Here is a 144,179-nt window from a genome sequence, read left to right on the forward strand (position 1 = left end):
GGCCGGGCTGGGCTGACGACGCACACCGTAGGCTTCCTACGTGGCACAGGAACAGGCCGGGCTGGGCTGGCGACGCACACCGTAGGCATCCTACGTGGCGCAGGGACAGGCCGGGCTGGGCTGACGACGCACACCGTAGGCATCCTACGTGGCGCAGGGACAGGCCGGGCTGGGCTGGCGACGCGCACCGTACACTTGGTGCGTATGGCAGGGACAGGCCGAACCGGGCTGGCGACGCGCACCGTACACTTAGTGCGAGGGGCCGGAACAGGCCGGGCTGGGCTGGCGACGCGCACCGTACACTTGGTGCGGGTGGCAGGATCAGGTCGAACCGGGCTGGCGACGCGCACCGTACACTTAGTGCGAGGGACCGGAACAGGCCGTACCGTACGGGGAACACACACTACTGGCTGCACCTCGGGACTAGGAACGGGCCGGACCGAACTGGTTACACACCCCAGTACCTCACGCCGTGCCTCAACACTTTCCTTCCCTGCTTTACCCAGTAGCCCCCTTGACCTGGTAGCCCACTGAATCCGTCCCTTCTCTGCCTCCGTCAGCCCCCTTAACCTGGCAGCCCTCTGACTCTGCCTTGTGGCAGCCTCCTGCTGCTCCGTCGCCCAAGCCATGTGCCCCCCCAAAAAAATTTCTTGGGGTTGCCTCTCGTCCTTCCGACGTTGGCTCTGCCGACGCCGTTGCTCCTCTCTCCGTCGCCTCTCCTCTGTCTCGCTCCATGGACGGCGATCCATGCCATCCAGGATTTCTTCCCACGTCCAGGACCCTTTACCGTCCAAAAGCTCTTCCCATGTCCAGACCCTCGGCTCCTGGACACGCTGCTTGGTCCTTTGATGGTGGGTTTTTCTGTCACGATCGTCAAAAGGAGCGGACCAATGCGCAGCGTTGCGAGTGAACATGATATTTATTAAATAACGTACTCACGAAAACAAAACAAAAGACGATACGTGAAGTCCTCAAGTTACAAAATACTGACACACGGAACATGTAACAAGGAAACAGGAAACAAAAACCCACAAACACAAGGTGAAAACTGACAGTTTAAATATGGCTCCCAATCAGAGATAACGAGCCGACAGCTGACACTCGTTACCTCCGATTGGGAGTCATCGACGACAACATACAACATAGAAATACAACCACCAGACCTGCAGACATAGAAATACACCCAACAGACTACCAACATAGAAAAACACCCAAATCCCCAACAAAACAACATACACTCTAGCTCACAATACCAAGTCCTAGAGCCAGAGTGTCACAATATTATTAGTGTCTCTCGCTCTCTTCCTGGTCTCCAGGAGCTCGCTGCTTCTCTGCTATTTAAGGCTCGACCTTGCTGCTTGCCAACTCTATGACAGAGTGTGTGTGTGTGTGGTCTGAGCCATGACCTTGCCTAGTTTTTATGATATGTAATATAAAGTTATTCCCTTTATAAAAGAGCTTATTGCTCAATAAACTTTATCGACATTGCTTAATAAACTTTATCGACACAGCATCTCGAGGCAATGTCATACCATACTATCACAGCCCCCAGTTGCCAGCTACAGCCACTCTCTCATAGCTGTCAATCTGCCTGATTAAAACATGACACTCAGGGGGACACTGGGACAGGGACACAACACACCCATACTCACACAGGGATCGTCTGGCTGTGTAAAGGAACTTCATCAGTAGACTACTCTCTTGACTATCACATCATTACTATGATCGATGGTGACATTATTTATCATAAAGTATTGCTGTGATGTCTCTGGGTGCTGGCTGAGAAACTGTCCTCGCAGCACAGCAGTCCTCCACCCAACAAAAACCAAAGGGCAAGTCGTACCTGTACTGCATCCACCAGGGTTGGGGAGTAACTGATCACATGTAATCACATGTAATCAGTTACATTTAATCTGATTACCAACAAAAATATTGTAATCCGATTACAGATCTGTTTGAAAAACTAGATTACTTTTTTGATTACTTTTACATTAAAAAAGGATGTTTGCAGAAAAATCTGTTTTCTGAATGACCTTCAATTCAGCATTGAAAATAGGTGCAAGTTTAAGTTTGTTCCACCTGAGCATGTCTGACTACAAGTCAGACCACTATGACACACCAAATGCGTTTGATGGATCCTTTTTGTCTTTTTCTAATGCCTCTTAAGGGGAAAGTAATCCAAAAGTTACATTGCTGATTACAATTTGACATGTAACAAGTAACTAATGGATTACATTTAGAAAGTAACCTACCCAACCCTGGCATTCACATAGGAGGAGATTAGCGACCAACGATCAGTGATTGGTCATTAATCATTTTCAGCCAATCACAGCTGAGCAGTCAATTGCTCTGTCAGTCAATTCTGGGCTGGGTAACAGAATGTGGGCAACAGAGTGTGAATGCATGTGTGCATGTGAGATGGAGTGTGTGTGTGTGTGATAGTTTTCTTGATCTCCTGTGTGTGTTTTAAAGCCAAATTGCTTTGTCAGATTTGAGGCATAAAGCTCCTCTACGCTCTAAATAATGCTGGGTTAAAAACAATTTGGGTAAATATTGGACAGAATTTGGCTGGGTTATTTTGACCCAGCCAGTTGGGTCACAAACAACCCATTGTTTTCTTTAAGTTGGGCTGTTATTGAGCTATGATCTAGTAATGGGGAAATGAAGCTTCCTGAAGCATTGAGGTTTTCCAGTCATTTGTATTACTCAAGGCTTTGATTAACACAGTGTACACGAGTGGCACCTGCTGGTGAAAATAATTTAGAGCAGCCAAATTATTATACATGACGTCCCACACCCCGTAGTGCCAGCGCAGTGTAGCCTTTTTGTCTTCTACCAAACCAATCAGGTGGTTGTTCGACGAAGGAAAGCTTCGGACATCATTGATCACGTGCTTCTGAAAAAGTGATACAGGAATCGGCACACTGCTTGGAAATACACTGCTTAGCGATTTCGGCGCATGCTCCGGCATCATACCTAACATCATACTATGATCCATCGGGTCAGAAGACTGGAAGCATGGCTTAGTAAGGGTGTGGCTTTCAGATAGTATTTTGGTCCACATGTGAGAGTAAATGTAATTTCGCTTCATAATGTTCTGTTGTATTGTCTACACATGTTAAGGTTGAGCACTGACAATTTAGTAGTTTTAATAAGGCTTACACAAGAGTATGAGTTCCTTAAGTGCCTAGGCATATCCCAAAATTGGAACGATCTGAAAGCCATGCCCCCAATAGGCCACACCTTTGTATTACCCAAACACAGGTTAATTTAACCATCAGTTGGGTTTTTACTCACTTTCACGCCAAGTTGACCCAGCAAATGGGTCTTTTTTAATGAAATCCATTGGTTATTTTCAGGAGGTGGGGCCTATTGGGGGCGTGGTTTCGGGTAGGTATTTTTGGCCACCCATGAGAGTAAATGTCATTCCTGTTCATGTTATTTTTTTACACTGCACACTTAACTTTCCCTTCAAATTTGTGGAGATTACATATTTTTATATACAACTAATAACATGATTATTGAAATATAAAGTGGGATACACATCGGCACTTGAAGAACTCAACTTGTGTCAGCCTCATTAAGCTACACAAAGTGTCAGTCAACCTTAACACGTGTTGACAATATCACAGAACAGATGAATTGGAATTACATTTACTCTTACGGGTGGCCTGAAATAACCATCTAAAAACCACGCCCCTACTAACCCACGCTTCCAGTCTTCTGATCTGACCCAGTGGATCATAGCTCAAGAACCCAACTAAGTGACCCAGCTGGCTGTGTAAAAAATAACCCAAAGTGTGTTCTGTCCACTATTTACCCAGCGCTGGGTAGTTTTTAACTCAGCATTTTTTATATAGTGTATGAGACATAGATGAACTATACATAGAAAGGGTGAAATAAAGAGAGAAAGAAAGGCTTTGACTCCTGAGCCCCCACCTAGAATCAAATAGAACGGTTAATGTCACACAGATGTGCACAGACAGACAGGCACCTTTAACTGGTTAGCCCTATCTGACACACACACACACAAACACACACGTATACACAAAAGTTTCATATCCAGTATTAATAACAGTTTATTAGGTACACCACCCCATTCACGAAAATGGTTCGCTCCTACAGACCGTGAGCCACCTGGCCGTGGCTTGCTATATAAAGCAGGCTGACAGGCATCAATGCATTCAGTTACTGTTCGATTGAATCTTATGAGTGTTCTAAGCGACTTTGCTCATGGTATGATTGTCGGTGCCAGGCGCGCCGGTTCCAGAAACGGCCGGGCTCCTGGGCTTTTCGTGCACGACAGTGTCTAGGGTTTACAGAGAATGGTGCGACAAAAAAAAAAAATCCAGTCAGCGGCAGTCCTGTGGGCGAAAACAGCACGTTGATGAGAGGTCGAAGGAGAATGGTAAGCTAACAGGCGGGCCACAAACAGGCAAATAACGGCGCATTACAACAGTGGTATACAGAACGGCATCTCAGAATGTACAACTCGTCGGTTCTTGTCACGGCTGGGCTATTGCAGCAGACAATGGGGAATGTTTTCCTGGTGCACGCTAGGTTGCTTGATAATAATTGCAAAACATGTCCATGGCCTGAAGAATTCAGGCTATTCTGGAGGCAAAGAGGGGTCTGACCTGGTACTAGATGGGTGTACCCAATAAACTGTTCCTTGAAGATAACCCAAATCACCCTTTCTCAATCAAACATCCTCCGTTTTTCAAAGAGGTTTCATAGAGGTTTCACATATTTCCCACCAGGCACCATTCTGTAAACAGTTCCTCATTATAGGCAGAATCCTAATTTTAGATCTATGCGTATATCTCAATTTTCCCCCTTTGACATCATTGCATGGTTTACCTTTTTAAATTATACAAAATTCTAAAGTTATGAGCGTGGAACTCAAATCAAACTTAAATTTGTCACATGCTCCGAATACAACCGTGAAATGCTTACTTATACATCCTTAACCAACAATGCAGTTCAAGAAAGAGTTAAGAAAATATTTACCAAATAAACTAAAGTAAACAATAATAAAAAGTAACACAATAAAATAACAATAACGAGGCTATATACAGGGGGTACCGGTACCGAGTCAATGTGCGGGGGTACAAGTTAGTCGAGGTAGCAGAAAGAACAGTCTATGACTTGGGTGCCTGGAGTCTGACAATTTTTTGGGCTTTCCTCTGACACCGCCTAGTATATAGGTCCTGAATGGCAGGAAGCTTGGCCCCAGTGATGTATTTGGCCGTACGCACTACCCTCTGTAGAGCCTTACGGTCAGATGCCGAGCAGTTGCCATACCAGGCGGTAATGCAACCGGTCAGGATGCTCTCGATTGTGCAGCTGTAGAACCTTTTGAAGATCAGGGGACCCATGCCAAATCTTTTCAGTCTCCTGAGGGGGGAAAAGGTTTTGTTGTGCCCTCTTCACGACTGTCTTGGTGTGTTTGGACCATGATAGTTTGTTGGTGATGTGGACACCTAGGAACTTGAAACTCTCGACCCGCTCCATTACAGCCCCGTCGATGTTAATGGAGGCCTGTTCGGCCCGCCTTTTCCTGTAGTCCACGATCAGCTGCTTTGTCTTGCTCACATTGAGGGAGAGGTTGTTGGCCTGGCACCACACTGCCAGGTCTCTCTCACCTCCTCCCTATAGGCTGTCTCATCGTTGTCGGTGATCAGGCCTACCACTGTTGTGTCGTCAGCAAACTTAATGATGGTGCTGGAGTCGTGTTTGGCCAATCAGTTGTGGGTGAACAAGGAGTACAGGAGGGGACTAAGCACGCACCCCTGAGCTGTAGTCAATGAACAGCATAGCTCGTCTGATAGGCTCCCGTCACTGGGGAGCTCGTGCCTGGGTTTCCCTTTGTAGTCCGCAATAGTTTGAGTGTCAAAGCCGGTGTAGTAGGATTCAACCTGTATTGACGCTTTTTCTGTTTGATGGTTCGTCTGATGGCGTAGCGGGATTTCTTACAAGCATCTGGATTATTGTCCTGCTCCTTGAAAGCGGCAGCTCTAGCTTTTAGCTCGATGCGGGTGTTGCCTGTAATCCATGGCTTCTGGTTGGAATATGTACGTACAGTCACTGTGGGGACGACGTCATCAATGCACTTTTTGATGAAGCCGGTGACTGAGGTAGTATACTCCTCACTGCCATTGGATGAATCCCGGAACATATTCCAGTCTGTGCTAGCAAAACAGTCCTGTAGCGTAGCATCCGCGTCATCTGACCACTTCTGTATTGAGTGAGTCACTGGTACTTCCTGCTTTAGTTTTTGCTTCTAAGCAGGAATCAAGAAGATATAATTATGGTCAGATTTGCCAAATGGAGGACGAAGGAGAGCTTTGTATGTGTCTCTGTGTGTGGAGTAAAGGTGGTCTTTTTTTCTCTGGTTGCACATGTGACATGCTGGTAGAAATGAGGTAAAACTGATTTAAGTTTGCCTGCATTAAAGTCCCCGGCCACTAGGACCGCCGCTTCTGGATGAGCATTTTCTTGTTTGCTTATGACCTTATACAGCTCGTTGAGTGCGGTCTTAGTGCCAGCATCGGTCTGTGGTGGTAAATAGACGGCTACGAATAATATACATAAGAACTCTCTCGGTAGATATTGTGGTCTACAGCTTATCATGAGGTACTCTACCTCAGGCGAGCAATACCTCGAGACTTCTTTAATATTAGACATCGCTCACCAGCCGTTATTGACAAATACACCCACACCCCTCGTCTTACCAGACGTAGCTTCTCTGTCCTGCCGATGCATGGAAAATCCGCCAGCTCTATATTATCCATGTTGTCGTTCAGCCACGACTCAGTGAAACATAAGATATTACAGTTTTTAATGTCCCGTTGGTAGGATATTCTTCATCGTAGATCATCAATTTATTTTTCCAATGCTTGCACGTTCGCCAATAGAACAGATGGTAGTGGAAGTTTACTCACCTAAGAATTCTCAGAAGGCAGCCCGACCTCCGCCCCCTTTTTCTCCATCTTTTCTTCACACAAATGATGGGGATTTGGGCCTGGCCCGAGAAAGCAGTATATCCTTTGCGTCAGACTCGTTAAATAAAACAATATTCGGCCAGTGCAAGGTGAGTAATCGCGGTTCTGATGTCCAGACGTTCTTTTCGGTCATAAGAGATTGTAGCAGCAACATTATGTACACAATAAGTAAAATAATAAGTTACAAACAATGTGAAAAAACGAACAAAATACCACAGTTGGTTAGGAGCCTGTAAAACGGCAGCCATCCCCTCCGGCGCCATTATGCATATAGATACGATTTCTGGAGTCTGGGGCTCAATTCAGACATTAGTTGAACATTTTGGCACACACACAAAAAACTGTAGAGAAACATAACAAAACCTGGACCCAACCCCCAAGAAAACAGCACTGGAAGAAGAATGATCCGGAAAAGTATGACCATTCATGTTAGTTTGAGGAATTGTAAGAGGTTAATTGACCATGAATATGTACTGTAAATAAAGATTCTAAACGTGCATATTCATTTGACACGTTTCATGACAATCTTTTGCATACAACAGGGACTTGTTTAAAGCAGAGTGTCTTTGGTAAGTCTGAGAGATCTGAGAGTTAAGATCAATGTTGAAAAAGACAGGTGTCAATCAGCTTCGCTCTGAACAATATTTTCTCTTTGAGTAAGGTTCATAATCATCAACACACCAATACTGTTAATATGTACTGTAAACAAAATATGATTAAGAAAATATGTAAACTACTTTAATTAATTGAAATCTGTCTTGATCACCTTAATTCTCTTCATACCCAAACATTTAGACTTAAACCTGTTCTGATTCCTCCAGTAAGGGACATGAGTATCCTGAGTGCAGTTACCACTAGTAAAGGGACTGCAGTTGATTGGTTGAGGTGCACCTCAACTCTGATCCGATTGGCTGAGGTCTACCTCTGCTCTCATCTGATTGGTTGAAGTTGTACTGGTTCAAGAAATAAGAACCTGTTGCAACAGGACATACCACTAACTAATGAATAAATATAATACATTAATATATAAATACACTCATATTAATAGATGTGCTCTTATTTTGAAAATGGCAAAGATTTACATTACAAACAAAAATCAAATCTCTGTCTTAAGACATTGATGTTAAGAAAATACATTCATAAAAGAGAGGGAGGGTGTGTGTGTGTATAAAAGCCTGTGTTTCTTAGGGTCCGACAGTCTTGGTGTGGGAGGACACAGTCTCCAATGTGATCTCTATACTGCCTATCTCCAAACTTTTCCTCCCGCATACAATGACGCGTACACTCTTCTTGGTGTTGGCGATGGGAAGCAGCGTTTTAATTGGGGGTCCGGAAGGGCCCGGTGTGGGAGGTACAGCGCGAGAGACACTATCCTGTAGTGAGAGTTGCACAGTGTTTTACGTTGACATGACAACATCTCGGATACTGTTTAAAATGCTCAAATGTATCCTGCCAGCGCTCGCAGGGGGAGTGTGAGGAGCCTAGTTTGGCGCAGGGCGTAGTGGCGGGGACCACGATGGGGGTGGTGTTTGATTCTGATCCCCACGGATGTAGCGAGCGGAATCTAACAGCCAGTACAGAGCGTTAGGAGAAGCTGCGGACGCAGAGACACTGATGAACACAGGCCCTGTGGCCGGAGTGAAGGTCTTTACACAGCAGGTGGCGGAAGTTGGGCTTCAGCAGCAGGTAGACTAGAGGGTTGAGGAATTAGCAAACATGGCCAGGATGGCGAACGCCATCGGAGGGATGGAGTCCATGTGACCAAACGCTGCCCACATAGAGACCAGGGCGTAGGGACTCCATGCCGTGAAGAAACCAATACACACACACAGACAGACATTTTACATAAATTATTTATTAGTCTTGGTACAGTTTGACAATTCATGGAAAAGTTCATTTCTGGTCTGAGTTGGAAGTCGAAGGAAATCTATTCTTTGCTGCAAATGTGAAATATGAGTTTCAAAGAGCGACAAAGCTACTGTATACCCAGCCCCGTCTGGCACCGTTAAAAAGTAAAAGGAAGCTAAGCTGTTCTGTCCTTTCTGAAGGGAAGCGTTTATTGCATAATGATTGAAGTGTCGTAATCAATTCACCAATACCAACAAACACACTTTGAATCCATCTGGCACTTGTTGCTTCAACTCACACACTCATCTGTAGACACACCAACTACACACACACACCGAATCTACTCGGAGTAAGCGGTAAGCATGCACAGAAAATATGCGTAAAAAGTGTATTGAGTTTTATATCTGAGTGTTAATTCTTGTGGGGTTAACACCAGTGGGAAAATAATAACAATAATTTGTCATAAATAATATATTTTTATTATAATATATTCACTAACTTCCACTTGGCACTCACTTGGTGAAGGCTACAGGACTGAAATCCATTGAATGCAACAATCATGTCACTAGCAAACACAGTCATGGGTGGTACTGGTACCTCTAAAATTCACTCCAAAGGCACCCTGGGAAATAAATATGCATATAACACCCTACAGTGTTAAAAAACAACAACCCAAAATGAGTTACTGTAACACCACAGCTGTTAATTCCCTAACACTGAGAAAGTGTAAAGTGTTAATTTTATTGTCAGAATTAGTTAGGGACCCAACACTCTTGGTGTGTTAGTTTATCATCACTTTGCAAAGTGTTAGTTTAACACTATTTGAGATGGTTCCATATAATTTCTAAGAAAGTGTTACATTTAACACTGTGGCTGTTAAAATTCTGATCGCTAATTTTCTGTGTGTGTGTTAACTTGATAACTCGATAATGGTCTGTATGATGCCCATGTGTGTCTGCTGTGAGACGTGTTGCTCCACTGGTCTCCGTGACTCTGGGACCGTGACCAGGATCTGTGTGTAGGAGGAAGTGACGGCACAGCAGGGCAGGATGTAGCAGCCGAAGAACAGTGCCACCGTGTAGGACCTCGCCCCACCGTCCTGGTTGGAGCGCTTTCCAATGAATGAATGAAAAATGAATCACCATGATGATGTGTGGTGCAGTCACAGACAGTCATATGTGGTCAGGGATGCTTGGTGATCAAATATGTGCATAATGCCAGCAGCAGTGCTGTGGTCTTACCGTAGCGTGGGTAGCAGACAGTACTGAGGATGGTCAGGGTGGTCAGACTGCAGATACCAAACAACACTCCACAGAACGCACAGATCAGACACAATGTCTTACCATACAACCACCTAGGAAAGGAGGAGGGGAGAGAGAGTGGGAGGGAGATATATTTATATAATTAGTTAGATATCAAAACAGCCAGTGTGTGTGTGTGACCTATGACCTGTGGTAGATATTAGTTGTCACAGCCAGGGGTTAGAGGCTAAGGGTCATGCCCAGGTCACTGACAACCAGGTTAATAATGAAGAACTCTGCTGGTTTCAGCAGCATCTTCTTCTTATAGGACACATAGAGCAGCATGGTGTTACCCACCAGAGAACACACACCTGGGGGGAGGCAGAGGAAGTTAGGAATAACCCTAACCCCATTTACAGAACTTCTGATCATTTTATTTCCTTAGTACCTGACTTGCATATCTTAGACCACCCTTTGCAAAACTGTAAATACAAATGTCACTTAAGTGTTTTGTTCACAGTATATTACACATTGTTTTCATCAGAAGAGAAAAGTGTGCAATTATTTTCACTGTTTCCAGTAATGAGTAAATACTACTGCACAAAATCCTAAATCAACCCCATCAGTGTCATACCACAACACTGCTGCTGGCATGTTCAAAGAACAAATTATCCTTCCCGGGGAAGGACTGCCCGCTCCATGATCTCGCCATCACGGTTGACAACTCCATTGTGTCCTCCTCCCAGAGTGCAAAGAACCTTGGTGTGACCCTGGACAACACCCTGTCGTTCTCCGCTAACATCAAAGCGGTGACCCGATCCTGTAGGTTCATGCTCTACAACATTCGCAGAGTACGACCCTACCTTACACAGAAAGCGGCACAGGTCCTAATCCAGGCACTTGTCATCTCCCGTCTGGATTACTGCAACTCGCTGTTGGCTGAGCTCCCTGCCTGTGCCATTAAACCCCTACAACTTATCCAGAACACCGCAGCCCGTCTGGTGTTCAACCTTCCCAAGTTCTCTCATGTCACCCTGCTCCTCCGCACACTCCACTGGCTTCCAGTTGAGGCTCGCATCTACTACAAGACCATGGTGCTTGCCTACGGGCTGTGAGGGAAACGGCACCTCCTTAACTTCAGGCTCTGATCAGACCCTACACCCAAACGAGGGCACTACGTTCATCCACCTCTGGCCTGCTAGCTCCCCTACCTCTACAGAAGCACAGTTCCCGCTCAGCCCAGACAAAGCTATTCGCTGCTCTGGCACCCCAATGGTGGCACAAGCTCCCCCACGACGCCAGGACAGCGGAGTCACTGACCACCTTCCGGAGACACTTGAAACCCTACCTCTTTAAGGAATACCTGGAATAGTATAAAGTAATCCTTCTTCACCCACCCCCCATTAAAAAATAAAATAAAAAATGTGGTTGTCCCACTGGCTATCATAAGTTGAATGCACCAATTTGTAAGTCGCTCTGGATAAGAGCGTCTGCTAAATGATGTAAATGTAAATAATGTTGAACGGGCTCTCTTCATTACTAACTGACTCAAATACCCTCTGGACTAAAGAACATTTACAGGCAAGCCATCAAAGCACTTACACACATCTGATGGCCAACAGAGTAGAAACGTGTGTGTGTGTCCTGAGTGGACTGAGGGGAAATTGAGCTCTGAGCCTCTGATTGGCAAACTCAGATCTCCCTTCAATGAATGAAGCCAATCTCCTCCTGTCACACATACACACCGTTGGGTACAGTAGGACTTACGCATATAGAGTAGACCACAGCCACCACAAGGTCAGCAGCCTCAAGGATATAGGCGTGTAACGTGCGGTTATCTGCTAGCCAGCCCATCGGAGACACAACAGTCAACACACACTTATACACACATCCTGCATATACACAGATTTCTAATAAACAGAAATATTCTTATGCAAACCAAGTAAAAAGCTTCCTGTCACAGTCGCCTCTGTGACATTTTTCCTCTGCTCTGTGCTTTGAGGGAGATTTCTGTGGGAATGTGAAAGGTGTAGAAACCTCACAGTGACTCACCTGATAAGACTAGATCTGAGCCTCGACTAACACTTCGGACTCTACCTCGATGAAAAGATGAAAAACTAGACGGCACATGAGAGATGGAGAGAGACGGAGGGGGAGTCCAGTGGTTTTTGAACTTCTCTGTTGAAAAGTGATATCCCAAGTATAGATACAGTAAAGTACACACACTTAAGGGTAAAAAAAAAGAAGTGTTATTTAGACAACTGCAAACTTCAAGGAGTAGGGCATTCAAGGAGTGATGTCCGTGATGTCATCGGCCTCCCCCCTTGCTTGAGGAACAATAGAGAACAATAGAGTAAAGGCCCAACATAAAATATTCTGTGAATATTGACACCCCTTTTGAAACGCTCACACAATCACATTACCCGCTTACTGAAACAACGGTTCAGAACAGGGCAATCAAGTGCTCAGCAACCTGGATCAAAAGGCACTCCCTGTCAGCAGTGCAGTTGGTTTGGTCTGTCTTTGAAGCAGGGTACAGCGGGCTTGCTTAGTTCTTCACCCAACTAGTTGTGGAAACGTCAGAAGATAACCTCAAATGCAGCGTTGTACTTAACATCTCACTCCCTCCAAACTGCTGATCAGTTCTGTTTTAATTGGACCAAACAAACCTTTGAAAAAAGAAATTCTCACAATGAAACGCCAAGTGTCTCATAGTTATTTACCAAGGTTTTTGTTATGTTTTTGAAATTCTTTACAGACGTCTTGAAGAAGTTATGCTTCCCTTCACACTTCATGCACCACATGTGCAGAAGGGGACCTATTCTATGAATACACGACGGATAGTGTATCATATGGTGGTGCATGGGAATAAAGTTTCTGTCCGGAAACAGACACTTGAACAACGTGTGGTGCTCACAAATCAGATGCTTCAAATAACATGCCATACCATTAGTTACAATAGGTGAAAACACAATATTTACATCTCCAAGTATCAGTGGAGTATTGCGCAAGAGACACCATGATTGAGTTGCATTCAAACCAAGAACATTGCTAATGTCATTCATTTTCAACCCACTTGGCCTGTTTCTTCTCTATGTGTAACCGTAATTGAAGCTTTCATGTCCTGAACTCTATAACTGGTATCCCCTGAGAGAGATTTCAGTCATTTGGAAATCTAGAGTAAAGACAAAGATGAGTATGCATTGTTACACATTACCTATGTTCATACTTACATGACTCTGAATCTGGATCATTCAAGTTCAGGAATAAAATTACAATCCCCAAGGCATAGTTGATGCATAATACCATCAGTGATGAATTTCTCAGCAAAACTACAGTTACTCTACATGTTTTGAATTCTAAATACAGTGCCTTGCAAAAGTATTCAACCCCCTTGGCGTTTTTCCTATTTTGTTGCATTACAACCTGTAATTGAAATTGATTTTTATTTGGATTTCATGTAATGAACATACACAAAATAGTCCAAATTGGTGAAGTGGAATGAAAAATAACTTGCTTCAAAAAATGCAAAAAAATAAATAACGGAAAAGTGGCGCGTGCATATGTATTCAACCCCTTTTCTATGAAGCCCCTAAATAAGATCTAGTGCAACCAATTACCTTCAGAAGTCACATAATTAGTTAGATTGCACACAGGTGGACTTTATTTAAGTGTCACATGATCTCAGTATATATACACACACCTGTTCTGAAAGGCCCCAGAGTCTGCAACACCACTAAGCAAGGGGCACCACCAAGCAAGCGGCACCATGAAGACCAAGGAGCTCTCCAAACAGGTCAGGGACAAAGTTGTGGAGAAGTACAGATCAGGGTTGGGTTATAAAACAATATCAGAAACTTTGAACATCCCACGGAGCACCATTAAATCCATTATTAAAAAAATGGAAAGAATATGGCACCACAACAAACCTGCCAAGAGAGGGCCGCCCACCAAAACTCACAGACCAGGCAAGGAGGGCATTAATCAGAGAGGCAACAAAGAGACCAAAGATAACCCTGAAGGAGCTGCAAAGCTCCACAGCAGAGATTGGAGTATCTGTCCATCGGACCACTTTAAGCCGTACAATCCACAGAGCTGGGCTTTACGGAAGAGTGGGCAGAAAAAAGCCATTGCTTAAAGAAAAAAATAAGAAAACGTGTTTGGTGTTCGCCAAAAGGCATGTGGGAGACTCCAAATATATGGAAGAAGGTACTCTCATCAGTTGAGACTATAATTGAGCTTTTCGGCCATCAAGGAAAACGCTATGTCTGGCGCAAACCCAACACCTCTCATCACCCCGAGAACACCATCCCCACAGTGAAGCACGGTGGTGGCAGCTTCATGCTGTGGGGATGTTTTTCATCGGCAGGGACTGTAAACTGGTCAGAATTGAAGGATGGCGCTAAATACAGGGAAATTCTTGAGGGAAACCTGTTTCAGTCTTCCAGATATTTGAGACTGGGACGGAGGTTCACCTTCCAGCAGGACAATGGGTGAAAAGTTATGCACGCTCAAGTTCTGTTTTTTTGTCTTATTTCTTGTTTGTTTCACAATAAAACATATTTTGCATCTTCAAAGTGGTAGGCATGTTGTGTAAATCAAATGATCCAACCCCCTAAAAATATCAAATTTAATTCCAGGTTGTAAGGCAACAAAGTAGGAAAAATGCCAAGGGGGTGAATACTTTCGCAAGCCACTGTAAATCACAGACAGTGTCACCAGCAAAGCACCCCACACCGTCACACCTCCTCCTCCATGCTTCACAGTGGAAACCACACATGCGGAGATCATTCATTGACCTACTCTGCGTCTCTCAAAGACACAGCAGTTGGAACCAAAAATCTCAAATTTGGACTCATCAGAATAAAGGACATATTTCCACTGATCTAATGTCCATTGCTCGTGTTTCTTGGCCCAAGCAAGTCTCTTCTTCTTATTGGTGTCCTTTAGTAGTGGTTTACATTTACATTTTAGTCATTTAGCAGACGCTCTTATCAAGAGCGACTTACAGTTAGTGAGTGCATACATTAATTTTTTATTTTTTCATACTAGCCCCCCGTGGGAAGCGAACCCACAACTCTACCAACTGAGCTACAGTGGGGAAAAAAAATATTTAGTCAGCCACCAACTGTGCAAGTTCTCCCACTTAAAAAGATGAGAGAGGCCTGTAATTTTCATCATAGGTACACGTCAACTATGACAGACAAAATGAGGAAAAAAAATCCAGAAAATCACATTGTAGGATTTTTTATGAATTTTTTGCAAATTATGGTGGAAAATAAGTATTTGGTCACCTACAAACAAGCAAGATTTCTGGCTCTCACAGACCTGTAACTTCTTATTTAAGAGGCTTCTCTGTCCTCCACTCGTTACCTGTATTAATGGCACCTGTTTGAACTTGTTATCAGTATAAAAGACACCTGTCCACAACCTCAAACAGTCACACTCCAAACTCCACTATGGCCAAGACCAAAGAGCTGTCAAAGGACACCAGAAACAAAATTATAGACCTGCACCAGGCTGGGAAGACTGAATCTGCAATAGGTAAGCAGCTTGGTTTGAAGAAATCAACTGTGGGAGCAATTATTAGGAAATGGAAGACATACAAGACCACTGATAATCTCCCTTGATCTGGGGCTCCACGCAAGATCTCACCCCGTGGGGTCAAAATGATCACAAGAACGGTGAGCAAAAATCCCAGAACCACACGGGGGGACCTAGTGAATGACCTGCAGAGAGCTGGGACCAAAGTAACAAAGCCTACCATCAGTAACACACTACGCCGCCAGGGACTCAAATCCTGCAGTGCCAGACGTGTCACCCTGCTTAAGCCAGTAAATGTCCAGGCCCGTCTGAAGTTTGCTAGAGTGCATTTGGATGATCCAGAAGAGGATTGGGAGAATGTCATATGGTCAGATGAAACCAAAATAGAACTTTTTGGTAAAAACTCAACTCGTCGTGTTTGGAGGACAAAGAATGTTGAGTTGCATCCAAAGAACACCATACCTACTGTGAAGCATGGGGGTGGAAACATCATGCTTTGGGGCTGTTTTTCTGCAAAGTTACCAGGACGACTGATCCGTGTAAAGGAAAGAATGAATGGGGCCATGTATCGTGAGATTTTGAGTGAAAACCTCCTTCCATCAGCAAGGGCATTGAAGATGAAACGTGGCTGGGTCTTTCAGCATGACAATGATCCCAAACACACCGCCCGGGCAACGAAGGAGTGGCTTCGTAAGAAGCATTTCAAGGTCCTGGAGTGGCCTAGCCAGTCTCCAGATCTCAACCCCATAGAAAATCTTTGGAGGGAGTTGAAAGTCCGTGTTGCCCAGCGACAGCCCCAAAACATCACTGCTCTAGAGGAGATCTGCATGGAGGAATGGGCCAAAATACCAGCAACAGTGTGTGAAAATACTTACAGAAAGACTTACAGAAAACGTTTGACCTGTGTCATTGCCAACAAAGGGTATATAACAAAGTATTGAGAAACTTTTGTTATTGACCAAATACTTATTTTCCACCATAATTTGCAAATAAATTCATAAAAAATCCTACAATGTGATTTCCTGGATTTTTTTTTCTCATTTTGTCTGTCATAGTTGACGTGTACCTATGATGAAAATTACAGGCCTCCCATCTTTTTAAGTGGGAGAACTTGCACAATTGGTGGCTGACTAAATACTTGTTTTCCCCACTGTACATCCCAGCCGGCCATTCCCTCCCCTACCATGGACGACGCTGGGCCAATTGTGCGCCGCCCCATGGGTCTCCCGGTTGCGGCCGGCTACGACAGAGCCTGGATTCGAACCAGGATCTCTAGTGGCACAGCTAGCACTGCGATGCAGTGCCTTAGACCACTGCGCCACTCGGGAGTACACTCGGGTTTCTTTGCAGCATTTCAACCATGAAGGCCTGATTCACACAGTCTCCTCCGAACAGTTGATGTTGAGATGTGTCTATTACTTGAACTCTGTGAAGCATTTATCTGGGCTGCAATTTCTGAGGCTGGTAACTCTAATGAACTTATCCTCTGCAGCAGAGGTAACTCTGGGTCTTCCTTTCCTGTGGCGGTCCTCATGAGAGCCAGTTTCATCATAGCGCTTGATGGTTTTTGCGACTGCACTTGAAGTAACTTTCCAAATTCTTGAAATCTTCCGGATTGACTGACCTTCATGTCTTAAAGTAATGATGGACTGTTGGGGGGTTGACAGTAATAATAATAATAATATGCCATTTAGCAGACGCTTTTATCCAAAGCGACTTACAGTCATGCGTGCATACATTTTTGTGTATGGGTGGTCCCGGGGATCGAACCCACTACCTTGGCGTTACAAGTGCCGTGCTCTACCAGCTGAGCTACAGAGGACCCACAGTGGAAGCGTTTTTACCTTTCTGTGTATGTATGACAGGGAGAGAAAAGGGGTTGAGTAAGGACATCTGACAGCATGCGTCTTGTCTTCATTGTAATTTTTGTCTGCTTTCAGAGGGTCATGACTGCTTTCTCTCTTTCCTGGCACATTTGCCTGTATATCCCTCATCTCCTGCTCCATCTACCCCTATATTAGTTAATGATAGAGAGCTCTGCTCTAAATCAAATAAAGCCAGTTGAGCTCTGAAAGTGTGAGGCTCTCGCCTCCCTGAATGAGAATCACCTGAGAGGGGGTGGGAGGCAGAGTGGGCAGGGAGAGAGAGATGAGTAGGAGCCAGGGGTGTTGCTACTCTATCTGGTCACGATAGAAAGGTATAAAGTGTGAGAGTGGGCCGGGAGAATGAAGGGGAAGGAACCATTACTTAGCCTGGTCCCAGATCGGTTTGTACGCTCTTGTCAACTCCTTCAGACAGCCAGCCATTAGCCATAACTGTATCATTTGTCTGTGAGTGGACTACACCCTGATCCTGTGACAAAGGCCACTGATGTTTAGTCCAGGACAGAGGGGGTTAAGATAGTAATGATAAGAGACCCAAATGACTATTTAATTTTCCTTGCAGGTGAAAGGGTTTGTTGGAGCCAAATTCCCATTTTCTTTATTTGTGCTATATTTATTATTTTGCTCCATTTAGAAAAATACTATTATTGAATACAAGTATAAATATTGCTTTATGAATTATGGCGTATGGTTGATGAACTCATGTCTTTGGTTTTCTACGATGTTTATCACAGGTATTTAAAAGCATTATGGAGCCTTTCCTGGGCACACCAATTTTTCCCATGTCTGACCGCTACGCTAAGCTACGCTAATACTTGGAACTAGAAAAGCTGCTATTAGTCTATACCTTTTGTTTACCGTTTGAATCTGATCGCTTTGACTTTGATCATCGATGGAATATAGCCTATGAAATTACCTTTATTTGGAAAATAAATGTGTTTATTTTTACACTGAGCTTTGGATTCCCTGTTTTGTGGTTGCTTTGGAAGCGTGTCTGACGGCGGCATCACATACCTGTGACCTCAAGGCAAGGTTGGAATTGGATTACAAATTCCTAGAACCATGAAGGGTTCTTCTACTACAAGGATAAGCCTGTATAACCCTTATTTCCCCCAATAGTGTAGAGAACCACAGGGGACTTTACAACTTTACTTATGTTAAATGTATTATTAGGTACCAACCAGATTATTAATGCTTTATTAAAGAATGGCAACTTCGCAACTAAAACTTCTGAATTAAATATATCATATTTTAAGCTTTGCCCAGATTTGCATGTGTCAGCAGAAATACTAGGTTGAGTTCCTCTGTGTATCCTTGAATGTGAAAGCACCTGGCCAGGCATACATTTTCAAATACTTTAAATTGCATCTCTCAGATGCAACCTTTTCAGAAATTATTAGTATTCGGAGATTGGAGAATCCATTTGAAACAAACTGAGATAGATGCACATCAGTGTAAGTGTGTGTGTCAGGGCGAAAGAGCGACACAGGACAGCTTGACATAAAGACGTCGCTCCTAATGCATTTAAATCAGAGTTGGCATTGAGAACAGGGTGCCATTTGGGAGGCAAAATAAAACTTGTCCTGAAGAGTATTATTACAAATCACCACATTGTCCACACATTTCACCACCCAGAGGAGAAAGTTACTGTATCTCACAGCCCATATCATTGGTTACGTTTTATTTCTATTTACAGTAAATTTGTTATAAATATAATACATCATTTTCATCTGAAAAGCAGTTGAGTAAATAGATACATTTAAATAACAGCTTGATCACAAGGTGGAGGAGGTCCAATGAGGGAGAAGTATAGGGATCATGTTGATTTGATTGGTTCATTAGTTTGTTTTGTAGAAAATTAAATGTGCTCGTGGTGACTGATAGCACAGTAAGTCCAGATGGACTACAGACCAACAACAGACAGGTGGACAGGCAGCATCAGGGCCTGTCAGTCAAAGGATTTGTTCATTAGTCACATAGTATAGTGGTCAACCTCTGGTTCATATTCTAAAGGGTTTGTGATGTGCCGAGGGACCGGTCCATGTGGGGCAGTTCTTCCTACTTCCTCATCCAGGTTAATCCAGGAAGTAAACAATGTCATCACCACAGTGACAACTCAACAACAACCTGTTATAATGTTTGTCAAAAAAACTAAAATAACAAAAATCTCTGGCGGCAGACAGATGCCACCGTTACCATAGGAGACACGTCATTGTCGTCTTTGTTTAGAACGTCTTTGTCTGTTCTGTGTCCTTCCCTTTCACCTGTCGATTTAATCAAATAAAAAAAGGTCAAAACCAAAGCGCCTCCGCTGAGATGATAGATTAATACGCAGAGAGAGAGAAAATAGTTCCTTCTTCCACATGTAAGTCCATGATCCTTTGCTTTGTTGCTGGAACATAAAATAGCTAACAGTCTGACCATCAAAGTGGTTACAAGCTCAACTGATGCACAATTCAATTTTTTTACATAATTGGACAAATCTGTCACATTTTTAGGGCGGTGAGTTGAGTTGGTGATTTGAGACTTGGTGGAAAGATGGGATGTGGAAAAAACTTCTTGCTGGGTGGGTCTCAGAGCTCTCAACCCTGTTGTTGCCAACCAATTGGCGACTCAACAGATTTTATCCAAATGGGGAACCTTGGTAGTGATGATTGACAGATGATTCATTGGCTATTGATGATGGGGCGGGACAATGTTCAGGTGCTGTTGATGATGATGATGAGTGCTGGCGTGGCCGTCTGCTGGCTGGTCTCACACATGGCTCCCTGGTCCGCCAGCTTGGCAAAGACCCGTGGCGTTCCCAGGTTATAGACGCCCGCATGCAGGAAGCAGGCTCGCAGCGGCACTCGCATCACTTCCTGTGCCCTCAACTGCAGCTTGTATTGCGTTTGGCCCAGCCATGTAAACGAACCGTGCACCTCGAGAGACTCAGGGCTGATGGGGTGAGGGAGGAGAGGGGGAGGGATGATGGCAGAGCGGGAAGAGAGGAAAATAGAAAGCTGATTAAAACCAGGAGGATAAATAGGATGCAGTTTATCAGGTAAACATTTGGTCAGGGACATGAGGAACAGATGGCAGATTTAACAGTATGGAGTGAGTGTGTGTTATATTTACCTGGTAGTTTTGTGTCGTAGGTCAATGATGACATCAACTTGAGCCAGGGAGCAGTTAGACAGAGTCAAAGTGACTGGAACCATACAGAGACTACAGAGGGGGGACGGAGAAAGATGGAGGTAGGGAAAGAGCCAAAAGAGAGAACATTAAATATATATATTTTTTTACATCTCCATTTCTTCACTGCATGGAACCTTAAGCGCATAACACGGAGCACAGCTGCAGTCAATGCTTGCACCATTACATAGCTGAAGACTGTGTGCACATGTCTTGGGCTGTTTTAAAATACTCTCGAGATGCTATTTTTTGGTTTGATAACCACATTGTTTAGCTAGCTAGTCATGTTACGTGTGTGTGATACCTCTTCTGAATGAAAGGGTGGCTGTAGCTCTCTGGGTAGTGCAGGTTGGTCTTGATGAGGTGGGAGAGCTGTTCCATAGAGGGTCGTGTCATTGGAGGAGGAAGCTCTGGTTTAAACTTCAGCAGCACCATCTCCTGAGCCTCCTACAACAGGACAGAGAAACACAAAATCAGGTCATGACATACATTTACATTTTAGTCATTTAGCAGACGCTCTTATCCAGAGCGACTTACAGGAGCAATTAGGGTTAAGTGCCTTGCTCAAGGGTACGTCGACAGATTTTCACCTAGTCGGCTCGGGGATTTGAACCAGCGACCTTTCGGTTACTGGCACAACGCTCTTAACCACTAAGCTACCTGCCGCCCTGGATGACACTGGAAGAGTACACACCGACACCTTTACGTCAAACACACCGCCTAAACATACATGTACATGTCCTAAGCCTCTTACTCCACAACAGAGAAACATACTTACACACCATTACAGTGGCAAGAGAAAGTTTGTGAACTCTGTATTTCTGCATAAATTTGACCTAAAATATGATCAGATCTTCATCTTAGTCCAAATAATAGATCAAGCGAACCTGATTAAACATAACACAATTGTAGGAACGGGCAGGAGTAATCGAGTACTCGAACTGACGTCAAAATAATTATAGAATGCAAACCACTTGGCACGTCTCTCTCCAAGCGCACTTTCCTACCAATTCATGCTCATTCATTGTTTTCATGGTGTGAATTGTTTGTCAATGTTTATGAATTCGCAATATAATCAAAAGTATCACCAGTTGTTAATGTAGGCTACCATTAATCATTGCCATTTCCACATTAATCTAGAATGTTTGGTTATGTTCATTTCTGTTTATTCAATGTATTAATACTGCATACCGTTCTCATTCTCGTAGTGTACACGTTGTTTGGAGAGCTCGCAAACTGCGCAGTGATAATGAAGTTGTGGTTTATTTAATTATATTTACCAGTTATGTAAATTGTGTGAACGCACACGCTTGAGTGCGCAAAGATATTGACTACCTGCCAGTATAGGCAGTCGCGTTAAAGTTCATAAATCTGCATTTTCTAAACGCAGACCATCAAAAAAGCTGTGTTTTAAACCATTTCACCTGCGTTTTGTATAGAAAGTCAGTGTTTGATTTTTTCTCTCCAACAGATCAGGGTCTTGCAACTAGATTTCCAGGTAATTATTACTCAGAGGAAAATGGGGGAGGGTCATGCTTTTTAGATTTCAGTCAGGGGGAGGGTCTGTATATAGCGCCATTCTTGTGTATTTTATTTTATTCCTCGTGTAACTATTTTATTTTTAGGAAAGGCTCGCAAGCAAGCATTTCACGGTAAAGTCTACACCAGTTGTATTCGGCGCATGTGATAAATAACATGTGATTTGACTTGCAGTTATTTCGGCATGAACATTTAAGCGGTTATTGTCTTGCTCTTTACTGTAATCAGAGGGTTATTATCAATATAATGCATGCCAGTCTCAATATAATGCATGCCAGTCTCGAAAAGTACAGACTGCATCACTTTTTGTTTTTAGAAGAAGCATTGTGTTAAATTCCAAATTGTTTGCATAGCCAACTTACACACAGCACTGACACACACACACTGACCCCACCAGCTGTGTGGGACATTTTAAATACATGTAGTTCTGTCCTTAAGCTGTTGTCTATTAATGTTCTGTATTGTCATGTTTTGTGTGGAACCCAGGAAGAGTAGCTGCTGCAATCGCCACAGCTAATGAGGATCCTAATACAACAGAACATTCTAATTTAAAATTAGCCTACATCACTGTGTGTACTCACATGATAATAATACATTCCTAATTGCACTGTGTTGTTGTAGCCTAGGTAGAATAATATTGTCTAAAAATGTAGGCCTAATCAATAGTGGAGCTTTGCATGCCCGACTGCTGCAGAGCGCACGCAGCCTGGAAGAACGCACAGATCTGCCATTTCATAATCTGTTCACTTTTTTTTCTTGCACTTTGACAGGTAAATATTTATAGCCCTAATATTTAGCTAATGAGTGGCCTAATATTTTGCTTAGTTGGCTACACAACTCTAGCCTCTCTCATCCAGCTATTGCCGTGCACAATGGTGGTCTCAGCTTTGCTCTGCGACCCCTACAAGTGTCACGGGACTCGTCTGAATGTAACCCATACAAATGAATGGCAGTATGGAGGTCGTTTTTTACTAAGCTTTCTTATTATTTTTGATTTATTTTTTTACTCTCTTTGCCATTTATGTGTTATTCAATTTGTTTATGGGCTATAGTAGTAAAGGCCAAATTCAATATTTTATCACATAATAAAAACATTTAAATGTATACCTAAAGGGGTCCTAAAATTCTAAATCAAATAGCTAAATGATCCATGGTATGACCATCTTAAAACAATTCTATATGTTAGCTTAAACTTAAGCTTGCATTTTACAGGAGAAAAGAAGAACACACAGAGAAAAGTACTGGAGAATTTTTTGTTGTAGCCTCTAACTTTCTCACTCATAATTATTCATTAATGTTTTTTCTTAATCATGGCATTATCAGGATTCATTTAGAAGTGTTCAAAAACATCTTATCTACTCACTTAAAAACATTTTACTCACCATTCAGTTACTATTGGGCAAAACATACCCCAAAACACGACCAAAACAAACTGTAAATGCATCCAACGAGTTTGTAGAGTCACAAGCTTGATGTAGTCATTGTGTGCTAGGAATTTGGGACCAAATACTAAACTTAACTACTTTAATACACTTTATTGAGCTGATTAATCTAGAGGGTCACATACTTTTTCGGACAAATAAATAGAATGTTGGATCAATTTGACAATAATGAAATGAAAAAGTACAATTGTTTGTGTTATTTGTTTAAAATCAGGTTCACTTGATCTATTATTAGTACCTAGATGAAGATCTGATCACCTTTTAGGTCAAATGTTTGCAGAAATACAGAAAATCCTAAAGGGTTCACAAACTTTCTCACCACTGTAAGTCAGAGACCATTATGTCAAACCTACACTGCTTGTATATACAGGTAACTGTCACCAGAACAGCTTCAGTGCGCCTTGACATAGATTCTACAAGTCTAGAACTCTATTGGAGGGACGCGACACCATTCAACAATAAATACTGTCACAGGCACCGCTCCAGAATCTCCCATAATTGTTCAATTGGGTTGAGATCTGGTGATACACACACACCCTTTAAAACCCCTACGCTCCTTTGAGACCCCTCTTTCAAAGTCACTGAGATCTCTTCTTCTAGCCATGGTAGCCAAAATAATGTGCAACTGGATATTTCTATACATGACCCTAAGCATGATGGTATGTTAATTGCGTAATTAACTCAGGAACCACACCTGTGTGGAAGCACCGGTTTTCAATATACTTTGTATCCCTCATTAACTCATGTGTTTCCTTTATTTTGGCAGTTGCCTGTACATGTAGCTATACAGACTATTTGTTGTGGTATAATTTATTAACCATTGTGCAGCCTGCTCTGTGCAGAACATTTGCTTTTACAAAATATTATTAACGGCCTCTTCGACAAAATGCCTTCCTAGAACATTCATAGAACTGTAATTCCATGTTTTGACAATAGGGACAGTTATCAGCTGGTGTGTGTGCGCGTGTCGGGTTAGAGGCAGAGATTAACAGAGGCTGGGAGGGTGTGCATCAATACATTAACACAGGACATCAACACACCCATATAGATAGTCATGCACTGGAAACATGAACAGGTTCTATATCTATACATTTATGAGCCCTATAAATGCAATTCACCTATATGACATTCTGATATTCAAGCCGAAGTAGGTAGAAACAATCACTAAGTCATTCTTAGCAAATCTTTGCTAGAAGCAATTCCAGTTAGGAAATGAGGGTCTTTCAATGTGAGATCTTCTGTGAGAAGAGAAAGCGAGGTTGCGAGAGAGAGGGAGGGAGGGAAAAAGGTAGTCTTGGCAGCTCATGTGCAGAGCTATAAAAAGCCACAGGGATAAGGGATGAGAGAAGTTCTTTATGAATGAGCACGCCGTGGACACTGTTGCTACGCAACGGCTTGTCTTGGAGGAAGTGTGTGTGAGGGAGGAGGTTAAGAACAATATCTGTTTTTTTAAAGTCTGACAATGTGGATGTGGTCTGGCCGGGTGAGTGGGTGGAAGAGAGAGGGAGCGAGGTGGAAAGTTATTTTTAAACAGGTGTGAGGATCTCATGCTTAAACCAAATCACACACCACTTCCACAGGAGGTAGGCAGAAGAGAGATGGAGACATGGAGACTGCTTGCAGCGGGTACAGTTTCAGTCTGTGCCTGAAAGGATGTACACACGTGCGCGCACACACACTGTTAAACCCACTCCGTCATTAAATCACACTACTGTCTGTGGGAGGGAGGTGTACCGCTGTGATGTGCATGTGATCGTGTATTGTAAAAGTGAAATGAAAAAAACTTCACTGACATATTTTGTAAAGTGTGATACGGTGTCACTTTCTCTCGCACACTCGAACACACACCCACACACTTAATGGCTTGGTTCATCACCCTGCGATTGTCTTCATAAAGACCAAGAAAAAAAAAAACACACCAGCTTTAATCTTTGCTGAATGTGACGTTGGGCCTGTGACGTGTGTTAGAGAGTGTGTGTGTGTGTGTTTCTGTGACTGTCAGAGTTGAAAAGGTTTAAAATCAGAGAAATCTGGGTCCGGAGCCAAGAATCACCTATATAACCATCCATCTGTATAGTAGGCCTATAACAGCTCTACATCAGTAGAGTATGGAATTTGTCTTTAAAATGGAGCCGAGGTACTTTACTTAGTCTGTATAGTCTAAGACTTCTAAGAGCCCTCTATGTCCCTCAATGCCCTCCACTGTCCACTCTGGAGACCGCTCTCACTCTCAGCAAACCATCAGCCATCCCTCTCTCCACCTACTAAACAAGTCATCTGACCTTCCTTACTCGTTTAAACAGACAGATTGAGGGAGCCACTGTCCGTCTCTGCACTAATCACTCTTGAAGGGCATTCCTCACTCCTTATACACTGTTAGACAGCATGACATCAACATTACGCACACACATAGGCGTGCACACACACACTCCTTAAACACCCTGGCAAAGTGCAAGATGTGTGAGAGAGTGAGCGAGTGTGTTCATGAACATGTGTGGCAGTGAGTTGGACATACTTGACATTGTTAAGCTGTAAAGCTCATCCTTGACTACTGCTGGAGAGAGAAAAAAAGTTTTGAAGACAGCAAGCATTGGTTGGTTCACTGTCAGCATGGACAATGTCACTAATAAAACATTCTAACAATAATCAAAACTATCATTCCAGCTGAGTACAATGGTGGTATGAAACATAACATACTACTTATTATAGGAGTGATTCATTCCATAGAAACATATTTTAATTGAAGTGAATCAACTTTATTGATCCACAGAGAGGAAATTCCGTCACAAACATAGGACACATACAGCACAAGGACCATATAGATATAAAAGGTATACATCAGAATGATGACATCAATAAAACCCATTTGAATTGAAGTGAATATGTTTATATAGACGTCATGTATTGTACTTTGACTAGCCAATCCATGCTCAGGTACAGTGCATTCTGGAAGTATTCAGACCCCTTTACTCTTCCCACATTTAATTACGTTACAGCCTTATTCTAAAATGGATTAAAATAATAGTTCTCCTCATCAATCTACACACAATACCCCATAATGACAAAGCCAAAACAAGTTTAGAAATATTTGCAAATGTAAAAAAAATATTTAAAAAAATACTTTATTTACATAAGTATTCCGACCCTTTGCTATGAGACTTGAAATTGAGCTCAGGTGCATCCTGTTTCCATTGATCATCCTTGAGATGTTTCTACTATTTGAATTCAATTGATTGTACATGATTTGGAAAGGCACACACCTGTCTATATAAGGTCCCACAGTTGACATTGAATGTCAGAGCAAGAATCAAGTGATGAGGTCGAAGGAATTGTCTGTAGAGCTCCGAGACAGGATTGTGTAGAGGCACAGATGTGGGGAAGGGTGCCAAAAAATGTCGGCAGCATTGAAGGTCCCCAAGAACACAGTGGCCTCCATCATTCTTAAAATGGAAGAAGTTTGGCCAAACCGCGTTGCCAAACTGAGCAATCGGGGGAAAAGGGCCTTGGTCAGGGATGTGACCAAGAACCCGATGATCACTCTGACAGAGCTCCAGAGTTAATCTGTGGTGATGGGAGAACCTTCCAGGAGGACAACCATCTTTGCAGCACTCCACCAAATCAGGCCTTTATGCTAGAGTGGCCAGACGGAAACCACTACTCAGTAAAAAGGCACATGACAGCCCGCTTGGAGTTTGCCAAAGGGCACCTAAAGGACTCTGACCATGAGAAACAAGATTCTCTGGTCTGATGGAACCAAGATTGAACTCTTTGGCCTGAATGCCAAGCGTCACATCTGGAGGAAACCTGCCACCATCCCTACGGTGAAGCATGGTGGTGGCAGCATCATGCTGTGGGGATGTTTTTAAGCAGCAGGGACTGGGAGACTAGTCAGGATTGAGGGAAAGATGAATGGAGCAAAGTACAGAGAGAACCTTCATGAAAACCTGCTCCAGAGCACTCAGCACCTCAGACTGGGGTAAAGGTTCACCTTCCAACAGGACAACCCTAAGCACACAGCCAAGACAACACAGGAGTGGTTTCAGGACAAGTATCTGAATGTCCTTGAGTGGCCCAGCCAGAGCCTGGACTTGAACCCGATCAAACATCTCTGGAGAGACCTGAAAATAGCTGTGCAGCGATGCTCCCCATCCAACCTGACAGAGCTCGAGAGGATCTGCATAGAAGAAACTCCCCAAATACAGGTGTGCCAAGCTTGTTGCGTCATACCCAAGAAGACTCAAGGCTGTAATCGCTGCCAAAGGTGCTTCAACAAAGTACTGTGTAAAGGGTCTGAATACTTATGTAAATGTGATATCAGTTTTTTATTTATTTTTATAAAATGTGCAAAAATGTTTTAACACCTGCGTTTGCTTTGTCATTATGGGGTATTTTGTGTAGATTGATGAAGGGGGAAAAAAAACAATTTAAACCATTTTAGAATAAGGCTGTAATACAGTATATTGCCCCCTTACTGTATGTGTCCTATGCTGTGAGTGGTGACAAATTGAATTTTCCCTCTGGGGATCAATAATGTCCTCTGTAGCTCAGCTGGTAGAGCACGGCGCTTGTAACGCCAAGGTAGTGGGTTCGATCCCCGGGACCACCCATACACAAAAATGTATGCACGCATGACTAAGTCGCTTTGGATAAAAGCGTCTGCTAAATGGCTTATTATTATTAATAAAGTTTATTCAATTCAAAGCAAAAAAATCCTCCACTTAGCCTTGAGAGAGCAAAGCATGGGCCTGCATCGGGCGGCCTATAGGCCCTCAAGTTCTACCTCAATGAACGTCCCCCTAATGCTCTTCCCAGCACCAACAGTATTGTGGACTTGGCTGAACTGTTACTAACCTCCAACTATTTTCTCTTCAGAGGATACTTTTTCCTCCAGACCAAAGGGACAGCGTTGGGGAGCACTATGGCTCCTAATTATGCTAACCTTTATCTAGGAACGTTTGAAAAACAGGTGGTGCTGAATCCAGACCTTAACCCTTTTCTCTCCAATATTCTCCTAATTCTGAGATATTTGGATGACATTTCGGTGATCTATACAGGGACCCAGGAAGAACTTTTGGAATTCCATGCTTATCTAAACTATGAATTAACACCTTCGTTTCACCATTAACTAAGACCCATCACAAATCAGTTTTCTTGATGTGATGGTTATTAAGGACAAAACCTCCCTCTCTACAGATCTCTATAGTAAACCTACGGACAGGAATACCCTCCTTAGAGGTGACAGCTTTCATCCACGTCCACTTATTAAAAGTCTCTCTATAAGTCAATTCAGTCACATCAGAAGAATATGCAGCTCTGATGCTTCTTATTAGAAACAGACCTCACACAAAGGTTTAAGGAAAGGGGGTACAAAGACAATTGGGTAAAACATGCCAATTATAATTTTGAAGGACTAACACAGTTGGAAAGCCTTCAACCAAAACTTAAAGAAAAAGCAGAACATGTCCCCTTATGCTTCACCCAATACTCACCATTGGGGAAGGCATTTAAGGACATTATCAGGAAGCAATGGTACATTATTGATATTGACCCACAATTGAAATGCATTTTTAAATATCCCCATGTATGGTCTTTAAAAGACCCCCAAAACGTGAGAGACATTGTGGTTAAATCTGATTATGCAACTTTCTCGGACAAGGTTCCGGAGGGTAATTACAAATGTGGCCAATGTGCTCAATGCAGCTTCACGTATAAATGCAACTCATTTACCCACCCGCGCACAGGACAAATATTTAAGATCAAAGGCCTGATTACCTGCAGGTCCACCAATGTTATTTACATGTAGAAATGTCCTTGTGTTCTGTCTTACATAGGGAAAACCCGTAGAAGCCTTAAGACACGGATCAGTGAGCACCGCAGCAATATATGGACAGGTGAGACAGAAAATCTGGTTGCTGTTCATTTTGTACAAGCTGGACATCCTATTAGTTCTCTGTGATACATTGGAATATAAATGGTCAAGATGTCATGCAGGGGAGGGGACATTGAGAGGAAACTTCTTCAAAGGGAATCTTTTTGGATCCACAGACTCAACACACTGTCTCCTCTTGGCCTTAACGAAGAGTTTGACTTGAAACCGTTTTTATAGTTTCAAAATGTCCAAATTGAATATTGCATGTGTATGTATATTACTGTAAATATTGATCACATTCCTTGTGTATGATCATATATTTTGATACATTCATGTTAATATTGTGAACCTATGTTATACATTTTTTACCTCCTGTTTCAGGAAGTGATGTCACTGAGTACTACCCCTATATATAGGACCTTCCACCCCCACCTGGGATATGGATGCCTGATGAAGACCTAAGGGTGGAAACGTTGTTATAAATAAATATCACCTGGGAGCATGAGCAGCAGTGTGCGGCGTTTCCTTTCCATTTTTCATGAGTTTGCCTACAACTCCACCACCAGCGGAAAGTACCTGGATGTGCGCATGTTTTTCATCCTTTGTACCTGCCTCCTAAGCGCTCATCTGTGTAGCGTAGACCCTTCCTTACTCATGTTGGCCCATAAACCCATGAGGAGCATAGGTCAGAGTAGACACTAACCCTGTAAAAACCTCTACCAGGCCTGAGTCCGACATACCAAGCTTTCCAGTGTCACCCTGGCCCCACAGATTACAGGGTGTTTGGGAGGTGGCCAAGTAAACACTTAGCCCAAGTCGAATTCAGTGCCCTGTTGGACCTTGGCAGGGAGATATAGAGGCTTTTAGGTAGTGAATGATAGCGCATTCTCCAAGAAGAAGGATCGCTTTGTTTTGTTTGTGCTTTTGTCGCAATGCAGAGGAGTCCAGGAGTGTGTATAGTTATTCAGCTTGTGTGTACACTACCGGACAAACGTTTTTTGAACACCTACTCATTCAAGGGTTTTTCTTTATTTTCACTATTTTCTACATTGTAGAATAATAGTGAAGACATCAAAACTATGAAATAACACGTTGAATCATGTAGTAACCAAAAAAGTGTTAAACAAATGAAAATACATTTTATATTTTATATTCTTCAAATAGCCACCCTTTGCCTTGATGACAGCTTTGCACACTCTTGGCATTCTCTCGACCAGCTTCATCTGGAATGCTCTTCCAACAGTCTTGAAGGAGTTCCCACATATGCTGAGCACTTGTTGGCTGCTTTTCCTTCACTCTGCGGTCCGACTCATCCCAAACCATCTCAATTTGGTTGAGGTCATGCGCACATGACTAAGTCGCTTTGGATAAAAGCGTCTGCTAAATGGCATATTAAGGTTGGGGGATTGTGGAGGCCAGGTCATCTGATGCAGCACTCCATCACTCTCCTTCTTGGTAAAATAGCCCTTACATAGCCTGGAGGTGTGTTGGGTCATTGTCCTGTTGAAAAACAAATGATAGTCCCACTAAGCCCAAACCAGATCGGATGGCGTATCGCAAAAGAATGCTGTGGTAGCCATGCTGGTTAAGTGTGCCTTGAATTCTAAATAAATCACAGACATTGTCACCAGCAAAGCACCCCCACACCATAACACCATCTCCTCCATGCTTTACGGTGGGAACTACACATGCGGGGATCATCCGTTCACCCACACCACGTCTCACAAAGACATGTCGGTTGGAACCAAAAATCTCAAATTTGGACTCCAGACCAAAGGACAAATTTCCACCGGTCTAATGTCCATTGCTCGTGTTTCTTGGCCCAAGCATGTCTCTTCTTCTTATTGGTGTCCATTAGTAGTGGTTTCTTTGCAGCAATTCAACCATGAAGGCCTGATTCACACAGTCTCCTCTGAACAGTTGATGTTGAGATGTGTCTGTTACTTGAACTCTGTGAAGTTTATTTGGACTGCAATTTCTGAGGCTGGCAACTCTAATGAAGTTATCCTCTGCAGCAGAGGTAACTTTGGGCCTTCCATTCCTGTGGCGGTCCTCATGAGAGCTAGTTTCATCATAGCGCTTGATGGTTTTTACGACTGCACAAAGTTCTGTATTGACTGACCTTCACGTCTTAAAAGTAATGATGGACTGTCATTTCTCTTTGCTTATTTGAGCTGTTCTTGCCATAATATGGACCTGGTCTTTTACCAAATAGGGCTATCTTCTTTATAGCCCCTCTACCTTGTCACAACACAACTGATTGGCTCAAACGCATTAAGAAGGAAAGAAATCCCACAAATTAACTTTTAACAAGGCACACCTGTTAATTGAAATGCATTCCAGGTGACTACCTCATGAAGCTGGTTGAGAGAATGCCCAGCGTGTGCAAAGCTGTCATCAAGGCAAAGGGTGGCTATTTGAAGAATCTCAAATATAAAATATATTTTGATTTGTTTAACACTTCTTTGGTTACGACATGATTCCATATGTGCTATTTTATAGTTTTGATGTCTTCACTATTATTCTACAATGTAGAAAATGGTACAAATAAAGAAAAACCCTTTAATGAGTAGGTGTTCTAAAACTTTTGACCGGTAGTGTACACTACACAGTTGAAACAAAATGGTGAATTGAATGTTTAAAATGGTTTCTCAATAAATGTGTGTACCTCTTTCTGTGTCAAAGAGCAGGCCTCTTTGTCAATGGTCTGTAGAGCCACATGAAGCTGTCCCTCTAGGATCACCTGCTTGTTGTCCTCAACAACAAATGCCTGTAAACAAAACAAACAAACATTAGCAACATCATTGACCTGATGCCAATAGCAAAACAGCAAAAACAACTTCAGCAATCAGCTCAACAAAAACTTGACATAAAATGTACATTTACATTTTACATTTTAGTCATTTAGCAGACGCTCTTATCCAGAGCGACTTACAGGAGCAATTAGGGTTAAGTGCTTTGCTCAAGGGCACATCGACAGATTTTTCACCTAGTCGGCTCGGGGATTAGAACCAGCGACCTTTCGGTTACTGTCACAACGCTCTTAACCACTAAGCTTCCTGCCGCCCCAGGCATGTACTCTTTATTAATGCATAATTCAACAATGGAACAATGGAGCATGTAAAAAAAGGCCATGCCTGGGCACCTGACTTTTCAAACAGTCCCATTAGGGTGATTTCTCCCCTTCTCAGCTGTCTATCACAGCCTCTTAGTTTCAGCCAATCGGTGTCCCCGAATGGACATTTGGACTCTGGCCCCTCCCACTCTAGCTCAGTGGTTATTGTCTTCAGCCGATGATGACGCAAAGTTTGGCTGGAGAACAAGTTTTTACTGTGTTTACTAGGAAGATTGTGCATGCATCAAGTGAGTTGTGGGGTATATTGTCGGGAGGGTTAATGCTACGTTATTATGATAGACTGCAAGCAATTACCCTTAGGCCTAATTACCTTGTTACATCTGTAGCTGTATAGTACTGCTGGAGCTTATGTACATTTCAGATACTCAATGTGCATGTTGTTTAGAAGTGCCTGTATTGCATTGAATGCATGAGTGTTGTGCAGTAGATGTTCTTGTTTAGAGATGTTTAATTCCTATAGCCTGTATGCGCACTTTACCTCTGCGCTTTCATAGTTCGCACTACTGTTAAAAGCTGCAATACATAACTTTTTGGATGACCCGACCAAATCCACATAGAAAAAAAAGTTCTGTTCTATGTGAGCTATTTTTATGCTTCCCATTCTTAAGTAACATTTTTGCGTTTTACCTTCTGTTTTGTACACCAGCTTCAAACAGCTGAAAATACACTATCTTTGGTTATGGAAAATGTATTTCACAGCAGTTTGGATGGTACAATGATTCTCTACACTATACTTGCTTGTTTTGTCAAATAAACTGAAATTAAGGGCCTCCCGAGTGGCGCAGCGGTCTAAGGCGTCACTACAGACTACAGACCCATGAGGCGGCGCTCAATTGGCCCATGCATCTGGGTTAGGGGAGGGTTTGGCTATTGCGCTCTAGCGACTCCTTGTGGTGGGCTGGGCGCATGCACGCTTTATTCTGTCGCCAGTTGTACCGTGTTTCTTCCGACACATGGTGCGGCTGGCTTCCTGGTTAAGCGAGCAGTGGTGGGGCTTGGCAGGGTCGTGTTTCGGAGGACGCATGGCTCTCGACCTTCGGCTTTCCTGAGTCCGTAGGGGAGTTGCAGCGATGGGACAAGACTAACTACCAATTGGATATCACAAAATTGGGGAGAAAAAGGGGTAAAAGTACAAAAATAAAAAAATTGGCGAACGATTATAATTTTAGCAACCAGGAAATGGCGGAGTGATTAGTGCAACTTTAAGCCATGGTGAGAGATTCTAGAAGTTTCAGAGTCTGTCCTCGGCCCTGCATGCGCAGTAAGATTTATGACTCTATGGTGATAGAAAAATATCAGATAAGCGCACCACCAGTCCTGAGAGCAAGGGCCATAAATCTTGCATATCCAAGTAAGTTCTCTCTCCTGTGAGATGTTTATACATATTCTGCTGTTAATGTGTATGCTGTTATGTGAATATCCCTGTATATATGCTATGCCATTCTTTCCTGAGTAGATATTCCTATTGCATAGCTTACAACATGATATATTGGTTCTTACCTTTCAGAACCACAAGTCCATTCCTAATTGTAACATGAAGATCACTTCTAGTCTGTGTTTGCTAATGTGTGGTGGTGACCATGAGCCAATAAAACTCTGGATATGGACACGTTTGCCTTGTTCTTGCTGGGCAGCCTGTAGCAAATCTATATACAAAAACATACGGACACCCCTTCAAATAAGTGGATTCTGCTATTTCAGCCACACCCGTTGCTGACAGGTGTATAAAATAGAGCACACAGCCATGCAATCTCCACAAACAAACATTGGCAGTCATAGGATGCCACCTTTCCAACCAGTCAATTCGTCAAATTTCTCCCTGCTAGAGCTGCCCGGTCAACTGTAAGTGCTGTTATTGTGAAGTGGAAACATCTAGGAGCAACAACGGCTCAGCTGCGAAGTGGTAGGCCAAACAAGCTCACAGAACAGGACCAGCGAGTGCTGAAGCGCCTAAAAATCATCTGTCCTCAGTTGCAACACTCACTACAGAGATCCATACTGCCTATGGATGCAACGTCAGCACAAGAACTGTTCGTTGGGAGCTTCATGAAATGGGTTTCCATGTCCGAGCAGCCGCACACAAGCCGAAGATCACCATATGCAATGCCAAGAGTCAGTTGGAATGGTGTAAAGCTCGCCACCATTGGACTCTGGAGCAGTGGAAATGCATTCTCAGAAGTGATGAATCACGCTTCATCTGGCAGTCCGACAGACGATTCTGGGTTTGGCGGATCCCGGGAAAACACTACCTGCCCCAATGCATAGTGCCAACTGTAAAGTTTGGTGGAGGAGGAATAATGGTCAAGGGCTGTTTTTCATGGTTTGGGCTAGGCCCCATAGCATGACAATGCCCCCATGCACAAAGTGAGGTCCATATAGAAATGTTTGTCAAGATCGGTGTGGAAGAACTTGACTGACCTACACAGAGCCCTGACCTCAACCCCATCGAACACCTTTGGGATGAATTGGAACGCCGACTGCGAGCCAGGCTTAATCGCCCAACATCAGTGCCCGACCTGGCTGAATGGAAGCAAGTCCCCGCAGTAATGTTCCAACATCTATTGGAAAGCCTTCCCAGAAGAGTGGAGGCTGTTATAGCAGCAAAGGTGGGACCAACTCCATATTAATGCCCATGATTTTGGAATGAGATGTTCGACGAGCAGGTGTCCACATGCATTTGGTCATGTAGTGTATAACTGGGCAAATAACTCACAACTAGCAATGAATATCAACAGATGTGCACACTCGGCTAGGCTCGCTTTGATCTCAAAAACGAATTTCTTAACTGCATGATTGAAAGACCGCTCAGGCCTGCCAATGCATCACCACAATAATTATACTCTGATGCGCTCTGCAGAGAGTGGGAGGACACTTGTAATATCTTACAAATAATGTCGCCAGACAAGTATTAATGTCAAGCCCTGTTTAGCCTGTCTCCTCCCCTTCATCTACACTGATTGAAGTGGATTTAACAAGTGACATCAATAAGGGATCATTTACCTGGTCAGTCTGTCATGGAAAGAGCAGGTGTTGCTAATGTTTTGTACACTCAGTGTAATACCACAGCCCTATATATGGCTACTAATGGCTAGTACAATACTAGTATTAATTGCAATAGAAGTCTATTTAAATTCTGTAGTCGTACTACTACTAGTAATACAAGTAGTAATAGTAAGTGTCCCTTTAATTCTGTGGTTTTACCTTCCAGAGAATAATGATGTCGAGGTCCACCTCGTTGCACTTCCTGACCACGCCTGTTATATCCTTGGCCCCGCCCCCATGCCCCGCCCCTTGACTCCTGGAATGTCTCCCCTGTGTCTCTATGGCAACGGGCAGTCTAAGAGACTCCAAGGGCTGACACCTCCGGAAGAAGAAATCTGCACATGGAGTGGTGGAGGTGATGATCTGAGGAGAGGAGACACCATACGTAGAGAGGAAGGGAAAGGGTGATAGTATTGATTTCTTGTTAAATAATGCATTCACAGCAATAACACGACAGCATTGACAGTCACAGATAACACTGTGTTTCCTCCTCTTGTATTGGTAAACATACCTGTTCATTCCCAAGGCTCAGGTCTGCAAAGGTGTATTTCTCTACTGCCTTCGAGGTAACTGAGAAAACAGGCATGACAGAAAAGAGATTCTCCTTATTGACTGATATTGCTGGTAGTGTGTGTGTGTGTGAAATGCGTGCTTGTCATGTTACCTTGCAGGGGTTTGCATCGTGTTGCTCTGAAGCACAGCTTTCCCCTCTCTCTGCTGGTGAGTTTGCAATCTGGAATGACAACAAGAGGAGGATGAAAGAAAATATGTCCATCCTCTCTCTCTCTGAACTCTAACCCTCTTGAACAGCCTTATTACAGTACTCAGAAAGCCTCTGTTAGAACAACTGTATCAAAGCATCATGATCATGACACACACTACATATGCACAGCTATATATAAACTCACACATCCTTGGACTGTCTGAAGGCATGCTAATAAATGATTTAGCAAAGTATCGGACAAGGCCAGCTCTCTTTACTGCTAACAAAGAGCATATTTTAATGTCAAATGTTAAGTTAGCCAATTTAAGCCTTAGAGTGGGTGATGATTCAGAGAGCTAACGGATTGGCTGCTCACCCTGCACACACAAAGCTAGAAAAGCCAGCTAATGTTTTAACACGTTGATGTTCTTTTCAGCTGACTGATTACCATTATAGGCCAGCTGCAGCTCAGTTGTTCTAAGCGGATAGTGTGTGTGTGATTTGTGTTCTAGGCCCACGGATATTTGTGTGATTAACAAATAGTGATGGGGGGCGGGAAATACAATAGTTAAATATCACACTTATTTTTAGACATTATGTCGATATTTAACTCCAAGTATCGATTTGTAATTTTGTTTTAATATAAATAAATAAATATATATATACACAGTACCAGTCAAAAGTTCATGAGGTAGTCACATGGAATGCATTTCAATTAACAAGTGTGCCTTCTTAAAAGTTAATTTGTGGATTTGTTTTCCTTCTTAATGTGTTTGAGCCAATCAGTTGTGTTGTGACAAGGTAGGGGGGTATACAGATAGCCCTATTTGGTAAAAGACCAAGTCCATATTATGGCAAGAACAGCTCAAACAAGCAAAGAGAAATTACAGTCCATCATTACTTTAAGACATGAAGGTCAGTCAATACAGAACATTTCAAGAACTTTGAAAGTTTCTTCAAGTGCAGTCGTAAAAACCATCAAGCGCTATGATGAAACTGGATCTCATGAGGACCGCCACATGAATGGAAGACCCAGAGTTACCTCTGCTGCAGAGGATAAGTTCATTAGAGTTACCAGCCTCAGAAATTGCAGCCCTAATAAATGCTTCAGAGTTCAAGTTACAGACACATCTCAACATCAACTGTTCAGAGGGGACTGTGTGAATCAGGCCTTCATGGTCAAATTGCTGCAAAGTAACCACTACTAAAGGACACCAATAAGGAGGAGACCTGCTTGAGCCAAGAAACACAAGCAATGGACATTAGACCGGTGGATATTTGTCCTTTGGTCTGGAGTCCAAATTTGAGATTTTTTGTTCCAACCGCCATGTCTTTGTAAGACGGGGTGTGGGTGAACGGATGATCTCCACATGTGTAGTTCCCACCGTAAAGCATGGAGGAGGAGGTGTTATGGTGTGGGGGTGCTATGTTGGTGACACTGTCTGTGATTTATTTAGAATTCAAGGCACACTTAACCAGCATGGCTACCATAGCATTCTGCAGCGATATGCCATCCCATCTGGTTTGGGCTTAGTGGGACTATCATTTGTTTTTCAACAGGACAATGACCCACCAACACACCTCCAGGCTGGGTAAGGGCTATTTTACCAAGAAGGAGAGTGAGGGAGTGCTGCATCAGATGACCTGGCCTCCTGAGTGTGTATATAGGTAGCATATATATGCATGCTACTGTAGGTAGTGTTAGCTAGCGCTAGTCGGCTGTACCTGCGTCAATACTATTTTCATCCGATAACTTGTTCTCCCTATTTTTGTTTATAGTGAGCCAACATGTTTTCAGCACTTCTATTTCCCCTGACTGATCAAAACTCGTTTTCTCATGCTTTCTCGTGTCTCTGCAGCAGACATAGTGAGCAATATTTTTGGAACATTAAATCGCAGTATCGATCGCAATACATATAGAATCATGAGAATCTCAACACATATCTTATCGGCACCTAAGTATTGTAATATCATATTGTGAGGTCCCTGGCAATTCCCAGCCCTATTAACAAACAGCAATTACTATTATAGAAGGAAAACATGATGTAGCTTAATGTATTGTATGTAGGCAACTAGCACTTCTACTGTGAACTAGTATGATCGCAGAGGAACAGAGAGAAGAAGAGAGAGAACAATGGAAAGAGGAAAGAGAGGGAGGAAGGGATAAGAGATGGTATTGGCAGAGGAGTGCAGATATTGACACTGTGTGTGTGTGTTATCGAGTGATCCTGCTGAGAGGCTAATTAGCGCATTAGCGGTGCAACATACGTTCTGGCAGCTTTCTGTACGCCACACACACCTCTACGTCATTGAGGAAGAATAACCCCCACAGATATCCCTTCTGATTAATGTGAATGTGCAATGTTATGAGGCAAGTCCACTGTTGTGGGATGGGGGGGGGGGGGGTTCTGTGTGTGGTGTCTCTTTTCCACTCTGTTCTGGTCACTGCCACCTCTATATATAGCGCCACAATTCCCCATGTGTGATGACAGAGCGAAAATGAGCAAAGTGACCTACTTGCAGAAGTGCCCACCCTGTGGTGTGTGTGTGTGTGTGTGTGTGTGTGGTGGCCACTGGTGTGGCTGGTGGCCACACCAGTGGTGTGGCCACCAGCCACACCACTGGTCATCAGTCATGAAGCTAGTTCCCACGGGGATAGTCTAACCAGCCTGGCATAGAGATGAATAACAAGAGTTGGATCTGAATCACAGTACACTATCTATACAAAAGTACATGGACACCCCTTCAAATTAGTGGATTCTTCCATTTCAGCCACACCCGTTGCTGACATGTGTATAAAATCGAGCGCACAGCCATGCAATCTCCATAGACAAACATTGGCAGTATAATGGCCTTACTGAAGAGCTCAGTGTCTTTCAAAGTGGCACCGTCATAGGATGCCACCTTTCCAACAAGTCAGTTTGTCAGATTTCTGGCCTGCTAGAGCTGCCTCGGTCAACTGTAAGTGCTGTTATTGTGAAGTGGAAACGTCTAGGAGCAACAACGGCTCAACCGCGAAGTGGTAGGCCACATAAGCTCACAGAACGTGACCGTCGAGTGCTGAACCATGTAGCGCCTAAAAATCGTCTGTCCTCAGTTGCAATACTCACTACAGAGTTCCAAACTGCCTCTGGAAGCAACGTCAGCACAATAAATGTTCATCGGGAGCTTCATAAAATGTGTTTCCATGGCCGAGTAGCACTACACAAGCTTAAGATCACCATGCGAAATGCCAAGCATCGGCTGGAGTGGTGTAAAGCACGCCGCCATTGGACTCTGGAGCAGTGGAAACGCGTTCTCTGGAGTGATGAATCACGTTTCACCATCTGGCAGTCCGACAGACGAATCTGGGTTTGGCGGATGCCAGGAGAACGCTACCTGCCCCAATGCATAGTGCCAACTGTAAAGTTTAGTGGAGGAGGAATAATGGTATGGTGCTGTTTTTCATGGTGTACTTCCAACTTTGTGGCAACAGTTTGGGAAGGCCCTTTCCGGTTTCAGCATGACAATGCCCCCAGGTACAAAGTGAAGTCCATACAGAAATGGTTTGTCGAGATCGGTGTGGAAGAACTTGACTGGCATGCACAGAGCCCTGACCTCAACCCCATCGAACACCTTTGGGATGAATTGGAACGCCGATTGCGAGCCAGGCCTAATCGCCCAACATCAGTGCCCGACCTCACTAATGCTCGTGGCTGAATGGAAGCAAGTGACTGCAGCAATGTTCCAACATCTAGTAGAAAGCCTCCCGGAGGAGTGGAGGCTGTTATAAGCAGCAAAGGAGAGACCAACTCCATATTAATGCCCATGATTTTGGAATGAGATGTTCGACGAGCAGGGGTCCACATACTTTTGGTCATGTAGTGTATGTAATACTGTATGAACTATGAAGGGCGGTCGCATAGCTATCGGATAGCATAAAAAGCCACCAATTGTAAGCCGCTCTGGATAAGAGAGTGTCTACTAAATTACTAAAATGTGATTCTAAAATGCTCTGTGACTTAGGAACATAATATTCTGTACACTAACCTACCAAATGAACTAGATAGCCCAATCAAGGTAGCCCCTCCAAACAAGTGAACCTCACTGATCAAACCACCAAAACGCATCTATCTAATTAACATAACAGCTATGGAACACAACCAAACACACCAAAGCAATCCAGTGGATGAAGTGAAACCTTCCTAACCCAGTCTGCCTGCTGCCACATGGCTAACTAGGAAACAACTTAGTTTCCACAGACAGCATATCACCTAGCGATAGACTCCTCAGCAACACAAAAAGCTAAATAAAATCCTTCCAAATGAAACAACGGAAAGAAACAGTGAAAGAATTGAAAGGAGTGAAATGCTACCAACTGAAACTTCTTAAATCAAGCATCTTCTTTGAATGGAAATGCACAAATCAAAAGCAGAGACCGAAATGTCAAACAGTCATCCAGTAAATGAGTTTAAGACTATTTGTAGTCCCATCTGAGAGGGCTACGGAGAGCAGAGGGACAAACCTTTGTCTTCTGCTGGGTTTATACACTTGTGTAGTCTCCACTGCTTACTGCTGCTAGAGACCTGTGCAATGTGAAACTCACGCACCCCAGCCTCACTCTGTAGAGAGAGAGAGAGAGAGAATATGTATCATAATGATCAGCATTTAAAGTCAACATATTGAACAGCAATGTCTGACTTAATATTCATGTGTACATCACATCCACATCAGCATGCCCTATCATGCTTGTACAGTTCACAACACAGTAGAAACTTGAATAACAAATGTACCATCAATCATCACCTTAACTATGAGTGATTGTGTGACTGAAATAGTATGTGTGCGTATGAGTATCACAACAGAACGTGTGTTAGTGTGTGTGTATAGCATGTTTTGTGTGTGCACGCATGTGTTGAGCTCACTGAGTTGATGTTCTCCACGTCAACAAAGACCAGCATGCTGCCGTTCCTCCCCTCCTCCCCCTCCTCCTCCTCCTCCGGCAGTGTGTTACTACGACAAGCTGTGGCCCGAACAGACAGTGAACGACTCACACAAATAAATACTGTGTGACGCAACACCCTGTGACTGGGGGGGTGAGAGAGAGAGGGGGAGGGAAAGAGGAGATGGAGAGAAGGGGGCAGGGAGGTAAGGAGGGGGAGAGAGTGGGGAAGGGAGAGAGAGGGGTTCGAGATGGAGGAAAGCAGAGAACGTGAGTGGAGTGACAGAAGGAGAGAGCAGAAGTTAGATGGAGGGATGGTCAAAAGAGAAACGGATGGAGGGAACGAGAGATGAGGAAAAAGAGATTGAGTCATTTAAATGTGTTCATGCAATGCATTTACAACTCAAACGTTGTGCTTAGTAATGCTGCAGGCTCTATATAATTGAAACTACGGAAACCCCATTAAAATTAAACCATTTAATTTAAACAGATGATCAGGCACATTCTGTAAGATGTGAAAGGTCCTTTATGAAGAGAAAAATAAATAACTTTCCAAAGTAGAATGATATGGCTTTTCAAAAGTGTCCCAATTTGACCTCATTTGATCTCCAATGAGCACAGATTTTAAAGCAATACTGACAAACATTCAGGGGTACATTCAGGATGTCTAGGAGGCTTAGAAATGGACACCTGTATTGAAATGATACCTAATATGATACCTAATATGCTGCAGGCAGTGCTTAAATTGGGCCGGTGCTCATCTTCCATTTTCTACTGCTTGATTACACCCCTCAAGTCAACTCTCAGAATATTTGCTCTAAAATATGTGAAATTAAAACTTTTTAATTCAACTTGAAGCACTAGTCATGCTTAAAATAGACTAAATTAAATAAAAAAATACTTTAATCATATAGAATTTAAATCATGTAATACAATTGGAGAAGAGACATGAGGAATCTCTTTCATGTTCCACTCCTTGGTTTGTGTACTAGTGAATAATCTTCAACTCTCCCTATGCCTCTCCTCGACCTGAATATCAAAAGGCTACTTTCTCCTCTTAACGCTTTCATGTTACACTATTTGGCTTGTGCAATGTGTATTGACTAATGAGTGAATACCAGTCTTCTCTTTCCCTACCTGATCTTAACTTGTGTAGTCTTGTGTGAAGACTTGAAACGTAGGCAGCTTTCTCAATTTCTTTGAGGATTACATCTGCTCCGTTCCGTCTTTTATTATGAGATAGTTTCTTGCATTCATGTCTTGCATCAGGCAGCTTCCCCACAGCCCTACCTGAATAGAATAGCCTGCTTTCTCTTCTAACTGATTAACAGGCTGCTCTCTCCCTTTTCTGGATGGCTGCTGTAGGCCTAATGTGTAGTGAGTAACAGGCTTCTCTCTCGAATAACTCTCCCCTATCGGATTATAAAAGGTTGCTCTTTTGCTCTCCCCTACCTGATTTGGATTCTCTCCCCCGCTTCAATGGCTGGTCTAATGTGGCTTTTCAGTATGTAGTGAGTAACAGACTTCGCTCTTGAATAACTCTCCTCTACCTGACCTTGGCTTGTGTAGTGAATATCCTACCTGATCTTGCCTCCCTTCTCTGCGCTCTCGTAGTAGAACAGGAAGTTGATCTCGTGGACTCCTTCCTGGTCTGGTCCTCTCAGCCACAGGGGCAGCTGGGTAGATTCTCCAGGCTTTAGTGTCCCCTCTCCTAGAGGGATCTCTGCTACCCATTTACCCCCCGTACCCGCACCGGACACTCCTCCTCCTCCCAACCCTGTCCCCGACCCAAAGTCCCCCGCTGAAACCAGTGTCACCGCGGCAACGGACCCGGGCGTGGCGCCAGGGGGTGTGGCCAGAGTTTTGTAGGCGGAGCAGTTTTCAAAAGAGGTGGGGCTGAGTGGGGTGAGAGGTGTGGCTAAGGAGGTGCTTCCAAAGGTAAAGAAGTCTGGGTGCGTGGACGCCACCCGCAGGCCACACAGGGTAACGCGACTCACGTTACAGAACTCCACGTAAGCCTTCCTGATCTCACCACATAGCAGGGCGGTAGGGAACTGGAGGAAGAATACCTGGGGGGGGGGGGTGCAAAAGGGAGAGAAAGCGGAGAGAGCGAGGAAGAGAGGGGTGGGGGGATGGGATAGTGATAGAGAAATGGGGACAGAGAGAGGTTAGTTAATGGGTGACCAGTTACAGTGTAGCAGTCTTTCTCAGGAGACAGGCAGATATAAAGCAGTGATAGGGAGGGACTTGGCTGCCAGTCATTTGAATATAGACTAGTCTGAATCCATCCCATAATTACTCATATACTGCCCAGTTCAATCTAAATGGAAATACATAGCCGAAATTGAGAAAGTAGATGGGAAAAAAAAGTAGATGAAATCCCGAAAGATGGAATAATCAGAAAACACCTTATTTTATTTTCACGACTATGTATGGATGGAACAGTTTGTATTTTTATGGACCATAGACATTTTCATATCACTGGTATGGAACCATCAGTCATACAGGGAAAGAGGAGGGCAGACAGCAGAGAGTGAGGGGTGGAGAGCAGTGGGTAATGGACAATGGACGAGCCCTGAATCAAAAATGTACCCCCTAGCCCCTACCTACTCCCTAGCCATTCCTGTGGATCTAAGAATTACTTCCACTAATCCAATCCTCTCAGATCTACAGAAGTGTCCAGTGAGTAGGGATCTAGAGATCCAGGGGCTAAGGGTTGATTTGGAATTGAGCGAGTACCTCTAGCAGGGGCATGGGAGGGGTGATGGTGGGGTCGAGACGTCGGTCAGGACCGTGGCTGACTGAGGTCTTCTCCTCTTTGGTCTGGTTCAACCGTGGTCCCTGGATCTCTAGGTCCTGTCGACCACGAACTGACGTCCCCTCTGCCGCTGAGGGACCTGTTGAGAGGACCGCAACCACATTGGTCAGGTGAGAGGGACCAAAACAGGATAATAAACCGGGTGGTTCAAGCCCTTAATGCTGATTGGCTGAAAGCCGTGGTATATCAGAAAATTACTATTTACTGCTCTAGTTACATTGGTAACCAGTTTATAACAGCAATAAGGCACCTCAGGGGTTTGTAGTATATGGCCAATATACCACAGCTAAGGTCTGTATCCAGGCATTCTGTGTTAAGCTGTGCTAAGAACAGCCCTTAGCCGTGGTATATTGGCCATATACCACACACCCTCAGGCCTTATTGCTTAATTATAGTACTGGTTTTACTGTGTGTGTGTGACTGCATGACCATGTGTATATGTTACCTTCGCTCTGTGAGGCTGCGGTGCTGTTGATAGTAGTGTCTCCAGTAGAGGGGGTGGAGGCCAGGTTATAGACCAGACCCAGGATGTTGAGTTGACCTGTCTGGTGGGGCAGCAGTTTCAGACGAGCCTGAGGGAGGAGACAGAGAGGGGTCAGAAAGAGAACAAAATGATAGAGACTAATTGTAAGAGGAAAAGGAGGAGAGACTGTGGGTTGGACATAGAGAGAAGTCACAGAAAATTAGGGAGAGAGAGAGAGAGAGGAAAGACAGCAAGAAGAGAGCACCATAAAAGGCAGCTTACCAATCTCGTCTCCTCAGGGCTCAGGTAGAACTCTGGGATGACTTCTGTGGCGATGACGTCATCTTTCTGTGGGGTCTGCAGCAGGAGGGGTTGTAAAAATTTGAGGTTAAATGAGCCTGCTGATGACCTTTGCAGACAGGACGAGCCGATTGAAGAATAGTCCAGGTCATATTCAATAGGCACCAAAACGGGGAGGGACTTATCCAATAAGAAAAACGTGTTTTTGCTACGGTGTGTACTTATGAACACGACCCTGCTCTTACAGCACTGTAGCCTCACAGACCAAAGGTAACACACACACTCTTACCCTGGGAGTGATGGCCTCCTTCTCGTTGCTGATGGCCACGGCGTCTCCGACCGAGTCTTCCTGCGGTTGCGGTCGATTGAAGTCTTTGAGCGTGAACTTCCAGAGCAGCGAGAGGTCAGAGAGAACCAGTGGAACCTTTAGAGGGTTCCGGAACACCACCTCAACTATGATGGGTTCTAGAGGTAGAGATGTAGAGAGAGCGATGTAGAAAGAGATGGCGACAAGGGGTGTTTAGAGAGAGAGAGCGACACGAGGGGTAGAGAGAGAGAGCGACACGAGGGGTAGAGAGAGAGCGACACGAGGGGTAGAGAGAGCGACACGAGGGGTAGAGAGAGAGAGCGACACGAGGGGTAGAGAGAGAGCGACACGAGGGGTAGAGAGAGAGCGACACGAGGGGTAGAGAGAGAGCGACACGAGGGGTAGAGAGAGAGCGACACGAGGGGTAGAGAGAGAGCGACACGAGGGGTAGAGAGAGAGCGAGACGAGGGGTAGAGAGAGAGCGACACGAGGGGTAGAGAGAGAGCGACACGAGGGGTAGAGAGAGAGCGACACGAGGGGTAGAGAGAGAGCGAGACGAGGGGTAGAGAGAGAGCGAGACGAGGGGTAGAGAGAGAGCGAGACGAGGGGTAGAGAGAGAGCGAGACGAGGGGTAGAGAGAGAGCGAGACAAGGGGTAGAGAGAGCGAGACGAGGGGTAGAGAGAGAGCGAGACGAGGGGTAGAGAGAGAGCGACACGAGGGGTAGAGAGAGCGAGGTAGCGAAAGAGAGAGCGAGGTAGTGAAAGAGACGAGAGGTAGAGAGAGACGAGATAAAGACAACAGGATGAGAACAGACAACACCACTTCAACTATGATTGGCTTTACATAGGAGCAAGCGAGAAAAGACACCAGGATGAGGACAAACACAACCAAAATGTCTGAGGGTATACAGTGCATTCGGAAAGTATTCAGACCCCTTGACTTACGTTACATCCTTATTCTAAAATTGATTAAATTATATTTTTCCCTCATCAATCTACACACAATACCCCATAATGACAAAGAGAAAAGTTGTTTAAATAATTTTTTCACATTTATTAAAAATAAAACAGAAATACCTTACTCACATAAGTATTCAGACCCTTTGCTATGAGACTTGAAATTGAGCTCAGGTGCATCCTGTTTCCATTGATCATCCTTGAGATGTTGCTACAACTTGATTTGAGTCCACCTGTGGTAAATTCAATTGATTGGACATTATTTGGAAAGGCACACACCTGTCTATATAAGGTCCCACAGTTGACAGTGCATGTCAGAGCAAAAACCAAGCCATGTGGTTGAAGGAATTGTCTGTAGATCTCCGAGACAGGATTGTGTCGGGGCACAGATCTGGGGAAGGGTGCCAAAAAATGTCTGCAGCATTGAAGGTCCCCAAGAACGCAGTGGCCTCCATCATTCTTAAATGGAATAAGTTTGGAACCACCAAGACTCTTCCTAGAACTGGCCGCCCGGCCAAACTGAACAATCAGTGGAGAAGGGCCTTGGTCAGGGAGTTGACCAAGAACCAGATGGTCAATCTGACAGAGCTCCAGAGTTCCTCTGTGGAGATGGGAGAACCTTCCAGAAGGACAACCATCTCTGCAGCACTCCACCAATCAGGCCTTTATTGTTGAGTTGCCAGACGGAAGCCACTCCTCAGTAAAAGGCACATGACAGCCCGCTTGGAGTTTGCCAAAAGGCACCTAAAGGACTCTCAGACCATGAGAAACAAGATTATGTGGTCTGATGAAACCAAGTTTGAACTCTTTGGCCTAAATGCCAAGCATCACGTTGAGGAAATCTGGCACCATCCCTACGGTGAAGCATGGTGGTGGCAGCATCATGATGTGGGGATGTTTTTCAGCGGCAGGGACTGGGAGACTAGTCAGGACCGAGGGAAAGATGAACGGAGCAAAGTACAGATAGATTATTGATGAAAACCTGCTCAGGACCTCAGACTGGGGGGAAGGTTCACCTTCCAACAGGACAACGACCCTAAGCACACAGCCAAGACAACGCAGGTGTGGCTTCGGGACAAGTCTCTGAATGTCCTTGAGTGGCCCAGCCAGAGCCCAGACTTGAACCCGATCTAACATCTTTGGAGAGACCTGAAAATAACTGTGCAGCAACGCTCCCCAACCAACCTGACAGAGCTTGAGAGGATCTGCAGAGAAGAATGGGAGAAACTCCCCAAATACAGGTGTGCCAAGCTTGTAGCGTCATACCCAAGAAGACTCAAGGCTGTAATCGCTGCCAAAGGTGCTTCAACAAAGTACTGAGTAAAGGGTCTGAATTCTTATGTAAATGTGATATTTCTGTTTATTTCTTTGTGTAAAAAAATCTAAAAAACAGTTTTTGCTTTGTCATTATGGGGTATTGTGTGTAGATTGATGAGGAAATGAAAGAATGTAATCAATTTTAGAACAAGGCTGTTACGTAACAAAATGTGGAAAAAGTCAAGGGGTCTGAATACTTTCCGAATGTTTTGTATGTGAGGATAGTGAATTCAATACTATTTATAATATGTGTGTGTGGTTGCAGGTGCAGGGTTGTGTGTGTGTGTGTGTGTGTGTGTGTGTGTGTGTGTGTGTGTGTGTGGGCTAACTATCAAGCTATCAGACTTATAGCTGAATAGAAGATAGAGATGAGGGAGTGGGATAAGAAAAGAAAGCCGTGCTAAAAGGAGGAGGAATGAGAGACAGGAGTGTTAGTGTACTTACCCTCCACAACAGCAAGCGGGATGCGGAGGTTGTCCGTCTGACTGTTCAGGCAGCACTGGGTGGGTTGAAACGTTGCCGGGACGACCCCACGGTTGGCGGCGGCAACCACCTGTTCCTCGAGGTCCTGCCACATGGCAGCTAGGTCCCGGTCAAATTCCTGGTCCAAGGACACGTGGGTGGCTGCCTGCTTCTCACCTGATCAATAAACCAATATCACAATCAATTAGGGATGTAACGATTCACTGATACGCATCAGTCCCCAGTTCAAATGTTTAAGATACGAGTGCATCGGTCCGTTGGACCCCAAATCAATCCAAATGTAGCATGCATCGGTCAGGAAATCGATTAAAACGTTACGAAATCGCCTGTTTCCAAAAATGTTTTGCTCAAATGTCTTTTTACCTTCCGAAAATACCTCTCATCTATTGTGACAACTGTGTCCTCTCCTTCAGTGTCGAACTAAGCATGTAATTGTGTTGAAAAAGAAAAACAGGCATTATCAGTAGCGTAGTCAAACTGTGCGCTATATGCAGCTTCGTGTGCTGACCAATGAGGTAGGCCTATTCCTCATCTGACACGTTAGTAAAATGGCTTGCGCAAAGCTGCTTTATTAGTTGAGTGACAACCAATGTAATTTACTAGGTTATTTTTTATCAAATGCGCCGTTGACAATTGTGTTTTACCGGAATGAAAGTAGCCTAAGGTACCGTCGGAGACAACTTATCTGGCTATAGGTAGGCTACATGCTGATCGAAGCTTACATTCGATTTTATTTCGATTGTTCAGGTTCACCATCAGCAATAGTTTTGGTAGTTTTGCTTGAAACAATCAGTATATATGGTGATTTTTAGATATACAGGATGAAGTTGATAATTTCACAACGAGGACAGCAATCACTTTTGCAACCGGCACTGCATGGTCGAAGTGGGATAAGAAGAGAAGCTCACTCAGACTCTGTCAAAACTTCCAAACGGTCTAAAAAAAACATTGGATTATGAGACGGGTGAAAGCCAATAAATATATAGCAGAACTTTGGATATGTCATAGCTAATTTTAAAAGATAAATATTGATAAATTACTCTCTCTAACACTTCAAATCTGCAAAAATGACAAATTAATTAATGGCTGATGGTGATTTCAGATCAAAAGTGTGTGTGTGTGTGTGTGTGTGTGGGGGGGGACAAAAAGCAAACATCGCCCCCCCTAATTGATAGTGGTGTGGTAGATGCCCAGTTTCCCTTATGGCTCAGCTCAGAATCACACCAAATCATTTCAAACTAAAACATATCGTTCCTGTAACGTATCAGAGCCCATGTATCTAGATACGTATCAAATTGTCTTGAAAGTGAAAGATGCACATCCCTACAATCAATCGATCAATATCAAACCAATTAATTGATCAATCAAGCAATCAGATCATTATGGATCAAACCAGCACTATGCAGTAGAACATATACTGCAATAATACAACTGAAAAATGACATTTTGGGCAAAAAATTGCTATGTGAGTTGGTTGATGCAAAAGGGATACATACAGACAAACATACACAAGCCTACAAACATTCCATAAATGCCACATTATCTCTGGTGGCTCTGTTGTGACAGACAGTGTCAGGGGATAATGACTCATCTAACTTCATGTTTGTGACCTTCTTTCCTCAACACCAACACACACCCCACTTATGACACACGCACACCTACGTATGTAAAGGTATGCCACGTCTCAACCCCCACAGGACAATACCTCCTTTTGTGCTGAAAATGTGTCAGGACTGAGTCTTAATCCTAAATTACAAAACTAAGGACAGGGACGCTGATTTAGAAATGTATTTATTCAGCCCAGGCGGCCACCTCCACACACTTTGGGAATGTCTGAAATGGCACACTATTCCCCACTTGGTCAAAAGATGTGCACTATATAGGGAATAGGGTGCCATTTGGGACGCAGTCTTTAACTCCTCTGATCTTCATTCAAAGTTTGACTCTTTAATAACGAAGCTAGTCACACTTTCACTCAGCAGCAGTGCACAAACACTAGACTTACGTCTCATTTCACAGTCTCAAACGCACATTTAAGTTCACACACACACTGCACTCTGTCTCACAGCTATTTTGCAGCTTGCAATATGTGATTGGGGAGCAGTGTGTGTGTGTGTCTCAGTCTTACCCTCTGCCAGGCGGCGTTCATGGCCGAAGTAGACCCTGGTGGCAGAGCTGTTGATGCAGGGTAGGGGCAGCTGGGGTAGCGCCACCTCACACACACCCGTCACATTCTGGAGGAACAGGTAGAGCGCAAGGAGATACTGTTAACACACACACACACAAGGCTGTGACGGTCTTGGAATTTCAGGTTACAGTAATTGGCCAGGCCAATGTCAGACTCAAAAGAAACATGGCTTTTCTCTACAATTTCACTATTATGAGTAGCATTTAATTTTTATTATTCAAGTTATTATTACTTCTAAATATTAGTCTAGTATACAAATTAAGTAATGCCAGACTGGAGAGGATTGTCACATTTTTCATATTGAGACAACTTAACACACAGGCTATCAGACTCAAAAGAAACGTGCAATTTCACTATTGCATTACGCTTCGTACACACATACACACGGAGGACCAGAGTTCTGTAGTGTGTGCAGTAGGGCCGGGACGACACCAGTATCGCAATACTCGTTAGTAACACGGAAAAACAGCCCTAATGTCAGGGGTGAAAGTAAGGCGGTACAATCCGGTAATAGTGGGGGTACGCCGTACCGGTAGAACATGAGCCACAATAATTAACACAAAATGTCAAGAAAACTGTAGGCTATTCCACCATTTTATCACTACTGCATTTCAGAGGCATGAAAAATCCGCGAATGGACTGGTAAACAGTTGGTATAGCCTACGCTCCAAAATTCAATGTGGTTTGACGAGAACACTGAAATTTGGCCAACACCGAGACGCGTGTGGACAGCAGTGGATGCATAAATTCTGGCCTAATGACAATTGCCAAATGTCATGACACTTTTTGGTGTTTTGTGTAACAGATGTCTCTTTCCATTCACCACTGTTTGGAGGCTGGAAATATGTTGTGAGTAAATGAATGTGCGCGGGTAGCCTAGTAAACAGCCATCACTAGCACAGAGAGGCTGCTGCCTACATAGACTTGAAAATCACTGGGCACTTTAATAAATGGAACACTAGTCACTTTAATAATGCCACTTTAATAATGTTTACATATCTTGCATTACCCATCTCATATGTATATACTGTATTCTATACTATCTATTGCATCTTAGCGTATGCCACTCTGATAATGACATTGCTCATCCATATATTTATATATTCTTATTCCATTCCTTTACTTAGATTTGTGTGTATTAGGTTTTTGTTGTGTAACTGTTAGATATTACTTGATAGATATTGCTGCACTGTCGGAAAGCATTATGCTACATTCGCAATAACATCTGCTAACCATGTGTATGTGACCAATACATTTGATTTGTTAAAGGAGCCCTTTGAAGTGATTGTTTGACAATCCGATGAAAACATCATGACTGGTTGTGTTTATGCCACAAAAGGTAATACATTCGAAAAGTTAAATGACAAATCTTTACGACTACGCCCACAGAGATCTTATTTAATTAATTGGGATTCTATATGTAAAAAAAAAAATAAGGATCTTGGTCCAGGAGGGGATTGAATGTCTCTTCTGTAACCAAGAAGCTTGATCTTGACATCCAGCCACTTAGCTAGCAAGTTAGCAAACCGAATGCATAGCTGGAGCCCTGAGATGGATATAATTTATTTGACGCATCTTAGATTTCTCATAGTTATACTTAACTTATACACTGAACAAAATTATAAAACGCAACATGTAAAGTGTTGGTCCCATGTTTCATGAGCTGAAATAAAAGATCCCAGAAATGTTCCATATGCACAAAAAGCTTATCTCTCTCAAATTCTGTGCACAAACTTGTTTACATCCCTGTTAGTGAGCATTTCTCCTTTGCCAAGATAATCCACCCCCCTGACAGGTGTGGCATATCAACAAGCTAATTAAACAGCATGATCATTACACATGTGCACCTTGTGCTGGGGACAATAAAAGGCCATTCTAAAATGTGCAGTTTTGTCACACAACACAATGCCACAGATGTCTCAAGTTTTGAGGAGCGTGCAATTGGCATGTTGACTGCAGGAATGCCCACCAGAGCTGTTGCCAGATAATTTAATGTTAACTTCTCTACCATAAGCCGCCTCCAACGTTGTTTTAGAGAATTTGGCAGTACGTCCAATAGGCCTCACAACCGCAAACCACGTGTATGGCGTCGTGTGGGCGAGCGGTTTGCTGATGTCAACCTTGGGGACAGAGTGCCCCATGGTGGTAGTAGGGTTATGGTATAAGTAGGCATAAGCTACGGACAACGAACATGATTGCATTTTATCGATGGCAATTTGAATGCACAAAAATACCATTATGTTTTTTTATCTGTGACCAACAGATGCATATCTGTATTACCAGTTATGTGAAATCCATAGATTATGGCCTAAATGAATTTATTTCAATTGACTGATTTCCTCATATGAACTGTAACTCAGTAAAATCAATAAATTGTTGCGTTTATATTTTTATTCAGTATAATTATAAGCAGTGGCGTAGCACGCACCCCCGTCGGTATTTCAAATTATACAGTTTATTCCGGGGTATCACCCAAGCCTAGATCTAAGTGAATCTGAACAACCCTTTAACTGGAACAGAATATGGAAACATGTGACCTTGGAAAACAACTTATACATTTTATGTTTGTTCACAGACTGTATTTAAAACCAAGGAAACGTTTTATAATGAAATTGGCCCCAACTCCCAAATGTTCACTGTGTCCTCTAAATCAGGCAGGCACATTCCTTCATATGTGGGAGTGCCCTGCAGTTAAATGCTTCTGGGACAAAGTTCCAAATTCATTTCAAAGTGCATGAATGTAAATATTAAGTCTACTATGTTACTTAACGATGATAGCTCCTTGAATCTCTCAATCAATCAGAGACTGCTGGAAGGCAGCTCTGTTGCACTTCGAAATTAATTATAGGCCACCTCGTTTCTTTATATACCAATTTGATTATTACAAAATCCTGTGATCAATATGATAATTTCTCTGTATGCATTTCTTATTTTAGTTATTTTCTTTGAGTGTCAGCCCACAGGTACATGTTATATAAACTGAATATATACTGAGTGTACAAAACATTAAGGACACCTTCCTAATATTGAGTTCAATTCGTCGAGGCATGGACTCTACAAGGTGTTGAAAGCATACAGGGACACAACTTAAATGTTGTGTCTTGCCCATTCACCTTCTGAATGGCACACATTCACAACCCATGTCTCAATTGTCTCAAGGCTTAAAAATCTTCATCTACACTGATTGAAGTGGATTTAACAGGTGACATCAATAATGGATCATAGCTTTCACCTGGATTCACCTGGTCAGTCTGTCATGGAAATAGCAGGTGTCCTTAAGTTTTTGTACACTCAGTGTATGAAATGATATGAATATTGTACCTGTACACCATGCAACACTTGGACAGCGTGTGTCAAACCAGAGTCTATCACGCCATGGCCTTGTTGAGGGGTCTAGAGGTACTCTAAGGAAGGCTTCCTGAGCCTCCCTGTATTACGGTAATGTTAAGGCTGTATTGAGGTTATGTATAGGTTGTGTTGTGATCTTGTTTTCTTGACTACCTGCTGTGGGGTTGTAATAATGTTGTGCTAACGTTGTGTTAAAGTTGTTTTAAGGTTGTGATAGGATTGTATTAACATTGTAAGGGTGTTACCTTGTAGACGTAGAGGTATTCCCGGAGGAAGGCTCCCTGCTGTGTGGAGGTTTGCTGGCTGTCGTTGGTGAGGATGTGTCTGAAGGCTGAGACAGCGTTCTCTGGTTGGCGCAGGGTGAAGGACTGGCGGCCGATAGTGAAGTTGATATGGTCCTCAGCCAGGGACCAGCCTTTACCCTTATACACCTGCATGGCCTGGCAGTAACACCGCAACGCATGGCGCTTCTACAGGGAGGGAGAGAGAGGGGGCAGATACAGCAGGGGAGAGAGAAACAGCAGAGGGAAAGGAGAGGAAGAAAACAATCAAGAGTTGTGAAATGGAATGCTCAAACGATTCTAAAACTTTGAAGACTGCAGGCCTCCCGCTCAAACGGGGCTTCAGAAGGACAGAAACCATATCACCTGTCTGACCCACCAGTAGAATCAATTCTGTTTCACCTTGTCTCAGATCACCACATTCTGCTTTTAAAAAGGCCTCATTGGTGTTCACACACCCACAATTCCTCTTTAACAGGGATTTACATACCGAAGTACATAGTACCTCCCTGTTTCGCTCTCTTCAGTTTCAGGTCTACAGAACACGGCCTAACTTTAGCCTGTTTTGGTCACACTCACCTGCCCTGCCTTGCTGAAGCGGTGTCCTGCCAGGATCATGTGGAAGGCAAACTTCCTGACCATGGGGTTCCGCATGTTAATAAAACAGTGGGCTGCCTGCTCCAATAGGAGGGCAGAACGCAGGTCAGAGTCCTGGGAGGGAGATAGACAGGGTTATACAGGTTAGCTAATAACATGGACATACCACACATTTTTATTTAACCTTTATTTATACAGGTTAGTCTAATTTAGATCAAATCTAGTTTGCAAGAGAAACCTGTTCAAGACGGCAGTAGGCAGCAACATAAAAGTTTCACACATAAATATGCTACACGTAACATACAGTGGTCTGACTGCTACAGATGTATACAGAGCCAGAGGTTAATCTATAGTGGAAAAACATAGAACCTGATACAATGATAAATCAGAAGTAGTGTCTAGAGCCCGACCAATGTTTATTTGGGTCCAATACAGATTCCGATTTTTGGGGGGACATAACTTACTGATATACCTGCCTATATACTGTTTAACAGCGAGGAAATTCAATCATTATTCCACACTGAATTCTCAAAAATTGCCATCCAACACAGCAATTGTCTAAGAAAAACGCTTCAAATGTTGACTTCTTACAATAGTGACAATAATGACATCATGAGAATGGCCGCAAGTGTTCAGATAAGCATGAGATTCCCTTTTTTTCATCTCATTTTTTGAATATCGGTTATCGGTGGAATTATCGTCCAATAACGATATAGTATTAGAAGGCCAATATCGGCCGATAATATCGGTGAACCGATATATCGGCCGTGCTCTAGTAGGGTCTTCTCACCTCACTGGTCATCTTGATGAGGAGGGTAGCAGCATCAGAGTACTTGGCCTGACTCTTTAGTACCTCAGCACTGAGCAGAGCACAACGTTCAGCTAGGACCATGTTCCTGTATGGGGGACAGACATTTATAAAACATATTCTTACACACACACTACCATAGGGGTGAGAGAACCTGTGTATTGTAGTTTTGTGGCTTGTATGCGGCTATGAGGCTGGGTATTTTAGCTTACTGGCCATTGTTAGTCGATGTGCGATTTTGTGACAACACGTGTGTGTGTGTGTGTGTGTGTGTGTGTGTTAATGTCGTACTTGGACACATCTCTGTAGGTCTGTATTGCCGTGTCCATGTAGTGTGCTGGATACGGCCTTGGAGCCCCAACCTGTAGAAACGCAGACACTGCTGCCATCTCCTACAGACAGAGAGAGGAGAGAAGAGAAGAGAGGAAGAGAGAGAGAGAGAGAGACAGACAGAGAGAGACAGAGAGAGACAGAGAGAGGAGGGGGGAGGGGGAGGGGGGAGGATAATGGGAAAGAGATGAATGAGAGAGAGCGAGAGGAGAAAGATTAGACAGTGGGAGAGAAACCGAAAGAGACAAAGGAGAGAGGGGCAGCAAAAGAGGAGAAAGATAATCATTTAAAATCTATTCATCATACATCCATACACCCATCAGTGTTGAGTGTTATAAATGGTAATATGGTGGGTGTGTTGAGGATAGGTATCAGACACGTGAGGGGCGGTCACGGTTCCAGACCATCGGCCTGCCATTAATAGTCTGGCTACACACACACATACACTCACACCTGTCTGCCGTTCATATTTAGGCGACCCAGAAAGCCATGAGGCGTGGCCGCATCGTTAACACTGCAGGACGCTAGGACGGGAAGCAGAGGGCGGGGAGATCAATATGGTGTGTGTGTGTGTGTGTGGCCATTTTCCAATATCATTCAGTGTTGTATGTCTGTCTAGGGCACTCCCATGATGCATTCTTCAGATGTGCACCGGTGACACCACCTCTAGTTCTGTCATTGTTGTTGTTGTTGTACCTTTAATGATGCTTCTGTTCTCTCAGACATCAAATTACAGTCTTTGTTCTTTAAGTCCTCTGAACATTATACAGGACAAACTTCACATTTACGGTACTTTCTTTCTAGTCTGCTGTGGTAGACACCCTACTGCTCAGGTCTCCAAGAGTACAAAAACTCAAGACTCTGTTCTTGTTTTGTTGTCATTCAGAGGTGCAAGGTAGATTGGTGTGCGTGTGCTCAGTCTCAGTATTGTGCATGTGCTGCTGCTGCCAAGCACTTACTTCACCTTCTGGCACCTAAACATTACCTCCTGCTGTGTCCTTTCTGCAAGACTGTTAACTACCTTCATGACAATGTACTGTGTGTGTGCGCATGCAACGTGTGTGTGAGCATGTGTACGCACGTGTGTGTTTATGCGTGTGTGTTCTCTTTGAGAGTGTGTGTGTGTGTGTGTGTGTGTATGCGCGCGTGTTCTCTCTCCCTCTGTGTAGGTGTGTGTTCTCACCAGTGCCCCAGCGGCATAGAGCATGGCCTGGTCAGAGAGGAAATCCTTCTTGGCCGTGTGGTAGCAGCTGTAGGCCAGCTCATAGTGCTGAACCAGAAAACACAGGTCAGCCATCTTCCTGATCTGCAGCTCAGGGGCTTCTGGGGGATAGCTAATGACATCACACAGGACAGAGGGCAAAGGTCAGACCGCTCAGGAGATAAAGAGGTGGAGGTGTTCGCAAACGGCCATCCAGAACCATTCTGAGGCTGTGTCCCAAATGGCACCCTAGTGTTCTCTATTTAGTGCACTACATTTGACCAGGGCCCATAGGCCTCTGGTCACAAGTAGTACACTATAGGGAATAGGATGCCATTTGGGACACACACAGATCCTCAGCTGTAATAGCAAACCACCATCCTGAACAATTCAAAATATGCAAACTCTACACTGCTTTGGGTGAAAGCCTACAGCTGATCTCTGACGAGTTCTAACGCTCTCTAGCCTCTCGTTCTGCACCTCTGATTAGACACGTGGATGGTTGAACACAGTAAATGTGTGATTGTGTGCATACTGTATGTACCAGAGTGTGATCCCAGGTGTGATCTGTTAATGAGAGGACCCTGCCATCCTTTACAATCACTGGTCAGTAAGCAGTGTGATAGCTTTGGTCTTGGCACTTACTAACAGGAAAATCTCCTCGCTAATGGTGATATGAAGGTGATGAAGAGTAAGAAGAGGAGGAGGAAGGTGATGTACTTACAGGAGGCCAGAAGTGTTCTTCAGTTCAGCAATACTCTTCTCTGGAACTTTCCCTCCTCCAAACCACTTCTTAGTGGCAGAGAAAAGAGAGCGACTCAAGCCTTTCCTGGAGACCAGCTACAGAGAGTGAGAGGGGGAGGGAGAGAAAAGGAATGAGATCAGATCATTAGAAGGCCTAAGGCCATATCATTGATCGTTCCATCCATCAATCAGTCATTCCAGGATTTCGCTGCTTTTCTTGGGAGTGATATTTGCAGGCAAAAATGCTTGATTTTGCTGCTGCAATTCTGACATTTTGCATGGCAATCTGCAATGATTTTGTCCAATTTGCCGTGCAGTAATCGGACAGTTTTATGCTGTAATATTGAAGTGATTTGACTGTTTTATGCGGTTATTGGTCAAATCTTCTCATAATATGCAGGGAATTGACAATTTTGCAAAAGAAAAAAGCAATCGCAGAATCGCGAAGGGAATAATTATTCATTACACAATACACTAGGCAGAGTGCCGACATTATATTACCGCAGCGTGTGTGTACGCGGTCACTGAGCCGTCTCATGGTCATTGTGTATGTGTGCGTGTCTTTCTACCTGGTCATTGAGCTGTCTGATGTTCTTCTCTATGTGAGGCAGTAGTCCCCTGAAGGTAAACTCCTGGATGAACAGTCTGATGCGGTCGTGGTCGTTCAGCGTTAGGCACGCCCCATGGCTGGCGGCCGCTGCCATTCCCGTGGCGATAGGCGGTGGCTTGGTTTCCACGGCGACGGCCCTGAGAGCGTCGAGGCTACCGGGCGTGTCACTGGGTGTATCCAGCTGGAGGGGATGGGTGTTGTCCAGACTGTTGACCAAGACTCCGTCTGATAAACAACACATTGTCAACAACACACAATGTCACTGTCAACAATGTGAAGGCATGTGGCCACAATGTTGGTCATTCCGTCTGGATAAACAACAACTTCAACAAAACATGGTCAAGAACCTAAGCACACTTCAAATGGGGATGTGCATCCAGAATGTTGGGAAACTCAATCTGAACAAATCATCAACACCACATTGTCAACCCAGGCATGCTTCAGATGATAGTTACTAATCTGAATTAAATAAGTCAACTAGAGCAGTGTCTTTCTTTATTGACGCAATCATCAATCTTTCAGTAGAGTAAGAGGGGAATGAATCAGACACACAATGGAGGTGGAAAAGAGGTTTCACAAATACAAAATGTGTATTTTACACGTTTTAAATATTTTTTCATTGATAAGCAATCCCATTGAACCAATGACCTTGGAGTTGCTAGGGCCAAGCTCTTTTCAACTGAGCCACACAGGACCACAAGTATGTTCATGTTCAGGAGTGGAGGAGTGGCTAATGACATGACATCTTCAGCTCCTGAGTATTGCTAAGTGGCTAAGCTCACCTTTCTCTTCTGAGTCGTGTCCATCCACCTCGGATGTTCCTCCTACGTTGTTCTCTACAGCAGTGTTGTTCACCACTACAGGGGCTGGGGCTGGATCCTCATACTGATCCTAGAACAGCCATGAGCAAACATGTTTAATAGGCACGCAACGGAAGAAAACGCTCAGAAACTGAGTAAAACAGGAAGGTACAACCTGAACTTGTCCAATAAGCAACATTCATTTTCTTTTTCCGTCGAAAAAACAATGTGTCCTAATGAACCCGATAATGGTACTGACAGTTGTATGCTACTGTACATTAGCAACTAGATACTTGGAATATTTTGTCTGGGCTCTACTGTACCTGGCTTTGCAGGCTGCTCTTGTGAAGGTACTGGCTCCATGGGTCTGGGATCTGTTCGTCTGCTCCTGCTGCTGCCGTACGAGAGTTGACCTTCAACAGGTAACAACCCTGAGCACCATACCTCTGCTTCATATCCTCATACACAGAGTCAGCCCTGAGAGAGAGAGAATTAAGGGAATCCATAACTGCCGGTGAGAAGCAGAGTGAACACCTTCCTCATTACTGCTTCTGTCTAATGGCAGAGGGGCTGCGCGCACACGCAAACACAGGGTTAGCCGAGGTCAATGGATTAAAGAGAAGGAGAGCGGAGGTCATTGGCCTGGCTGTCTGAGATTTTGTGTGCGTGTGCGCACTTGCATGTCTGCACATGCGTGTGGTGTTTGCGTCACTACTACCCACCTCTGTTCGTTTCCCTGGCTCATGTCGTGCAGTAGGACGTAGTATTTAAGTGTGTTGGGGATGAACCACTTGGGGTTGGTGTATTCGCCGCTGTGCTGGATCCTGTGCTGCTCCTGAGACAGCTTGAGGAACTTCTCCACTGGTACAGCCTCACTGGATGACACCACCAACAGACCTGCAGGGACGGCCGTCAAAGAACCACAACCAGAGACAGAGCGAGTAGGAAAGGGGGAGCAACCAGAGACAGAGCGAGTAGGAAAGGGGGAGACAACCACACAGACAGAGAAAGAGGGAGTAGGAAAGGGGGAGACAACCACACAGACAGAGAAAGAGGGAGTAGGAAAGGGGGAGACAACCACACAGACAGAGAAAGAGGAAGTAGGAAAGGGGGAGACAAACACACAGACAGAGAAAGAGTGAGTAGGAAAGGGGGAGACAACCACACAGACAGAGAAAGAGGAAGTAGGAAAGGGGGAGACAACCACAAAGACAGAGAAAGAGGGAGTAGGAAAGGGGGAGACAACCACACAGACAGAGAAAGAGGGAGTAGGAAAGGGGGAGACAAACACACAGACAGAGAAAGAGTGAGTAGGAAAGGGGGAGACAACCACACAGACAGAGAAAGAGTGAGTAGGAAAGGGGGAGACAACCACACAGACAGAGAAAGAGGAAGTAGGAAAGGGGGAGACAACCACACAGACAGAGAAAGAGGGAGTAGGAAAGGGGGAGACAACCACACAGACAGAGAAAGAGGGAGTAGGAAAGGGGGAGACAACCACACAGACAGAGAAAGAGGGAGTAGGAAAGGGGGAGACAACCACACAGACAGAGAAAGAGGGAGTAGGACAGGACGGGAGAGGAAGATGAAAACAGAGGAGCGAGAAAGAGGTGGAGAGTGACAGGGATAAACTGAACAAGACAGAGAGAGAGGTAAAGAAAACCGGGAGAAAAGGAAGGAGGAATGAGAGAGAGATAGCTTTTCCCTCATCATCATAGGGTTTATTCTACTATGTTGAAGCAGTGCGAAGGATACAAGCGAGGTAGTGGTTGAGGAACTCATGGTCGGAGGCAGGCATGGACTGGAGGAAGCTCTCTCTGTACGCCTCAAACCAGGGAGTCGTGGCTGGAGAGATAGGACAACAACAACAAGATGAGAGAGAGAACATTACTCTAACCAGGTCTCACCTCCACACAGAGAGTGGAGCTGCATAGAGATCACCTGTAGCCTACACCCAGGGGGGTTGCAGAGAGCAGTCTACACACACACACACACACACACACACACCAGGCTCAACCAGCCAGGAGAGGCCATCACAGGTGACACACACACACACACACTAGGGTTGCGCGATATTATGATAGCATAGTCTATCAACGATGATTGACAGACAACGGTTTAGCCTATTTGAACTTGACTGGCGCCGCACAGTAAAGAAACGAAGACTCGCAAAAGTTGAAATCAAGTTTAAGCTTATTAAGAAATACAATTATCCATGCGGGCCTGGAAAAAAACAAAATGGCCAATAACCTATAATAAAAGTTAAAGTTATGAACAGTAGCTTATTTCCCAAATATTCTCGCCTAAGAAGGTGTTGTCCTAAAGTTGCAGCTTTTAAAAAATAACAAGAATGAAAGTCTATAGCATAAGCGTAGGCTGTTCTCAATCACAGCTTTATGAGAGCTAGAACAATATTCTGAATTTAGTATTATTTTACGAGGCAAATTATCCAATGAACCTAACTAACTATGGTAAGACAGACTGTTCCTCATCAGACTGCCACTGCTCCATCATGTGCGCGCCACACAGTCATACAGACACACCTGTTCCAAGCTTCTGCCCAGGCTTTCAACATCATTATCTTTCGCGCAACAGTCGCTTAAGTGGAGTTGTTTGGGGTTTTTTGGTTGGCCAATAGGAGGCAATACTATTGTGTATATCAATGTTTTATGGGTACATAATCACGATAGGACAACGGTTGACGTCGCCCAACCCTAACACACACGCAGTGATTGCTGAAGGGTCTGATTGCGGAGCCGCAACAAATGATACTCGGTGAGAGAAATTAGATGAATGACTGATTAGCCAGATGAGAGTAAGGTTTGTACCACCACCTGATTCTTCTTTTATCCTAAACCCATTGAGATGCAGAGAGCATCATGCTGCTCATTGTAGACTACATTTGTCATCAAGAGATACACCAATTAGTCAGAACAACCCAAAAAAATAAAAAATAAAATCAGCAGGAGTATATAATATTGCCATGATCAAGTGTAGGAAACAAAGAATGAGTGCAAAGCGTAGTCTGCATACTGACTATCTGAACTTGTCCAATAAGAAGCTCTCCTGATCTTTAAATGGTGTGCCCTAATGAACACAACCTGGGTAGTTCTGCCATCTCTGGTGTGAGTTCTCTGAACAGCTCCTTCATGACACCTCAGACAGACTCTAGTACTCCTTCTCTCCACATTCATCACAACAAACACAGCAGGCTTTGTGTTCGGACACAGACACAACAGCATTATGAGGAAGAGGAGCATGTAACCCTCTGGGTTCCCAGCCCAATTTCCAGATGATTAGGCAGTAATACATTTACAGTCATCATTTTATGGCAGGGACATCAAGAAAAATGATATCTAAAGCCACCAGTGCTCAGTCTTTGAAAAATGTAAAGACAAAGATGACGTCACGTCAAAAACCATTTGAATGGCTCACTTGTTAGTGTCACGGTTCAGAAATTTGGTGACAAGTGTACTCAGAACGACCAAATACACAAACATTGGATTTCATCAACAAATTGTCAGTGTTTTTAACACTTGTGCTACGCGTGTGTACAAACAGGAATGCTATGTGTATGTCATCAAGAGGACCACCGGTTAATAGCCTACTGATTGAGAGAGAACCAAACAGATCAGGAGTTCTATGCTACTTACAGACCTGGCTTCAAGTACTATTTAAAATCATTTCCAATACTTAAACTGTGCTTGATTGAGCTTGCATGCCACAATGGGACCAATAGAAAAGTCCCAAAAGTGCAAACACCGCCCACCTGGCACTCCAGGCAACAATCAAAGTATTTGAAATGACCAAATAGTATTTGAACCCAGGTCTGTATGCTACTAACTAAAGCCACGAGCTACAAGGGAAACCTTGAGTGAGTGAGTAGGGAGTGAGTGTCACTCACAGCATCAGAGAGCTCACTTCAGTCTGGTCAGTGAGTGATCTCAGTAACTGAGAAGCACACAGCAGAGTCAGGATTCATCTGTTTAAAGCCTTCTGTTTTGAATCAATTCCAATTCCCTGTTATCAACTTGAATTCATTGTTTGAGAGAAAACCCTTTAACTTGGAGTAAGAGTTACTGCCGGGCGGAAGTCAGAGTGCCCAGAGATGCGGTTCAGAAAGCAATAGGCCATAGCCAATTAGGGGCCTATGTATGACTGTAAGGCACTTTGAGACATAAAAAAGGAAATGTATAAATAAATGTGATTGATTGGTAGATAGACCAGAGAAGTGAGATTATCAAGGTCATCAGAGTACAGGAAGTGTGTTCAGGACATAAACAATTCTCCACCCTGACTTCAAACTGTCTGAAACAGCCCAAGATAGAAAGCATAGTTTCAATTTCCACTGGCTCCTCAAGTCTCAGGAATGCAGATATCTTACAAAAGACACCATATCTAATAACCTGGGATTTAGATTTAGGCCTAAGCCAATTATATATAAATGGGAGACGGAAGAACACTGACTAAATGATCCCACTTTACACATGACGAGTCCAATGTTCTTCCCTTTGGTGTAGGATGAAGGAAATTATAGTTCCATTACCAAGATTATATCAAAATGAGCTCTAATGCCCTGAGTCACTTCCTGAACCCACATAACAAGACAATTTCTGAGACAAACAGTACAGAGTACACATTCTTATATGGAAAAGTACACAAATATATGCAGGGATGTGATCAGGACAACATAGTAAATCAGGAAATTATGGATTTTGGCTTATATGTGGAGGATAATGTCAGAAAAGCAGGACTTGCTGATTGACCAGGAAAAATCACATCCCTGATATGGAAATCTGAAGCTACTACCTTGTGAGAGAAAGAGCAGAGAATAAGGAGAGAAGGTAGAGTTCACTACAAGGGTCTGCTACGGAGAGACTAGAGAGGAGAAAGGGACAGTCTGCTACATAGTTAGGACTATGCTAAGGAGAGAGAGAGCGGAACGGAGGGAGGGATAGCTGTAAACGGAGAGAAGAGAGAGGGAGGGCCATCCCCCACACACCTGTGGGCCAGGTGAGGTGAGGTGAGAGTACAGGTACCTGTGTAATGCTTGGAGGTGCTGAGTTCCGTTAGCGTGTCCCTCCAGTCACTGTACCAGGGGACGCTAGCTTTAAGAGAGCGATCTGACGGGGGGGAGAGAGTCAGGGACTAGCATTAGCAACATCCCATTACCTGTACAGGAACTCCCACTAATGTTCACCACTCATAGATCATCTACAGTACCAACATCATAGATAGTATATATCTCACATAGTAGATTGTAGTTAATGACCACTGTAGGGAAAACCAGGGAAGAGCAGCATTATAGGAGACTGAGACTAAGGTCAATTTCACTACCATGGCTCACACTTTAACCTACAAATGTGCCCCTATAGATAGCTTGGAGAAAAGGTTAGCCCAAATCACAAGCTTAGCTTCCAGTTTAGCTTTCAAAAAAACATTTGACGACAGAACATGCAATGTGTATGCTCCATTCATAGGTCAAAGGGAGACATAGGAGGGCCATGGTTGGATTGACTTAACTTTAGGTTAGGGTTAGAGGAGGCTTTTTGACCCAAGCAAGGTCCACTAATAGTATGGGAGCGATAGAGGTGATTGAAGATGTTTGTGGAAGTGGACCGTAAGAGGGACACACTCTGTGGTGCGTCACCACAACAACGTTGCTGCAACGTTACCCAAAGCTCATTCTGTGTGAAAATGCAACCGCAAATCTTCAAAAACCTTTTAATTTATTTTTTTACTTTTCCTAAATTTAGCACAATAAAATATTATTTTTCTCTAGGCTACATTCATATCAGATACACTGAAAAATAATGTCCTGCAAAGAGCATTTCTCTGAGCTGAATTTCAGGTAAATAAAAGCTTTTATGGATATTTATATTCCATTGTTAAATATGCTTGATCTGTAACGTCGTAGGTTAGAGGTCAGAGATCGTAGGAAGGCACTTACCCAAGGACCGTTCAGGTGAGTAATAGAGAAAATAAAATGAGGGGAAAAGGTCATCAATGAGGAAATGAACAAAATAAATCAACATGTAAATCACTCCCATATTGCACTATACATTTGCTGTTATTGTCTGTTTGAAAAAATGATATTTTTTCCTAAATCACTCCCATCATCCTTCTCCCCAATGTTCTCTCCTTAGTGTTTGTTGCCCTCTGCAGGACAGTCTGGGGAACTACAGGACTCGTCTCATTCCTCCTCATCAATAAACATTACATTCCTACAGCTCATTAACCAGGTGATGATTCCAGGCCTCTGTTCTGTCTTAGTTTTACTATTACTAAACTTGTGGCCAGAGTTCACCTTCCTTGGCCCAGGAACATATAGCGAAATCCATAGATTAGGGCCTAATTTATGTAAATTGACTGATTTCCTTATACGAACTGTAACTCAGTAAAATCGTTGAATGTGTTGCATGTTGCATTTATATTTTTGTTCAGTATATCTTTGATCTACTCTGTGCTCTTTCCACAGATGGCTCTAGCTTGCTGATAACATCTGATGAGACTCCCTATGCGATTTGACTTCTGTATTACTGCCCATAATCAAACTTAAAAATGCCAAATTGAAATAATTTGACACTGTAATTTGATAGACAATGGTGTTCCCAAATCAGACAATTACTTTAAATGAAATATGTTTTCCTCAGTTAAATGTTTGGTGAATGCATGGCGGTGCTTTGTCCTCAGTCCTCCTTTGAATGTTGTGTGTACAATGATGACATGTTAACCTGGGTTTAGCTGGTTAATCATTAAATTTCAGTTTACATTCTATTATTTGGCACTGGTTATGTACTGTTAATGTAGAAGGTTCTCCCCTTCGTATCTCCATATAATTCAAAATCCCCATATGCCATGTGTGTGCCCTTGGGCTTAATACCCTAAATATTGGATCCTGCCTTCATCTCAATTCCTGCACTCTCTCTTAACTATCCCACTAGACCTTCCTTTCAATGTTATCATCATCATGCAATTATTATTTGTGTACCCACATGTTATTCCCAACAATGGAGTCATTATATTTAGCTATATTAAATTATGGCTAGGCCATAGTGGATGATGAATGAACTTGTTAGATCACAGCCACATTATGTCCATACTCCACCTATTATTTGATACATTGGGGTTAACTCCCTCGTATCAAGCAAACACATAGCAGACACTTTCTGGAAAGGTGAAGAAAAACAATTAGCTAGTGGTGGACTATGGTGTTTCTTAGCTAGAGCAGACTGTCTGCTTTGTCTTACAGATGAACGTTGCTGGCTAACAAGTAATTAGCTAGCTAGCTAACTAAGCCCACCCCCACCAGCCTGAAATCCAATCGAGAAAAAATAGCAATTGTTGAAACTCAAAGGTGATCTGCGGCAATGATGTTCTGCTCACCCAAAGTCACACTTGCAAGCTCTTAAGTTTGGCCTGCCGGCTTGCGGGACACCCTCTGCTCGCTCTCGACCAAATGTATTCGCTCTCGCGGCACTCATCCTCTGCGCTCTCGTAGCAGTGTTTGCTTGCTCAATGATGTTTAATCTCACTCGACAGCGCCATCTAGCGCGCAATGGACTTGAGGCTGATTTGACGCGATAGGAATTTAGAAGGGACTGAGGTTGAACCACAGATAACATCTTTGGTTGTACTGTGTATTCAACGGAGTCAGCTATGGCTTGTGGCTGCCCAAGCCCAACTTCTCAGTTTCACGTTGACTGCACTAATTTTGCAGACAGAAACAATGCTCTCCTCCAGAGTGTCTTTCTCCCCATGGGTGAATTCAGATTGTTTCTAAGATGTGGCATTTTTCTATTCCTTGTAGGGATGTTAACGGTTAACCGTTAGTAGCTAAAATAAAATTGACTGGTCATGCTTATCAGCCTATAGGGTCATTTGAATAATTGCGTGGAATTAAATTGGTGTCAGAATTTAACAAATCTCAGTCATAAAACAGAAACGGTATTGATGGACCGGAATTATTATTTTGCCGAAAATAATGTACAGTGAGTTTATAGAGTTAGAAAGTAGCTTTCTAAAATCAACTAATGGTGGTCTCTACTCAGAGTGAGCAAGCCAGAGCGGAGACTTGTTGCTAGGCAACTCACAGACGCAGGCTGCAGTGGGAGCGAGAGGAGCAGCACGAAGCAGCTAACAGCTAAGCTAGTAACCAAAAAAGTTTCACAGCATTTCTCTCCTGTTCTACTGGTTTTCATATCAACTTTATTTTGTTGTCCAGAAGCCAAAAGGCACAATCCTAGTCATATTAACGACCCATCCTAGTGGTTGCATATTAACATTTTCCCTCTAAGTTTCAAACTGTGATGTTCATCTCTGTCACATGAAATGGCTCACATCAGGTGCATCTTTTGGGCAACTCAACCGGCTCGTGGAGATGTTTGCAATGCATTATCTATCAAAGTTTAAATAATGCAAACAAATTCTTCATGTATGGCCTATACGCAGTCTAAATAAACATATTTAGCAGAAAAATAATTTCTGATATGTTTTTATTGGTGTGCCATTTAAAGAGTTAAAGACCAACTGGACAAAAAAAGCAACTTCTTTTGAAAATGGCCTATGTGGCATTGATAGGAGTCAGAAACATGTATTCTAGTGACAAAAATTGAGTACAAAGTGTAAATAGGATAATTTTGAACATAAAATCAGTGTCGTACAAATCGGAGATTGGCGAGATGATTAGGAAAAAAATTTATGGCACAGAATCAAGGCGACGCAACAGTTTTTCTTGGGTTGGGTTTATTTCCATCCTGCCTACAGCTGGCAGCATGCGACCTGATTGTAATGGCCGTGGTAAATATGGTTTGTCTTTGGATATCCCTATGGGGTTGTTAGGAAATTACACAATGTACATGGGACAATATTTACATTTCAATAGCTCCAAATTTCAATGACTTAAAAACCTCAAACCAACTATAAAACTGTAGAAATACATATACAAATATTGAAAGCATTTAATGAGAACTAAAAGGAGTGCAACATGAAAATACTGCCCCACTTACACTGTGTAGCCCTGGAGATAGGCTGTCCAAAATATATTTTCTACTTCCAGAAATTAGTCCAATAACATATTAGTACAATTATTTGAACATATTGGACCATGCAAGGCCCGTATTATAAGGTATGCTATTAGCAATAAGCATTATCACCTGTAGCCCAACTGATGCAGCATAGTGGTTATAAATAAATATGCTGAAGCATGGGGTTGCCTATCTGCATTTACCCTATTAGGCTAATCATCAACTAGATCCCAAATGTGATCTTTCAACCATTTAGCATCATACTGATGAATTATGTCCCAAAAAACTTGCATAAACACAGTGAATATAATGTAGGCCTACCAGTTAGTGTAACTTGGGGTAGCACGCCTCTGCCTGTACTTCTCACAAAAACCACTTCATGTCACCATATCTTTCCCCAACACTTCCCTGGTTGCCACTATTCTTGTTCAACAAAATGTTTTATCTGTCTCGTCACAATTTTGTAAGTCACTTAAAATTATTTTCAAGTAGGATGTAGAGCTGAGAATTGCCAGGTACCTCACGATACGATATTATCACAATACTTAGATGCCGATACGATATGTATTGTAATTGTCACGATTCTATATGTATTGCAATTCGATGTTCCAAACATATTGCTCACCATATGTCTGCTGCAGAGGGACAAGAGAGCTTTATCAGTCATTGAAATAAAAGTGCTGAAAACAAATTGGATCCCTATTTAAAAAGATGGAGCACAAGCAAAAATATATAGCAATATAGTCAAAGCGATACATCGTCAAAAATAATATCCCGATCTACTATCAATTTTTCCCCATCACTAGTAGGGTGGTGTTTTACCCCAAGTTACCCTACAATTGACTCATGTTACATTTAGCCCCACTCTCCCTTATGCACTCACAGTGAATTGCAGAGCAGTAACATGATTAACCATGCTGCTGCAAAAAAAAAGAACTGGATTTAAAACAGTGCAGTTTGTGCATATTTAGAAGTTGAGAAATAAAGTAGAAATGGAAAGCTGAGAACACCCTCTTTTTAACAAAGGCATTTAAAACTACTGTTTCCCCCACAATTGCAAGAATTGTTGTGCATTGACTGCTTGTCAGAATGCATGTTTCCCTCCCTATGGCACTCATAACTTGAATGCGCCTCGAGAGGAATATTTATCTTGCATAGAAAACACAACAAGCCCAGGGCTCGACATTAACGCTTGTCCGGGATAAGAAAAAATAAATACAATTCAAACAAATACTCAGATCAGAATTGGATCAAAGGTCAACATTGGAATAATATTCAAATCAATTTTTCATGTAGGCCTCCATAAATAAAAAAGCCTACATGTCAAAGTGTAGGTGATATGCATATTGGCTACAGCCTCATGTCCAAAAAGATGCAGACATGAGGGAGGTGCCAGAAAATGTAGCTAAACTTTAACGAGACTTATAGCTGAACGCCAGTCATGCTTGACAAAATATAATGAAGGATAATTAACATTAACGTCTAAAAGGCATGATTCTGTCGACATACTCGAGGCATGGTTCGTTCAGATTAAAATGGTCACAAGACTGGAGTGAAGGACCGTGCATGTTGCGCACCGCACATCACCCACCTTGAATCTGAGTGAAGGCAGTCAGCATTTTGAAACTATGTACTTGACCATGAACTAAGTTCTTTAAAAACTGGACGTTTTATGTCATTTTATGAAGCATGTCTTACCTTGTTTCAGAGTAGCCTAGCCAAAATACAACCATAGAAATGTTGAGGGAATTATTTTATAAACACTTAACCCTATCAATCCCAAAAATCAGCTTTTCATTTATCTGACTTTCATTTATCTGCATGTACAGCCCTTATATTTAGCCTAAAAATTAAGTGTTTAACCATTTTATTTTCAGGACAACCAGGGCTACAAATACAGCACAAAACAATTTGACATACAGTGTCTTCAGAAAGTATTCACACCCCTTGGCTTTTCTCACATTTTGTTGTTACAACCTGAAATTTAAAATGGCTAACATTTAGATTTTTTTGTCTCTTGCCTACACACGTCATAGTGGAATTATGTTTTTTGAAATTTTTACTAATTAATTAAATATTAAAAGCTGAAATGTTGAGTTAATAAGTATTCAACCCCTTTGTTCTGGCAAGCCTGAATACGTTCAGGAGTAAAGAAATGTGCTTAACAAGTCACATAAGTTACATGGACTCACTTTGTGCAATAATAGTGTTTAACATGATTTTTGAATGACTACCTCATCTCTGCACCCCATACATACAATTATCTGTAAGGTCCTGCAGTCGAGCAGTGAACTTCAAACAGATTCAACCAAAAACCAGGGAGGTTTTCCAATGCCTCGCAAAGAAGGGCATCTACTGGTAGATTGGTAAAAAATAAAAAGTAGACATTGAACATCCCTTTGACCATGCTGAAGTTAATTACACTTTGGATGGTGTATCAATATACCCAGTCACTACAAAAGATACAGGCGTCCTTCCAAACTCAGTTGCCGGAGAGGAAGGAAACCACCCACTCAGGGATTTCACCATGAGGTCAATGGTGACTTTAAAATAGTTACGAGTTTAATGTCTGTGATAAGAGAAAACTGAAGTTGGACCAACAACATTGTAGTTACGCCACAATACTAACCTAATTGACAGTGAAACAGAGGAAGCCTGTACAGAATACAAATATTCAAAAAAATGCAACCTGTTTGCAACAAGGCACTAAAGAAATACTGGTAAAAAATGTGGCTAAGCAATTAACATTTTTCTTCAATATAAAAGTGTTATGTTTGGGGCAAATCCAATACAACACATTACAGAGTACCACTCTCCATATTTTCAAGCATAGTGGTGGCTGCATTATGTTACAGGTATGCTTGTAATCGTTAAGGACTAGGGAGTTTATCAGGATAAAAAAGAAACGGAATGGAGCTAAGCAGAGGCAAAAATCCTAGAGGAAAACCTGGTTCAGTCTGCTTTCCACCAGACACTGGGAGATTAATTCACCTTTCAGCAGGACAATAACCTAAAACACATGGCCAAATCTAGACGGGAGTTGCTTACCAAGAAGACAGTGAATGTTCCTGAGTGGCCGAGTTACAGTTGGCTTGAATCTACTTGAAAATCTATGGCAAGACATGAAAATGGTTGTCCAGCAATGATCAACAACCAATTTGAAGTGTTTTCTTTTTGCTTTTTTTTCAAATGTTATAATTTTTCTTCCATCTTGACAGAGTATTTTGTGTAGATCGTTGACAAAAAATGGCAATTAAATCCCACCTTGTAACAACAAAATGTGGAAAAAGTCAAGGGGTGTGAATTCTTTCTGAAGGCACTGTAACTAATCGAATGCACCCCATGTCTTCTCTCCCTTTCATTCTCTCCATCACCTCTTTTTTTGGCCTTCCATGTCACTCAGTCCATCTCTTGCCCACACTCCCGCTTCTAAACCCACCCTCCACCCCTCTTCTCGATTTACTCACCACTAATATTGAGGTCATAGTCGCCAGCAGTTATGACATTGGAAACGCCACCCTCAGCCGGTTGGCATGTCGACACCACCTCGCTGAGCAGCCGTCGCTGGGCATGGCCAGGGATGCCGGAGGCAGGGACAGAAGGGCGTGTCACCACGTTGTTGACGCTGATACGAAGGTTCTTCACCACCTGCACCTGGTTGTTGGGGTCCCTCATGTGACCTACGAGACAGAAAGTGTGTGTTTGAGATAGACTACATTGACTGTACAGAATCAGTGATCTTGCATCTCAAAATAACATCTTGTTTAAAACTGATCTCATCGAACACGCTGAAACACATATGTAGTCAGTCAGATTTTAAAGTAACTGTCCAGTGAAAATATCACTTTTAAAAAGTTCATAATCTGTTAACTCATACTCAAATAATGTTATTGACTAGTCCTATACTCATGTGGCCAAAGAATAAAATAGAGAGAAAAAAAACAACACTTCAAATACCCCACCTCAAACTTGTATCTCACAAAAAATGCTTGCCATTTCCTCATAGAGTATGATGTCATACTCCTGAGGAGGATGAGCTGGCCAACCAGCGGTCTAGAGGATGAGCTGGCCAATCAGTACATTCACTTGCATGAATATTTTTAACAACCGGTATACGCCCCACCATTCTGTTGTTGGGGTACACCCATTCAAACACAAAAGCTGCTTTTTAACATAATTAATTTAAAAAATTTGGAAGGATTTCACTCATATTGTAAGTAATTACAGATCATCTTTCATAGAAATCTGGAAACACTGGGCAAATGTGTGACATCAGGGTCAACATTTCAAAATGGTTTGACATACATTTAAATATGATTTTCTTGCAGCTTCACATGTGTAGTTACAGGAATAAGAGTCTAGATAGTCACAATGAGGCCATAACTCCTAGCAACACCAAAACATCTACATGTCATTCAAAATGTCACATGAAACATGGACACTGCATGTTTCCTTGCCATGCCTAGTAGCCAGGTATATTTGTACTTTAGTCAACTTCTCTATCATTTATTGCTATGCTCAACCTTCCAGAAGAATGCAAAAGATAAAACAGCATTTCTATATATTTTAATAGTTGATATAATAATTTAATACAATGGGTTGTGTCAACAAAATTGTTGACAATAATAATCAATAATGATGTCATTATAATCAGTAACCTCTTCAAGCAGCGTGTGTGTGTGAGAAAACTAGACATCACATTCTTGCTTCCTGTGTCCTTGTTTCCTCCACTCCTTGCCTCCCCTTGAAAGTGCATTGGAGCCTGAAGAGAGGAACCTTCCCTCTCCCCCATGTGCTTTGAGAGGGAGGTGAGGAATGGTGGAAACAAGGGGAGAATCTCAATTGCATTTCCTTCATTCCTCACATCCTCTCTCCTCGCCTCCTTCTCAAAACCCATTGGATAAGGTGAGGGAACTCTGACCTTCTCATTCAATGGGTTTTGAGAAGGAGACGAGGAGAGAGGATGTAACGAATCATGGAAATGCAATTGAGATTCTCCCAAGGACAGAGGAAACAAGTATGACAGCTATTAATATTTTTTGACAGTGCCAGACTGACCTACCAAAATACCCATGGCCTGTCCAGAAACAACCCCTAACCCCTACTGCTGTATAGCATCATTTAATAAGATTAACAATGGTTAGCTCGGTAGTTAGGATAGATCAGTCACAGTAAAAGCAGTTCATTCATAAGTCAATACACACTAAATATTATGCGGAAATTTTGAAATCGTACCTTATTTTGGCACTGTGGCAAGGCTTTGGCAACTATTAATCAATTAATTCATAGAACGGAGTTAGAAGGGAGACCTCGTACTTTGAAAGGACATGAAGTGTTGGCTGTGCACTTGATCAGGCATTCCACATTTAACCCCACCAACATTTGAACATCAAAATAAAGTTATTTTCTTTTTTTCTCTGGAGTTAAAGTCTTATTTACTGCAAGATATGAATTGCCACAATGTTTGTTTTTCAAATTATGCATTTTATTGAAAAAGAAAATAAATAGCCCACATTGTTGAAAAATAAATTAAAAGGTTTTGTTCCCCTTTAATTCAAGTGTGCACCTAGCAAGAGGCTGTTTAGAGGTATTTTTGTAGCGCACATGTGATGGTAGAGTTTGCATCGATATTGACATCATTCTGCCAGGTAAGCATAGGCTACTTTGTAATGATAGAAGATGCATATCATTCATTCTAGAGTGAGTGGGCTCGAGGGACTAGCGAAATGAAACTTAAATGAAAAGTAGCTTATCAAATGTAGCCGAAAATGAGTCTAACCGACAGCCGGCGCGAATAGAGTACCACAGTATGAGTCATGAAACCCCATTACACCTAGCAGTCAAACAGGGAAATGGTTCTAATCGTTATTCCACCATTAATTTCTCCCCATAGGGGATTTCAGAAACTCTTAAAATAAGGGCTGTGTTTTAAAATTGACACCAGTGGCGATTTTAGCATGTAAATCTTGGTGGGGCAAACTAAATAAATAAAAAAGTAGATGTATGCCAGCAAACCCATTACAACACTAAACAATCCATTAATTGCACCATAACGGTGACAAATGAAATCAAATTGTACTTGTCACATGCGCCGAATACAACAGTGAAACTTTACAGTGAAACTCTTACTCACAAGCCCTTAACCAACAGCGCAGTTTTAAGAAAGAAAACCACCAACAACAAACAAAAAAACATTAAATAACACGAAATAAAAGTAACAAATAATTAAAGAGCAGCAGCAGAAATAACAATAGGGAGGCTATATACATGGGGTACCGGTACTGAATCAATGTGCGGGGGCACCGGTTAGTTCAGGTAATATGTACATGTAGGTAGAGTTATTAAAATGACTATGCATAGATAATAAACAGAGAGTAGCAGCAGCGTAAAAGAGGATGGGGGGGGGGGGGGGGGGGGGTAGCCATTTCATTAGATGTTCAGCAGTCTTATGGCTTGGGGGGTGGAAGTTGTTTAGAAGCCTTTTGGACCTAGACTTGGCGCTCCGGTACCGCTTGCCGTGTGGTAGCAGAGAGAACAGTCTATGACTAGGGTGGCTGGAGTCTAACAATTTTTAGGGTCTTCCTCTGACACCGCCTGGTATAGAGGTCCTGTATGGCAAGAAGCTTGGCCCCAGTGATGTACTGGGCCGTACGCACTACCCTCTGTAGTGCCTTGCGGTCGGAGGCCGAGCAGTTGCCATACCAGGCAGTGATGCAATCAGTCAAGATGCTCTCGATTGTGCAGCTGTAGAACCTTTTGAGGATCTGAGGATCCATGCCAAATCTTTTCAGTCTCCTTAGGGCAAACGGTGCCCACACGGTATCCGAACAGTCTCCTTAAGGCAAACGGTGTCCAAACAGCAGAGTCCCAACACCTTACCACTGCTACACCTGGCTATCAGCGGAGCCTTGTCTGGCAGCAAAACAGTTCATTAAGCCTCATTTACTGCCTTTATAAAAAAAAAACATAGCTGATATGGCTGACTTGCTTAAACAAATGTGGTTTCTACTGACAATTGAGATGAACAAACTATGGCATAAGGGGACGATGAGGCAATCCTAAGAGGCAACCCGTAATTTCAATTAAGACATTAATGAACGAGCTAGGACAGACGTAGTCAATATAACTATTTGTTCAGCACTTATGAAATGTACAGCGACAGAATTCAGAACATGGACCGTTCTTACAGTATTCTCCCTGTACACCAAGTCAGAACTGTAGGATAAATATAGGGGGCATATAAGCAGACAATGAAATCTCTTACAATACTCGATGATTACTTTTCTCTAAAACAGGCTATAGGCTACATGTGCACCACCAAGTCAGAACAGTATGCGAAATTAGGAGGGGAAACGGGACCAAATTATTAGGGTGAGGAACATGGGCTACTAACAGCTTACTACACAACATACACTTAGTATTACTTTTTTAGCTACAGTATACATATCTCCGTGGCATATTACATAATTTATGCTGCAGCACACAATACATTTTTTGACTCACCTGGTTGGGCTGTGCTCACTTGAACAGAAAGGTGGCGCGGTGGTCCTTTATGGGCAAATTTTGTCATCAAAGTAGCTACACAGTCCTGTGTAGCTCAGTTGATAGAGCAGGGTTGTGGGTTCGATTCCCACAGGGGGCCAGTATGACAATGTATGCACTCACTAACTGTAAGTCGCTCTGGATAAGAGCACCTGCTAAATGACTAAAAAAATTAAAATAAAAAAAAGGTTACAAAATTTACAAATGTAAAGTCTGGCATTCTCTGGATTTATGGTGCTTTCAAGACAACTGGGAATTCGGAAAAAAAGCAAGGTTGAATCATGATGACATCAGTGATCTTTAGTTCGGTGCTCTAGAAAGAGGCCCGAGTTCCCGACTTGCAATTCCAAGTTGGATGACCGTTCAAAACGTATTTTCCCCAGTTGGAGCTAATTTTTTTCAGAGTTCCCAGTTGTCTTGAACTCACTAAAAATCAGATTTCCCAGTTCTGAGTTTCCAGTTGTTTTGAGCGCGGCAGAAGTCATGATGGATCGACACCATGGCCAATGTTGAATGTTTATCCTTTTAAGGTTGGAAAAGAGACCCTTAAACCCAGATTTGGGACCACACACCCACTCCACTGAATAGCAGGCTAGTGATTGCTTTGCAATGCTTGCAGTTCGCCACTGACTCCTTCCCATCCACTCATTGCTGAATTTGCGATTTCCAACTTGTTGTGTAATGTTTATGTCCAATGGCCGATGAGCACCGATACATTTGATCTATAACTTACCTTCATATAACAAGGATAAAAAAATATTTGCCAGTAGATTGTCGACGTGATTCATGCTGATGACTGCTAGCTTGCTAGCTAAGATTTTGAAATGATGATGTTGACATGATCAGTCCAATCAAAGCAGCTGTAGATTTAACTTGATTTGACGTCATTTTATCTGTGGCCAATGACCTTCAACCTTCTTGGATGGGCACTTCCAATGTACAGTGGGGAAAAAAAGTATTTAGTCAGCCACCAATTGTGCAAGTTCTCCCACTTAAAAAGATGAGAGAGGCCTGTAATTTTCATCATAGGTACACGTCAACTATGACAGACAAAATGAGAAAAAAAATATCCAGAAAATCACATTGTAGGATTTTTTATGAATTTATTTGCAAATTATGGTGGAAAATAAGTATTTGGTCAATAACAAAAGTTTCTCAATACTTTGTTATATACCCTTTGTTGGCAATGACACAGGTCAAACGTTTTCTGTAAGTCTTCACAAGGTTTTCACACACTGTTGCTGGTATTTTGGCCCATTCCACCATGCAGATCTCCTCTAGATCAGTGATGTTTTGGGGCTGTCGCTGGGCAACAGACTTTCAACTCCCTCCAAAGACTTTCTATGGGGTTGAGATCTGGAGACTGGCTAGGCCACTCCAGGACCTTGAAATGCTTCTTACGAAGCCACTCCTTCGTTGCCCGGGTGGTGTGTTTGGGATCATTGTCATGCTGAAAGACCCAGCCACGTTTCATCTTCAATGCCCTTGCTGATGGAAGGAGGTTTTCACTCAAAATCTCACGATACATGGCCCCATTCATTCTTTCCTTTACACGGATCAGTCGTCCTGGTCCCTTTGCAGAAAAACAGCCCCAAAGCATGAGGTTTCCACCCACATGCTTCACAGTAGGTATGGTGTTCTTTGGATGCAACTCAGCATTCTTTGTCCTCCAAAAACAACGAGTTGAGTTTTTACCAAAAAGTTCTATTTTGGTTTCATCTGACCATATGACATTCTCCCAATCCTCTTCTGGATCATCCAAATGCACTCTAGCAAACTTCAGACGGGCCTGGACATGTACTGGCTTAAGCAGGGGGACACGTCTTGCACTGCAGGATTTGAGTCCCTGGCGGCGTAGTGTGTTACTGATGGTAGGCTTTGTTACTTTGGTCCCAGCTCTCTGCAGGTCATTCACTAGGTCCCCCCGTGTGGTTCTGGGATTTTTGCTCACCGTTCTTGTGATCATTTTGACCCTACGGGGTGAGATCTTGCGTGGAGCCCCAGATCGAGGGAGATTATCAGTGGTCTTGTATGTCTTCCATTTCCTAATAATTGCTCCCACAGTTGATTTCTTTAAACCAAGCTGCTTACCTATTGCAGATTCAGTCTTCCCAGCCTGGTGCAGGTCTACAATTTTGTTTCTGGTGTCCTTTGACAGCTCTTTGGTCTTGGCCATAGTGGAGTTTGGAGTGTGACTGTTTGAGGTTGTGGACAGGTGTCTTTTATACTGATAACAAGTTCAAACAGGTGCCATTAATACAGGTAACGAGTGGAGGACAGAGGAGCCTCTTAAAGAAGAAGTTACAGGTCTGTGAGAGCCAGAAATCTTGCTTGTTTGTAGGTGACCAAATACTTATTTTCCACCATAATTTGCAAATCAATTCATAAAAAAATCCTACAACGTGATTTTCTGGAATTTTTTTTCTCAATTTGTCTGTCATAGTTGACGTGTACCTATGATGAAAATTACAGGCCTCTCATCTTTTTAAGTGGGAGAACTTGCACAATTGGTGGCTGACTAAATACTTTTTTTCCCCACTGTAACTCTATGGCAGCACCCAAGGGGCTTGAATTTTCGAGCTCTATCTTTAGATTTGGCTGTGATGTAGTGTACCCATGAGCGACAGAACACTGAGCCAATCACTACGCAACTAGAGAACATTACCAACCCCTACACTCCGTATTTTCCGTTGGCTGCCCCACCATTAGAGAAAGCACTGAGCTAGGCTGCCTTACTCAAGAAAGCAAAAAAGAGACCAAGTTTGTATGTAGCTTTATTAACTCATAAATAAATAAAAATGACATTGTTTGCAAACTGATATGTGACATGTATTAATGCCAAAATAACATGCAAAACAGAAACATCCCAGTTTGTTTGCTCTGCCCCACCTGCCCTGAATGACGGGTCACCATTGACTGACCTGTTAGCAAAGGTGTCAGCTAGAGATAATATGCAGGAGCTTGCATTTGTAGGGATTTGTAGTTTTGCATAATGTCTACTTTGATTCTAATTGGCATTTTCGAATCAGAGTAAATAGAGCTGAATATATTGATGAAAGTCACCTTGCCCGAGAGAGATTTACATGGTTATCAAAACGTCACGCCAGGGTAAGTCTACACGAAACACAGTCCTTATTTTAAGTGTTTCTATAATCCCCTATGGGAAAAATGGAATGGTGGAAAATGAACCATTTCCCTGTTTGACCGCTAGGTTTTATGGGTATTATGACTCCACTGTGGAGCTCTATGTGGCACTTCTTCACTGTGCGAGTCAGCACCGTCAACAATCTGGACACATTCCTCCAGAAATTAGATTAAATGTGCCTGGAAGTTAAACACACAGACCAAGAGGTTATTCTCTGGAGTTTTGTGAGAATGCCACTCCTTGTTTCCTACCCCTCTGCTTATCTTGGGGAGATTATACATTTGATTAATCTAATGTAAAATGTGTCTATGAGAGGACAACTAGGGTTATGATAGGGCAATGACACTGTTATGGCAGTGAGTTTATCACAGCCTGATGATCAAAACCTAGAGCCTTGTTTATTCCAAAACACAGCGGTTTTCCAATTTCACTTGAGCCATAGAAAAACTATACACTAGATATGGGGATGTGATTGGTAGGCCTTGCCCTTTGCATAGATATTATATGGTACCGATGGATGTGGGTTGGTAGCTAGCTAGCTAGCTAGTTTACATAATGAGTGAGGAACCAAGACATTGGATTGTCAGTCTGACCATGAGTAAACTGGCGTTTTAAATGCCAGTGGTAAACTAGCATTAAACCGAATTACGAATACAAACGTAATCTACTCGTGGCTGCTTAATCCAAGTTCAACTGAATGGCCATTTCTGTTTCAGAATCCAGCTTGCTTAGCCAGTTAGCGAGCTTACTAGCTATGTCAAATGTTGTTGTTGGGCGTTGCTCAGTCAGTGGCAGTGTCACACAAGATGACTGGCTGTTCGCTGGCTAAGCACCTCTGAATTTGGCTAACTAGCTAATATAGCTTACAAGCAGATAGACACCCTTCCTTCAAGTCGCAGCTAAACAATTTAGGTAGCCAAATTAGCATGACAGGCGAAGCTTAGCTAACTCCCAAGTCGTCCTTCCCAACCCCTAGTGGACTTGGGCCTCTTCCCCGCTGCGTTGAAACGAAAGCAATTTTAACTAACTACATTTTTACATTTACATGAGTCAGTCATTTAGCAAACGCTCTTATCCAGAGCGACTTACAGTTAGTGAGTGCATACATTTTTCCATACTGGCCTCCCGTGGGAATCGAACCCACAACCCTGGCGTTGCAAGCGCCATACTCTACTAACTGAGCTACAGAGGAGGCCGAAAACACTACAAAGGCACCCAAGACGGTTGCAGCCGTACGACAATGGCAGACATCTCGGGTGTCAGTGGGCCCTATCGAGTGACACATTCAAGAAACAAGACAAGGCCCCTGTTTCAACACCACGTCTGCTACTGCTGGTTCACCCTTCCTGTCACTTGACTTGACGCCGCCAAGTGACGGCGGTAACTGCAATTGGCTAACGTTAGCTTAGTTGGCTAGGAGGACAACATCATGCTAATGCAAACTAGTTAACAACTGTGAACACAAAACACACAATGCCGCAAACATAGCTTGGTTCAAAATGTCCCTGTGTAATTTGTTGGTCTTTAACATAAAAACCTGAAGTTGTTGCGTGTCAAAGCCCTTACCTTCGGAGGTTAACCGGCAGAAGGGCCTTAGCAGCTCCGAGAAATTCAGGTTGTTTTTACGAGTCACTTTCTCCGCATCTTCGCTACACAGGACCGCCACCATCGGGACAAACGAGTCCTGGATGAACTCCTGCACCGACTGTACGCACTGAGCCATTGCGTCTGCTTGAGAGGCCCAGGCTACGAAAATGTATTTATCTCTGGATTTAGATAGTGAAAAAGCTAGCTATCCGCTTCTGAGATGAAAATAACTCCCTTACCGACCGTGCAAGGCAGCCATGTTGAATTCTACAGTTGCCTGCTGATCGATTCGCTTACTGTCGAGCAGCAAGGTAGTGGTCATGTTATTGCCGCATTCAAACCAACTGGGAACTCGGAAATCTTCGACTTCCGAGTTCAGTGCGTTCAAATCAACTGGGAACTCGGAAAAAAACTAGCTCCGACTGGGAAAAATCGATTTGAACTGTCATCCAACTCGGGAACTCGGGCCTCTCTCTAGAGCTCCGACCTGAAGTTCACTGACGTCATGATTTGACCTGGTATTTTTCCCAGTACCAAGTTGTTTTAAACGCAGCATTTGTAGTGAGACCAGACAGTGGCAGCTCAATCGATGCGTGGCTTGCTACGCCTCTAGCTGCTGGTCTAAGGGCGTTTTCACCCAGTTTGAGCCAAAGTTCGAATCAAAATAAAGTTTGATGATTTGTTACAGGTCCGTGTACTTTTTGCCCAATTCATATTTCCTATTAGATGACAAGATCCAAAACGAGTAAGGAGTCGTTCCTCGTTTATTTAATTTGAATCTGAAATTAAACAACACAAAAACATTTTTTTTTCTTCTTTTTTTTTCTCTAAAGGAAATATTAAATAACGAGATACTGGATAATGATTTGATTATTCAAATATTGTGTTTTTAAGAGCCTGTCAATTCCACAACTTTTACAACGTTAACGACTATGAGCCAATTTATGCTTGATCTTTAAATGTGGTCGGAGACACCATATGGAGGGTGTGACGCAATAGCGGCGCCTCAGGAGGACCACAGAGGCCAAATTGAGCTCCATATCGCATCGCGGTGCGCCTCCGAAATTTTGTAACAATGCAGAAGGCTCCATATAGTTCCGCATTGACATGATTGGTTGACGGTAGGTGGGGGTGGGAGGTCCTGTAGAAACACAAACTCACTTCCTTGGTGGTGAACAGGGTTGGCATCTATGCCTTCATGTGTAGCGTGATGAATATGAGTGATCAGGTTAAGAAAAAGTCTGTAAGCATAGAAGTGGTGGTATGCGCTGCCAAAGATTTCCTGGGAATTACATAAGCAACTGGAGTAATGATGCATGATATTTTGAATCAGCCAAGAGGTGATGGGTTGGAACAACCTATTTAGCATGGTTTTTGTGGTCCTTCAATGGAATGCTAGAAGCTTAATAGCTAACAGGCAGAAGTTTAAGAAGTTTGTATATGACATGGATGTAGTACCAGATGCAGTGTGTGTCCAAGAGGCATGGCTGAAACCTTAACTGGAGTTTGTGATTCCGGAATTCAGTTTGGTGCGGTGTGATAGAGTGGAGGGGTCAGGTGGTGGGTGGTGCTACGTTCATTAAAGAGGGAAGGTGTACAGCGTACTGGAGATACAGGATTTGGAATGTGTGGGGATAGAAATATGTAGGAATAGAGGTAACATTGTAATAGTTAATTTCTATAACCCCTGCAAACCTCTCATGTTAGCACAGTTCGAATGGATTGATGGGACGTGTAGGGTAGGAAGGTAATATGGTGATTTTAAGGCCCAAAATGAAATCTGGGAAAGTACGCATAAAGATAACAATGGTAGTATAGTTGAAGAATGTATGGATAACAGAGGATTAGTTTGTGTTAATGATGGGAGGGGGACTAGAATCAGTGTGGTGAGGGGTACAGAGTCATCCTTGGACTTGACATTGGTATCTGCGGCGGTGGCAGGGAGGTGTGAATGGAAAGTGATGCGAGAAACCACGGTAGGGAGTGATCATTTTCTGGCTGGATGTCATGTCAATATTGATGTGTGTATGCAGAGTAGAGGCAATAACATGAGGTTGTGCTTTGAGAAAGCTAACTGGAAGATGTTCAAGTACCTGGGCGGGGACAAAAGTTATCAATGGAGGGGTCTGTGGATGAGTGCGCTGAGGCAGTAACGTCTGTAATTATATCAGCTGCAGACGGGACTGTTCCAGAGTGTTCTGGGGAGGAAGACGGCAGGTGGTGCCGTGGTGGACAGATGAGTGCTCAAAGGTGGTGCAGGAAAGGAATAGAGCTCTACGGGAACTTAAGAATTGCTTGACAGAAAGGACTCTCATGGAGTATCAAAGGAAGAGAGTGATGGCAAGAAGAATGATTAAAATGGCGAAAAGGGAGGCATGGCAGGAATTTTGCTCCACTATTGGTAGAGGGACCGAAATTGGTGCGGTTTGGAAAATGTTTTGAAAATGATAGGGAAGGGTAAAAATGCTGGAATTCCAGTGTTGGTAAAAGAAACGTCACAGCTGTATCAAGTAAAGAAAAGGCAAATGTCCTAGGTGGTGCATGTGAGCACCTATGTGATGAGAGTAAGAAGAGACGTAAGGAAAAGTTAAAGGAGCATGGAGATGTCTTAAAGAGAAAAGGGGAGTCAGGAGAAGCTATGGATGCAGAGTTCTCTATGTATCAGATGACATTGGCGAAGGAGGGATGCGGGCGGACTGCTCCTGGAGAAGATAGGGTGTGTTATGTGATGTTTAAGCATGCACCGAACAGTGTGTTGGAAGCAGTGTTAGGGTTGTATAATAAGGTGTGGAGGACTGGGGTGATACAGTGGGGGAAAAAAGTATTTAGTCAGCCACCAATTGTGCAAGTTCTCCCACTTAAAAAGATGAGAGAGGCCTGTAATTTTCATCATTAGTACACATCAACTATGACAGACAAATTGAGAGAAAAAAAATCCAGAAAATCACATTGTAGGATTTTTTATGAATTTATTTGCAAATTATGTTGGAAAATAAGTATTTGGTCACCTACAAACAAGCAAGATTTCTGGCTCTCACAAACCTGTAAATTCTTCTTTAAGAGGCTCCTCTGTCCTCCACTCGTTACCTGTATTAATGGCACCTGTTTGAACTTGTTATCAGTATAAAAGACACCTGTCCATAAACTCAAACAGTCACACTCCAAACTCCACTATGGCCAAGACCAAAGAGCTGTCAAAGGACACCAGAAACACAATTGTAGACCTGCACCAGGCTGGGAAGACTGAATCTGCAATAGGTAAGCAGCTTGGTTTGAAGAAATCAACTGTGGGAGCAATTATTAGGAAATGGAAGACATACAAGACCACTGATAATCTCCCTCGATCTGGGGCTCCACGCAAGATCTCACCCCGTGGGGTCAAAATGATCACAAGAACGGTGAGCAAAAATCCCAGAACCACACGGCGGGACCTAGTGAATGACCTGCAGAGAGCTGGGACCAAAGTAACAAAGCCTACCATCAGTAACACACTATGCCGCCAGGGACTCAAATCCTGCAGTGCCAGACGTGTCCCCCTGCTTAAGCCAGTACATGTCCAGGCCCGTCTGAAGTTTGCTAGAGTGCATTTGGATGATCCAGAAGAGGATTGGGAGAATGTCATATGGTCAGATGAAACCAAAATATAACTTTTTGGTAAAAACTCAACTCGTCGTGTTTGGAGGACAAAGAATGCTGAGTTGCATCCAAAGAACACCATACCTACTGTGAAGCAGGGTGGTGGAAACTTCATGCGTTGGGGCTGTTTTTCTGCAAAGGGACCAGGACGACTGATCTGTGTAAAGGAAAGAATGAATGGGGCCATGTATCGTGAGATTTTGAGTGAAAACCTCCTTCCATCAGCAAGGGCATTGAAGATGAAACGTGGCTGGGTCTTTCAGCATGACAATGATCCCAAACACACCGCCCGGGCAACGAAGGAGTGGCTTCGTAAGAAGCATTTCAAGGTCCTGGAGTGGCCTAGCCAGTCTCCAGATCTCAACCCCATAGAAAATCTTTGGAGGGAGTTGAAAGTGTGTGTTGCCCAGCGACAGCCCCAAAACATCACTGCTCTAGAGGAGATCTGCATGGAGGAATGGGCCAAAATACCAGCAACAGTGTGTGAAAACCTTGTGAAGACTTACAGAAAACGTTTGACCTGTGTCATTGCCAACAAAGGGTATATAACAAAGTATTGAGAAACTTTTGTTATTGACCAAATACTTATTTTCCACCATCATTTGCAAATAAATTCATTAAAAATCCTACAATGTGATTTTCTGGAAAAAAAATTCCTCATTATGTCTGTCATAGTTGACGTGTACCTATGATGAAAATTACAGGCCTCTCTCATCTTTTTAAGTGGGAGAACTTGCACAATTGGTGGCTGGCTAAATACTTTTTTTCCCCACTGTCCCTGCTGGGTGGAAACGTGCGGTGGTGTCGCCATTTGTAAAACCAGGTAAAGATCCCGCTATGGCGGGCAGTTATACACTACCGTTCAAAAGTTTGGGGTCACTTAGAAATGTCCTTGTTTTCGAAAGAAAAGCAATATTTTTGTCCATTAAAATAACATCAAATGGATCAGCAATACAGTGTAGACATTGTTAATGTTGTAAATGGCTATTGTAGCTGGAAACAGCTGATTTTTTTATGGAATATCTACATAGGCGTACAGATGCCCATTATCAGCAACCATCAGTCCTGTGTTCCAATGGCACGTTGTGTTTGCTAATCCAAGTTTATTTTAAAAGGCTAATTGATCATTAGAAAAGCCTTTTGCAATTATGTTAGCACAGCTGAAAACTGTTGTGCTGATTTAAAGAAGCAATAAAACTGGCCTTCTTGAGACTAGTTGAGTATCTGGAGCATCAGCAATTGTGGGTTCGATTACAGGCTCAAAATGGCCAGAAACAAATAACTTGGTGTCTGAGTTTAAGTATTTAGGTATGTGGTTTGATGAGAGGCTTACATGGAAGAGATGTTGAGTATATTGAAATTAAGATTTTGGAAGGTGCTGAACCTCATGAGAACAGTGGCAGGATATGATTGGGGGTTGGATAGCCAAACACTGTTGTGTATGTATCAGGCATTGATCAGGTCATCTTTGGATTATGGGTGCTTTGTATATGGGTGGGCAGCCAAAACGGTATTACAGCGCCTGGATTGGATACAGTCAAGGGCCCGGAGATTGTGTGTGGGTACCTTCAGGACGACACCTGTTGAGGCCTTGCAGGTGGATAGTGGGGAACTGCCACAGAGGATAAGGTGGGACAAACTTGCATTAGCGTACTGGGCAAGGTTGAAAGGGAATTCAGAAGGACATCCTGCGGTCACGGCAACTGGGGAATGTTGGGAGCGAGGAGTGGGTAAGCAGAGGGCATACGGGTGGACAATTGGGCAGAAAGTGGTAGAAATGGACTGGAGGAGAGAGAGATAGGGCCGCCAATGTTATTGGGGAACGTTCCTCCATGGCTGTTTCCAAAACCAAGTGTAGATGTGGATGTGATTGAAGGTAGGAGAGAATGGGGTGAGGACGTGAGATGGGGTGTGGAGAGATATACAGTGCCTTGCAAAAGTATTCATCCCCTTTGGCGTTTTTCCTATTTTGTTGCATTACAACCTGTAATTTAAATTGATTTTTATTTGGATTTCATGTAATGGACATACACAAAACAGTCAAAATTGGTGAAGTGAAATGAAAACAATAACTTGTTTCAAATAACAAAAAAATAAAAATAACGGAAAACTGGTGCGTGCATATGTATTCACCCCCTTTGCTATGAAGCCCCTAAATAAGATCTGGTGCAACCAATTACCTTCAGAAGTCACATAATTAGTTAAATAAAGTCCACCTGTGTGCAATCTAAGTGTCACATGATCTGTCACATGATCTCAGTATATATACACCTGTTCTGAAAGGCCCCAGAGTCTGCAACACCACTAACCAAGGGGCACCACCAAGCAAGTGACACCATGAAGACCAAGGAGCTCTCCAAACAGGTCAGGGACAAAGTTGTGGAGAAGTACAGATCAGGGTTGGGTTATAAAAAACATCTGAAACTTTGAACATCCCACGGAGCACCATTAAATCCATTATTAAAAAATGGAAAGAATATGGCACCACAACAAACCTGCCAAGAGAGGGCCGGCCACCAAAACTCACGGACCAGGCAAGGAGGGCATTAATCAGAGAGGCAACAAAGAGACCAAAGATAACCCTGAAGGAGCTGCAAAGATCCACAGCGGAGATTGGAGTATCTGTCCATAGGACCACTTTAAGCCGTACACTCCACAGAGCTGTGCTTTACGGAAGAGTGGGCCGAAAAAGCCATTGCTTAAAGAAAAAAATAAGCAAACACGTTTGGTGTTCGCCAAAAGGCATGTGGGAGACTCCCCAAACATATGGAAGAAGGTACTCTGGTCAGATGAGACTAAAATTGAGCTTTTTGGCCATCAAGGAAAACGCTATGTCTGGCACAAACCCAACACCTCTGATCACCCTGAAAACACCATCCCCACAGTGAAGCATGGTGGTGGCAGCATCATGCTGTGAGGATATTTTTCATCGGCAGAGACTGGGAAACTGGTCAGAATTGAAGGAATGATGGATGGCGCTAAATACAGGGAAATTCTTGAGGGAAACCTGTTTCAGTCTTCCAGAGATTTGAGACTGGGACGGAGATTCACCTTCCAGCAGGACAATGACCCTAAGCATACTGCTAAAGCAACACATGAGTGGTTTAAGGGGAAACATTTAAATGTCTTAGAATGGCCTAGTCAAAGCCCAGACCTCAATCCAATTGAGAATCTGTGGTATGACTTAAAGATTGCTGTACACCAGTGGAACCCATCCAACTTGAAGGAGCTGGAGCAGTTTTGCATTCAAGAATGGGCAAAAATCCCAGTGGCAAGATGTGCCAAGCTTATAGAGACATACCCCAAGAGACTTGCAGCTGTAATTGCTGCAAAAGGTGGCTCTACAAAGTATTGACTTTGGGGAGGTAAATAGTTATGCACGCTCAAGTTTTCAGTTTTTTTGTCTTATTTCTGGTTTGTTTCACAATAAAACATATTTTGCATCTTCAAAGTGGTAGGCATGTTGTGTAAATCAAATGATACAAGCCCCCCAAAAATCCATTTTAATTCCAGGTTGTAAGGCAACAAAATAGGAACCTATTTGGCCAGATCTATTACCGCTCTTAGCATAAAAAATAATTGTTACTTTTTGCAATGGATCAATTTTGAATAAAAGCTATCAAAGTTCATTCGAGTTGCCTCTTCGTTAATTCGTTAATATTTCAAATACAATCGCAGAAAAACACAGGTTGGAAAGCAAATGGCTCCTGCTGTAAAGAGAAGACTAATCCCTCCATACTCAACTGGCGGACCGCTGACTGGATTCGGACCCAGAACAGGGTCATTGTGGACCACAGCTCCCCCCCAAAATAAAAAAAAAAAAAATAATAATAATAATTATATATATATACAGTGGGGAGAACAAGTATTTGATACACTGCCGATTTTGCAGGTTTTCCTACTTACGAAGCATGTAGAGGTCTGTAATTTCTATCCAGGCTCTGTTGCAGCCGGCCGCGACCGGGAGACTCATGGGCGGCGCACAATTGGCCCAGCGTTGTCCAGGGTAGGGGAGGGAATGGCCGGCAGGGATGTAGCTCAGTTGATAGAGCATGGCGTTTGCAACGCCAGGGTTGTGGGTTCGATTCCCATGGGGGGCCAGTATAAAAGAAAAAATGTATTCACTAACTGTAAGTCGCTCTGGATAAGAGCGTCTGCTAAATGACTAAAATGTAAATGTAAATCACAGGTACACTTCAACTGTGAGAGATGGAATCTAAAACAACAATCCAGAAAATCACATTGTATGATTTTTAAGTAATTAATTTGCATTTTATTGCATGACATAAGTATTTGATCACCTACCAACCAGTAAGCATTTCGGCTCTCACAGACCTGTTTGTTTTTCTTTAAGAAGCCCTCCTGTTCTCCACTCATTATCTGTATTAACTGCACCTGTTTGAACTCTTTACCTGTATAAAAGACACCTGTCCACACACTCAATCAAACAGACTCCAACCTCTCCACAATGGCCAAGACCAGAGAGCTGTGTAAGGACATCAGGGATAAAAAGTGGTCCTCTGTAGCTCAACTGGTAGAGCACGGCGCTTGAAACGCCAAGGTAGTGGGTTCGAGCCCCGGGACCACCCATACACAAAAATGTATGCACGCATGACTGTAAGTCGCTTTGGATAAAAGCGTCTGCTAAATGGCATATTATTATTATTATTATAAAATTGTAGACCTGCACAAGGCTGGTATGGGCTACAGGACAATAGGCAAGCATCTTGGTGAGAAAGCAACAACTGTTGGCGCAATTATTAGAAAATGGAAGAAGTTCAAGATGACGGTCAATCACCCTCAGTCTGGGGCTCCATGCAAGATCTCACCTCGTGGGGCATCAATGATCATGAGGAAGGTGAGGGATCAGCCCAGAACTACACGGCAGGACCTGGTCAATGACCTGAAGAGAGCTGGGACCACAGTCTCAAAGAAAACCATTAGTAACACACTACGCCGTCATGGATTAAAATCCTGCAGCACACGCAAGGTCCCCCTGCTCAAGCCAGCGCATGTCCAGGCCCGTCTAAAGTTTGCCAATGACCATCTGGATTATCCAGAAGAGGAATGGGAGAAGGTCATGTGGTCTGATGAGACAAAAATAGAGCTTTTTGGTCTAAACTCCACTCGCCGTGTTTGGAGGAAGAAGAAGAATGAGTACAACCCCAAGAACACCATCCCAACCGTGAAGCATGGAGGTGGAAACATCATTCTTTGGGGATGCTTTTCTGCAAAGGGGACAGGATGACTGCACCGTATTGAGGGGAGGATGGATGGGGCCATGTATCGCGAGATCTTGGCCAACAACCTCCTTCCCTCAGTAAGAGCACTGAAGATGGGTCGTGGCTGGGTCTTCCAGCATGACAACGACCCGAAACACACAGCCAGGGCAACTAAGGAGTGGCTCCGTAAGAAGCATCTCAAGGTCCTGGAGTGGCCTAGCCAGTCTCCAGACCTGAACCCAATAGAAAATCTTTGGAGGGAGCTGAAAGTCCGTATAGCCCAGCGACAGCCCCGAAACCTGAAGGATCTGGAGAAGGTCTGTATGGAGGAGTGGGCCAAAATCCCTGCTGCAGTGTGTGCAAACCTGGTCAAGACCTACAGGAAACGTATGATCTCTGTAATTGCAAACAAAGGTTTCTGTACCAAATATTAAGTTCTGCTTTTCTGATGTATCAAATACTTATGTCATGCAATAAAATGCAAATTAATTACTTAAAAATCATACAATGTGATTTTCTGGATATATATACAGTGGGGGGAAAAAGTATTTAGTCAGCCACCAATTGTGCAAGTTCTCCCACTTAAAAAAGATGAGAGAGGCCTGTAATTTTCAACATAGGTACACATCAACTATGACAGACAAATTGAGAAAAAAAAATGTGATTTCCTGGATTTTTTTTCTCATTTTGTATGTCATAGTTGACGTGTACCTATGATGAAAATTACAGGCCTCTCTCATCTTTTTAAGTGGGAGAACTTGCACAATTGGTGGCTGACTAAATACTTTTTTCCCCACTGTATGTAAACCACCCCCTTCTGCGAACATGCCTTCTGTGATGTTGGTTACAAGGCGGTACTTATTTAAATTAGGTAAGATAATAAGATGTAACCATTGGTGTATTAAAATTAGGCTTTTTGTGATTTCACAAAAATCACTTAATAATCCCACCTCCATCCCGCCTCCTAATCCAAGTGTTTGACATGGTGAGGGGACCAGTAACTTTGATGAAACTTTATCAATGTAGAAGCAACAGTAATTTGTCATACTTTGGTAGTCCTACTTTGATCTGGTTTCATCCAAATTTCATCCAATTTCATGAAAAACATGATAAATGTCAAATGTATTATTATTGATTATTTAATAGTCCCCCATTAGCTTATGTAGGTAGAGGAAGACTAAGGAACAATCGACAGCAGAACCAGCAATACACACATAATTACACACACACACATGGACATGCAACCACATACATAATACAATCCTCCAGGAAAGAAATATGTTTGATTAAATTATTATAGTCAAGTCAACTATATACAAAGACATTAAATGGAAAAGTATATAAAAGCTAGTGTCAATATTATAGTTGATAGATTTTATGATAGATTTATCAAAATATTTCTACACTATGTAAGATGTAATGAATTAGTGTTTATTTATTGGCAGTTAGACTAGTTGCAGTAAATTAGATTTCATACATTCAAAAGAAAGAAAATAAAACTATCAACGTTTGACAACATTACAATTTTCACAAATGTTTGTGAGCAGCTTTAGCATCAAAATATTGCACACAACTTTTTGAACATATTACTTAGTACACAAATCATTATGACATTGTTATTGCTAAATTGCTAGATTATAAATTATATCAGTCAAGATCATCTTGGATTCCGGTTGGCATCCCGGAGAGACTCAATAATGGCATATTGCACGTTCAATGTGTCGGTTTGGTGGATATTCTGTGGACCAAAGAAACATATTTAAGTGTGTGTGTGTGTGTGTGTGTGTGTGTGTGTGTGTGTGTGTGTGTGTGTGTGTGTGTGTGTGTGTGTGTGTGTGTGTGTGTGTAGCCTACCGTGTAGTCCTCGGCATAGTAGCAGTGTCTTAGGTTCAAATGTCTGATGAAGTTCCTGCTGATTTGGTTTGGGTTACCGTGTGGCAGAGAGACACACACCGGGCACACCTAGAGGGCACCAGAGAGCAACAATCACTCAAAGCAACAAAGTTTCAGCCCAAGTGGCCAACAACTCCCTAGAACTAGAGACTGGGACTCCCTGGAGGCAGTGACAATTGTTACTAAGGGGACTATCATGGTTAAACAACACAAAATAAAACTAAATTATATTTCAGCAACTGACGACTTATAACAGATTTATCACTGACCACGGGCCTGTTGTCATAGTGATGGTTGTCATTGCAGTGATCCACCAGATCCTGCTCATTCAGACCCCTCTCCTGGCAGATCGGACAGACAAACGACCTCACTGCAGCACTGAGAGAGAAGTGGGGGGTGGGGGGGGGGGGGGGGGGCAGAGAGAGAGATAAACAGAAAAAGATAAACACAGAGAGAGTGAGCATTAGAGAAAAAAAATACGAAAAAATGTAATACTGTCACACTATCAGGTAACATTTTTAATGATGAGTCTGCAGCAGAGGAGGCTGGTTGGAGGAGCTATAGGAGAACAGGCTCATTGTAGTGGCTGGAATGGAATTCATGGAACGGTATCAAACACAAATATATGGAAACCACATGGTTGACTCCGTTCCATTGATTCCATTCCAGTCATTACAATGAGCCCATCCTCCTATAGCGCCTCCCACCAGCCTCATCTGGTCTGTAGTAGTCTACAATGAGAAGCAAATGTATAAGAATCTAACATACTTTAATCACCACAGACAAGCACACTAATGAGAACACACATACCAATGGTGACTTACTCATCATCAGTGAAGGAGAGGGAAGGTGGATTGCGAAAATTCAGCCCTGCAGTAATGACTGTGAATTAGCCAGTACAGGGGGAGCTAATGTAGAGGGCATGGAGGTGGGTCTTTGAGCTGGGGGTGGTGTGTGCTGAGGAATGGCCAATGGCTGTGGTCCTGGGGCGCAGCGAGTCCTGGGGTCGGGTTAGGTGTGGTAATAGGAAGCCACAGAGGAAAGAGAGGGGGCAGATGTTCGAGCCATAGTCATGCATGCACCATTGGTAGGGGCAGGAGGAGTGATGGTAGGTGTGATGGCAGGTGTGATGGTTGGTGTTTGTGAAGTAGGGGCAGCAACAGGAGTAACAGATGTATGGGTCATAGACATATATAGGTCATCGGCTGGGGCAGGGGGAGTGATGGAGGAGGAAGGTTTGGCGAAGAATCTTGGGGTGGGAAGGGGAGGGGCTGTAGTGACTCTGTAGCTGGGCTCTGATTGGCCATGCTCCTTCCTGTTGCCTGAGTAGCTATTTGTAGTAGTCTGCTCCGGCAACAACAACAAAAAACCGTAGGTATGCAATCAGTCAACCTTTAGGTCCTTATTGAAACCGTTTTACAGCCCTCTAACCAATTGCACTATTATGTGTGTTTTTCCGCGTTATTTGTAATTTATTTTGTACATAATGTTTCTGCCATCGTCTCTTATAACCAAAGAGAGCTTCTGGATATCAGGACAGCGATTACTCACCTCGCGTTGGACGAACACTTTTTCTTCAACGAGGCGTTCGCGAAGGATATTCTACAGACTCCCGACAAGGCCCAGATCCCCGTCCTTCGCGTGAGGAAGAGACGGAGATATCGTGGACGCAGATCCGGGTGCCTTGTAAGGATCCGACGGCGAACGAGTAAACTGCCTCTCCCATCAATCCTATTAGCCAACGTTCAAGCTTTGGAGAATAAAATGGACGATTTAAGATTACGGTTATCCTACCAACGGGACATTAAAAACTGTAATATCTTATGTTTCACGGAGTCGTGGCTGAACGACGACAATGATAACATTCAGCTAGCAGGCTATACGCTACATCGGCAGGACAGAACGGCAGACTCGGGTAAGACGAGGGGTGGCGGTCTCTGTATATTTGTAAACAACAGCTGGTGCACAAAATCAAATACTAAGGAAGTCTCAAGGTTTTGCTCGCCTGAGGTAGAGTATCTTATGATAAGCTGTAGACCACACTATTTACCAAGAGAGTTTTCATCTATATTTTTCATAGCTGTCTATTTACCACCACAAACCAATGCTGGCATTAAGATTGCACTGAATGAGTTGTACAAGGCCATTAATCAACAGGAAAACGCTCATCCAGATGCAGCGCTCCTAGTAGCAGGGGACTTTAATGCAGGGAAACTTAAATCCGTTCTACCTAATTTCTACCAGCATGTTAAATGTGCAACCAGAGGGGAAAAAACTCTAGACCACCTTTACTCCACACACAGAGACGCATACAAAGCTCTCCCTCGCCCTCCATTTGGCAAATCTGACCATAACTCTATCCTCCTGATTCCTGCTTATAAGCAAAAACTGAAGCAGGAAGCACCAGTGATTCGGCTAATAAAAAAGTGGTCAGATGACGCAGATGCTAAGCTACAGGACTGTTTTGCTAGCACAGACTGGAACATGTTCCGGGATTCTTCAGACAGCATTGAGGAGTACACCACATCAGTCACTGGCTTCATCAATAAGTGCATCGATGATGTCGTCCCCACAGTGACCGTACGTACATACCCCAACCAGAAGCCATGGATTACAGGAAACATCCGCACTGAGCTAAAGGGTAGAGCTGCCGCTTTCAAGGAACGGGACTCTAACCCGGACGCTTATAAGAAATCCCGCTATGACCTCCGACGAACCATCAAAGAGGCAAAGAGTCAATACAGGTCTAAGATTGAATCATACTACACTGGCTCTGACGCTCGTCGGATGTGGCAGGGCTTGAAAACTATTACAGACTACAAAGGGAAGCACAGCCGCGAGCTGCCCAGTGACACAAGCCTACCAGACGAGCTAAACCACTTCTATGCTCGCTTCGAGGCAAGCAACACTGAAGCATGCATGAGAGCACCAGCTGTTCCGGACGACTATGTGATCACGCTCTCCGTAGCCGATGTGAGTAAGACTTTTAAGCAGGTCAACATTCACAAGGCCGCAGGGCCAGACGGATTACCAGGACGTGTACTCCGAGCATGTGCTGACCAACTGGCAAGTGTCTTCACTGACATTTTCAACATGTCCCTGACTGAGTCTGTAATACCAACATGTTTCAAGCAGACCACCATAGTCCCCGTGCCCAAGAACTCTAAGATAACCTGCCTAAATGACTACCGACCCGTGGCACTGACGTCTGTAGCCATGAAGTGCTTTGAAAGACTGGTCATGGCTCACATCAACAGCATAATCCCAGAAACCCTAGACCCACTCCAATTTGCATACCGCCCCAACAGATCCACAGATGATGCAATCTCTATCGCACTCCACACTGCCCTTTCCCACCTGGACAAGAGGAACACCTACGTGAGAATGCTATTCATTGACTACAGCTCAGCATTCAACACCATAGTGCCCTCAAAGCTCATCACTAAGCTAAGGATCCTGGGACTAAACACCTCCCTCTGCAACTGGATCCTGGACTTCCTGACGGGCCGCCCCCAGGTGGTAAGGGTAGGTAACAACACATCTGCCACACTGATCCTCAACACGGGGGCCCCTCAGGGGTGCGTGCTCAGTCCCCTCCTGTACTCTCTGTTCACCCATGACTGCATGGCCAGGCACGACTCCAACACCATCATTAAGTTTGCCGACGACACAACAGTGGTAGGCCTGATCACCGACAACGATGAGACAGCCTATAGGGAGGAGGTCAGAGATCTGGCCGTGTGGTGCCAGGACAACAACCTCTCCCTCAACGTGACCAAGACAAAGGAGATGATTGTGGACTACAGGAAAAAAAAGAGGACTGAGCACGCCCCCATTCTCATCGACGGGGCTGTAGTGGAACAGGTTGAGAGCTTCAAGTTCCTTGGTGTCCACATCACCAACGAACTATCATGGTCCAAACACACCAAGACAGTCGTGAAGAGGGCACGACAAAGCCTATTCCCCCTCAGGAGACTAAAAAGATTTGGCATGGGTCCTCAGATCCTCAAAAAATTCTACAGCTGCACCATCGAGAGCATCCTGACTGGTTGCATCACCGCCTGGTATGGCAACTGCTTGGCCTCTGACCGCAAGGCACTACAGAGGGTAGTGCGTACGGCCCAGTACATCACAGGGGCAAAGCTCCCTGCCATCCAGGACCTCTATACCAGGCGGTGTCAGAGGAAGGCCCTCAAAATTGTCAAAGACTCCAGTCACCCTAGTCATAGACTGTTCTCTCTGCTACCGCACGGCAAGCGGTACCGGAGTGCCAAGTCTAGGTCCAAAAGACTTCTCAACAGCTTCTACCCCCAAGCCATAAGACTCCTGAACAGCTAATCATGGCTACCCGGACTATTTGCACTGCCCCCCCACCCCATACTTTTTACGCTGCTGCTACTCTGTTAAGTATTTATGCATAGTCACTTTAACTCTACCCACATGTACATATTACCTCAACTACCTCAACTAGCCGGTGCCCCCGCACATTGACTATGCAACGGTACCCCCCTGTATATATAGCCTCCCTACTGTCACTTTATTCTATTGTATATATAGCCTCCCTACTGTCACTTTATTTTTACTTCTGCTCTTTTTTTCTCAACACTTTTTTGTTGTTGTTTTATTCTTACTTTTTTGTTTAAAATAAATGCACTGTTGGTTAAGGGCTGTAAGTAAGCATTTCACTGTAATGTCTGCACCTGTTGTATTCGGCGCATGTGACCAATAAAATTTGATTTGATTTGATTTGATTTGTAACCCTCTGAATAGGATGCTTAGATCACAGGAGGTTGGTGGCACCTTAATTGGGGAGGACGGGATTGTGGTAATAGCTGGAGCAGAATCAGTAGAATGGTATCAAATACATCAAACACATGGTTTCCATGTGTTTGATGCCATTCCATTCACTCCGTTCCAGCAATGATTATGAGCCATCCTCCCCTCAGCAGCCTCCTGTGGTTTAGAAACATAATGTACTCCAAGGGACTCTACATGGTTCTGCTGTATTTGGCTCTGTGGGTTTGGCTGTGTCTAGACCAGTCACTCACTCACCTCTGGATATCCCCTGTCACAGGTCTAGTTGCTGGGGTGGAAAGCCCCAACAAGCCAGGGAGAGGTTGACCCAACCTGACGACTGTGGTCCTCGTCTGGACTCTGAAAGTGACATCAGTGGCACCAGCAGGCATTATGTCATCAACCCGCGCCTTAGCTCTGCACACAGGGCAGTGGGGTAACCACTTTAAAGAACACGTCAGACATAGTCGGCAGAACCTGCAACACACACACACACACAGTGCATCATTCAGTTAAATGCATAAGCAACATGCATCATTGTGGTAATGGTCCACTGATACAGTGGGCACATTCTTCAGTCATGAAGTATACACTTACAGGAAGAATCAAACCTACAAGAACCTATTTCCTAACACTGCAGCTATGTCATAAATCCAGACTACAGTGATCATAACATTGAAAGGAAAAGGCTAAAGTACTCTCATCCACATTTTGATAGGCTACCTCTCTCAGAAGAGGAATTGCCATATAAGTATAATATTTGGTACAGTCAGGGGATTTTTCTGTGGTGTGAGGGAAGATTCCCCTCATGTAAAGACACACTATCACTTTCGCCAAAAGTTGGCAACTTGTTATTGTTATTTACCAGCAGTGGAAGGTGTGGAGGAAGTAAAGAACCTGTTCATTACTTAGAGTATAAAGTCATTCGTCAAATCATAGCATATCATCTTTGACAAGGCATCCATAAAATAAACTGTAGTCTACTTTACAAACAATTTGATGTCAAGCTCATCTCAGTAGTTTATCATATTACTCAAGAAACATCAATGTTAAGTTTGTACACAGATACTATTGTCTTTGCACTGTGCTGATGGTCTTTATTGACAAAAATAGAGAATTCATAGAAAACGTATTTGAGAGAGTTCAGACACTGAATTAATTATATTAGGGAGAATGACCTATTTGGGGTTAGAGACAGTTATAGCCATCAGCTCTGGGAGCTCACAGCTCACTGCTACAGTGTAGCTTCTGTGTAAAAGTGAACCTACTTCAATTACTCAATACTCAAATACTCAATTTAAACAGAAAGACCAGGCTACAAATTACGTTACAGATTAGGCTACAAGCTGTGGTATAACACTAGATAATATGACAATAAAAAGGAGGTTACTCACACATGAGAACAGGCAGCAGGGTGATGTGGGTCCGTCAAGGTGCTCATACAGATGGGACACTCATCCTCAAATGTGGTCTGTAGGCCTGCTGCAGAGTGGGCCATACTTGGGTTGGTACAGATTCTCTCTCCCAGAGAGCTCCCAGAGAGCCCTGGACAGAGTACACTACAGTCTCCCCTGGGGCAGGAGTGGTGTGTGTGAGGCAGCTACTGTACTGCCTTGCTAAAAAATACCTGGCTGGCTACTTCCCTACCTCAGAGCACAGCCTCTTACCTACAGACCCAGCCCGTAGGAGGGAAACTCCAATTAAACAGCTGACTTTGTTCTTTAGTCCCAGCCCAGGGACTTTCTGGACTGTCTTTACTGAAAGCAAACTCACTTTCCGGGAGAGGGTGTGTGTTTGTGTGTGTGTGTGACAACCAGGTTCTCAGGATAAGGCATGACAATGAAGACTTGAACTGGGTAGTCGGTATCCAGGAAGGCACATCACACAGTAGTACAAAAAAATATAACAGCTTTTATTAATAGGGGCAATGTGCAGTTCCTACATCCATTTTGTTGACTTATAAATTAATGATATGTACCCATTGTACCCATGGACTTCAAGAATATAACTTAGAAATGCTTCATGAGCTTAGTTCAACTGTAGTACCCCATCTGAAACCAAAATATAAGCTTGTTTTAAAATGGAAACAAACACTGTTTAGCCTCAAAATGGTTAAAACTATACTTTTGATATCATGGATGGTCAGTCATTGCATCCATAGCACTGTCTATGAATTTGAGAGTGGTTACATTTCTCTAGCCAAATCCCTCAGCTGTTTATCAATAACAGTGGCGGGGCCCACGCTTTGTTATTGTTTCAACTGCTGATTGGCACTTTAAAAAATGAATATTAAAATAGTACACAAGCTGACAAAACATAAGCATTACCTTGCTGGCTGTCTTTAAGTCCAGACAGCCAAACACAAATTGTACTCATTGCAGGATACTTACAGCTAACACATTAACACAAACACACAGAAACTGGATAGAAGAGGAGAATGGCGCTGCAATGGATAGCTCACGTTTTACAGGCTTCTGACAATTCTGCTGTTTTGTGTGTTTTCTTGTACATAATGTTTCCGCCATTGTTTCCTATGACCGAAAATAGCTTCTGGACATCAGAACAGCGATCACTAACCTCGATTTGGTGAACAAACTGAACGGGCGCCGTTCGAGACTATCCTATCAACGGGACCTGAAGAACTGTAATATCTTATGCTTCTCTGAGTCGTGGTTGAACAAGGACATGGATCATATACACTTGCCCATTCGCCCTGTTAGTAACACTATCAACGTTTCCCTTTACTGTGGCAATTGTAATCGAGTCATGGTGTTAGCAGTGTCATGCTGTGGGGATGTTTTTCAGCGGCAGGGACTGGGAGACTAGTCAGGAAAAAGGGAAAGATGAACGGAGCAAAGTACAGAAAGATCCTTGATGAAAACCTGCTCCAGAGCGCTCAGGACCTCAGACTGGGGGGAAGGTTCACCTTCTAACAGGACAACGACCCTAAGCACATAGCCAAGACAACGCAGGAGTGGCTTTGGGACAAGTATCTGAATGTCCTTGAGTTGCCTAGCCAGAGCCCGAAATTGAACCCGATCAAACATCTCTGGAGAGACCTGAAAATAGCTGTGCAGCGACGCTCCCCATCCAACCTGACAGAGCTTGAGAGGATGGGAGCAACTCCTCAAATACAGATATGCCAAGCTTGTAGCGTCATACACAAGAAGACTCGAGGCTGTAATCGCTGCCAAAGGTGCTTCAACAAAGTACTGAGTAAAGGGTCTGAATATTTACATTTACATTTACGTCATTTAGCAGACGCTCTTATCCAGAGCGACTTACAAATTGGTGCATTCACCTTATAGCCAGGATACTTATGTAATGTGATATTTCAGTTTTCATTTTTTTATAAATTTGAAAAAAATTCTAAAATCCTGTTTTTGCTTTGTCATTACGGGTATTGTGTGTAAATTGATGAGAAAAAAAACAATTGAATCAATTTTAAATACAGGATGTAATGTAACAAAATGTGGAAAAAGTCAAGGGGTCTGAATACTTTCCGAAGTCTAGCCACTCTGCCACTGGGAGAATCTCAATTGCATACTCCCCATGTCCTTTCTCCACGCCTCCTCAAAACCCATAGGATGAAAAAAGCCAGAGGTCCCTCCCCTCTGACCTTTTCCTCCAATGGGTTTTAAGAAGGAGGGGGCGGCAGATATCCTAACATAGCAGGCATAAAAGAAACACCTGAAACTATATCCCCTACATAATGGACTTGACGAGAATTAAAAAAAACTGTTGGTGGAGGTTCTCTTCTGCATTGTTCAACCAATCCAGTAAATGTGGAGGAGGACTTAAGATGTAGTGTCGCCTTCTTAGGGTCCAAAAGTGGAAGTTGGGTCACAGGCTCTCTTTCCATTTCCCCTGAAAACCGGAACATCCGGTTGTTGCGGACTCAGCAGAGGCTAGGCAGCAGGTAGCCTAGAGGTTAGAGAGGCGAGTCAGCATCCGGAGGGTTGCCAGTTTGAATCTCGTGTCCGACGGGAAAAGTCTGACGTTAAGTGAGCTGGCAACCGGAGTGTACTGAAAAATGTACTGAAAGGAACTAAGTGTGAAAACACCCAAAGAGATTAAAGGGGCTTTCACACCAAATTGGTTTGGTGTGTTTTTTCCAAACTGTTGCATTTACACCCGGGTTCGTTTGGACTGGTGTGAACACTATCTGCACTCGGGAGTTCACTAAACAACTCACTGTGATTTGTTCAAAAAGAGTGGTCTCGGGCTGATTCCATTTGTACCGTGGTGCGGTTTGCTGCAGGTGAGAATGCAGTCCGGACCAAACACAGGAAAATAACCAGATGCGAGCAGTATTATTGGTTGTTTGACTGCGAGCATTTGATGAAATGCACGCAGCATCATAACTTGATATCTATGAAACATTATGTGACTAGTAGCGCACTTATGAGCGCATCTGAAGCAGATTAGGGGAGACGGGGGCTATACTGGCGGGGATATATCAATGCTGTATCATTGGGATATATACTGAGTGTACAAAACATTAGGAACACCATCCTAATATTGAATTGCACCCCATTTTGCCCTCAGAACAGGCTCTATTCGTCGGGGCATGGACTCTACAAGGTGCCGGAAATGTTCCACAGGGATGCTGGCCCATGTTGACTCCAATGCTTCCAACAGTTGTGTCCAGTTGGCTGGATGTCATTTGGGTGGTGGACCATTCTCGATACATACGGGAAACTGTTGAGCGTGAAACACTCAGAAGCGTTGCAGTTCTTGACACACTCAAACTGGTACACCAGCACCTACTGGCAGGTAGCTTAGTGGTTAAGAGCATTGTGCCAGTAACTGAAAGGTTGCTGGTTCTAATCCACGAGCCGACTAGGTGAAACATCTGTCGATGTGCCCTTGAGCAAGGTACTAACCCTAATTGCTCCTGTAAGTCATTCTGGATAAGAGCGTCTGCTAAATGACAAAAAATGTAAACTGTAATAGGCACTAAAATCATTTGTCTTGTCCATTCACCCTCTGCACACATACACAATCTATCTCAATTACAGTGAGGGAAAAAAGTATTTGATCCCCTGCTGATTTTGTACGTTTGCCCACTGACAAAGACATGATCCATCTATAATTATAATGGTAGGTTTATTTGAACAGTGAGAGACAGAATAACAACAAAACAATCCAGAAAAACACATGTCAAAAATTTTATAAATTGATTAGCATTTTAATGAGGGAAATAAGTATTTGACCCCCTCTCAATCAGAAAGATTTCTGGCTCCCAGGTGTCTTTTATAGAGGTAATGAGCTGAGATTAGGAGCACACTCTTAAAGGGAGTGCTTCTAATCTCAGTTTGTTACCTGTATAAAAGACACCTGTCCACAGAAGCAATCAATCAATCAGATTCCAAACTCTCCACCATGGCCAAGACCAAAGAGCTCTCCAAGGATGTCAGGGACAAGATTGTAGACCTACACAAGGCTGGAATGGGCTACAAGACCATCGCCAAGCAGCTTGGTGAGAAGGTGACAACAGTTGGTGCGATTATTCACAAATGGAAGAAACACAAAAGAACTGTCAATCTCCCTCAGCCTGGGGCTCCATGCAAGATCTCACCTCGTGGAGTTGCAATGATCATGAGAACGGTGAGGAATCAGCCCAGAACTACACGGGAGGATCTTGTCAATGATCTCAAGGCAGTTGGGACCATAGTCACCAAGAAAACAATTGGTAACACACTACGCCTTGAAGGACTGAAATTGTGCAGCACTCGCAAGGTCCCCCTGCTCAAGAAAGCAGATATACAGGCCCGTCTGAAGTTTGCCAATGAACATCTGAATGATTCAGAGGAGAACTGGGTGAAAGTGTTGTGGTCAGATGAGACCAAAATCTAGCTCTTTGGCATCAACTCAACTCGCCGTGTTTGGAGGAGGAGGAATGCTGCCTATGACCCCAAGAACACCATCCCCACCGTCAAACATGGAGGTGGAAACATTATGCTTTGGGGGTGTTTTTCTGCTAAGGGGACAGGACAACTTCACCGCATCAAAGGGACGATGGACGGGGCCATGCACCGTCAAATCATGGGTGAGAACCTCCTTCCCTCAGCCAGGGCATTGAAAATGGGTCGGGGATGGGTATTCCAGCATGACAATGACCCAAAACACACGGCCAAGGCAACAAAGGAGTGGCTCAAGAAGAAGCACATTAAGGTCCTGGAGTGGCCTAGCCAGTCTCCAGACCTTAATCCCATAGAAAATCTGTGGAGGGAGCTGAAGGTTCGAGTTGCCAAACGTCAGGCTCGAAACCTTAATGACTTGGAGAAGATCTGCAAAGAGGAGTGGGACAAAATCCCTCCTGAGATGTGTGCAAACCTGGTGGCCAACTACAAGAAATGTCTGACCTCTGTGATTGCCAACAAGGGTTTTGCCACCAAGTACTAAGTCATGTTTTGCAGAGCGGTCAAATACTTATTTCCCTCATTAAAATGCAAATCAATTTATAACATTTTTGACATGCGTTTTTCTGGATTTTTGTTGTTGTTATTCTGTCTCTCACTGTTCAAATAAACCTACCATTAAAATTATAGACTGATCATGTCTTTGTCAGTGGGCAAACGTACAAAATCAGCAGGGGATCAAATACTTTTTTCCCTCACTGTATATACCTCTATTTTTTTTTACTTGGTCGGGCTTCGACCCCTGGTATCATATAAATACACATAAGACATGGAAGAATGCATAAAATTGCAGGAAATTCGGTTTAAAACAGCAAAAAAAATCTCTGCCAACAAGAAGGTTGTGAACAGTTTGGGGTCGCATGGGTTGCGAGGTGGGGGTTTGCTACTACACCGATAAATTACATCATCCATCTGGACCTTTGCTACCTAAGAAATTTGTGTGACCGGACCTTCTCAAATAGTACTTGAGTACCCCTGCTCTAATCTGTCTGCTGTAGGCTACCAAAAATATTTGATAAACTTCCAAATATTGTTTTACAAAGTAACAAGGTTTTACAAAGTAAAACAAGAGAGAGATAGGCTTTTGGCACTAGGGCCTTGGCCATCACCAGTGAGTGAGCTGCACATCATTGGGTGAGTCAGTGAAACTGGAAAGCATTTTTAGGACTATAATTTCCTCATTGTAGACTACAATATGTGTCTCCCCACACCTAGGCCTAGGCTACTGATGGAATCAAGACAAGTTTGTTGTTAATGATATCAGACTCTCAGCTTGTCAGTGTCAAAGTCGCCTGTCATTTGTGTGGTATTAAAAAAGATTCTACCAGTCTCCAGTCATGTAAAATTACAGAGAATTGCATGAAATTGTACTTCAGTCAAAATACTTTCAAGTACTACTTAAGTAGCTTTTTTGGGTATCTGTACTCTACTATTTATATTTTTGACAACTTTTACTTTTACTCCACTACATTCATAAAGAAAATAATGTACTTTTTACTCCGTACATTTTCCCTGACACCAAAGAGTACTTGTTACATTTTGAATGCTTAACAGGACAGCAAAAGGGTCCAATTCACACACTTATAAAGAGAACGTCCCTGGTCATCCCTACTGCCTCTGATCTGGCGGACTCACTAAACACAAATGCTTCATTTGCAGTGGTGTGTATTCATGGATGCCAAGGGAAGCAAGGATTCCCAAAAACATTGACCAATAAAAAAACATATAATAATTTATCTTTCATCTCTTTGTGTTTCATAATTTTCCTTCAATTCGCAAGAGGCTGAATGCATCTCACAGGAGAAAGCATCCGAGCAAGCGAAACAGCGCCCCTCTGTCTCTCTACGTGTAGGCCATCTATCTGATGCTGTCTGGTTCAAACGAGTATGACATTGTTGCCGTCCGTAGCATTGAATGCAACTGAAGCCAGCTGGCATCTGGCCTCCCTTGACAAAAAAGTATACAAAATTAGCCAATCAGCGTTGCGCTAAACTGAGCAAGCTCAACTGTGAATGGTCCTGGCGCACCAAATAAAAGTGTCAAGGGAAGCCAGCTTGGATTTGGCGTCACTCCTATCAAATCCCATTGAGAGCAATACGTCATTGACAGAAAAACTTGAATTGTTGCATCTCGTTGTGTTGTTGTCCTCCGGTGGCAAGCTAGCAAGCTAGCTAAACATTGGCCCTTTCCTAAATTAGCCATGGATGGAAATAGGGATTTTGACTTGTTTTACTTAATTCTCCCTACTGGCCAATGATTATAAAGGCGATTCTGATCCAACCATTAATTCATACATTGTGGTGCACCTGGCCTGAGAGGATGGATGTTCAATATGTAGCTAGATGTAGAAGGCTAATGTTAACTAGCTAACGTTGCTCATGAATGGAAGTTAGGCTAGCGATCAAGCATTTTAGCCAGGTAGCCTAGGACAACAAAACATTTAAGCATGTACTGTATGACAGAGTGATAGAACGTTTCATCAACATGAAAGAGAGGAGGATGGCATTGGCATTTCGCTACAAGTAGGGTGAGTCAACATGTTTTTCTACTTGTACACACGAGCATGCGCGCACACACACACACACGTACAGACACACACAGAAATCATAACCATTGACAGCCAAATCATATTTAGCTTACGTTGATTGGACTAAATTGTTGTTGGTATCTTTTAGTTGACACTATTAGACTGAGCAGAGGTGATTTGATGATGTTGAAATGGTGCTGGAATAGTGGAGGCAACTCCTGTTTTCTTTGCGACTTGCGGTAACTGTGGTTCTAAATCAATAGTTGTTTAGTGGTCCAAAAATGTTTGAAACATTAACTTGCTTGACCATGCTGTAGGTCATGTAACTGTCTGTTACTATACATGCAATATGCTTTGTGGACGTCACTGGACAGAGGTTTCTATCCAGTTTTGTGATAAAATAAAGTTGTGGTTGAATTTATTCTGCTACTGTGTCTTCTTATTGTCTCGGCCTTTAGGCCTATATATCACGGTTGCAAGGCATATGAATTAACAGGTTATAGAGCAAACAACGCAGTTATCACAAAACATACAGTAGGTTAAAGTATGGGGTGGGCTTTGCTTCCTCAGTGATATTACCCACTCACCGCTACTGTTCATTTGTAAATTATGGCTGAGTGTTGGAGTGTGCCCTTGACTGTCCTTAAATTTTAAAAACAAGAAAATTGTGCCATTTGGTTTGCCTAATATAAGTAATTAGAAATTATTTATACTTTTACTTTTGATACTTAAGTATATTTTTGCAATTACATTTACGTTTGATACTTAAGTATATTTACAACCAAATACTTTTAGACTTTTCCTCAAGTAGTATTTTACTGGGTACTTTCACTTTTACTTGAGTCATGTTCTATTAAGGTATCTTTACTTTTACTCGAGTATGACAATTGGGTACTTTTTCCACTCCTGCCACTACGCAAATGCAATGCACCTCCCAATTGACAAATTAAGCACTGATTGTAACGGCATGGTAGCCTACATATTCTGATTAATATACATTGTAAACCATAGCCTAATAGAATTTCCAACTTAGTTGTCGAACTGTGAGGCACTTTTCCCCGGGGCTGTCACTGAAGGTGGTGACGCAGTCCAGGACAGACCGGAGAGTCAAGTCTTAAACGCTCGATAGCGCATTGGAAAGTTTCAAAGGACATCATATGCTCATAGGTCCTTGTACAGAGCTCAGTTTTTATATCATACCTAATTATTGATGTAGTTTATAGTCTTATCAGAAGTGTTCAGATCCTGAAATAGGCCAAACTAGAAACAGTTCTCAATGGGTCATGACTACTGTGTAGATCATTGGTCATGACGCACGAATTCCACCAGACCACAGCTGCCTGCACATCATTAAATGCCTCTATAATGGAATATCGAATAACAATCATGCTTTCCTGTAAAATCGAGTGGTTATGTTGTCTAAGATCCTAGGCACTGAAGTTTGTGGTGATCAGTTTCATGTTATTGAGCCTATCCACAATTATATAGACTACAGGTTAAAGCGCTTAAGGTTGTAAAAGTTGTGGAAGTGGCTTACTCACTGACCTAGGCCAATTTGGACTGGGCACATGACACACTACAGTAACTGTCAATCATTAAATCATTGGAACAAGGAACAAACAAATCTATAAATAACATTTAGCTGTTTATTTGATTACATACAGTACCAGTCAAAAGTTTGGACACACCTACTCATTCAAGGGTTTTCTTTATTTTTACAATTTTCTACATTGTACAATAATAGTGAAGATATTAATACTATGAATTAACACATATGGAATCATGTAGTAACCAAAAAAGTGTTAAACAAATCAAAATATATTTTAGATTTTAGATTCTTTAAATAGACACCCTTTGCCTTGATGACAGCTTTGCACACTCTTGGCATTCTCTCAACCAGCTTCATGAGGTAGTCACCTGGAATGCATTTCAATTAACAGGTGTGCCTTGTTAAGAGTGAATTTGTGGAATTTCTTTCCTTCTTAATGCGTTTGAGCGAATCAGTTGGGTTGTGACAAGGTAGGGGTGGTATACAGAAGATAGCCCTATTTGGTAAATGACCAAGTCCGTATTATGGCAAGAACAGCTCAAATAAGCAAAGTGAAACGACAGTCCATCATTACTTTAAGACATGAAGGTCAGTCAATCCGGAAAATTTCAAGAACTTTGAAAGTTTCTTTAAGTACAGTTGCAAAAACCATCAAGCGCTATGATGAAACTGGCTCTCATGAGGACCGCCACAGGAAAGGAAGACCCAGAGTTACCTCTGCTGCAGAGGATAAGTTCATTAAAGTTAACTGCACCTCAGATGTCATGTTCCTAATGTAGATGAAGGGGGTGGGAGACAGGTTAAAGAAGGATTTTAAAGCCTTGAGACATAGATTGTGTATGTGTGCAGAGGGTGAATGGACAAGACAAACGATTGAAGTGCCTATTACAGTTTACATTTTTAGTCATTTAGCAGACGCTCTTATCCAGAGTGACTTACAGGAGCAATTAGGGTTAGTGCCTTGCTCAAGGGCACATCGACAGATTTTTCACCTAGTCGGCTCGGGGATTAGAACCAGCAACCTTTCGGTTATTGGCACAACGCTCTTAACCACTAAGCTACCTGCCAGTAGGTGCCAGGCGTACCGGTTTGAGTGTGTCAAGAACTGCAACGCTTCTGAGTGTTTCACACTCAACAGTTTCCCGTATGTATCAAGAATGGTCCACCACCCAAATGACATCCAGCCAACTGGACACAACTGTTGGAAGCATTGGAGTCAACATAGGCCAGCATCCCTGTGGAACATTTCCGGCACCTTGTAGAGTCCATGCCCCGACGAATAGAGCCTGTTCTGAGGGCAAAATGGGGTGCAATTCAATATTAGGATGGTGTTCCTAATGTTTTGTACACTCAGTGTATATCCCAATGATACAGCATTGATATATCCCCGCCAGTATAGCCCCCGTCTCCCCTAATCTGCTTCAGATGCGCTCATAAGTGCGCTACTACTCACATAATGTTTCATAGATATCAAGTTATGATGCTGCGTGCATTTCATCAAATGCTCACAGTCAAACAACCAATAATACTGCTCGCATCTGGTTCTTTTCCTGTGTTTGGTCCGGACTGCATTCTCACCTGCAGCAAACCGCACCACGGTACAAATGGAATCAGCCCGAGACCACTCTTTTTGAACAAATCACAGTGAGTTGTTTAGTGAGCTCCCGAGTGCAGATAGTGTTCACACCAGTCCAAACGAACCCGGGGGTAAATGCAACAGTTTAGAAAAAACACACCAAACCAATTTGGTGTGAAAGCCCCTTTAATCTCTTTGGTTGTTTTCACACTTGGTTCCTTTCAGTAAATTTTTGTGAACTCACTCCGGTTGCCAGCTCACTTCACGTCAGACTTTTCCCGTCGGACATGAGATTCAAACTGGCAACCCTCTGGATGCTGACTCTCCTCTCTAACCTCTAGGCTACCTGCTGCCTAGCCTCTGCTGAGTCCGCAACAACCGGATGTTCCAGTTTTCAGGGGAAATGGAAATAACTATTTTATTTTTTATTTTTTATACTAGACTTCGGAAAGTATTCAGACCCCTTTACTTTTTCCACATTTTGTTACATTACATCCTGTATTTAAAATGGATTCAATTGTTTTTTTTCTCATCAATTTACACACAATACCCGTAATGACAAAGCAAAAACAGGATTTTAGAATTTTTTTCAAATTTATAAAAAAATTAAAACTGAAATATCACATTACATAAGTATTCAGACCCTTTACTCAGTACTTTCTTGAAGCACCTTTGGCAGCGATTACAGCCTAGAGTCTTCTTGGGTATGACGCTACAATCTTGGCACATCTGTATTTGAGGAGTTGCTCCCATCCTCTCAAGGTCTGTCAGGTTGGATGGGGAGCGTCGCTGCACAGCTATTTTCAGGTCTCTCCAGAGATGTTCGATCAGGTTCAATTTCGGGCTCTGGCTAGGCAACTCAAGGACATTCAGATACTTGTCCCAAAGCCACTCCTGCGTTGTCTTGGCTATGTGCTTAGGGTCGTTGTCCTGTTAGAAGGTGAACCTTCCCCCCAGTCTGAGGTCCTGAGCGCTCTGGAGCAGGTTTTCATCAAGGATCTTTCTGTACTTAATCTTTCCCTTTTTCCTGACTAGTCTCCCAGTCCCTGCCGCTGAAAAACATCCCCACAGCATGACACTGCTAACACCATGACTCGACCACAATTGCCACAGTAAAGGGAAACGTTGATAGTGTTACTAACAGGGCGAATGGGCAAGTGTATATGATCCATGTCCTTGTTCAACCACGACTCCGAGAAGCATAAGATATTACAGTTCTTCAGGTCCCGTTGATAGGATTGTCTCGAACCGCGCCCGTCCAGTTTGTTCACCAGTGATTGTATATTCGCCAATAAAATGGAGGGTAGAGGCGGATTATTTATTTGCTTACGTCATTTCGTCAGGGTGCCCGCATGTCAGCCTCTCTTACGCCGTCTCTTCCTTTTCCAAGTCTCTGAGATTAGGGCCTGGTCCGGGGTGAGCAGTATGTACTGCGCCGCCAACTCGTTGAAGTAGAAATGTTCATCCAAATCGAGGTTAGTGATCGCTGTTCTGATGTCCAGAAGCTATTTTCGGTCATAGGAAACAATGGCGGAAACATTATGTACAAGAAAACACACAAAACAGCAGAATTGTCAGAAGCCTGTAAATGTGAGCTATCCATTGCAGCGCCATTCTCCTCTTCTATCCAGTTTCTGTGTGTTTGTGTTAATGTGTTAGCTGTAAGTATCCTGCAATGAGTACAATTTGTGTTTGGCTGTCTGGACTTAAAGACAGCCAGCAAGGTAATGCTTATGTTTTGTCAGCTTGTGTACTATTTTAATATTCATTTTTTAAAGTGCCAATCAGCAGTTGAAACAATAACAAAGCGTGTTCCCCGCCACTGTTATTGATAAACAGCTGAGGGATTTGGCTAGAGAAATGTAACCACTCTCAAATTCATAGACAGTGCTATGGATGCAATGACTGACCATCCATGATATCAAAAGTATAGTTTTAACCATTTTGAGGCTATACAGTGTTTGTTTTCATTTTAAAACAAGCTTATATTTTGGTTTCAGATGGGGTACTACAGTTGAACTAAGCTCATGAAGCATTTCTAAGTTATATTCTTGAAGTCCATGGGTACAATGGGTACATATTATTAATTTATAAGTCAACAAAATGGATGTAGGAACTGCACATTGCCCCTTTTAATAAAAGCTGTTATATTTTTTTGTACTACTGTGTGATGTACCTTCCTGGATACCGACTACCCAGTTCAAGTCTTCATTGTCATGCCTTATCCTGAGAACCTGGTTGTCACACACACACACACACACACACCCTCTCCCGGAAAGTGAGTTTGCTTTCAGTAAAGACAGTCCAGAAAGTCCCTGGGCTGGGACTAAAGAACAAAGTCAGCTGTTTGATTGGAGTTTCCCTCCTATGGGCTGGGTCTGTAGGTAAGAGGCTGTGCTCTGAGGTAGGGAAGTAGCCAGCCAGGTATTTTTTAGCAAGGCAGTACAGTAGCTGCCTCACACACACCACTCCTGCCCCAGGGGAGACTGTAGTGTACTCTGTCCCGGGCTCTCTGGGAGAGAGAATCTGTACCAACCCAAGTATGGCCCACTCTGCAGCAGGCCTACAGACCACATTTGAGGATGAGTGTCCCATCTGTATGAGCACCCTGACGGACCCACATCACCCTGCTGCCTGTTCTCATGTGTGAGTAACCTCCTTTTTATTGTCATATTATCTAGTGTTATACCACAGCTTGTAGCCTAATCTGTAAGTTAATTTGTAGCCTGGTCTTTCTGTTTAAATTGAGTATTTGAGTATTGAGTAATTGAAGTAGGTTCACTTTTACACAGAAGCTACACTGTAGCAGTGAGCTGTGAGCTCCCAGAGCTGATGGCTATAACTGTCTCTAACCCCAAATAGGTCATTCTCCCTAATATAATTAATTCAGTGTCTGAACTCCCTCAAATACGTTTTCTATGAATTCTCTATTTTTGTCAATAAAGACCATCAGCACAGTGCAAAGACAATAGTATCTGTGTACAAACTCAACATTGATGTTTCTTGAGTAATATGATAAACTACTGAGATGAGCTTGACATCAAATTGTTTGCAAAGTAGACTACAGTTTATTTTATGGATGTCTTGTCAAAGATGATATGCTATGATTTGACGAATGACTTTATACTCTAAGTAATAAACAGGTTCTTTACTTCCTCCACACCTTCCACTGCTGGTAAATAACAATAACAAGTTGCCAACCTTTGGCGAAAGTGATAGTGTGTCTTTACATGAGGGGAATCTTCCCTCACACCACAGAAAAATCCCCTGACTGTACCAAATATTATACTTATATGGCAATTCCTCTTCTGAGAATTGGATGAGAGTACTTTAGCCTTTTCCTTTCAATGTTATGATCACTGTAGTCTGGATTTATGACATAGCTGCAGTGTTAGGAAATAGGTTCTTGCAGGTTTGATTCTTCCTGTAAGTGTATACTTCATGACTGAAGAATGTGCCCACTGTATCAGTGGACCATTACCACAATGATGCATGTTGCTTATGCATTTAATTGAATGATGCACTGTGTGTGTGTGTGTGTGTGTGTGTGTTGCAGGTTCTGCCGACTATGTCTGACGTGTTCTTTAAAGTGGTTACCCCACTGCCCTGTGTGCAGAGCTGAGGCGCGGGTTGATGACATAATGCCTGCTGGTGCCACTGATGTCACTTTCAGAGTCCAGACGAGGACCACAGTCGTCAGGTTGGGTCAACCTCTCCCTGGCTTGTTGGGGCTTTCCACCCCAGCAACTAGACCTGTGACAGGGGATATCCAGAGGTGAGTGAGCGACTGGTCTAGACACAGCCAAACCCACAGAGCCAAATACAGCAGAACCATGTAGAGACCCTTGGAGTACATTACGTTTCTAAACCACAGGAGGCTGCTGAGGGTAGGATGGCTCATAATAATTGCTGGAACGGAGCGAATGGAATGGCATCAAACACATGGAAACCATGTGTTTGATGTATTTGATACCATTCTACTGATTCTGCTCCAGCTATTACCACAATCCCGTCCTCCCAAATTAAGGTGCCACCAACCTCCTGTGATCTAAGCATCATATTCAGAGGGTTACAATGAATGCACTGACAGTTTCAATAAGGACCTAAATGTTGACTGATTGCATACCTCCGTATTTTTTTTTTTGCCGGAGCAGACTACTACAAATAGCTACTCAGGCAACAGGAAGGAGCATGGCCAATCAGAGCCCAGCTACAGAGTCACTACAGCCCCTCCCCTTCCCACCCCAAGATTCTTCCCCAAACCTTCCTCCTCCATCACTCCCCCTGCCCCAGCCGATGACCTATATATGTCTATGACCCATACATCTGTTACTCCTCTTGCTGCCCCTACTTCACAAACACCAACCACCACACCTGCCATCACACCTACCATCACTCCTCCTGCCCCTACCAATGGTGCATGCATGTCTATGGCCCGAACATCTGCCCCCTCTCTTACCCCTGTGGCTGCCCCTACTGCACCGGTACCTATTACCACACCTAACCCGACCCCAGGACTCGCTGCGCCCCAGGACCACAGCCATTGGCCATTCCTCAGCACACCCTCCCCAGCTCAAAGACCCACCTCCATGCCCTCTACATTAGCTCCTCCTGTACTGGCTAATTCACAGTCATTACTGTAGGGCTGAATTTTCGCAATCCACCTTCCCTCTCCTTCACTGATGATGAGTAAGTCACCATTGGTATGTGTGTTCTCATTAGTGTGCTTGTCTGTGGTGATTAAAGTATGTTAGATTCTTATACATTTGCTTCTCATTGTAGACTACTACAGACCAGATGAGGCTGGTGGGAGGCGCTATAGGAGGATGGGCTCATTGTAATGGCTGGAATGGAATCAATGGAACGGAGTCAACCATGTGGTTTCCATATATTTGTGTTTGATACCGTTCCATGAATTCCATTCCAGCCACTACAATGAGCCTGTTCTCCTATAGCTCCTCCAACCAGCCTCCTCTGCTGCAGACTCATCATTAAAAATGTTACCTGATAGTGTGACAGTATTACATTTTTTCGTATTTTTTTTCTCTAATGCTCACTCTCTCTGTGTTTATCTTTGTCTGTTTATCTCTCTCTCTGCCCCCCCCCACACCCCCCACTTCTCTCTCAGTGCTGCAGTGAGGACGTTTGTCTGTCCGATCTGCCAGGAGAGGGGTCTGAATGAGCAGGATCTGGTGGATCACTGCAATGACATCCATCACTATGACAACAGGCCCGTGGTCAGTGATACATCTGTTATAAGTCGTCAGTTGCTGAAATATAATTTAGTTTTATTTTGTGTTGTTTAACCATGATAGTCCCCTTAGTAACAATTGTCACTGCCTCCAGGGAGTCCCCAGTCTCTAGTTCTAGGGAGTTGTTGGCCACTTGGGCTGAAACTTTGTTGCTTTGAGTGATTGTTGCTCTCTGGTGCCCTCTAGGTGTGCCCGGTGTGTGTCTCTCTGCCACACGGTAACCCAAACCAAATCAGCAGGAACTTCATCAGACATTTGAACCTAAGACACTGCTACTATGCCGAGGACTACACGGTAGGCTACACACACTCACACACACACACACACACACACAGACACAGACACACACACACACACACACACACACACACACACTTAAATATGTTTCTTTGGTCCACAGAATATCCACCAAACCGACACATTGAACGTGCAATATGCCATTATTGAGTCTCTCCGGGATGCCAACCGGAATCCAAGATGATCTTGACTGATATAATTTATAATCTAGCAATTTAGCAATAACAATGTCATAATGATTTGTGTACTAAGTAATATGTTCAATAAGTTGTGTGCAATATTTTGATGCTAAAGCTGCTCACAAACATTTGTGAAAATTGTAATGTTGTCAAACGTTGATAGTTTTATTTTCTTTCTTTTGAATGTATGAAATCTAATTTACTGCAACTAGTCTAACTGCCAATAAATAAACACTAATTCATTACATGTTACATAGTGTAGAAATATTTTGATAAATCTATCATAAAATCTATCAACTATAATATTGACACTAGCTTTGATATACTTTTCCATTTAATGTCTTTGTATATACTTGACTTGACTATAATAATTTAATCAAACATATTTCTTTCCTGGAGGATTGTATTATGTATGTGGTTGCATGTCCATGTGTGTGTGTGTAATTATGTGTGTATTGCTGGTTCTGCTGTCGATTGTTCCTTAGTCTTCCTCTACCTACATAAGCTAATGGGGGACTATTAAATAATCAATAATAATACATTTGACATTTATCATGTTTTTCATGAAATTGGATGAAATTTGGATGAAACCAGATCAAAGTAGGACTACCAAAGTATGACAAATTACTGTTGCTTCTACATTGATAAAGTTTCATCAAAGTTACTGGTCCCCTCACCATGTCAAACACTTGGATTAGGAGGCGGGATGGAGGTGGGATTATTAAGTGATTTTTGTGAAATCACAAAAAAGCCTAATTTTAATACACCAATGGTTACATCTTATTATCTTACCTAATTTAAATAAGTACCGCCTTGTAACCAACATCACAGAAGGCATGTTCGCAGAAGGGGGTGGTTTACATAGCCCAGCGTCATTCGGGTTTGGCGGGGGGGGGGGCGGGTGCCTGCAGGCTGACGTCAGTTGAACAGTGTTCATATACCAAAAACTCATTGTTTACAGGCCACATTAGGCCTGCAAGTAGGGTTGCAAAACTCCTGTAACTTCCCCAAAATTCCCAGATCTTCAAAATATCCTGGTTGAAGGATTTCCAGGACTCTTCCAACCAGGATTTTTGGAAAACCTGGGAAATGTACCAGAATTTTGCAACCCTACCGGCAAGTCACATTATGCTGGCTTGCAAAGTGATGTGTAATTCCTATTGGAATCCAGCCAGAGTTTGACTATAAAACATTATACATTTTTATTCACCCATAATCTACATTCATAATGACTGCCAAGGTTAAGAATGGTGTGTGGAGATTACCTAAACCTTTTAAACTGGAACAGCCATTTCAATAATGGGGGTGCAAAAAATCTAACTAAATAATTGGATTGGTTTAGAAAAATGTATGTTATTTATCTTTGTGTATCATAAGATTAAGCAATCAGTCACTCAATGTACATGCAAAAACAGAGATATTAAAAACAATTCCAAAAAAATGTACCTGCAGTAGAGCGTGCTGGGAAAAAAGTTAGTTTGTTATCATAACTTTACAAAATCTTAGTTGATGTGACTTCTCATTTAGTTTTGAGTCAGTACCACATAAACATTTTAAGTAGTAATGACTTTTCATTGACTGAGTTCAATTTACTAGAAGTATTTAAATAAAAAATGCAATGGGGTTTGTATTTAATGAAAAGTACGCTGACCTCACCCTATAAAGTTTCAACTGAAAATGTACAAGATGAACTAGCTAGCTAGCTTTATAAAAAGTGCTGACAATTCCTTTTGGGCTAGCTGGGGACCTTTGAATCATAAATTGTATGTAATCTGCACAATCCTGCAAGCGTTGCAGTTTGTTCCACTTCTGTATAAAACCTAGCAAACACACACACTGCACCCAGACTAGGGCTGGTTTAGGACTGCTGCATATCAGTGGTCTATGAACCCTTCTCTCTCTTCTCTTTATTGTGCTTGTGATTACAGGTAGTTTTTGAGCCATGGCTGGCAACATAATATCATAGATAAACTTCATCCTGTCACGTTATTTCAAAAAGTTAGATTTCAACCACTTGAAGATTATGTCAATTGGCCAGGCTCCACTTGATGCTTTTGTCAGTACATTGCAGTCAGTGGGAAAAGATGAGTGTCAACCAATTGATGCTTATATTAATACATTACATTCAATGGAAAAAGATGAATGTCACAAGGTTGATGCTTATGTCAATGCATTTGCAGTCAATGAGAAAAGATGTGTCAACCAATTGATGCTTATGTCAATACATTACTTTCAATGGTAAAATATGAGTGTCACAGGGTTGACACTGTATGTCAATACATTGCATTCAATCAGAAAATATTTTTTTTCAACCAATTGAAGCTTAGGTCAATACATTGCATTCAATAGGAAAAGATGAGTGTCACAGGGGTTGACACTTATGTCAATACATTGCATTCAATGGGAAAAGAAGAGCGTCACAAGGCTGATGCTTATGTCAATGCATTTGCAGTTAATGAGAAAAGATTAGTGTCTACCAATTTATGCTTATGTCAATAAATTGCATTCAATGGTATAAGATGAGTGTCACAAGGTTGACACTGTATGTCAATACATTGCATTCAATAGGAAAAGAAGAGTGTCACACGTGTCGATGCTTATGTCAATACATTGCATTCATTGGGAAAAGAAGAGTGTCACAAGGTTGACACTTATGTGACACTTTATGAACCATCAAACAGGCAAAGCTTCAGTACAGGACTAACACCAAATCCTACTACATCGGCTCTGACGCTCGTCGGATGTGGCAGGGCTTGCAAACTATCAAGGATTATGAGAATAGAAAGGTTCAGAACTTTTGTAAAACATCACAGTACAGTTGAAAAAGATATGGCAAATAGAAATCCAATATGGATGGTGTTAAGAGATAGATGGGTGGTGTTGAATGGAGTTGAAGGATGGGACTAATAACAACTAACAACAACTAATAACAACAAGATAACTAATAATGTAAGCATACTGTGTCCATAATAAGTTTATAGGTTATAGGTTGAGAGCTTTTGTGAAAGAGCCCAGTTAGAAAGATATGGCATATAGAAGCAAACCGGATGGACATCATGAAAAGGATCGGAGAGGTTGAGGGTAGAGGAAGTTCAGGAGTAAAAACTAACAAAATATAATTATTGTAAAATTGACTGTGTCCATAAAATGTACACTGCTCAAAAAAATAAAGGGAACACTTAAACAACACAATGTAACTCCAAGTCAATCACACTTCTGTGAAATCAAACTGTCCACTTAGGAAGCAACACTGATTGACAATAAATTTCACATGCTGTTGTGCAAATGGAATAGACAACAGGTGGAAATTATAGGCAATTAGCAAGACCCCCCCAATAAAGGACTGGTTTTGCAGGTGGTAAACACAGACCACTTCTCAGTTCCTATGCTTCCTGGCTGATGTTTTGGTCACTTTTGAATGCTGGCGGTGCTTTCACTCTAGTGGTAGCATGAGACGGAGTCTACAACCCACACAAGTGGCTCAGGTAGTGCAGCTCATCCAGGATGGCACATCAATGCGAGCTGTGGCAAGAAGGTTTGCTGTGTCTGTCAGCGTAGTATCCAGAGCATGGAGGCGCTACCAGGAGACAGGCCAGTACATCAGGAGACGTGGAGGAGGCCGTAGGAGGGCAACAACCCAGCAGCAGGACTGCTACCTCCGCCTTTGTGCAAGGAGGAGCAGGAGGAGCACTGCCAGAGCCCTGCAAAATGACCTCCAGCAGGCCACAAATGTGCATGTGTCTGCTCAAACGGTCAGAAACAGACTCCATGAGGGTGGTATGAGGGCCCGACGTCCACAGGTGGGGGTTTTGCTTACAGCCCAACACCGTGCAGGACGTTTGGCATTTGCCAGAGAACACCAAGATTGTCAAATTCGCCACTGGCGCCCTGTGCTCTTCACAGATGAAAGCAGGTTAACACTGAGCACATGTGACAGACGTGACAGAGTCTGGAGACGCCGTGGAGAACGTTCTGCTGCCTGCAACATCCTCCAGCATGACCGGTTTGGCGGTGGGTCAGTCATGGTGTGGGGTGGCATTTCTTTGGGGGGCTACACAGCCCTCCATGTGCTCGCCAGAGGTAGCCTGACTGCCATTAGGTACCGAGATGAGATCCTCAGACCCCTTGTGAGACCATATGCTGGTGCGGTTGGCCCTGGGTTCCTCCTAATGCAAGACAATGCTAGACCTCATGTGGCTGGAGTGTGTCAGCAGTTCCTGCAAGAGGAAGGCATTGATGCTATGGACCGCCCGTTCCCCAGACCTGAATCCAAATGAGCACATCTGGGACATCATGTCTCGCTCCATCCACCAACGCCATGTTGCACCACAGACTGTCCAGGAGTTGGCGGATGCTTTAGTCCAGGTCTGGGAGGAGATCCCTCAGGAGACCATCAGCCACCTCATCAGGAGCATGCCCAGGCGTTGTAGGGAGGTCATACAGGCACGTGGAGGCCACACACACTACTGAGCCTCATTTTGACTTGTTTTAAGGACATTACATCAAAGTTGGATCAGCCTGTAGTGTGGTTTTCCGCTTTAATTTTGAGGGTGACTCCAAATCCAGACCTCCATGGGTTGATACATTTGATTTCCATTGATAATTTTTTTGTGATTTTGTTGTCAGCACATTCAACTATGTAAAGAAAAAAATATTTAATAAGATTATTTCATTCAATCAGATCTAGGATGTGTTATTTTAGTGTTCCCTTTATTTTTTTGAGCAGTGTATATAGTATGTATAAGCTGGAAGTAGAGGCCTAAGCATTGTTGTTCACTAGTTTACTCCAATTAGGGAAGGGGTGGTGGGGTTGGAAGGTAATAAAGGGAAATATTTTTTTTTAAAGGAAATGTATGTGTATATGTAGTTAAATAGTTAACCAAATAGCTACCTGGACTATCTGCGTTTACCCTTTTTGCACAAACTTTTTTGACTCATCACATACGCTGCTGCTACTGTTTACTATCTGTCACTTTATTCCTGGTTATATGTACATATCTACCTCAATTACCTCATACCCCTGCACATCGACTCAGTACTGGTACTCATTGTATATAGCCAAGTTATCGTTACTGATTGTGTATTTATTATTACCTTTATTATTACGTGTTTTTACTTTTCTATTATTTCTCTATTCTCTTTCTCTCTGCATTTTTTGCGAAGGGCCCGTAAGTAAGCATTTCACTGTTAGTTTACGAAGCATGTGACAAATTTGGGGAAAGATGAGTGTCAACCAATTGATGCTTATGTCAATATATTTGCATTCAGTGGGAAAAGATTAGTGTCACAGGGTTGACGCTTATGTCAATGCATTTGCAGTCAATGGAAAAATATGAGTGTCAACCTATTGAAGCTTATGTCAATACATTGCATTCAATAGGAAAAGATGTGTCCACCAATTGACGCTTATATTAATACTTTGCATTCAATGGTAAAATATGAGTGTCAGAAGGTTGATGCTTATGTCAATACATTGCATTCAATGGGAAAAGATGTGTCACAGGGTTGATGCTTATGAGTGTCAACCAATTGACGGTTATGTCAATAGGTTCCAGTTAATGGGAAAACATGAAAAGATGAGACTCACAGACAGACAGACAGACAGACAGACATGTCTCTCTCTCTGTCTCTCTTGCTCTGTCTCTATTCTCTAATCCCTCCTCTCCCCCTCTACCTGTCTCTCTGTTCTCCCTATTCTCTCATCTCTCTCTCTCCCTCTGCAAGACCATTGTGTCCAATGGAGGTAGAGAGAAGGGGGGTGAGAGAATGGAGGGGGGAGGAGGGAGATAGAGAAGGGGGAGAGTGAGGGAGGGGGGAGAGAAAGGGAGATGTGAAGGAGGGAGGGGGAGAGAGAGGAGGGAGGGGAGAGTGAGAGAGTCAACAGACATACAGAGGTGGGACAGAGGAGGGAGAGAGGGGTGGGAGAGGGAGAAAGAGAGAGATTGAAAAGAGAGAGAGGGAGAGAGAGAAAGAGAGAGACGGAGGGAGAGAGAGGGAGAGGGTGGAGGGGTGAAAGTAGGGGGAGGGAGAGAGAAGAGGAGTGGGATAAAGAGGAGGTAGAGAGAAAGAGACAGAGGGAGGCAAAGAGAATGAGAAAGAAGGAGGGAGGGAGCACGAGAAGAGAGAGACAGGAAGAGGATTAGAGAGTGAGCTCCAAAAATATTTGAACAGTGACAAATGTTTTGTTATTTTGGCTCTGTACTGGATTTGAAATGATATAATGACTATGGGGTTAAAGTACAGACTGTCAGCTTTAATTTGAGGGTGAGACATTTTGAAATTATAGCGTTGAGTGATGAGGGAGAAAGTTAGACACACACAAATATCATACCCCAAGACATGCTAACCTCTCACCATAACAATAACAGAGGAGGTTAGCATTTTTGGGGGCATGATATTTATGCCACTGTAACTTTCTCACTCATCATTATTCACGATTCATTCAGGATTATCCGTAATCATGGTAGCATCCACATTAATGTAGAAGTGTTTAGAAAAATATTATATTCTTATTTACAGTAAAAGTGACTCCAAAATGACACAATACATGACATACCATTAATTTCTATTAGGCTCAAAATAACCAACAGCAAATGCATCCAACAAGTTTGTAGAGTCACAAGCTTGACGTAATCATTGTGTGCTAGGAATATGGGACCAAATACTTTTGAGTACTTTAATACACATATAAGAGAATTTGTCCCAATACTTTTGGTCCCTAAAATGGGGGGACTATGTACAAAAAGTGCTGTAATTTCTAAACGTTTCACCCGATATGGATGAGATTCAAATCAAATCTAATTGTATTAGTCACATGCACCGAATACAACAGGTGTAGACTTTTCAGTGAAATGCTCACTTACGAGCCCATTCCCAACAGTGCAGAGTTTTGCCGAAAAAACAACAAGAAGGAAATAGTAACACAATAAAAATAATAACGAGGCCAAATACAAGGAGTATCAGTACCGAGTCAACGTGCAAGGGTACGAGGTAGTTGAGTTAATTGAGGTAATACAGTATGTACATGTGGGTAGGGGTAAAAGTGACTAGGCAATCAGGATATATAATAAACAGAGTAGCAGCAGCATACGTAAAGTGTGTCTATGTGAGATTGTGTGTGTGTGTGGTGTCAATATGCTTGTGTGTGTATTTTGTGTGTGTGTGAGCGTATGTAGTGTGTGTGTGTGTTGGAGTGTCAGTGTAGTATGTGTGAGTGTGTGGGTAGAGTCTAGTGAGTGTGCATTGAGCCAGTGCAAGGGAGTCCGTGCAAAACAATGAACACAAATAAATAAATAATAAAGGGTGTCAATGTAAATTGATCAGGTAGCCATTTGATTAACTGTTCAGGAGTCTTATGGCTTGGGGGTAGAAGCTGTTAAGAATCCTTTTAGACCTAGACTTGGCGCTCCGGTACCGCTTGCCGTGCGGTAGCAGAGAGAACAGTCTATGAGTAGGGTGGCTGGAGTCTTTGATACTTTTTGGGCCTTCCTCTGACACCGCCTGGTATAGAGGTCCTGGATGGCAGGAAGCTTGGCCCCAGTGATGGATCTGAGGACCCATGCCAAATCCTTTCAGTCTCCTGACGGGGAATAGGCTTTGTGGTGCCCTCTTCACGACTGTCTTGGTGTGTTTGGACCATGATAGTTTGTTGGTGATGTGGACACCAAGGAACTTGAAGCTCTCAACCTGTTCCACTACAGCCCCGTCGATGAGAATGGGGGCGTGCTCAGTCCTCTTTTTTTCCCCCTGTAGTCCACAATCATCTCCTTTGTCTTGGTCACGTTGAGGGATAGGTTGTTATCCTGGCACCACACGGCCAGGTCTCTGACCTCCTCCCTATAGGCTGTCTCATCGTTGTCGGTGATCAGGCCTACCACTGTTGTGTCGTCGGCAAACTTAATGATGGTGTTGGAGTCGTGCCTGGCCATGCAGTCATGGGTGAACAGGGAGTACAGGAGGGGACTGAGCACGCACCCCTGAGGGGCCCACGTGTTGAGGATCAGCGTGGCAGATGTGTTGTTACCTACCCTTACCACCTGGGGGGCGGCCCGTCAGGAAGTCCAGGATCAAGTTGGAGAGGGAGGTGTTTAGTCCCAGGGTCCTTAACTTAGTGATGAGCTTTGAGGGCACTGTGGTGTTGAACGCTGAGCTGTAGTCAATGAATAGCATTCTCACATAGGTGTTCCTCTTGTCCAGGTGGGAAAGGGCAGTGTAGAGTGCAATAGAGATTGCATCCTCTGTGGATCTGTTGGGGCGGTATGCAAATTGGAGTGGGTCTAGGGTTTCTGGGATAATGGTGTTGATGTGAGCCATGACCAGCCTTTCAAAGCACTTCATGGCTACAGACGTGAGTGCTACGGATCGGTAGTCATTTAGGCAGGTTATCTTAGTGTTTTTGGGCACGGGGACTATGGTGGTCTGCTTGAAACATGTTGGTATTACAGACTCAGTCAGGGACATGTTGAAAATGTCAGTGAAGACACTTGCCAGTTGGTCAGCGCATGCTCGGAGTTCACGTCCTGGTAATCCGTCTGGCCCTGCGGCCTTGTGAATGTTGACCTGTTTAAAGGTCTTACTCACATTGGCTACAGAGAGCTTGATCACATAGTCATCCTGAACAGCTGATGCTCTCATGCATGCTTCAGTGGGAGTATTTCATTGACTAAACATAGTATTATTTCCCTTTTTAGGTAAAGACCACAACTTTCTTGTCCTAGGCTACTCAGTGTCTAGTGCTCTGAACGTGCCCTATGACTACGGCTCAGTGATGCACTACAGTAAAACAGCCTTCAACATCAGCTCAGAGACCTCCATCGTTACTAAAATACCAAGCTTCATGGACGTGATTGCCCAATGCATGGAGTTCAGCGACAGTGACCTTTTGAAGCTCAACATGATTGTGTGTATAGACAGTATCTCTGTGTGTGGAGATATCAATCAATTAGTCAGATGAACAATCAATAATTTAATAAATCAATCAACTCATGGGTCATAGAAGAGTCAAACTCACCTTTGGTTAGTGATTTTACTTTACTTGTACAGTGGCTTGCAAAAGTATTCATCCCCCTTGGCATTTTTCCTATTTTGTTGCCTTACAACCTGGAATTAAAATAGATTTTTGGGGGGTTTGTATCATTTGATTTACACAACATGACTACCACTTTGAAGATGCAAAATATTTTTTTGGGTGAAACAAACAAGAAATAAGAAAAAAAAAACGGAAAGCTTGAGCGTGCATAACTATTCACCCCCCCAAAATCAATACTTTGTAGAACCACCTTTTGCAGCAATTACAGCTGCAAGTCTCTTGGGTTTTTCTCTATAAGCTTGGTACATCTAGCCATTGGGATATTTGCCCATTCTTCAAGGCAAAACTGCTCCAGCTCCTTCAAGTTGGATGGGTTCCGCTGGTGTACAGCAATCTTTAAGTCATACCACAGACTCTCAATTGGATTGAGGTCTGGGCTTTGACTAGGTCATTCCAATACATTTAAATGTTTCCCCTTAAACCACTCAAGTGTTGCTTTAGCAGTATGCTTAGGGTCATTGTCCTGCTGGATGGTGAACCTCCGTCCCAGTCTCAAATCTCTGGAAAACTGAAACAGGTTTCCCTCAAGAATTTCCCTGTATTTAGCGCCATCCATCATTCCTTCAATTCTGACCAGTTTCCCAGTAACTGCCGATGAAAAACATCCCCACAGCATGATGCTGCCACCACCATGCTTCACTGTGGGGATGGTGTTCTCGGGGTGATGAGAGGTGTTGGGTTTGCGGCAGACATCGTGTTTTCCTTGATGGCCAAAAAGCTCCATTTTAGTCTCATCTGACCATAGTACCTTCTTCCATATGTTTGGGGAGTCTCCCACATGCCTTTTGGCGAACACCAAATGTGTTTGCTTATTGTTTTCTTTAAGCAATGGCTTTTTCTGGCCACTCTTCCGTAAAGCCCAGCTCTGTGGAGTGTACAGCTTAAAGTGGTCCTATAGACAGATACTCCAATCTCCGCTGTGGAGCTTTGCAGCTCATTCAGGGTTATCTTTGGTCTCTTTGTTGCCTCTCTGATTAATGCCCTCCTTGCCTGGTCCGTGAGTTTTGGTGGGCGGCCCGCTCTTTGCAGGTTTGTTGTGGTGCCATATTCTTTCAATTTTTTAATAATGGATTTAATGGTGCTCCTTGGGATGTTCAAAGTTTCTGATATTTTTTTATAACCCAACCTTGATCTGTACTTCTCCAAAACTTTGTCCCTGACCTGTTTGGAGAGCTCCTTGGTCTTCATGGTGCCGCTTGCTTGGTGGTGCCCCTTGCTTATGGTGTTGCAGACTCTACGGCCTTTCAGAACAGGTGTATATATACTGAGATCATGTGACAGATCATGTGACACTTAGATTGCACACAGGTGGACTTTATTTAACTAATTATGTGACTTCTGAAGGTAATTGGTTGCACCAGATCTTATTGAGGGGCTTCATAGCAAAGGGGTGTAAAACATAGAAATAGACAAGATTGCAGTGGTTGAAAAAGTACCCAATTGTCATACTTGAGTAAGAGTAAAAATACCTTAATAGAAAATGACTCAAGTAAAAGTGAAAGTAAAATACTGCTTGAGTAAAAGTCTAAAAGTTTTTGGTTTTAAATATACTTAAGTATCAAAAGTAAATTGAATTGCTAAAATATACTTAAGTATCAAAACTAGTATAAATCATTTCAAATTCCTTATATTAAGCAAATCAGATGGCACCATTTTCTTGTTTATTAAATGTATGGATAGCCAGGGGCACACTCCAACACTCAGACATCATTTACAAACTAAGCATTTGTGTTTAGTGAGTCTGCCAGATCAGAGGCAGTAGGGATGACAAGGGATGTTCTCTTGATAAGTGTGTGAATTGGACCATTTTCCTGTCCTGCTAAGCATTCAAAATGTAAGTAGTACTTTTGGATGTCAGGGAAAATGTATGGAGTAAAAAGTACATTATTTTCATTAGGAATGTAGTGAAGTAAAAGTAAAAGTTGCCCAAAATATAAATAGTAAAGTAAAGTGCATAAACCCCCAAAAACTACTTAAGTAGTACTTTAAATTATTTTTTACTTAAGTACTTTACACCACTGCAATGTGGCGGCGTACACATTGTTGGATTACTTCATGAAGCAAAACATTTAATTTAATTTAATACGGAGCATTTTCTAAATTCAAGCAGCCCCCTGCAACTAGACATAGAAGTTTAGAAGACGTGTAGTCTTCGAAGTCGGGAATTGAAGAAGTATTGGTTTGCTTTTACCTGCCCAGTTTCTTTCCGATCAGTGCAGATGAAGGAAAACAAAAGGATGAGTGAGGGATCCACTTCATTTAGATGAACTCACCCAGTCTGCCTTGGCACCTTAAATAAATTGATTATTATTCATTATTACGTTTAAGTACCAAAAGTACCATACACTGCAGGATAAAACATGTTTATGGTGGAAATGTAAAATTATGAGCAGGGTTGTGTAGGTTACTTTCTAAATGTAATCCGTTACAGTTACTAGTTACCTGTCCAAAGTTGTAGTCAGTAATGTAACTTTTGGATTACTTTCCCCTTAAGAGGCATTAGAAGAAGACAAAAAGGATCTATCAAATGCATTTGGTGTGTCATAATAGTGGTCTCTGACTGGTGGTCAGATTCACAGGTGAAACAAACTTAAAATTGCGCCTTTTTTCAATGCTGAATTGAATGTCATTGAGAAAACAGAAAGGTGTCATAATGTATTTTTTCCGCAAACATCATTTCTGAATTTAAAAGTAATCCAAGAAGTAATCATCTAGTTTTTCAAAAGTATCTGCGATCTGATTACCATATTTTTGCTGGTAACGTAACGTAACTGATTGCAGTTACAGTTTGTTGTAATCAGAGTACATTTAAGTTTCTCCCCAACCATGATTATGAGACATAAAGAGCACTGGGGGAGAAGCAAATTGCACTTGGCGATCAGGCTGTGGAGTTGGCTGTAACCCACATGAGCACTAGAGGGCGCTGCGTTCACACTCTTCAGGCTCCAGACACAGAGCAGCAGATACCCATCATTAGCGCCCATTTATTTATATTGTTAGCATTCCAGCCCACACCTGAGCGCTCTGTCTCTCACACAAATGAATGAACTATATCAAATTGAGGTACCCCCGGGCCCTTACCAATCATACTTCCAACCGACTAGAAAGGGGGAAATATTATTTCAGATAGGAAGCCTAACTTTCTAGAAACTACCAAATGATCTTTAAAAAATGTGAAATTCGGTGGGAAAGTCGACATAATAGTCAGGCATTGCAGTGGTCGGCCTATGGATGAAAGTTGAAGGAATTAATTGTGTATTTTGTTGGGAGGGGGTTTTCTTTGAACACTACAGCTGCCAAGAGGTCTCGACCTTTATGGCACAGATGTTGTTGGGGGTTGTTGTTGGTACATTCTATATCAGACTATGAATTTATTATTTCTATGCTCCGGATCATGGCATTACTGTGCTGCTATGGAAACGCAGTTCGTGCTCTCTATATTGAAACTGGATGACGTCAGGTCGGTGACGGAGAAGCCGGGAGGCAAGCAATTTGTCCAAGGAGAGAGTGCGTGCATCATATTCCATCGAGGAGAGTGCGACTACTTCGCTGACTGCGGCGACAGCGATTTCGGCAACATGGGTGACGTTGTGGGGATTATTACTAACGGATTTTAATTGGGAGCGACCGGAAAAATGGCAGAGAGGTAAAACTGAAACGATTTATATTCTAACATCGCTGGTGTGTCCAAGGAAATGTATTTCGTAGCGATGCTTCTTCGTTGGCGAGTTTAGCCAGGACTCTGAGGCAAAATGATAATGTTAGCTGCTAGTTTTTCTTCGCTAGCTAACGTTACCGGGCAATGATTTGAGCTATCTTGCCTCTCGGTCAGTTTATTCGTTTATGTGGTAACTTAATGTTACTCCAGTTGTCATCTTTACCGGGTAACTCGAGGACTTTTTCTGTCAAGCCCTTCGGTGTGTGTAACTCAAGATCCAGCGGTACGAGCAGCATCTGTTTCTGTGTGAGGGTGTCGCATCCCTGTGATTGAATGCACCTGTCTTTTCCATCAGCCTTGCATCTCATCTGGCAATACAAACACCTACAGGCTGTTTTGACATTGATATGCTTTATCTGAAACCATAGCTAGTGAAAAGTGTGTTATTACGCATTTATGGGTTTGTTATTACACCGATATGATGGGCATTTATGCATGGATGGCTGTCCAAATATCAGCATTTCTTTGGCTAGTTAGCCACCCCAAGACTTGATGGAGGCGCGCGGGGACTGCGATGCAGCGCCGAGGTAAAATGTGTTTTATATTGGATATTCGGTGGCTATTCGGTTTTATCTCGTCAATCGCTATTGAACCAAGCATGCCATGACTATGAAAAAGTGTATATTCTGAATGAGGGGTGGATGGACAACAATCCACACCTTTAAAAAAAAATATATACACTGTTCAAAAGTTTGGGGTCACTTAGAAATGTCCTTGTTTTCGAAAGAAAAGCAATTTTTTGTCCATTAAAATAACATCAAATTGATCAGAAATACAGTGTAGACATTGTTAATGTTGTAAATGGCTATTGTAGCTGGAAACGGCTGATTTTTAATGGAATATCTACATAGGCGTACAGAGGCCCATTATCAGCAACCATCAGTCCTGTGTTCCAATGGCACGTTGTGTTTGCTAATCCAAGTTTAGCATTTTAAAAGGCTAATTGAGCATTAGAAAACCCTTTTGCAATTATGTTAGCACAGCTGAAAACGGTTGTGCTGATTAAAGAAGCAATAAAACTGGCCTTCTTGAGACTAGTTGAGTATCTGGAGCATCAGCAATTGTGGGTTCGATTACAGGCTCAAAATGGCCAGAAACAAATAACTTTCTTCTGAAACTCATCAGTCTATTATTGTTCTGAGAAATGAAGGCTATTCCATGCGAGAAATTGCCAAGAAACTGCCAAGAAGCTGCGCCCCCTGCCCAGTCATGTGAAATCCAAGTCACATAATAAGTTGCATGGACTCAAAAATAGTGTTTAACATGATTTTTATAACGACTACCTCATTTCTGTACCCCACACATACAATTATCTGTAAATCGAGCAGTGAATTTCAAACACAGATTCAACCACAAAGACCAGGGAGGTTTTCCAATGACTCGCAAAGAAGGGCACCTGTTGGTAGATGGGTACAAATTAAAAAAGCAGACATTGAGTATTCCTTTGAGCATGGTGAAGTTATTAATTACACTTTGGATGGTGTATCAATACACCCAGTCACTACAAAGATACAGACGTCCTTCCTAACTCAGTTGCCGGAGAGAGGACAATGGTGACTTTAAAACAGTTACAGAGTTTAATGGCGGTGATAGGAGAAATCTGAGGATGGATTAACAAAATTGTAGTTACTCCACAATACTAACCGAAATGACAGAGTGAAAAGAAGGGAGCCTGTACAGAATAAAAATATTCCAAAACATGCATCCTGTTTGCAATAAGGCACTAAATTAAAACTGCAATAAATGTGGCAAAAAAATGAACTTTATGTCCTGAATACAAAGTGTTATGTTTGGGGCAAATCCAACACAACACATCACTGAGTACTATTCAGCATGGTGGTGGCTGTATCATGTTATGGGCATGCTTGTCATCGGCAAGGACTAGGGAGTTTTTTTTAGGATAAAAAGAGAACGAATAGAGCTAAGCACAGGCAAAATCCTAGAGGAAAACCTGGTTCAGTCTGCTTTCCAACAGACACTGGGAGACAAATTCACTTTTCAGCAGGACCTTAAAAACAAGGCCAAATATATACTGGAGTTGCTTACCAAGACGACATTAAATGTTCCTGAGCAGTTACAGTTTTGACTGATATCGGCTTGAAAATCTATGGCAAGACTTGAAAATGGCTGTCTAGCAATGATTAACAATCAACTTGACAGAGGTTGAAGAATTTAAAAAAGAATAATGTGCAAATATTGTACAATCCAGGTGTGTACAGCTCTTAGAGACTTACCCAGAAAGAATCACAGCCTCCAAGAAATAGAAATCCTACGTAGTGGATCATGCAGGGGAATCTATTCTAAATGGCATGTCGTATAGCCCATGGTGATTCTTTTTTTTAAAGCGTGGATTTTGTTTCAGAATATATTATTTTCATAGTCATGGCACACTTTGTTTAACAGATATTGAAGATTGAAATCCGGAATAATAAAAAAGAAAATAATTCCAAATCAATGCATGGATTCTTCTCCATCCTCCCATGATTCAGAATATATAATTTCATCGTCATGGCACACTTTGTTTGAGAGCTATTGAAACATTTTTTGTATATATATATATATATATATATATATATACAGTGGGGAAAAAAAGTATTTAGTCAGCCACCAATTGTGCAAGTTCTCCCACTTAAAAAGATGAGAGAGGCCTGTAATTTTCATCATAGGTACACGTCAACTATGACAGACAAATTGAGAATTTTTTTCTCCAGAAAATCACATTGTAGGATTTTTTATGAATATATTTGCAAATTATGGTGGAAAATAAGTATTTGGTCACCTACAAACAAGCAAGATTTCTGGCTCTCACAGACCTGTAACTTCTTCTTTAAGAGGCTCCTCTGTCCTCCACTCGTTACCTGTATTAATGGCACCTGTTTGAACTTGTTATCAGTATAAAAGACACCTGTCCACAACCTCAAACAGTCACACTCCAAACTCCACTATGGCCAAGACCAAAGAGCTGTCAAAGGACACCAGAAACAAAATTGTAGACCTGCACCAGGCTGGGAAGACTGAATCTGCAATAGGTAAGCAGCTTGGTTTGAAGAAATCAACTGTGGAAGCAATTATTCGGAAATGGAAGACATACAAGACCACTGATAATCTCCCTCGATCTGGGGCTCCACGCAAGATCTCACCCCGTAGGGTCAAAATGATCACAAGAACGGTGAGCAAAAATCCCAGAACCACACGGGGGGACCTAGTGAATGACCTGCAGAGAGCTGGGACCAAAGTAACAAAGCCTACCATCAGTAACACACTACGCCGCCAGGGACTCAAATCCTGCAGTGCCAGACGTGTCCCCCTGCTTAAGCCAGTACATGTCCAGGCCCATCTGAAGTTTGCTAGAGTGCATTGGGATGATCCAGAAGAGGATTGGGAGAATGTCATATGGTCAGATGAAACCAAAATAGAACTTTTTGGTAAAAACTCAACTCGTCGTGTTTGGAGGACAAAGAATGCTGAGTTGCATCCAAAGAACACCATACCTACTGTGAAGCATTGGGGTGGAAACATCATGCTTTGGGGCTGTTTTTCTGCAAAGGGACCAGGACGACTGATCTGTGTAAAGGAAAGAATGAATGGGGCCATGTATCGTGAGATTTTGAGTGAAAACCTCCTTCCATCAGCAAGGGCATTGAAGATGAAACGTGGCTGGGTCTTTCAGCATGACAATGATCCCAAACACACCGCCCGGGCAACGAAGGAGTGGCTTCGTAAGAAGCATTTCAAGGTCCTGGAGTGGCCTAGCCAGTCTCCAGATCTCAACCCCATAGAAAATCTTTGGAGGGAGTTGAAAGTCTGTGTTGCCCAGCGACAGCCCCAAAACATCACTGCTCTAGAGGAGATCTGCATGGAGGAATGGGCCAAAATACCAGCAACAGTGTGTGAAAACCTTGTGAAGACTTACAAAAAATGTTTGACCTGTGTCATTACCAACAAAGGATATATAACAAAGTATTGAGAAACTTTTGTTATTGACCAAATACTTATTTTCCACCATAATTTGCAAATAAATTCATTAAAAATCCTACTATGTGATTTTCTGGATTTTTCTTTCTCATTTTGTTTGTCATAGTTGACGTGTACCTACGATGAAAATTACAGGCCTCTCTCAACTTTTTAAGTGGGATAACTTGCACAATTGGTGGCTGACTAAATACTTTCTTTCCCCACTGTATATATATATATATATATATATATATATACACATTTTTTAAAGGTGTGGATTGTCATCCATCCACCCCTCATTCAGAATATACACTTTTTATAGTCATGGCATGCTTGGTTCAATAGCTATTGACAGGAGAATACCGAGTATCCCACCGAATATCCAATATAAAACTAATTTGACCTCAGCTGAGGCAGCTAGAGCTAGCAAAAAATGTGGAGCAGAAGGAACCCGACACCGAAGATTCCAGTCTAGAACCCTAGAACACTTCTATTTGTCCCCTCGCTCAGCCAGCTATGAGCTATTCCAAAAATGTAAAAACACCTGTTTACATGGGACTTCAAATAAGAAAAGCCTACACGCACTCTACCTGCCTTGGTGTGTGTTTTTAGTGAGGTTAGCTATATGAATGGAATGGAGATTAGATGATGTTGGATGACAGAAAGAGACACAGAGTGCCAAACCTACCCATTCTCTCCCTCAGCAAGCCCACCAGGCAGAATTATTAAATGATACCTATTCAATTGGTGTTGCAGGCCTCATTCACCCGTATGTAAATCACAACTGTCATTTTTATTGTGACGGGCGGGCATAGAGCTTTATGCAAATTCAAGCATGTTTATCAAACAGAGAGAGAGAGTGAAAGCACACTGGCTCTGACTTGTGCTTCCATATCAGCCACCGGTGGTGGGAGGGAGGCTCGGGGACGAGAGAGGGAGGGAGACCTCCATGGCTTTACAGCTTACCGACTCACTCGTGCAAAATTGAGCGTTCTAATGTCACGGTTAATGACGTGAATGCATGGGACCTCGGTGGCGTGTTTGCCCAGATTGGAACGGAGAGATCTAGAGTAGATTATGTAATTTCAACGTATTTGCGAGGAGCTGAATCGTCTGACCCTTGGCTGTCCCTTGCTATTCCGCTGCAGTAATATGGCATGGGGTTTATCACAATATTTTCTCTCTCTCTCGGCAGCAGCATTGGAATAGAAAGCCTACGTAGTGGATCATGCAAGGGAATCTATTCTAAATGGCATGTCGTGTAGCCTATGGGCTCATGGTGAATTTTAAATGCTTACAGAGGCAGGCCAGGGTTATTGCTGTAGAAGGCTATTCTTCTGGAGACTATTGTGCATTTGGAATTTCAGAGGACAGTCATCCGCCATGGAGTTGAATTTAGCCGTCAGATAAAGACATGTTGTGCTGTTTTTTTAAAGTATGTGTGTCAATATTCCTTGTCCAAGAGGAAGCCACTCAAATGATGTGGGGGAGTGGTGGTACGGATTTGATTCGGACATAGGGAGTAGGCTAGCAGCATCAGCGGACCGGCATCGATACCGCCACGCGCACAGCGGCTAAAATCCTCCCTCTCTCTCTCCTCACCCCCCTCTCTTCTCCCTGTCCTCTTGTGCCCTTCCTTCCTTCCCAACCCCGCTGGTTGCTACGCACCTGTCGTTCATTCTCCTACCGCGGCCTCCATTCACTACATGAAACCCGCTGTAGTTATGTTGCATTCTGCTGTTTTACAACAATTATCTCTGAAGGTACCATTTAGGCATTGATGGCTTTTTTGGGTGGTTTCATGATGGTGGAATAGACGGGGTATTTAACCATACCCATCAGGTATTTAGTAGCCAATTGAGCCATTCACAATCACATATGTGCCGAGAGGCCATGTTTCTGCACTGACACCACTCCAGCCAGCCCCAACAGTCCGACGTTCGATCCGGTGAGTGGAGCAGAGAGAGAGAGAGGGAGGGAGAGGAGAGGGGAGGGCCTGCGGCACACCAGGGCTCAATGTGACTATCGTGTTTCACCAACACATGCAGTGGGTAAAATATGAATATCTCCCAGCTCAGTCAGGGCTCTTGGACCGCCATGCCTGTCTGTCTGTCTCTCTGTCTATCTGTCTGGCATGGTTGTAGATCTTTTTCTTTTCACTGGCAGGGTAGGAATGTCACATAAGGTATTTCTTTATTTACAAACATAACATGATGATTGGCTACACCACAGGGCTCCTTTTAAAAAGAGATTCCTAGTTCCTATAATTTCAATGGGACTCACCTGGATAAATAAAGGATAGAGAGAATATAAAGAAGAGTGGTGGTAATGAGTATTAAGGCATTACATTGGTGTTGGGGGAAACATTTTATTTAATTACTTTTTTTAGGGGGTAGATCAGCTTTAATATCACAGATATATTGTGGCTTCCATCAATGTAATTGTCTGCATAATTTCCAATCCCCAATATATATATTTTTTGTAGCCACCCTTTGCCTTCATGACAGCTTTGCACACTCTTGGCATTCTCTCAAACAGCTTCATGAGGAATGCTTTTCCAACAGTCTTGAAGGAGTTCTCACATATGCTGAGCACTTGATGGCTGCTTTTCCTTCACTCTGCGGTCAAACTCATCCCAAACCATCTCAATTGGGTTGAGGTCGGGGGATTGTTGAGGGCAGGTCATCTGATGCAGCACTCCATCACTCTCTATCATGGTCAAATAGACCTTACACAGCCTGGAGGTGTGTTTTGGGTCATTGTCCTGTTGAAAAACAAATGATAGTCCCAGTAAGTGCAAACCAGATGGGATGGCGTATCGCTGCAGAATGCTGTGGTAGACATGCTGGTTAAGTGTGCCTTCAATTCTAAATAAATTACTGACAGTGTCACCAGCAAAGCACCCCACACCATCACACCTCCTCCTCCATGCTTCACGGTGGGAAACAGACATGTGGAGATCATCCGTTTTTTGGCCCAAGCAAGTCTCTTCTTCTTATTGGTGTCCTTTAATAGTGGTTTCTTTGCAGCAATTCAACCATGAAGGCCTGATTCACACAGTCTCCTCTGAACAGTTGATGTTGAGATGCGTCTGTTACTTAAACTCTGTGAAGAATTTATTTGGGCTGCAATCTGAGACGAAGTTAACTCTAATGAACTTATCCTCTGCAGCAGAGGTAACTCTGGGTCTTCATGAGAGCCAGTTTCATCATAGCGCTTGATGGTTTTTGCGACTGCACTTGAAGAAACTTTCAAAGTTCTTGAGATGTTCCGTATTGACTGACCTTCATGTCTTAAAAGTAATGATGGACTGTCGTTACTCTTTGCTTATTTGAACTGTTCTTGCCATAATATGGACCTGGTCTTTTACCAAATAGGGCTATCTTCTTTATAGCCCCTCTACCTTGTCACAACACAACTGATTGGCTCAAACACATTAAGAAAGAAATTCCACAAATTAACTTTGAAGAAGGCCTGTTAATTTAAATGCATTCCAGGTGATTACCTCATGAAGCTGGTAGAGAGAATGCCAAGAGAGTGCAAAGCTGTCATCAAGGCAAAAATGGCTACTTTGAAGAATCTCAAATATAAAATATATTTTTATTTGTTTAACACTTTTTGGGTTACTACATGATTCCATATGTGTTATTTCATAGTTTTGATGTCTTCACTATTATTCTACAATGTTATATTGGTCAGCTTGTCATTCTTTGCGAGAAATAAATAGCCTATTCCAAACAGACTCTGGGACAGTTGTGGGACGATAGATCCCAAAATCATACAACCAGTAGGCCTAGGCTACATTGCTAAAAAGCAATGAGGCTGATGCAACAGATCAGAACGTTTAGCAGAACATTTTGATAAACTATTATTTCTTCACATTATAAGCTCAGCAATGACCACAAGGCAGTAGGCGACGCACAAATGTTTGTTCCATAATGCAATTAGTGGGAAAACACTGTTGTCAAAAGCACACCGCACATGCGTGTGGTTTAATTTGACAGAGATGACCCAGGGGCTGTATAAGTTTAACTATAAGAAATTAGGTTTTAGGTTTTATTTATTCGCACCAAAGAAAAGAGGTGTAAGGAAAAACAGTACAGATAAATAACAGGTAAAACCGGTGTACAAGAAATGTGTCAAATAAATTGTATCCAGTTCAGGGCTCCAGCTTTGCATTTGGTTTGCTAACTTGTTAGCTAAGTGGCTAGATGTCAAGATCAAGCTTCTTGGTTACAGCAGAGACATTCTAGCCTGAGTACCAGTCTCTTTAGCTAACATTCCACTCCTTGACACTCCTTGTCTTGCCAAAAAGACTGGCCTTTCTGCCATCTTAATATATGAATATACTATCATTAATGAACTTGAGGAGAACAGAGGAGTTGATCCTAATTCGATAACCCTCACAGCTATCCTCCAATGACAACGATTATCCAAATATTGGAACTCTTATCACTTTTTTTTCTCCACAGAACAAGTTGGTATCCAGTTGCTAAGCAACCGTTTTTTGTTTGTCCAGAGGAAACCAGTCTGTCAAAAGTTGCTAGCTCACTAAATTCTCAAACTAAATACATACTGCAATTCCAACCACAACACCTCTTTGCTTTGATTTGAATCCTTTAGACCCCAATATAATTCTAGAAGGCTGCTGTAGATTACTGAGAATTTTCAAGAAAAAGTTAATTTTCTCACACATTTCAAACAGACAGACAGGCCTCACTTTCTGCTACAAGTTTCACTTTATATGGCGCGTCTGACCATGCCAGGATAGCGCTGGTGATTTTGCTACTTAAGGGAAAGGTGCTGGATTGGGCCACGGCAGTCTGGGAAGGAAGTGAGGCCGCGGCTCTTCCCTACTCCACCTTCCTTGCTCGGTTCAGGGCGGTGTTTGATCATCCCACGGAGGGAAAGGACGGGGGTGAGCGTCTGCCCGCGTCCGAGTACGCTCTGAGCTTTTGCATGGTGGCGGCGTCTTCCGGCTGGAATGAGCGTGCTCTGTGCATGGCCTTCAGGAGAGGCTTATGGGAGGACATCAAGACGGAACTTGCATGTCGGGACGACGAGATGGACCTTGATACCCTCATCGCCACGTCCATCCGTCTTGACGACAGGTTGAGAGACAGACACCTCTCGGAGCATCGACGCTCACCCCATCTGAGCTATGGAAGCCGCCCTGCCTCCGAGTCCTCACCCATGGAGGTGGGCAGCACCCCCTACACCACCACGGACCACAAATCTCCTGGCTGCTCCCAATCTAGGCGGTATGACTCCTGTCGCCGCTCCGTGAGTGTTACGCCATCTCCTATCACAAAACCATTGTTTTTAGTTCCCATAATGGTGACTGGGTATTCCTTCTCTTCCATTTCCACTGCAATGATAGATTCCGGATCAGCGGGGAACCTTATAGATAGGGAGCTGGTCTCTGAATGGGGGTTGCCAACCGTGCCACTGCCTTCTCCGCTACACGTCACCTCGCTGGACAATAAACCACTTGGATCAGGCACCATTACGCACGTCACTCTCCCCATCACCATCACCATCACCATTCCCACACTACCGGCGCACCACGAGGAGCTGTCAATCCATATCGTCACTTCACCCCTTCACCGGATCGTCTTGGGATTGCCCTGACTCAGACTACACAACCCACCATCAATTGGATCACCAAGAGGATCACAGCCTGGTCCACCTCATGCTGGAAGCCCTGCCTGCCCATGGTTTGTTGTTCCACGTCAGTGGAGAGTCCGGAGTCCGCCATCCAGCCCAACATTCCACGTGAGTACGCAGATCTCTCCGATGTCTTCTCTTCATCAAAGTCTATGTGTCTACCTCCTCACAGGCCCTGGGACTGCGCCATTGACCTGCTGGAGGGACAACACCCCCCGATGAGTCGCATTTACTCCCTTTCCATGGCGGAGACTGAGGCCATAGAGAAGTATGTGGTGGAGACCCTGAAACAAGGGTTCATCAGACGCTCTACCTTTCTTGCCTTTGCCAGCTTCTTCTTCATTGCCAAAAAAAATGGAGGACTGAGGCTATGCATTGACTACAGGGGGCTGAACGCAGTCACCACCAAGTACCGGTACCCCCTCCCTCTGGTTCCAACGGCCATCGAGCAGCTACAAGGGGCCCGGTACTTTACCAAGTTGGACCTGAGGAGTGCCTACAACCTGATCCGAATCCGGGAAGGAGACGAGTGGAAGACGGCATTCAGCACTACCTCAGGCCACTTTGAATACTGCGTCATGCCCTACGGCCTCGCCAACGCACCTTCTGTGTTCCAGTCCTTCATCAATGACGTGTTCTGAGACATGCTGAGTAGACAGGTGGTGGTGTACATGGACGATATCCTGATCTACTCGACTACGTTCGAGGAGCACGTCAGGGACGATTGAGCTGTCCTACTCCGCCTCCGGGAACACAGCCTGTTGGTGAAGGGGGAGAAATGCGAATTCCACCAACAGGCCATCTCCTTCCTGGGATACAGGATCAGTCCTCAGGGGGTGTTCATGGAAAGAGAGAAGACGGACGCCGTCAGGTCATGGCCAGTCCCCACCACCATCAAGGGCCTACAGAGCTTCCTGGGCTTCACCAATTTCTACCGGCGTATCATCAGGTCCTTCAGCTCCATAGCTGCCCCGCTCACCTCTCTCCTTAAGGGTGGGCCTCAGAAGCTGGCCTGGAACCCTGAGGCTGACGCTGCCTTCAAGAGGCTGAAGGAGAGGTTCACCACAGCGCCCATCCTAAAACACCCAGATCCATCTTGTCCTTTCATCCTGGAGGTGGACGCATCTGAGGAGGGCGTGGGTGCGGTCCACTCCCAGCGGCAAGGTAAGCCAGAGAAAATGTATCCCTGTGCCTTTTTCTCTAAAAAGCTTACCCCTGCAGAGAGGAACTATGGAGTTGGAGACAGGGAGCTGTTGGCGGTGGTCCTCGCTCTGGAGGAATGGAGACACTGGCAGTCCATCCATTCCGGATTCTTACTGGCTTCCGGAATTTGGAGCACATACGGGCAGCGAAACGGATTAACTCTCGTCAAGCCAGGTGGGCCCAATTTCTTACTCGCTTTCAGTTTATTCTGTCCTACCGCCCAGGATCCCAGAATGTGAAAGCCGACGTACTCTCCAGGATGCACCATACTGGAGAGAGGAATGATCTGGGGGTCCTATCCTGCCCCCGTCTCTCATCGATGCACCTCAGTCAAATGGGCATGTGGAGCGCATTAACCAGGAGCTGGAGAGATTTCTTCGTTGCCACTGTCAGGACCGGCAGAGTGAGTGGGCGAGGTTTCTTCCCTAGGCAGAATATACCCAGAGCTCCTTCGTTCACTCCTCCATGGGGCTCACTCCCTTCCAGTGCGTCCTGGGGTACCAGCCGGCCCTGGCCCCTTGGACACCCAGCCAGACTGATGCGCCCGCTGTCGACGAGTGATAGAGAGAGATATGGAGCGAGGAGGGACGAGTGGAGCTTGTGCATTCACTTTTTGATATGGCTACTGTGGCAGGAAGAGGGAAGCCAAGAGTGTGAAGTTGTATCTACCGCAACCCATTACAGACATAGAACGCAGCTACAGAAACATGTCGATAGAGACAATTGGTAACTTTTCAGACAATTAAAAAAAGTGACAGTAGAATTCTGCTCCAGCATAAAATGTGCTGTATTTTTTTCTCTAACAACAACAATGATCGTCGCTGATTGATGTGCTGCTGTGTTGTTTTTATGCCGTTTTTTATGGTATGGTAGCTAGTTGTGTTTTATTTCGACTAAATGTCTTGGTAAGTTACGGTATTTAACTAACTTTAAAGTACTATTTTAGGAGAGATTGGTCTGCGCGCAAGCAGCAGGCAGGCAGGCTGCGTGCAGCAGCTCAAGATTATTTGATTGACAGTTCTGGTCGCCTAGTGATGGACGTTAGTCCTGCTTGAGAAGCCCCATTCCTTTACAGACAAGTAAAATACCCGTTCATATCTCCAGAAAAGGTTTTGTGTCGACATTTAAAAATCCTTAGTGTAGCCTACCCTAACAGACAGACAAACATGCCATAGCCAAGGCGCTTTCAAGGGGCCACATTGCATTATATCTGAAAAGGGTAATCGATAAAGGCTACCGATAGCCTACTGTAATTTCATATTATGAGGCAAAAACGAAGAGTTGGCTACCCCGTGCTCGCAAGACTGTCCCGAAGATACCTCTATATCCAGTCGAGATCTGGTGCCATGAATAGGCTGGGATATTCTACATTCAACAGACCGAAGACTGAACACACACTTGCATCATTAGCAAAGAGACAGAGCAGGCAGGCCAGCGCGAATGAGAGAGAAGAGGGGCAGGTAGAAGCGTGGTAATCTGCATCTGGCAATGTCTTGTCTTGCATGCCTTGCAAATTCACCAAAGTAGCCTAAAGTTCGGCTCTTCCTTTCTGGTTTTATCTGAATTACACAACTTTCCCAGGCCTTTATAGCCTATCAACTATAACACAGAAAATAATATGTTTTGTTATAACTGCACTGTGATTTTAATGAAGTGGGGTAAAAAACAAAAACACATTGTTTTTCGGTTAGGGATTTTTCTTAATGTTCAGTATCCCAAAACGTGACTGTCTACGTTTAAACGTTCACACCCCTAATGGAAACGTAGGCTCCCCTCTCTGGTGTGCTCTCCCTCTTCCTCCTCCTCTCCCTCTTCATGTTCCTCTTCCTTTCCATGTTCCTTTCCCTCCACTCTCCTCTTGCTCCACTTCTCCCTCCTCTTCCTTTTCGCTCCACATCTCTATCCCTTCAATCATCTCTCTCCTCTTCCTCCCTGCCTTCTGCTGCTGAGCCCTGACTCTCCACATCACTTCCCTTGCTTTCACTGAGAGAGAGAGGATACAATTGTGGTCAGGATCATAATTTCTCTCTCTCTCTCGCTTTCTTTCACTCACACACACGCTCTCTCTCTCCCTTCCTCCCATTACACACACACACACCAGGGTTTCCGTTAGCCGGTAAATGCCAGCTTTTGGCTGATAAAAAAAATGAAAAGCCAATTTAAAAAAAAATTGCCGGCCAAATTGTTTATAATGTTTTTTTATTCATTGACAGAAATACCAGTTGATGTGCTCCAACTTCAAAGGCAAATATACTTCATAGTCTAATAAATCCTCAAGCTGCTTGGAAATTAGTGTTGGATGTGTGCGTTTCTACGCAAAAGACGAAAGGTCCTCATAAGGGACTTCAGCTAAGTACCCCGACTGGGCAAAATTGGTGAAGATTGTGTTGATTATCCCCATTTCCAGTGTGCCCGCCGAGAGGGGATTCTTTCCCCAAAACAGAGTAAAGACGGCCTCAAGATTGCACCTTTTCGAGGACAAAGTAACGAGGCTGATGCACATCGCAAGCTGCTACAAGGAATAAGCTTTCGCTCAATAATTTCTTCATTTTGAGGTCATCTAGAGTGTCCTCTTTCCACTGCTGTGGTGCTGAATCACAGCGGGAATGGGGAGTGGGGCATTTTAGCCCTTTTCCTAACCTTAACCTAATTCTCCTAACCTGCTATATTAATTATCCTAATGTGCTGCGTAAGTTCTCCTAACCTACTACGAAAAGTCAAATCTGATGTTAATTTGACAAAAGCTGGATCCCTTCTAGCCATGACCGGCCGGCTCTGGTTTTCGTAGACAGTCACGTTTTGTTATTTAAAAAAAATTATATTCATTCATGATTTATAGCAGGAATGAAGACACAACTGGTTATGTTTTGCTTATCAATAAAACCTGTCATGTTGGTATAAGAACATCATTCTACATTATTTTATTACAACTTTACAGGCTAATTTCTATTCTGGTAAAATGAATTACAATAATCTAAATGTGATTTTGAGCACTGTGGGTGGACGCCCTAATGCGTTACGCACCAAATGCATATGGATGTCCGGTAAATTTCTTAAATGTCCGGTAAATTAAAATCACACACACACACACACACACACACACACACAAACACACACTGTATAATCATGTGGTAGCTCAGGAAGAGTAGCTGCTGCATGTGCAATAGCTCATGGGAATCCTAATAAACTAAACGAAATCATGATGCTATACAGCACTTTCAATCAATCAATCAATCAAATCCCATTACACACACACACACACACACACACACACACACACACACACACACACACACACACATATACAGCTATACAGCACTTGCATTCAATCAACCAATCAATCAATATTATTTTATAAAGCCCTTAGTGGCCAGATTGTTTCTCAGTTCATTGTGTGCATATATGTTTGTCAGACTGAGGGATAATCAGACAGGATAGAGCACACAACAATACTTCCATAAATATGTTCAAATATCACCAGCAGGGTTAGATTATAACTGTAAAGGTTACAGTTGAAGTCAGAAGTTTACATACACCTTAGCCAAATACATTTAAACTCAGTTTTTCACAATTCCTGACATTTAATCCTAGTAAAAATTCCCTGTCTTAGGTCAGTTAGGATCATCACTTTATTTTAAGAATGTGTAATGTTAGAATAATAGTAGAGAGAATTATTTATTTCAGCTTTTATTTATTTCATTACATTCCCACTGGGTCAGAAGTTTACATACACTCAATTAGTATTTGGTAACATTGCCTTTAAATTGTTTAACTTGGGTCAAACGTTTTGGGTAGCCTTCCACAAGCTTCCCACAATAAGTTGGGTGAATTTTGTCCCATTCCTCCTGACAGAGCTGGTGTAATTGAGTCAGGTTTGTAGGCCTCCTTGCTCGCACACACTTTTTCAGTTCTGCCCACACATTTTCTATAGGCTTGAGGTCAGGGCTTTGTGATGGCCTCTCCAATACCTTGACTTTGTTGTCTTTAAGCCATTTTGCCACAACTTTGGAAGTATGCTTGGGGTCATTGTCCATTTGGAAGACCCATTTGCGACCAAGCTTTAACTTCCTGACTGCACCTCCACAGCATGATGCTGCCACCCCTGTGCTTCACGGTTGGGATGGTGTTCTTTGGTTTGCAAGCATCCTCCTTTTTCCACCAAACATACCGATGGTCATTATGGCCAAACAGTTCAATTTTTTTTTCATCAGACCAGAGGACATTTCTCCAGAAAGAACGCTTTTTGTCCCCATGTGCAGTTGCAAACCGTAGTCTGGCTTTTTTATGGCGGTTTTGGAGCAGTGGCTTCTTCCTTGCTGAGCGGCCTTTCAGGTTATGTCGATATAGGACTCGTTTTACTGTAGATACTTTTGTACCTGTTTCCTCCAGCATCTTCACAAGGTCATTTGCTGTTGTTCTGAGATTGATTTGCGCTTTTCGCATCAAAATACGTTCATCTCTAGGAGACAGAACGCGTCTCTTTCCTGAGCCTTATGACGGCTGCGTGGTCCCATGGTGTTTATACTTGCGTACTATTGTTTGTACAGATGAACGTGGTACCTTCAGTCGTTTGGAAATTGCTTCCAAGGATGAACCAGACTTGTGGGAGTCTCCAAATATTTTTAGATTTATTTTGCTTTTCCCATGATGTCAAGCAAAGAGGCATTGAGTTTGAAGGTAGGCCTTGAAATACATCCACAGATACACCTCCAATTGACTCAAATGATGTCAATTAGCCTATCAGAAGCTTCTAAAGCCATGCCATCATTTTCTGGAATTTTCCAAGCTGTTTAAAGGCACAGTCAACTTAGTGTATGTAAACTTCTGACCCACTGGAATTGTGATACAGTGAATTATAAGTGAAATAATCTGTTTGTAAACAATTGTTGGAAAAATTAATTGTGTCATGCACAAAGTAGATGTCCTAACCGACTTGCCAAAACTATAGTTTGTTAACAAAAAATTTGTGGAGTGGTTGAAAAACGAGTTTTAATGACTCCAACCTAAGTGTATGTAAACTTCCGACTTCAACTGTATATATAGTACACACACTTAGTTAGCTTGTTGTCTTTGTAGGGGGGGTGTGAGACGATCAAGTGACAGCGTCGCGAGCAAAGCACAATGTTTCCGCCTCCACTCAACTCGTTTTCTAGCCTAACAGACAACTACAGAGTTAGATAATGTTACTGATTAGTTACGAAGCCGGGACAGTTTCCAAATGAATAGCACCAGTAGAAACAGGACAAAACAAGCAACTTGTTAGATGGCTATGTAAACAAATATCACTGCAACTCAATATAATTTGAGCTCCACTGCGCAGGCTTCTACCATAACACAACAGCTAAGCAAGCTGTCAAATAATAGGAAAACGAGGCAATGTATAGCCTATGAATATCTGTAACTACCAAACATGACAAACCATAACCTAAGTCCAACAGATAAACACAAATTACTCTAATCTCTATTTTATGGCGACTTAGCTAGCTGGATGTCTGTACGGCTAATGTTATGTAGTGAAAGGGGCAGCTTGATGTTTCACGAGCGCAGCACACATTTACAGCCACACAACTTTTCTAGCTAGCCTGACAGTTAGCTAGCTAGTTAGCTAGTTTCACACCATCAAACATCGACAACACCAAACAGATATCTACTGTTTTATTTATCGGCTTTTCAATTGTTTTACTGGTCAAAAGCTGGCTATTACCGGCTAACGAAAACCCTTATACACACACACACACACACACAGCCGTGGGTCGATAGCCTGAACACCGGGGGGTGGGGTGGAGGATGGAGGAATGGAGAAAAAAGAAAGAAAGTGATGGAGAAAAAAAGGGACAGGAGAGGAGGATATGACTGGGAGATATGTGATAGAGAGACAAAGAAACAAGTGAGTATTAACATAGTTAGAGTAGGATGGAGAGAAAAGGGATAGAACAGAGAAAGGACAGAGAAGCAGTGTATGTTATCCTTTACATATCAGACCAAATGAAACCTGACATCCTGTAATTGTTCAATGATTAATTGCTTCAGGCTGTATCTTGAACGGTCATGGTGGCAATAAAGCTGGTTTGGGTTTGAATTAGAATTTGAGTGGAGCAGAGATCGGCTATTGACTGACAGTTAGCGAATGAAGGGAGGGAGAAAGAGAGAGGGATGGAGGAGTATTGACTGATGGATAGAGGGAGGGAGGGAGGGAGGGAGGGAGGGAGGGAGGGAGGGAGGGAGGGAGGGAAAGAGAAAGCCTTTTCAAACTATAATATTGACTGTGATTAGTGTAAACAACTTTATAGTATTTCTAAAGCTGAAGTTAATTTTTTACAGTAAATATACATTTTAGTCATTTAGCAGACACTCTTATCCAGAGCAACTTACAGTTAGTGCAATCACCTTAAGATATAGTGCCTTTAGAAAGTATTCATACCCCTTGTCTTATTGCACATTTCGGTGTTACAGCCTGAATTCAAAATCCATTAAATATATATTTTTTCTCACTCATCTATACACAATACCCCATAATGATAAAATGAAAACATGTTTTTTTTTAAAAATGTTTTGCAAATTTAATGAAAATAAAATACAGAAATATCTCATTTACATAATGTTAGAATCACCTTTGGCAGCGATTACAGCTGTGGGTCTTTCTGGGTAAGTCTCGAAGAGCTTTGCACACCTGGATTGCACAATATTTTCACATGATCATTTTAAAAATTCTTCAAGCTCTGTCAACAACCATGTTGATCATTGCTAGACAGCCATAGATTTCCAAGCCCATGTAGCCATTTCCAGTAATCAATTACCAAAAGCGCCCTCTTTGGCCTCATGGGTGGAATGTTAGTAATATTTTTCATAATTTCATAATTAATAAAGCTACTTTTTTTTTACGACGAAAATCCGGTGTTTCTATTTCAAACAGTTTTGTTATATTTCAGTCTTCTGTGAGGTATATAAAGTGTAATATTGGGATGCAAACTCAAAATTGATTACATTTCAAATCTATATCTGACAGGGTGTCTTCTTTTTTTTAAGCCCATAACCAAGTGTGTGAGGTGTATACTTTGTTTCAAGGTAGATTTGTTTAAGACTACCAAGAATCACTCTGTGTGACCCTGATTTAGCCCACTGCAGTAAAATATTTAAGGGAGACAAGCTTAGAGAGACAGAGAGAAAGATAGAGATAGGTCCGCGACATGTTCCCGACATCAACATGGATTTCTTTATACTTGTCAGTAGTGTTGCATGGTATACCGATACCACAGTAATATCACAGTACCAAAACATCATGATACCAACATTTTAGAATACCTTATTACCATTTCATATGATACTACAACATTTTTCATCCCTACCGATCTGAAGAACTTGCTGGAGCCTGTTATAAAATGTTCATAAAGTCAGTTTGGTTTATAAATTCAGTTGAATTTAAGCAACAGCCAATAGTCTCTTGTATGCGCAGGTCCAATAATATTCACTTTACTTTCATGTGCATATCAGGTGTGGCGCTG

General features: G+C 43.1%; 3 protein-coding genes and 1 pseudogene across 4 annotated transcripts; 1 reads left to right on the forward strand and 3 right to left on the reverse strand.

Annotated features, from left to right (window-relative positions):
* Positions 1 to 8,188: 8,188 nt before the first annotated feature.
* LOC311148664 (opsin-5-like) lies at positions 8,189 to 11,864 on the reverse strand (annotated as a pseudogene). The gene is made up of 4 exons: positions 11,861 to 11,864; positions 10,302 to 10,464; positions 9,776 to 10,206; positions 8,189 to 8,846 (listed from the first exon to the last, which is right to left on the reverse strand). The product of its transcript is annotated as an opsin-5-like (transcript).
* Positions 11,865 to 19,118: 7,254 nt separating this feature from the next.
* On the reverse strand, positions 19,119 to 80,463 carry LOC311149316 (trafficking protein particle complex subunit 8-like). Its single transcript, XM_084186461.1, has 30 exons — positions 80,178 to 80,463; positions 71,392 to 71,604; positions 63,938 to 64,021; positions 60,654 to 60,743; positions 59,621 to 59,795; positions 59,222 to 59,375; positions 58,881 to 58,989; positions 58,058 to 58,323; positions 57,469 to 57,584; positions 56,727 to 56,877; positions 55,505 to 55,605; positions 55,196 to 55,301; positions 54,388 to 54,519; positions 53,773 to 53,997; positions 50,120 to 50,225; positions 47,953 to 48,147; positions 45,217 to 45,392; positions 44,910 to 44,984; positions 44,610 to 44,736; positions 44,086 to 44,243; positions 42,928 to 43,415; positions 41,330 to 41,492; positions 40,930 to 41,026; positions 36,387 to 36,455; positions 36,234 to 36,292; positions 35,882 to 36,085; positions 32,213 to 32,314; positions 20,999 to 21,141; positions 20,638 to 20,727; positions 19,119 to 20,457 (listed from the first exon to the last, which is right to left on the reverse strand). The coding sequence occupies exons 1-30, from the start codon at positions 80,332 to 80,334 to the stop codon at positions 20,220 to 20,222; spliced, it is 4,569 nt and encodes a 1,522-aa protein (XP_084042587.1). The 5' UTR covers positions 80,335 to 80,463; the 3' UTR covers positions 19,119 to 20,219.
* A 10,250-nt stretch (positions 80,464 to 90,713) lies between these two features.
* On the reverse strand, positions 90,714 to 97,241 carry LOC311148523 (E3 ubiquitin-protein ligase RNF138-like; the record flags this gene model as incomplete). The annotated part of the gene is made up of 5 exons (XM_084185504.1): positions 90,714 to 90,794; positions 90,911 to 91,018; positions 91,219 to 91,327; positions 96,002 to 96,220; positions 97,138 to 97,241. The coding sequence occupies 5 exons, from the start codon at positions 97,239 to 97,241 to the stop codon at positions 90,714 to 90,716; spliced, it is 621 nt and encodes a 206-aa protein (XP_084041630.1).
* A 12,620-nt stretch (positions 97,242 to 109,861) lies between these two features.
* On the forward strand, positions 109,862 to 113,052 carry LOC311148836 (E3 ubiquitin-protein ligase RNF138-like; the record flags this gene model as incomplete). The annotated part of the gene is made up of 5 exons (XM_084185831.1): positions 109,862 to 109,965; positions 110,876 to 111,094; positions 112,448 to 112,556; positions 112,758 to 112,865; positions 112,972 to 113,052. The coding sequence occupies 5 exons, from the start codon at positions 109,862 to 109,864 to the stop codon at positions 113,050 to 113,052; spliced, it is 621 nt and encodes a 206-aa protein (XP_084041957.1).
* Between the last annotated feature and the right edge of the window lie 31,127 nt (positions 113,053 to 144,179).

The sequence above is a fragment of the Coregonus lavaretus genome (genome assembly GCF_964263955.1).
Source record: "Coregonus lavaretus genome assembly, chromosome: 21".
NCBI classification, from domain to species: domain Eukaryota; kingdom Metazoa; phylum Chordata; class Actinopteri; order Salmoniformes; family Salmonidae; genus Coregonus; species Coregonus lavaretus.

Bases quoted from the DNA above. Each gene is read 5' to 3' on its own strand.
- LOC311149316 (XM_084186461.1), bottom strand. From the start codon at position 80,334: ATGGCTCAGTGCGTACAGTCGGTGCAGGAGTTCATCCAGGACTCGTTT. The intron at 64,022-71,391 runs GTGAGTAAATCG...CCCCCCCGTCAG, and splicing joins CTATGACCTCAATATTAGTG to ATCGCTCTCTTAAAGCTAGC. The intron at 36,456-40,929 runs GTTTGTCCCTCT...TTGTCATTCCAG, and splicing joins AAACCCAGCAGAAGACAAAG to ATTGCAAACTCACCAGCAGA.